Source organism: Seriola lalandi, unplaced genomic scaffold, assembly GCF_002814215.2.
Source record: "Seriola lalandi dorsalis isolate HSWRI2012SDOR001 ecotype SW California unplaced genomic scaffold, Sedor1 jcf7180002054861, whole genome shotgun sequence".
NCBI lineage: Eukaryota > Metazoa > Chordata > Actinopteri > Carangiformes > Carangidae > Seriola > Seriola lalandi.
Window position 1 is genome coordinate 4,937,149 of NW_019525414.1, and position 112,542 is coordinate 5,049,690.

Here is a 112,542-nt window from a genome sequence, read left to right on the forward strand (position 1 = left end):
GTATTACAATTGGCCTTAGATCAATATGGGAAAGAAAATAACAAAAAAAAAAAACAGAAACCAAACAAAAAAGATTACATGACAGTTATGTTGAGTTGCAAGGGTAGCTGCATGATATCACCCACATGCCAATGGTCATATAAGGTCTATGAACACAGAAGATCTATCAGTTCATCAGTGAAGGATGCCCAGGCACTTATAGTTGATTGTTTGGCATTTTGCATTCTTGCTAGTGATAACTCCATAAATGCTATATCCAAAAGAGACTGTACCCAGTGATTGTGGGACAGAATGAGGAGGTTGCCAGATTTTTAGCTAAATTTCTAATTATTAGCAGCCGACTAACATAGTCTTATGATTTTCAAACGCTCACTGACCTTTGAAGTGTGAAGCTATTCATCGACCTGAGAAGCGTGTGAGTGTCTTATCACTTCAGAGCGGTAAATCTGATGTGTCTGTTAAGTTTTGTGAATGACCTCTGTGATGTGTGTGTGTATGTGCTGCGTCAGTATCCGTGAGCGCTGTCAGTGCCACAGGGTTTAACCCCTCTGCATTGATCCCCAAGTTACCCGAGGCTGCTGCCTAATTCTCCAATTTTCAGCTGTTAGAGATAGAATTGGAATAATAAACAGCTGAACCTCCCACTAATAATCCTCCAGCACCCCCCTCCACACACTCCTGTCCGTCTCCTTTTCTTACACACACACACACACACACACACACACACACACACACACACACACACACACTCCCTTCCTCCACTGCTCGGCCGGGGTAGAGTTTCTCTCTCTGCCCTAATCTCAGCCAAAGCCCAAGCGCTCGCTCCTCTGCTCTAATGAAATGATATCGGCCAGCCTGGAACTGATTATCACTATCAACACACACACACACCCACACACACACACACACACACACACACACACACACACACACACACACACACACACACACACGCATTTGTGGATTTTTTGTGGACACATCAAAGCACAAATAATCCTCGTCCACACTCCTCAGCGTCGGCAAAGTGTGAACTCTCAACTCTCAGCTGTGTCATTGGATAGCCTTTCTACACTGTTTCCTCAAACACTAACTTATGCCTCATTGGGCTTTAAGATGATGTCACAGGAGGGGAACACCGGAAATTACATGTAATATCTGTTTTGAAATACAAAATGTGCAAAATTTGTCTCGCATCTTTCTCTGCTTGCAGGCCTGCATGTTTGAATTTGGGTGTTTAGTTCCCGTTAAGTAGTGCCTTGGTCCAGGGCCGTCTGCACAGTCCTGGAAGCAATTAGTCTCCTGAGGTCAGACCTAAGGTCTGGTCCACTCAGTCCATTTAGCTGCTCAGACTCTGGATTCCCAAGTCTTCACCCTCAGTGGCGATCTACACTGTCAGTTACGGTGCCTGTGGTCTTTAGAGTAACACACCTGCATTAGTTTTTTTCTGTCTACTGATAAAATATTTGCCATTTTATCTTGATAATCTTGCTCTTTCTAGACATCTACAAACATTTTTTAACATTTTCAACCATTTAGTCTTTTTTGGTGTTTGATAATTGTCAACTAAAAGACCTTTCCTCATTAAAGCAGGCAGCTCGGACGCCTCGGTGGCTCACCTGGTAGAGGGCGTACCACATGGGCTTAGTCCCCACTGCAGCAGCCATGGGTTCGAATGCGACTCATGGCCTTTTGCTGCATGTCATCCCCTCTCTCTCTCCCTGACTTTCTTGTCTGTCTCTCACTATCTAAATAAAGGCAAAAATGCCAACAACAAAGAAAAAGCAAGCAGCTCTTGAAAATTGTTTCAGAATCATATAAACCAGACTTCATGTTAACTAATACTGTTACTGATTACTGCTACGCACTATTTAACTATTATTTTAGCTACTTGATTTTTCATATTTTTCATATTTATTAACATATTCTAATGTAAGACGCCACCAACAGAAAGTGTCACTGGTTGAAGTATTTACATACATAACGGCCGTGTATTTCCAGTTCGTACGTTTGTACGTTGAATATTTTCCAGATATTTTACTGAATGAGAAAACTTTTTTATTGTATTTTCTTTATGTTTTTGTCATTCTTCCAAAGTTCTGATTATTTTATGATGAGGAAAGACACTGCCCAAATTTCCACAACAATGGACGATGATTTAGATTTTTTTTTTAAATTGACATGTTTGTTCTGTCGTTGTTGTCTTTTGTTGAAGTTTGTTGTCTGAAATATACAAAGCTTAAATAATTCCAGGTCCCAGAAGAATTTGTTGTTTAAAATGTTTAAAATCACTTAAACTGTGGCTTTTCGTTAAACGCTCTCGTCTTCCCGTCTCTGATCCCCTCCATCACCCGTCCTTTCCACTTCTTGAGGTTGTGCACTATTTTCAGACCTGACAAATTTACTGCATCTCAGAGTTGTTACTTTTGGGGTATGTTATGTCGTTATTTGACAGGAGAGTGTACAGGGACAGGAAATTGGGGGACAGAGAGAAGGACATTGTAGCAAAGAGTCGGGCCAGTCGGGAGTCAAACGGGGGACTTGGTTAATCAGAGCATCTGTGCTCACGTGGTATGCGCCCTAACCACGAGTCACCCAATGATTTATCACTTTTTAATTGCCTTTGATAATCAGGTGATGTCTGCACTGTTTCACCTGCCCTTAAGGTAAAATGGTGGTCTCACCTCGACTAGATACCTAGAGAGCCTGGGACAAAATCCAGACTGAAACGCAGCATGAAATGGCGCACTGATCAACGGGCTGCTTAGCTCCGTTGTTTACCACTGTACCAGCACAGATGGATGACGCACAGTGATTATTGTTTTATTCTTGTATAGTGTGCTCTTGTGTTGTAGCATACAATTTAGCAGGTGCCATCCTCATACAGTCTCTACTTACATCAAACCTTTTTTGTGTGGGGCATTTTTGCCTTTATTCGGACAGTGAGAGATAGACAGGAAGGTCAGGGAGAGAGAGAGAGAGAGGGAATGACATGAACCCATGGGTCGGATTCAGACCCACGGCCACTGCGGTTAGGACGAAGCCTATGTGGTATGCGCTCTACCAGTTGAGCCACCGTGGCGCCCCTACATACATCACACCTGATGTTGTCCCCAGGTTTATTAAGGTCCATGTTGCACAGTGTGGCTTGCAATAAACTAAAGATTGCTGAAATCGTTTATGCGTGTGAGTGCAGGAGGTCGTCTTTCACTGTAGAAACTGCAGCGCTGACTCCATCTCTCCATGTACATATAGTTGTTAAGCGTGGTATCTTGCTTAGCTAATCACCCTGTGGGCCTTTTCACATGCAGGTTTTCATTTAACCAAATTAAATACACGCCTGATTCATCAGTTTGGCTCGATGAAACCAGCTGACACACTAACACAGTTCATCGTTGGGCGAACAACCTGCTGAATGGAGGTGTTGAGCTGACATGCCCCGGAGTATGAGGTCAAACACTAGCGCATTGACCTGTGGCCTCTGTCCATTCAGGAATCATTTTCAGCCTGCCATGGCTCTTTTGTCTGCTTCTCATATCTCTCCATTAACCTCCAACTACCGGGCACCTACGCAACCTCCCGCTCCTGACAGTAACCCATGTCCCCCAGTGTCCACTGGACTGAATGTGTCCTCTGAGCGTTTGGGGAGCCTGAGCTGTCACACGTGTGCAGAAATATCTTAATGCGAGTCAGAGAAGGGGGCGGGATCTTCAAGACTGACACCTGTCAAACTCGCTCATGTTGCACAGGATCCATCTGCTCTGTCTCACTCAAACTCTCTTATTTTTCTCAGTTTTTGGCTCATCTCATGTCCTGGGGCCCTGAAGTCTTTGTGCTTCAGTAGTGCTGGGCTCAGCATGCTGCCTGTGTCCACACACTGCTGCCTCAGCACTAATAAGGCAATAGAGTGATAGAGAGAGCGCCGGAGTTGTCTGCTTTCAACATCCCTACTCAACCGTACCCTCACCTAACCCCCCACAGAGACACCATTAGCAAATCTATTGAGGATCCCATATTAGGGAAAACATTAAGGAGTCTAATTGTGGTTCTGAACTGGGACTCACTGCGTGTGTTAAGTTTTGTAACCACTCTAATGAGTTGCAGTGTTTCCTCCAATGGGTTTATTGCCCTACATTCCAATTTGAGCCATGTCACTGACCACTGGGGCATCTCCTAAAATAGCTCAACCCACATGTCTTACAAAAGAGGATTCTCAGAGGCCATGTGTTTAAAGGGTAATTACGCTCTGTTACAACTTGTTTTGTGAAGTTTGGGTCATTACTTATATCTGTTGTAAGAGAAAGGCATCGATACAAGAAAGTCAGACAGGGTAAGAGACATGAGCGGTCAGGTGATCAGATGGGTTAAAAAGGAGCCAGCATCAAACTGTGCGTGTGCACCCACACACCAAGGCACCTCAAAGCTGAACCAGGAAATCAGTCGGTAAATGGATGATGTTTATAATGCCTTAATTTTCTCTTCCATATAAGTCTGGCTGACATGGGGTTTATTTGTCTGTCTGATCATCTGTTTGCTCATATTTCTCAGCTCTCAGCAAAAAACAAAACATAAACCTGTGGGAAAGTTATGTTACTGGACAGTATTATGAACTAGCTACAGTACAGGATGATTTATTTGTATGTCCGTAGGCCTTCGGGCCACTCAGAGAGCAAACACTCTCCATAATACTGTCACATGACGAAGAGCATGGGATGCTCTGGACACCAAACATATGATCACAATGTCCTCCCTATTTTCAGCTGGTCCGCTCAGTCTGTGTGCTCACTTGTAACAGACTGTGGTGTGTGTGTGTGTGTGTGTGTGTGTGTGTGTGTGTGTGTGTGTGTGTCTGTGTGTGTGTGTGTGTCTGTGTGTGGTATCCTGTAGCTTGTGCGGAGGACGCTCGACTGGAGCACCGGCTCTGTGTAACAGGAGGAGATGACTGGAACATGTGGCCCTCAGTGTGGCGCTAAAAACAGCCTGACAGCTGAGTGTGAAGAGCGAGTAAATGAAACTGGGACAGCACCCGACCACGGGATAGATGGAGCTCAGAAACATTTCTGAGTGACACAAATATTGGATCATAAAAATGCCAAATATACTTGACACTATTTATTACAAAGTTTACTAGAACTATTCCATGTTTGGTTTTTGGATGTTTCACTGTGAATGACAGAATTAGGAAACGTATAAGGTATTACAACTTGAAGTTAATAACATAAGAGATACTAATTCCAGTCTTTCCTTCAACCATTTTGGGGGATCAGCTTGTTTGCTGTTTTGCCAGAAGTTGGATGGGAGGTTGATGTGTCTTCTTAACTGACTTGATCGCCACTGGCAAACCCACATTCAGGAAACACTGGCTTTTGTTTTTGGGAAAGTGTTAACCCAGTGTCTTTAAGTAGGAAAAAACAAATGTGAGGCCATGTGAAGTAGAAAAACACAGATTAATCAAGAGGAATCTCATCCATGAAAGGCAATTCAAACCATTTCAAATGATATTACAACAATACCACTGAATAAAAAGGTCTCCCTCCACCAGTGGTAGCACTGAGCACACTGCAGAGATGACTTATGTCATGACTTTTGTTGTGACGTTGCACCAGGCTGCTGCTGCTGCTGCTGCTGCTGCTGCTGTTACTGAATACTTATGAAGATTGCCTATTCTTGTTCAGTTTGTATTTGAGCATCCTTTCTGTGAACGTAATGATACGCTGTGTGACTTAAATGTCTGGGGCCTGGGAGAAGACCGTCCTGGACTGTTGGTGTGACAGTCCTGGATCAGGCCTGTGTGAGGACAGGACTTCTGCAGTGCTGGTGACCGGATTGCAGTTGTCAGGGGCGGAGCCAGCTGTTAATCAGTAAATACCTCCAAACTGTGGGCTGGCTGCTTGCTGAACACATTGTCTTGTTTTCGCTTTCTAAACGTGTTACCTATAGAGGATGTGACGTGTGGGTGTGGCGGCTCCGAAAGCATCTTTGATAGATCTGAGAAACAAAAAGGTTATTTAACAAGTAATGCCACATTGTTTCTGCCTTTGAGTGATTAGTTGAGTGACATGCTTACTTTTAAATGAGTAATTCATTACATTTTTCAAGTCACTTGGTCATCATCTTTTTTAGTCAGTCAGAGGAGAAATAAGAGATTGTTCCTCTGTGTGTTTTCACCACAATCTGACCACTGTTCCTTCAGCTCTTTCTTAATCCTCAGGGGGCAAACCAAACTTACCCTGGTCATTTCCCTCCAACTAAAAACTCTCTCTCTCCCTCTCTCTCTCTCTCTCTCTCTCTCCCTCCCCCTCCCTCCCTCTCTCTCTCCCCACTGTCCGCTGTGTCCAGGCCTCTCTGTGTGATCACCCTCTCTCTCCTTCAGAGCAGGATTGGTCAGTCCCCCACCCTCCCTGCTGCCCTCCCCTCATTCTCTCTCTCTCTCTCCCCACTTAAATACTTTTAGCATAAAGAGAGAGAAGGAGGGGAGGGAGAGGGGGATGGGAGATCCATGGGGGAGGGGAGCTGAGTGCTCACTCTGTTGTCACTGGCCAGAGAGAGAGAGAGAGAGAGAGAGAGAGGGAGGTAGAGAGAGGGAGGGAGGGAGAGAGAGTGTGTGGAGTTGTGTCCCATATGTTGAAAAAAAGCATAGCAGTGCACACACACGGGTCTGGTCTACTCCAGGGATTATCCTAGCGCTTTCAGATCTGATGGAGGACATGTAGGCATGAATAGGTAAGGCTGCCTGTCTTTCTCTGCATCTCTGTGTTGATCTGCTGTCATCGCCCGCCGCTCTCCCCGCTGTTTGACTTGGCTCCGCCGAAGTTGGAAGAGCTGAGCGTGTTGTAGCAGCTCTCCTCTTTGGCCGCTGACCATGAGACATTTCCCTGAGCAAACCAAGCCTCCTGCCTCTGCCTTGTCCTTTCAGCCTCTCTCTGAACTGTGCAAGTACAGAGCTGTGTTTGCTTTAAGTGGAAGCTGTGGTTTGCCGCCGTAGTGTAGTTAGTTATTCTGGGCTGAGTGTTAAAAGTTGACTGTCAGTCAGAGCAGAGGGGGTCGTAGTCGGAGGCGGTGTTGTATGTGAAGCCTGTTGGTGTCCAGGGACAGCCGTGTGGTCATTGCGTAATTTCACTTCTCTATGAACGGTACATTGCTAACTGCCTTGCAGTTTGTTTTTACACATGCTAAGACAGATGTCTCTGTGACGACTCCAACAATATGCAAAAACACTAAAGGTCACAATGTTGCATGAGGTAAGATACTGGTGTCAAAAAGCTATTTGAGATTTTGTGATGTTTTGTTACATTGTTTTTTAAAGCCTCCTCTTGACTTATAGATGGATTATATATTTACAGAAGCATTTGTATGTATGTGTGTATTTGTGGATAAAAAGTTTTCAGATTTTAAAAACTGGAAGACAATTTCAGTTATTTGTCTACTGCTTTTACACAAAGCAGCTTAGCAACAGTGCGGATAAAAACTGCTTTGGTGTCCACGGAATTGAGAAATAACACAAATGGCTGCGATGAAACAACAAAATTTTCAGACAGTTGTTTTTAATCTCACGGGTTTGCTCAGAGAGGTGCTTTGTATCAGAATAAAACAATAAAACCTGGAAGATTAAACTGCTTTTAATCTGTGCATCATTAAAATGTGACATTTACAACCTTAACCTAGAATACAGATTATTTATCCTCATTTTTGAAAATGGAGAAACACAGTATGTTGAATTCATTTATTTCATCCATTTTTTGAAAAGTATGATTTCATATTTTTACAGTCACACAGTATAATTTTTTTAGATAGCTTGAGAAGTGAAATTTTTTTTCCTCTGCACTTTGCGTATGCAGCTTCAAAAGAGTTTGGTGTCCTAAGAATGCAGTCTTTATTGCCCCAGTGCACAGAGCAGTGGTATGCATGAGTCTTTTTGTGAGGCAGATTTAGAAAGCCCTCTTTAGAGGCTGAACGCAGCTTCACAATCAGCTTAATGCCTGCCTATAATGAATACCCTTGTGTGCGTCAATTTGGCAGAGTGTGTGTATTTGTGAGACTGTGTGAACTCTGTTTTTGTTACACCGATAGCATTCTCAGGTTGGTCAGTAATTCTATCATACTCTGAGTGAATTGTGTTCTGTGTGTTTAGGTTTGTGTTGCCGTGTGAGCTTGTGTGATTGGTCGGTTGACCTGTGAGTGTTTGTCCAGACATTGTGCAGCAGCGTGTAACTGCCTCACCTCTCTCTTCCTCTCTCTCTTTCTCCCCCCCCCCCCCCCCCCCCCCCCCCCCCCTCTCTCAGGGTTGTTCTGTTGTCAGTGCGAGCTCATGCCAGTGATGGACTACAGCCGGACGGATGCTAACCTTAACTGGCATTCACAAAACAGCATTCCTCCTTACTGAGACCAGCTCCACAGAATGCTGAGTCCTATTGTCCCCTATAGTGAGTACACTGCACCCTTCTTTCTGTCCACACAGCTGCATGTCACACCAAGTCCAAACAGCCTCACTTGACTCAGTTGGACTTTGCCTGAATCAATGAGCCTCTACTCAAAAAATAAGCAGGAGTGGACACTGTGTTCTGTGGTTTGCAAACAGCAAGGTAACGGTGGACATGCCTCAGTGCAGAAACTTTTTCCTTGACGTGCGCTGTGGAAATGCTAAACCCTGCGCACTGGCCCTGTCTGAATGTTTCATCATCAGGCGGAAGACACCGATGGGGGGAGGAAGAGGGACAGAGGGAGGCTGGAGGGCTGATGGTCTAAGCAGCAGAAACCCCTACGTTCTGCCAGTGTCGTTTTACCAGTACAGCTCAGGACCCACCACCATGCTGCCTCCTGCTCTCCCTCCTTTTTGCCCCGCTCTCTGTTTTCTCCCCTCAGTGCTGACCTAATAACTGACGTGTCCAGTTTTGCCCCCCCCCCGCCTTCGCACCCTCCCACCAGGTTTCATTTGAGTCCAGTGCTCTGGCTCTCCAAAACAGCATTGTTTGCTGGTCAGCATGGGGCTGCCTCCGTGGCCTCGGCTTCAAGAGCCCCTTTTCCCAGCTCTTTAACTCGCCTCACAGGAGCATTATTGGCATGACTGTTACAAGAAAAGAGGGAAATCACACAGAAGGGTTAATTTAAAAAGTATTACTTCATAATTGGTGGTAAAAACTTCAAAAATGGGTTGCAGAGGCAGTGTAAGACAAGTGTGTGGGTGTGTGAATTCAAACGGGACAAAAAAGCTTGGAAAAAGCATCTTGAGAAGATTTTTGACAGTAAACACTAAACTTTGTTTGCATTTTGTGAATTTCACCCTGGAAATAGCCGATGTTATAATTTGAACACTCATCAGATGAATGGAATTCAGAATTGTTGCCAGCTGAATAAGTAGTTGACCCTGTGTGTTGTTTTGAAACATGTCCTCTCACAAGTGGCTCTTAATGTCAGCTCTCCCAGAACATGTTTTTTTCCCATTAAATTATGTTTATAGCTACAAATCCAATTAGGTTGAGTTGCTCAAATAACACTCATAGACCGTTTGTTCTCAAGGGCATGCATGCATGCTTGTGTTGTTTCTCACAAATGCTTGTTTAACTGCTCGTTCCATCAGCTCCCTGCACCCTGCTAGTCCATACTGACTGAACACGCTCGCTGCTGCTGCAGTGGACAGCACGTTCAAGAATGTCACAAACTGCTGGTGGAATTGTTAGCATGTCTTCAGAGCTGGCAAACTGCTGGTGCTTCATGGGAATCTTCTGTACGTACCAGCCTTTGTGTGTGATCGGGTTTTATGATCAGGACGCACAAAGCTGGTTTTCATCTGCTCTGTCCAACAGCTCGATGGTTTCTCGTGCACAGAGTGGCTCTGTTCTGCAGCGCTTCAGCGTCTCAGAACAGCCTGCCTAGTGTGAGTGTGTGCAGACAGAGGGATTGTATGGGCGCACACAGCAGTGTTAGGTAGTCATGCTGTTTACTCTCAGACCAGTGACACACAAACACACGCCGGTGACACTGCAGCTCACTGTCTTTCAGTAAAAGACTGTAGTCATGATTCTGCTGAGCAAAAATCTGACTGTGAGGGACTTTGCATATGTGCAGGACATGTGAAGACTCTCACCTCCGTGTTGAAATTCCCTTTGTGGGAATGTCGAGCATTCCGACATCCCAACCCTATTTCTGATTCCTGCTGTAGGCATTACTGCCTCTGCACATGGGCCGGTCACAGTGTATGAATGCATGACACAGTTAGGACAGGTACGCCCATCAACACACTTCACTCTTAGATTATCAGGACTGCTCTAACATATCCAGTCTCAATTATTTAAATCCCACATGCAGCCAGTGTGTGTGTGTGTGTGTTTGTGTGTGTCTCATTCTTCCTTGGTGTGTCCGGCCTTGGTCCTCGTCTCCGGCCAGTCCAGAGGACTTCAAGCTGGGGCGAGCAGCCACGGCTGGACCTGAGAAGAAACCCGAGAGAGATTCCAGGGGCCATGGATACTCCTGGAGGGATTTGGTGCAAAGAATCTGTAATCTGCACTTCAAACACACTCTTAAATCAGTCCCAGGCCGCCAACCCAGGAGTGCCCTAACTCTTGTTGCTGGGGCCCCTGCTGGTGTAGCGATACCTTTTCTTTTAAAACAGCACACATACACACACACACACAAACACACACACACACACACACACACACACACACACACACACACAGGGCAACTACACACAGGAGTCCAGATCTGGCAGTTTTTATAGCTCTCCTCTGACTGACCCCTCTCCCTCTCCTTTCTCTTTCTGGTTCTGTTTTTATGTTTTGCACGAGTGTCTTTGTGAATGACTCGGCTAAGTCATGGAATAGTTTGTATAGAAAAAAGAAGGAGTAGATCTCATCCTGGCCCCTGAATGAGCAGGGTGGAGGGCCATGCAAGCATCTACCCCTATTGTAGGCAGAGTGGTATGAGTGGTGCAGTGGAGGGGCCTGTGAGGCCCTTGAGTAAACACACAGCCTGCTAAAGTGTGTGTGAATAAGAGCCGGGATCATTAGTGTAGGGTGTGAATGGGCTCTAATTAGCCCCCAGTATGCGTGTGTGTGTGTGTGGTTGTGGGTATGTGTGTGTATGTGTATGTTTGCATGCCTCTGTGTCCACAAGAAAAGAAGGTTAGGGACCCAGGGCCCCGTGAGTCCACTGGCCCCCTGCTCTGTCTCTCTGAGGGTTCATCAGCTCATTAAGGAGACCTCCGCTCCCGTTAAGGGCCCAATTAAGAAGCAGGGTGGTGAGGCTCATTTGGATGGCAACACTTCACTGGATTCCTGAGGCAGCAGAATTCAGAGCTCGACAATGAGACACAACGTCTTTCACACCAGCACGGCTAATTAGTAAATGACTACACTTGAGAAATAACATACTTAAATCGTTATGCCATTAGGGTGTTTGTAGTGCAGTGATCATAAAACGCGCTGCCATAGCGGGGACCGCGGCTGTTGAATTTATTGAGCTTTCTATAATTTGTGTGTGTACTAACAGAAAACAACAAATCCCATCGCTGTCCATGTGCTGAGAGTATAAGCTGGGAGCACAGAGGGGACAGGGGATTTGGACAGACAGAAGGGAATGCGACATGGTCACTGGGAATGGGGGGAATGAGGGAGGTGGAGAAGCAGAGAAACAGGGAAAGAAGGAGATTGCAAGGAATAACGGCAAGGAAGGATAGAGCTGAATAGGGTGAGATAGAGCAGAGATTGGGCGAGTGAGACAGATGGAAGGGGTGATTGGTCATCACAGAGCCTTAGGACAGCTGTTCTTTGATATATTAGTGGACACAATGACCTAAAGCCAGCCCGCAGTCACAGAAAATAGGAACCCTGTTTTTCTTGAAGGGGTGGAGGGGATGAGAGGGTGGAGTGGGGTGGGGTGGGATTGGGTGGGGGGGGGGCTTTCTACCATTTGTGGACGTGCGTTAGCAGGCACGGGGGATGGGGGAGTTGTTTCTAAAATTACGAGCATGAAGTGACGCATCCAGCAATTATTCCGGAGGCTTTCTAGTTTTGGAGCGTGCTGAGAGCAGGGCTGTAAAATGAGCACGCACTCAGATGGGAACTTGCTTTTTTGCGTTTCCTTCGGCTCTAAACACGTTTGCAAATGAATCAATGTTTAACAAATGCCATCAAGTAGTTCGGCTGCTGCTCCGCTCCATCCACTCTGCAAAACAGCAACTTTTAATGACAATGTGGATATTTGTTCCCTGCCGATGAATTGGAGATGTACCACACAGAGGCTTGTTTCATTATGTTTATTGATTGGTTTTGAAAAATAATTGTCATTTATGCTAAGTATATTTTATTAGACAAGGGCAGTATGATTTTATTATTCTTCAAAATGCAGTACAGTGTTGTCATATTGTCCTTCTCTTATAATAAAACCATATTAGCTGTACATGCTGACAAAAACTGTTCTGACAGCTGGCCTGAAACATTCCCAAAGGGGCATGAAACAAAAAATAGAGCAAGTCAAACTGTCATTCTGATACATGGAGTACAGATAGCTCCATCCACAGAAAGAGGAAGGTACAGAGATAGGGACAGAGAGAGAAACACACACACACACACATAGGACATCCCTCAATGCCATTGCAGGAGATGGGCTCCTTCCTCCTGGGATCAGACTGGTGAGGCGTGTTTGAAAAGAGCTGCGTCTGCTCGTGCTCTGGGCAGCAGGTGTGAAAACTCCCCACCAGAGCTCCTGCACTCTTCTGTTATTACATCTTTTTAGGGCCATGAAAGAGGGAGCAGATGAGCCGGAGGGAGCGACAGGCAGAGTGGGAGTGTGGGATTGTGTTTCTTTTGATTGATAGCAGCCCTGTGACTAACGCATAGATTTATAATAATTTTCCCTAGCAATGCCCAATTATGCATGGCTGATAAATTATGATCCCTGTTGTCTGGTGTGTGCATTATCCCTGTCTTAAGGCAGGTTTGGAAAGGGTCTCAAGGACTGACCTCTCACTTCCTTCAACAGCCTTTTGGCAATACCCCACACGATAGCAGAGGCCATCCGTGGGTTAACATTGTACGTGGTAACTTGACATTGTGTGACATGAGCATAGTACAACAGACATAATCCACAATATATGTGAGGAATTCATCATCAGCTTTCACTATGTTCGTACAAACTGTGCAAGAGCTGATAAAATGTGTATTTCATACCAACGTGAGAGAACGTCCAGAGACAATTTTCCTGTGTCTGTACCTGCCAGCCTGTGAAATGTGGCCGGCCTCTCAGATTGGTGTTTTTATGACAGGCCAGGTAGTGTGCAGCGGGAGGACGGCCACAGCCTAGTGAGAATGTCCTGCTTGATATTAGTGCCATAAATCACAGTGAACTTGAGAACAGAGGACTTAAGGGGGCTTCAAGAGCGAACGACAAATCAAGATAACAAACTCTGATAAATAATCCCTCGGTTGCTTCTTGCTTTGCACATCAAACTCAACTCTTCATCATTCATAACGATTCTCGTGTAAAACAGTTAACTGGATATGTTCGACCAAACTGTGTTTAACTGAAGAAAGAGATAATTTCCTCTGCATATTAATGTCCAGCAGGCAGCAGTTTCATCCAGCTTCTCATTGATCAGCTTGCGCTTGCTGAATACATAACAACTGAAGCAATCATCAAAGCCTCAAGTTTGTGATTTATCAGCACAAATATAGTGTCTGTCACACTCTGCCCTTCTCTCCACTTTCTGCCTGTCATTCCCCTTAGGTACGGCCGTGTGCTTTGTATTGTAAGTGCATTCATTCCAAGCTTTTTTCTTCTTTTTTTTTTTTTTTGAAGTGTCTGTTTCTGAGACGTTGTCTAAATTGAATCCCTGACATACTGCCACAACAGCCGGAGCAGCATTCTCAAAACAGTTCGACTCTGCCCTCTGTGCAGCTTTTTGCTTCGAGTCATTGAAAGAATTTTGTAACTGTTTATGTTGATATCTTTTTCAATACATTTCACCTCCTTGTTGAACAGACAGAATGGCTGTTGCGCTGTGGAAGCCATTGGGGTCAACAGTTTCATTTAGAGCAGAGGGAAAGTTTTAGCTTTAACTTGTTTAACTTGTTATTTTGCAAATAAAATTCATGACTTGAATTCTGATACCTATGTATATATATATATGTATATATGTGTGTGTGTGTGTGTGTGTGTGTGTGTGTGTGTGTGTGTGTGTGTGTGTGTGTGTATATTGTAAATTTGAAGTTGACCAGCTGAGCAACCATCTGCAGGCCTGCATCATGCTAGCTCTTGATATTAATGTTTTATGATAAATTATGACCAAAGTATGAGGTAGGTTTTAGAGACACGTTCCTCTACCTAATTTGTGCCTCTGTGTGGAGGTGTGCGATGGAGCGGTGGTGTTTTCTCCGGTCAGTGTTTGGGGGTAGAGCTCAGCCCTGAATAGAGTCCTGATTGGATTGATCCACAGCGCTCTTGTTTACAAGCGGCCCCTTCACAGTCGCCACAGTTTAATAGCACACTGTCCCAGAAGGCTTGTTGCATCCGTGTCCGTTTTGTTCCTCGGGGCAGGGAAAACAAAAGTGCCGGGAAGGGAGAAGGGGAAAGCAACCTCAGGGGAGCTGTGAAACGGCACTGGAGCCTCTGGGCCTCCTGCCAAGATAACGTTTCACCTCACCCACTGATACTTCTTTTATAGGAAACCACAACACAGTCTAGAGTACTACCAGCCTTTATTGGCCAGAAGCTACTTCGGTTTCACCCAGTCAACATGAGATTCAGTGACTTTGTAGAAACTAAATTAGAGCATTCGAGGGCAGAAATCACAGATGAACCTAACACACTCCCCCTGAGCCATAAGTGGTCTAATTTTAATTTTAGGGTCACCTCAAAGTAAAGCAGGTTTCTGCTGAAGAGGGCCGTGCCACTGTCTTCATCACGCACTCCTACAATAGGATGCAGCTCACACAGGTCCCTCAATAAATCCCAGGCTAACACAAAAGCTGTCAGTGGACTGCTGCTGAATAGATTAATAAGATTTCCATAATTAGACAGGCCCCTGACAATAGGATCCTTCAGTCTTTGTCTCAGGGCCAACTGGATTGTCCGAGCTGTGCACGTCTGCTGGACGGCCGTCCATCACAATGGCCGCACAGACAGTAAGGCGGTCAGCAGAAGAACATCTGTCTCTCCTGGGGCCAAGAACACACACACACACACACACACACACACACACACACACAAACAGTGGGAAGTTTCATGTGCACAAAACAAGGTTCTTATCAACCTCCTTGCAGCCGAGTGAAACCAACAATAGAAACAACCTAAGCAGCCTCTGCACATATTTAAGTATACTGAACTTGGTCACTGCAACCAATTCCTGTAATTTTGTTTAATATGAATTTAAAAATGCTACTAATGAATGATTAAAGATATTAAATACTTGTTCCCCGACCTTGTGACCGGAGCAGAGCAGCTTTACTTTTGCTAACAGTGGCTTCAAAAGCTTCCAGATCAATCAGATGAGGACACGATTCCCAGTTTCAAACATCACGATGTCCTGGTCCGTGTTTAAACAATGTGTTTTTCATCCGTAATCCTCCTCTAATGTGATTGAGAGAGTGTTGATGGGGGTGAAGCAGGAAAGGGAAATGTCACAATGTTGGAGCTGGAAATGAAAATTCACAAATTATATTAGCAGTGTATTGTCTTGATTCAGTGTTTTATAGGATAATTTACAGTCTAGCATTGCACTGAAACATATACTAGAGTCAATCTAATGATTGCACTGCTACCCACAGTCTGCTCACATTGTCCTGATTTCCTACTTCTAATCTTAGCTTTCTTCCTCGCCCTCCAGTGAATTAATCTACATGATGGCTCTGATTTAAGTAGAAGTGTAGATTAGAGCTTGCTCAGTTTATTGTGGAGCGCTACTGCTCTGAAAACCACAATCCAGCAGAAGGCAAGATCTAATTACATGGAAAGGGCTGAACTGCACTGCAACCCTGCTGTGTTCATCAGGGGTGAGTGGCGGCCGGTCACTCATCAAACTCACCGTGCGCCGACAGAGAGAATTACACAGAATAATGCACTTTTTTAAAAAGACTTGTAGAAATGAAAACAGTGAACTGGTTCCTCAGGTATTGGCAGCTGGTCATTAGATTGGTCAGGGGGTGGGGTAGTGTGAGAGAAGTCCATTCTGTGCTGGTGCTACTCTGATGATGGAGTGGACAGCAGTTAGCCCGCCTCACTGAGTCCTCTAATGTCCGCTCCAGTCCGCTTAGAGAGGACGAAGCGCCTGCTGTCCACTCTTTCCCCTCCCTCTATCCCTCCCTCCTTCCATCCATCCCTCCATCCCTCCATCCCTCCCTCCCTCCCCGCTGCAGGTTTTATGAGCTCCCCTGGGCTCTCATCCATCTCTGTCACACACAGGCCCCATTATTGGGGCTGCTCACAAACTGGTTGGGCTGCAGATGGGAAGGGCCTGCAGGACATATATGGTTTCTGCAGGCTGGACAAAGACCTGCAAGTCAGACCACAAAAATATGTGGTTATCTGGGTGTGGACAAGCCAATGTCTTCAGCATGTTTGTAAAAATACAAGAGTGTGAGAATGTTCTTGTACAGCTTGCTGTGGTGGGTGTGTGGCTGTGTGGGTTGGCTGAAGCTTAGGGAAGTACTTGAACTGGTTTGGCCATTGGGAACTTAAGGCAGTGGATTTGAATATGAAGGACATGATAATCCAACAGCCATCTGGTCTGCTGGTCTCATTTGACTGAATAAATAACAGGCATAATCTGAAAATACACATGGGGAGGTTTGGAAAGCGGGGGAAAAGAAAGAGGCCAAAGTTTAGGAGTGAGCTTGAGAGAGGGAGAGCAGCAGCAAAATCACAGGCTGTGGATATTGAGATTTGATTTAAATGGCAATAAGAAGCCTGGCTCCACACACACAGACAGCCATGAATAATGAATCATCAGGCGTCCACTGAAGGGAAGGCAGAGAGGCCAGTAATGACAGCTTTCGCCATATTCCTTTTTACCTCCCTGTTCTAGCTGGAGTAGTCGTCACCTCAGGGTAAATCGTAGCAGTTCAATAATGCCAAGCTATGTGTGGAATGTCAAGCTAATGCCTCAGCAAGAGGTGGTGCTAGTCTCCATGAAATAGATGAATCTATAACTATGATATTGTGATGTATTTGGTTCATACTCATGTAAAATGGGCTTGACAGGGCAAAGAGAATAGCACGTGAACACTGAAAATTAGCAGATGCATTTCACATGCAGGCATCACATGTGATGATTTTTTCTTTGTCGTACATGATGGTAAACAGAATATCTTTGGGTTTTAGACATTAGAGGACCTTACCTTGGTCTGTGGAAAATTACATTTTTCACAGTTTTCTGGCTTTTTATAGACAAAACAATTAATTGATTAATCCAAAAAAAAAGAATCGATAATGAAAATGATTGTTAGTTGCAACCCTAAAGGAGCTTGGTATGTGCATGTTCCACACATTTCAAATGCAATGCCAGATTAATATTTTAGAGGAAGATAAGATGTTTTCATGAGGGGACATGGAGGGAAAAACAATTAATGGATCAAAATACCTTTTTTTTTTTTTTTTTTGCCCGGCTGCCTTCTCTCCTGTTAGCCTGCCAATGCGCTCAGTGCGGAGCAGCCATGATCAATCAGACCTCGGCCTGTGCTGAAGTCAGCCAGAGGAACAGACATTCCACTTTCCCAATGTTCCATGGGAGACTGTGCTGATGAATAGCACACTATGCTGCAATTCCAACCCCAACCCCCCTCTTTCTTTTTTCCTCCTTTCTTTCTCACTCTCTCTACACCACTGTCCACACACACACACACACACACACGCACACACACCCTCCTTCCCCTCTCCCTCCCTCCCTCCCTCCCTCTGTCCAGCCGGCCACTGGGCCTTTGGAGCTCTGGTGTACGGTGGGTGGGTGGATTGGTGGGTGGTAGGTGGGGGTGCAGGGCGGAGAGCAGGCATTCAGAGCAACATGCACAGGGAGATAACAATAGCTCCTCTGGGAGACCTGCAGATGCTAGCAGTATGGGGAATAGTAGTGGGATCTTATCGCTACTCCCACATAAGCTGGGAAACTGCAAAACAACACATCCAGCTTCTACCGATCTGCTTTCACTCTTTCTGTTTCTGCAGCATTCTCTGTCTCCATCCGCCCCCCCCCCCTTTACCTTCCTCTCCCTCTTTGGGAAATTTGAGCCCCCCGCCACCAAGCATGAATGAAAAAAGATTCATTTCCAAACAGAAGAAAGGACATTTCTTGTCACTGCAGCTTAGACCATGTGTCACTGTCACATGATAGTGAACAGTCATGGAAGAGAGTCTAAACTTCTGTTTGTTTACTAATCTATATCAAGCTGAATGTAGGCTAATATTTTTGGTTGAAGGTCGTGTTCATAATAATCATAAATTCCTGGTCGTGACAAATGCTGTCAGGCCAGATGTGCTGAGGCACATGTCGTGGTAAACAAAGCATTTTGATTGCATACTGCGTCTCCGGTTTGTCAAGTTCAAAATGTAATACATATGTGTGTGTTTCCTTTGTCAGGTCTGTTGAAGATGCACTGGAACCCAGAGCATGCCCAGCCTCTCAGCCAGTGGCCTGAGCAGCACCTGGACGTCTCCTCCACCACCTCCTCTCCGGCCCACAAGTCGGAGTTTTACTCTGGCCGCAGCCGCGGCTCCTACAACTACGCCTGGGCCAATGACGACATCTCCGCCTTGACAGCCTCCAACCTGTTGAAGCGCTATGCTGAGAAGTACGCTGGTGTGCTGGACTCGCCGTATGACCGGCCACCTACCGTCGGCACCTATCCAGAGCCAGGAACCTTTGGGAGCCTCAATGGCCACAAGACTGAGCTGGAGCCCTGGCCACTGACGCACAGCACTGATGCCTCCTATTCCCTGGTGCCCCCGGGAGGACATGACAGCCTCTCAGGCTCCAAGGTTGTAGCCACGTCCGCAGGCCCTCCAGGGGTTAGCAGTGTGTCTGTGGTGAACAGTAACCTCTCAGACTCCGGCTACAGTGGCAGCAGCTCCTGCAGTGGCTCCAGCGAGTACCCCTCCAGCTACAATGGCACCTATCTCTCCTCAGGGTACTGTCCCCAACCCAGCGCAGCACTTCCCCCTGCCTCCCTGCACACTCTCCAGTCCACCCCCACTCTGGTGTCCAGCTATAGCCCCACCACACCTGTCTATAACTATCCCCCCAGCACGTACCCTCCCCAGACCAGCCTTGCCCCCAGCTACAGCCACCCCTCTGCAACCTACCTGCCCTCGGGTCTGTCAGCCCCTACTCCAGTACCCTCCAGGCCCACAGTGGTAGGAGGCAGCTATGGTTACCAGAGCACCAACCTTGGGACATCTGAGTCTGGAGGGACATTAAAAAGAAAAGCATTCGAGATGACAGTAGAAAAGGATGAGGGAGGGGATGGCTCTCGTTACAGGAAATATAGCTACGATCCGTTGAAGGCCGGAGGAAACTCACCCTACAGTGTGAATGACAAAACAGAGTGCCGAGGAAATGGCTTCAGCAGTTCAGGCAGCACAGACCCTCAAACCTTCAAGCCCAGTAAGCCCTCCTCCCAGCCCCTGGTGTCTCCTCAGTATGGGGCAGCAGGGGAGTACAGCCCTCCAGCGGGTATGACGGGGGAGAATGGCGTGGCAGAGCAGGGCTTCACCCAACAGCAGCAGCAGCATCGCTCCCAGGCCCACAAACGACCTCCACTGTGTGGGCCAACCGTTGAGACTATGAAGAGTCCAGATCCCCGATTGCTGGACCTTGTTAATGGGGAGTTATTAGACTGCAGCCCAGCCCTGGGCTGGGGTGAGCTAGCCGGGCTCACCCATGTCAAGACTGCCCTGGAGGAGGACCTGCTGTGGCCTGTGTTAAGGCCCAGTCCAGTGGTGCGGCCACCAAGAACCGTCCTGCTGTTTGGACCCCGGGGAGGGGGCAAGACGACGTTGACTCGGTCTTTGGCTTCACAGCTGGGGGCTTCCTTCTACCGGCTGAGTGGAGCCATGCTGGCCTCTAAAGGGAAGGCTGAGGCAGAGCACATTCTGGGGTCTCTGCTGCAGGTGGCAGGGGCGCGGCAGCCCTCAGTGGTGCTGCTCAGCCAGGTGGAGGCCATGGAAGAGGAGGGGCTGAGGCAGACATTGTTGACCACCCTGGAGAAAGCCCAGGTGGGGACCACAGGTCTGGTGATTCTTGTGTGTGCCACTGGCAGGCCAGATCTGCTGCAAGAAGCAGTTCATCGGAGCTTTGCCAAGCGATATCACGTCGGCCTGCCAGATGTGGGCATGCGTAGGCAAGTGCTGCTGCAGGCGCTCTCGCCCCAGGGCTGCAGCCTGAGCGAGCGGGAGCTGAGCGCTGTGCTTCAGCGCTCTGAGGGCTTCTCAGTGTGGGAGCTGCTGCAGCTCAGCCAGCAGGCGCTCTCCTCTGCGGCCTCCCCCAATGGAGCCATGCATGGTCTCCCCACATCCTCCAAACCCCCAGCCTTCACAGACTTTGAGAATGCCTTCTGCAAGGTGTGCCCACACACCACCGCAAAAGAACTGGACACTTGTACAGAGTGGAGCAAGATGTATAGCCACTGAGAAAGCAGCCAGTCACTGAACTCGGACTGCACTACGAACGTGTCTTTGTTCTGACATGGCAAGCCTTGGGAATGTTTTGTTGTTGTTTTGTAATTACAGATTATGAAGCCAAAAGAGCCAGAGAAGCTCAACGATACAGGAGAGCTGACAGAGTTGTTTTACTGGCAGAAGCATGCCATGGTGTACTGTTTTTGTTTTGCTATGAATATCCGCAATATTTTATTTTTCCCAAAGAAAAGAAAGATGAACAAGCCTTGCTGAGTGGGGTAGTGTATTAGTCGTTTGGCCAATGGGAGAATCAGATAGCTATTTGGATACTCTCAGAGATCCTGATTAGCCTTGGTCCAGGACAAAATCAATTATTTGTTGCTAGGTGACGTGGTCCAAGATTATGGATAATCAGGGTTTGGAAAATACCCCCCTTGACTGCTACTCTCAGGATCGTATTTATTGCCAGTCCACTTCCATGTTATCCTAATGTTGATTTAGTCATTGGATTGTCACTAATCATTAAGTACGAAGGGCTCGGGATCAGCAACATTTCAGCAAACCAGTCTTTGACCAAAAACATGTCAAACCAAATGAATAATCAGCAGTACTGTTCTATTTCTCAAAACAGACTGGTCCTCAAAATCACAATATATTAATATTCTCGATAGCTTGTTACCAAATCATGACGCAGCAGTTAGTCCTCACTCTTCTGGGAAAGGAAAGAAAATGTAATCACATTTATTAAATCCGACCACGTGGCTGTCCCTCGCCAGGAGTTCAGTTGTCCGAGTGAAACCTCGCAGTTACGCTCGACATGTTTGGATGTAGAAATACTTTTACGTGTATCTTCGTATAAATATACTCACACTTCGAATGGCTTAACTTTTGGATTGTCGTTGTGGACTTCCACGAGTTTGTTCTCGATCTCACATTCCTCATCGAGTGCAGTTTTCCTGAGAATCACACTCACAGAGCAACACTTAACCTGCACACCCAGCTTCTCCTACAGCGTGTCTGTTTTCTATTTCACTTACTCCTTTTGTTTTTTTAGTATGTAGTCTTGTTTGAAATGCTCAGGAAGAATTTCTTTACCTCAGAAATATGAAATAAAGAATGTATGTAATCTTAGGGTCTTAGTAGGGAGTGTCGCGGAGCGAGATAAAGGAGCGAGGAGAAACCTGACAGTCTTGTAACACCCACTGCAGCTGGGCTTTTACCTCGGGAGAGAAACTTGAATATGCTACAAAGAGTAACATTGAATGTAATTCAGGTATTTCAAAGGATATTTGATGCCATAAATCCATGTATTATTATATATGAATATATAAATACATTTTCTTTTCTGTTCTTTTACCTTTGATTTTTATTGTAGTTTATGGTGGAGTGATGATTGTCTTCAAGAAATGCTAGAATACAGAAAATATTCCTTTTTTTGTTGGACAAACTGCTTGCAGATCGCTGTTATGTAGTGTTTACATATTCTGTATATGCATGTGCGCTGTCTATAGTTTTACAGCTGAAAATGTAAATATAACACACACAATCCTACACGCGCACTCACACGGAACCTCTGAGCACAAAATACCTTCTAAAAAAACGACATACAAAAACACAGATGCAAAAAAAACCCCAAAAACAAAAAAAACAAAAAAAAAAGCAGTTGTTGTGTGTAGCTTTCAGCAAATCCCAAAGTCCAGAGCTTCAGTTCATGTGTACATATTGTGGATGAACCCAACATGTAGACAATCCAGACAAGTCGCTCCTTTTGCAGCAGCGCTACAGTTCTGTTTTAACAAGCTGGAAAAAGCTGGTCACTGGACGGCAGGTACAGAGGTCGCTCGTGTTAGACTGTTGCCATGGTCCTGAGGAGGTATACACAGAATGATGTAATATTTCCTCCCGCCCTTTCCTCCTCCTCTGTCCCTCCCTCCCTCCCGTCCTCCCTCCCCCCCTTCCCTCATCATCATTCTTTTTCTCTTTTTCTCTCTCTCCCCAGTGCAGTCTCATTAGATTGGATTGCCCCCTGGCCACGAGCCCCGGTGGCCATGTGGCGTTGTGTCCTCTCCCCCCACCCCCCTCCCCTTACACCGATTCCTCGGGAGTGGAAGTGGTCTGATTGATGTCCAGCAACCCTATATCACACTGCAGCCTTCTCTCCCCAGCTGGTGGCTTCAGTCATGCCATACAGCCAGATCAATCAGAGTGACCCCCGCTGTGCATACTGATCACTGTCTCAGAAACTGAAAACACATTTATAAATTAAAGAGCAACCCCTGCCTCAAGCGGCAGCGTCTCCATAATATGAGCAATTATTCACATGTAATTACAGGAATTGAATAATAACGATAACTGAGAGGTACAAGTAGCTACAATATTTTGATTCATTGTTGTTCCCACCACTCCCCACAGTTTGTCCAACAAAACAAGCTTTTATTTTTTACATGTTTTGATCTGTTATTGCGGTAACTTTGTCCTTGGTTATTGTACATTTTCTGTAACCATTTCTACCTCATTTTTGCGGCATATTGTACATGAAAGTATTTATTTCATGTCTTTTTTGATGTCTGTTTTAAAAATGATAATAATGTTCTTGAACTGTAATGGTCTACCTCAGAAAAGACTGTATTTTAAGAGAAGAGTATCACACAATATTAAACAGAATTTGTCAATACTGCACTGCGGTTATGTCTCTTTGTTTATTTTTTTTTTTCAAGGTACTGCAATTGACCAGAGTGCAGAAACTACACGATGCTGGTGCTTACCACCGTCTCAGTGTCGGTAGCCTGGCTTGACCCCGGTGTTGAGGTCAGCACGGTTACTTAAACTGATTGCTAAATCGTTTTAACGTATCAACACACTAGAATACATCATGAGGTTTTGGTCTTGTTCTAACATCAGCTTGGATTGACTTCACACTGTAAGCTTGTGTAGCCAGCAGGTAAAGGCAATATGAAAAAATCAACCGGCGACATAATGGTTCAGATGAAGGTGCGCTGCTGTTAGAGTTAAAACAAGTGTGTGTCGTAAGAAGACCAGAAATAATATGTGTGTGTCTGTGTGAAACAGAATCACAAAGATGTACTGTATGTATTTTGTGTGTCCACGTGCACATCAGTTAGTCGGCCTGCATGTTTGCGTGTTTTTGTGTGTGCGGTGTGTTGCAGTGTCCAGAGCGGCAGCAGAAGCAGCGCTAGTACACCCCTGAGGCTTCGGGCCCAGCACCAGAGCACAGAGGTCCTTCATCCCTGTCACTGTCTGTAAACAACAGCCCGTCCCAGCGGCCTGCCCCATGCTATTTCTGGCCTTTCCTGACATCTTTCAAAGACTCAAAACTAACTGAGAGAAGAAGAAGTAAATCTGACCAACTCTGTGCGAAGAAGCCAAAGTTTAGCCGAAGCCTGAAACGGGATTCATCGCAGCCCAGTTATGGATAGTGGTGTCAAAGCAGAGTTCGAAAAACATCTGTGTCTGAATCCCAGTAGAGCAGTGTTGCTGGTGGTGTTGATGACAGAGTAATTAATTGTCTAATAATGATGCATAGCTCTGTTATAAGCGCAACCTTGTGCAGTGGCTGCCCTTCATCCTCTGATGAAGGATAATCGTTTCTGCAGCTGTTTGAAAATTATATCCTATCTTTTCCTGTCACAAACTCAATAACATAATCCACAGAACAACATAACCTTGTGTAAGTAGAATAGACCATGTGGAAATGTCACATTGGAATATGAGGGGAGACTTATTTCACCTACTTTCACACCACAGTAATCAAACCTTTTCACGAGTAAAACACCTAGTACTGATAATGCCCCAGCTGGAGTCTGAAAGGTGTTTTCATACTAGCATCAGGTTGTTACACTGCCATGGTATATGCGATCATTCATTTCTGAAACATCCGAACAGTAGCTGCCTCCTACGTCCATTTACTCCCATAGACTGACTTTGGGTGAGTCACTTCCAGTAAGAGACTGAAAACCCATTTGTCCTTTTTGTCCTGAGCGATGTCTTTCCTCCAGGAAGTCAATCATTTTCTTCTCCCTGCTGATTGGAGGTAATTAGGCGAGCAGAGTTTGTAATTGGATAATAAAAGATGCTAATGAGCTGCTGTCCTATTTACTCATGCTGTGGCAGTGAGTAGGAGGACACAGCTCTGTCACACTTTCCTCACCGCAATACAGCTCTAATAAAAAGTGATACTGAAAGTACATTTCACAATAATTGGAATAATTGAAAGATATACATGTTAATTATCAGAATATTACCTGTATATAGTTGGGTTTATAAACTAGTTAAGGTTATATAGGATTAATTTACCTTATTACACATGTTACATAACATGATAATGTCACGTCTGCAGCTATAATGTAAACCACAGTTTGTAGATGGTGAATTGATGCATTCATGAAGAATTCGTTCAGTCTTTGTATATTTGTTTTGTGCTGATGTCAGCTGTGATTGCAGGCTATTCGTTCAGCATGCACTCAACTTGAATATCAGATTTTCATGGTGGTCTTCAGTGTGTGCTGCAAAAACTTGAAAGTTATTTATAGTAACAACCTTCATATATATATATATATATATATAAAAAAAGGGTCCACTCTCTGAATCTCATTTCACAGGGACACAGTCCACCTCTCTACCTTTGCCGTGCTGCTGGCCCTCCGTTGTCCGGGCCTTGATACTGACAAGGTTGACATCAGAGGAGAGCTCTGACACTGGGTGAGTTAGGACTACCAGCTGTTAGCAATCAAGTCTATTTTGAAGTCAGGGACACATGGACCCCCAGGGCCAAAGCAGCAACTAGCCCAACCCCTCGCCTCCCCCCTGAACCCAGCCTACAACCTCCAAGCCCCCTGGTCCCACAGATAGCCAGCACAACTGTATTGGTTCCAGGTGTTGCAAGACTGTGGTGAGGGCCCTTTACCTAAGAGGACCCCAAAAACGATGAGAGCCCTGCACACAGAAAAGGTAATGCAACAAACAACAATAAAAAATGTCATTCACAACCAAACCTGCAACAAACACAAGCACTAAAATATAACAATTACATTTCTTTAATTAAAAGATTTTCTATAATTTTCTCAAACTCTTGTCCTTGACCGAGGAGCAGCTGCACGCTGGGATAGAGAAAGCACCACCACTGCAGACTGCTTTTACAGAATAAGATCAATGCTGTTTAACATTGGATATCGGCTCCCTCTTTCCTGGAAGGTGTAGCTGTCATCACAAATATTGGCTTGAATAGTAAAGAGTGTAATCTCTGTGGTCTGAGTCCATCAGGCTGGCTACATTTCAGAAGAGACCTAAGGAGAGAATCATGGAGAAAATGAACCACATGCCAGACTAATAAGCTGATCTAACATCTCCATCAAGTGAGGAAAAAAGAGGGAACAATGGAAACTCCTCAGGTTCTTTGGAAGGAAATGATCAAATCTTTGCAGCTGCATTGTTTCTGTGTTGGAGAGGTCAATCAAAACTTTCAGGAAATTGGATCTGACTGGTGGAATGTCTTGGCCTGCCCCCTCTCACATGACTGAAAGGTCATCACGAAATAAATAAAAGATAAATAGCTTCATGGGAGAATAAACAGATTTCTGTTTACGAGCAACTGAAACTGAAGTGTCACTGTGAGAGCAGCAGAATCCGATAATGACGGAAGAAGAACATGAAATCCTTCTGCAAAGCCAGACTTACTTCAAGTGGGGTCGGCTGCAGATGATCATGTGTGCTCTTGTTATGCTGGCATGGCACCTAATTTCAAACAGACCCCCAAACAAGCTGAAGACAGGCAGGTTTTATGCAGGTCTATACCTCCCTCATGTGGCCAATCCAAGCAGATGTAAAACCAGACGAATCCACTCTGATTAGACCCTGACAGGCAAAGATACATTCTGCTGAAATTTTGTTGTAAAAACTTCATCAAAACATATGGATTTAGTCAAAGTCCTGTTCATTTTACTGAAGCACTCTCAGAGGAGATGCAGCTTCCACTCCAGTGGGCCATTGGATTCAAAGTGACAATATGACAACGAAACATGGTTAGGAACATTCACACTGTTATAAAACACAGTCATAAAATACGCACAAAAATAAACTTCTACAACTTCACACCCTCAGGCAACAAAGCAGCAGCTGAACTGTCACATTTTAAACACACTAACGCCCCCTAGTGGCTCCGCTTGGGAAACACTGAAGACTTGAAAAGGAAATACACAGTAAGACACAGAGACAGCATAAAACAAGCCACGCTGCTTCACCGTAAGGAATGAACCTGTATTATCATTACGTCAACTTGAGTCCTATATGTAATGAGCATATGATTATTCGTAATACATGTCAACATGTGAATTCATACTAAGTAATAAACATATATACTTCATGTGTCAATGTATATGAAGTAACATTTTGCAACTGATCATATAAGGTCATATGTGGAAAAAAACCTTTATACATATAAGGTTATTATATTATATATCATATAATTATACGATGCATTTTAATGTGCAAGCAGCATTTTGATATTGAGACACACTGGAGCAAATATAAACAACTTAAAATACTGTTGGATTGTTTCCTCTTTAACATTAAATTGTATTTAATTAATAAGCTCATCATTGTTTTTTTTATTTTATTTAAAACGTCCATTTGTAACCGGCAATTGATCCTCATATATTTACATTTCTATTAAATTCTATCTCTATTTCTTTAAAGTACAATAATTGTCAATGAATAGAAAAGTAAAGTCGAAGAATAAAAAAAACATAAAATGGAAAAACTCAGATACAAGTATCAGATAAATTTATTTAGTTGCAAACTTCGACAGTGAGAGTCATGCAGCGATCACAGGATCACAAGCTACATTCATGAGGTAATAATGTGCACGGGAGGCGTTGAAGGAGAAGCTGGAGATGAGGGAGACGACACACAACTGCACGCAGGCCAGTGGAAAAAAATTCAAATGTAATAAGCTCATATGTAGACACAAAAAACAAAAACAAAAACCAAACAAACATACAAACGATAGAGTCCAAAATAATAATAATAAATAAAAAAACCCGACAATCCACAAAAAGGTAAAACACTGAGCATTATAACCGAGTCTAGGCCTTGATATAAACCGTCAGTACGTGAGTGAACGCCGTTGGGAAGATGTCCGACTTGAAGGCACTGCCATCTGCAGATATGGTATCATGTGTCTTAGTAGACTTACTGGAAGTCACTGCCTCTGGTGAAATGACTCAACATTACTCCGCCTACGTCCTCTGCTCTCTCCGCTGGAAGTTTACCTTACCCACTGTAGACTCGGCTGTACTTTCTCTTTTAAATGCCGTAGATAAATGATAGATGAACACATTTGTGCTCTATTTCAGCTTCTTGTTTCGGCCTGGAGATATACACAGGCTGCAGAGTGCACGTTTCTCGCGCTCTTTAAATTATCTATAAAGTGTATCTGACAAGACAGACCGCTCTATATACAAGTGTGTGAGCTGAAGACCGGGCTAGTTATCAGTTTTCGTTGTGCTTTTGAGGAATACCCCACATGCAAAGTCTCCATGTATGACCACATCGCTGAACATCAGCCCTGGTGTTAACTACATGCAGTATCTCGGTCATGTGTGAACTTGAACGTGAGGGCAGGAAATAAAGCGCGCACCTCAGTCTGGTGGCACATCGTGCGTAACAGGGAAGTGAAATGAGCTTAACCCGCTTTCTAGGCTGTTAAAAGTTGTCCTCGCCCTGTGTGAACTACTCCGCGCTCTAAACTCACTTCTCCTCGGTCGAAACGACGGTAAATCTCCGGCTTTTCTGGGACAACATCAGCGTTAAAGTGAGAGATGGAGGGAGGAATATGTTGAGTAGGATACTCGGACAGGCGGAGTACTTATGAGACAGAAGAGGAGGAAGAGGCGTCGGACCAGAGCATTTTTCAATGTTATGAAATCTCCTCTCAACTGAAGGTAAGAGTTCATATATTTGTTTTACGGCTCAGGTATTTATTTGTTAAACACTGGGGCCTGCGGTTGTTGAGGCCTTGTTTAGTTCTGCATTATAGATTGTCTGCGTCCCTGTCATGTTTTGGTTACAGAGAGTGAAAAAAAAAAACAGGCTGTTGCAGGCCCGTGTGTCGACCTGAAATGGCCTTATATCCTCCTACCGTTTGGCAAACCATTAAAGGGATCATGTCAATTTTTTCACTATCACCAAAACCCCCTGTTTTTATCAAAGCTCTGGTTTTGCTTTTTAATAACTGTCTTGACTTTTCAGGAAACAATAATGTACATTATGTAACGATCAAAACAGCAGCAATATTGCCTTTATCAACTTGGTTCCTCCCTCCATGTCCTTTGCCCAACTTCACAATACTGTACTGCAATATCTGTCTTGCATGTGCATGTTAATGTGTGTATGTGGCATTAAACCAGCGCTGATTGAGCTAATTTTAAGATAATTTTAATATGATCTGAAATACAACTCATTCCATGTCATAGTATTTGCAGCCCAGATAGCATATAATGCATATTATATCCCAGACAAACACAAACACTTTATACAATGTGTGGCTGCATTCAGGTCCAGCTCTGTGCCCTATAGGCCACATTAGAATTTGGTGACGACAAGAAGACATACCTCCGTATTACTGAGTTTTCTCCTCCTCCTCATCATTTGTCTGTTTTCGTCCTCGTGCACCTGAAGGCTCCAACATTTTCATTACGAAATAATATGAGCTCATGATAATTGAATCATCCCTCTGGCTGATCCAATGTAGCAGCTGCCATCAGTCAGCCAGCGTTACATCCTGGACTTGGGCTGAGTGAGGCACATTACATATGAAACTGTACCCATCATCCCCCACTTTCAGTGTGCAGTGTGCACAGTACAGGTGCACTGCAGGGCAGGTGAAAATTTGAGAGAGGCAGCAGTGTTTGTTATGTTTATTATTGTCATGTAAAAAAGGCTGCCTTTGTCGATAATGTTGTTACTGTAACCATGATTAATAAAATTATGTAAGAGGCATTCTCGCAGCATCTCCCCACCCCTGACTGTAAGTGCCCTAGGCAAATGCCTATTTTTCCTATGAGCTGGCCCCTGACTTCTAGCAGTGCTGTATTTAATGAGGGTATTATGCATCCTGATTGTAAAAGTGAGGTGTTGATACTAACAACAAGTTAACAAATAAGGGCAGCTGTGATATTCCCTGACATGCACAACTCCGACTGGCAACGATCCAGTTTTCACAGAGCCAACGCGGAGAAAACATCCGCTACATGTGCGACTTGATGTCCTGGTCACTAGAGGCAGTGGCTGTGAGACAGGTGAACAGAACCTGTATATCAAATGCTTCCTGATCATAAAATTATAGCTCACACTGAGCAGCCACAGCTGGTTCCCAAGCAACCAGTAATCTTAGAGGGATCCATTTTCCTCGCCAACAACTGCACCGTAGCTCCCACACACCATGACACAGCAGTGGGGAAGTCTTTTGCTTTCTCTTTGAATCATATCAAATCAAAAAGTTTGTTCAATTATTTTCAGTTCAATGTTGATCGTCCATATATTCATTAAAAAATGTGCAGTATATATGTTTACACTTAAAGAAAATAAGGAAAGAACCATGTTGTTGATTGTGTTCTCGGAGGTCTTCCCATTTGTTTAGTTTATTTAGCTAACATTGTCATTGTCCGTACTACTGTTAATCCTGTCTAAACTCTTTATTCAACATGTTTGTATTGGAAGAGGAATATGTCTGATTTTGGATTATGTAAATAAAGTTGACTTGAGGCACGTACACTGCCAAGGGAGCATGATGTGGTGATCTCACCCAAAATTTAGGAAAGTGTCAGGACATGAAGAGATTAAAGTGAGTGCACAGCCCTTATGTCCAAAGGCTTAGTGTTAGCTATAGATAGAGGCAAATATCAATTAGGTCGGTGTTGTGTAACAGTCCTCTTCGGTCTTCCTTGATTTTCCTTGGTAATGGGAGGTTTTAAAGACGGGCTTCTGAAAGGTGAATATTAGTAATTGCCACGCTGGCAGCTTACTGTACTTTCCTCTGTTCCCCTAAAGCAATTCTACAGAACTTTACATTTACTTCATCTGCTTTTATATTGTGTTGACATAATTAATCATTGTGGCTATAACAGCAAGTAGGGGAAAAGCTGACCAAGCTGACATCGTCAGATATCTTTTGTCTTTTACTGTTAGGTGTGATATAGAAACGCATCAAATCTTCATATCTGAGAAGCAAAAAAATGCTTGATGGCAGCAGACTCCCTCTCTCTCTCCCTCTCTCTCTCCCTCTCTCTCTCTCTCAGCAATAAAATGACCGCTGCTTTGATCTCAATAAGTTACGGCTGCAGTGGAGGATTTTGATTGTCATCAGTCAGTTAATCCCTTGGTCGAACAATTGTCAGAAAAAAAATCGCAAGTTCCAAAAGTCACAGGTGATGTCTTCAAATGACTTTTTGCTCAACCCACGGGAATTGTTGGGGATTCCTCCACCTTCTTTTCTGGGAGTAGCGTTGGAAAATGACCAGCTTTGGTTTGTGCAGTGACTTCAACTGCACAACCTGACATGTGATTTGCCTCACTTGGTCCTATTTATTTAGCAACAGTGATGTGAACATCTGTTTCTTCCCACTTTGCTCTGTTTAGTGAGAGTCTGTTGAGGATGTAACATCACTCTTTTTATCACTCTGAAACAAATTTATGATTTTTGAGCTACATAAACAAAACTGCTGTTTGTTAGTGACAGCGTCCCTTGACGTGGTGCCACATCTGGATGCCAACAACTAGATGTAATTGATTTTCCTCTTGAAATTGAATGCACCAGTTGTGTCACAGTTGCATCTGTTGTGCCTGAATGAAATATTAGACATTTGTTTTATACTTCTCTTTTTGTTTCGATTGAACAAGGAAACGTACAAATAACATTGTCATTGTAAGAAAACATAGAAGCCTGACTGCCCATGCTTTTTTACAATGACAGTTATAAAACACATAAAGGTGTAACATACAAGATACAAGTTTTCTATCTTTTCAAAATCGCGTCTTGTTACAGTCTGATCATGGAAAAAGCTATGGGAAGTAAATGATGTCAAGCCAGGAGTTATTTCTTTCCAGTAATGGCTTTGCTGCCTGCAGCACTTCATATCCAAAATAGGTGTTGACGCATATTGTCAAGACAATGCGTGCCAAAAGATGTCCACTGGGTCACGTAGTTTATGCACCTCCAGTTTGAAAGGACCAGAATATATGATAATGATTTCCTTTGTAAAGCTGAGCATGAAGTGACCCAATGTAAAAATACTCAAATACAAATTACTTCTGAAGTGTTTATTTTCCTTCAGTAACTGCTCAGTAAAATGGGGATTTGCTATGATCTAATGTCTTGGCAACAAAATCAAGGCCAAAACTCTCCCAGCCTCATCTTAATCAGTAACATTGCTTTATATTGACAGAAAGATGGATGTGGATATCCAAAACAAAAACAAATTGTAGCTTGACCTGGAAACTCTGGTCTGCCAATAAATTACATAAATATTTCACATGGCATTTTGCATTGGGAGGGGGAGAGGAACGATGTTGCATGATTTGAAATGGAGTTGCTGCAGACGCTTGATTTTTGTGGGTTTGTGAGGCCCAACATTGGAAAACTTGGAAACTGTTGTCAATGATTTCGTCAGTGGCCAGATAAAAGGTGGTGCTGTGACAAGAGGTAACCCAAAAGACATTCATTATTTGAATAAACATAAGTAAAACACAACATATGATAGAAGCTAATTTTGAATATTATACCATTGGCATTGATTGGCTTGTCCATTGGTTGGGAGGGCAGCCTTTGTGTACCCACCAAGGCCAGGCGAATGTATACGAGGAACTGTTGTTGTATTTTGCAGAGGCAGTGGTGCATTTTCTTTTATGATTGCAGGAAACTGCCAGATGTTTTTGGAAAGCCTGCAGGACCGATAGGCCAAATACGTGCGACTCACACTGGGTCGTCGGCCAACACACTAAACTCCAACGTAGCGAGCACAGCTATAAAAACCACCGGCTCCAGGGAAGTCTACAGTTATAAATTGTTGCATAAAACACAACTTACTGTGAGAGGGAATGGTGGCAGCAGCAGGAGGATGACAGAGTTCATATTTGGTGTATTCTTATAAATCTGAATGCACATGTTGATACATGTTTTTGGAACCAATCCAAACCACACAATCAATCATTTCAAAAAGACAGATCTACATTTCTGTCCGTGGTAGTTTTGCACCTCCGCTTGTTTAGTGCTGATGCTTCTCTCTGAGCACTTTATTTGAAACACCTGCACAACTGCTTATTCATGCAATTATCCAATCAGCAGAAGGCCAGTCCTGTGTAGCCCAGATTAGAAATCTGCATCGAATTCTGTCAGTGTCGTGTCGCTAGTGGCTACCAACTGACTTGTACAGCGCGGCTATTATGACACTTCACTTTTATAACCTTGTCATTATAACACCACTGATGTGCTATTGTCTATATTGTTGGTATTGTCGACGTAGCTAAACCTTAATGTAGGAGCCAAAATATGTTTTGCTTATGTTTATATTTGCTTGGGCTGCATGTATTGCGTCACTTCCGTAGATTGACACATGGGTGTGGTTTTCCCTTCTTTTACCTGTTCACTTGGGTGGCGGCGGGAGAGTTAGACAAAGGGAGTTGGTAGCGCTCCCTTTGGGAAACCACACTCAATCTATGGAACTGACACAATACATGCAGCCCAAGCAAATATAAAAAAAACATATTTTGGCTCCTACACTTAACAAAGCAGAACCACCATCTATTCCATCATCCTCTCTAAACCGAACCAAAGAGTTTTACACTCCTATGGGTTGTATTATTGTTGCCATGACAACGAAGGTCCGGTGTGCCTGCTGCTGGTATGTTCTAATGGGTCATATCCGAGGGTAGGGACAATCAACCTACATGGTCAGTTAGGTTGGAGGACTTGTTGGGCTCGCTGTATTGAATTTATCAAGTTTTCAGGTTGCATTACCTGGGAAAATAAAGGCAGGTCTCCTACAGGAAGGCAACTCCTTTTTTTTACACTTCAGTTTTTGTATAGATTAAACAAGATATAATGTTTTAATCAGTCCGTTTTAAGAGTTTTAGATGGATTTGTTACAGTTGGACCTGGCTCTAGCTTCATGTTTTTAGCGACATGTGAGTGGTCGATCTTCGTAACTTCCAGCAATGAAGCCAATAAGCGTATCTCCCAAAAATGTCAGACCGCTCCTTTAAGGGGGATTTCTTCTCAGCAGTTTCCTTATTACTGATTGGATCCTTAGACAGTGAAAGACCCAAGCTATAAACTACACATGTGCTGAAAATACTCAAACAATCTTTACTGAGCTTGAGCAGGGTCGTTTATTACTCTGTATTCCTGGCAGACAAACAGGGTTTAGTTTATCCTCAAACTTTAAATGTTAGCTGGATCCCCACATTCCTTGTTTAGTCTAACAGGTGTGATGCAATACTGAGTTCCTTCAATATGACTCAACAGTTACAAAGAGTTGCTCAATGTTACAGAAAGATATCGTGACTTACTATGAGGATTTTCTTAGCTCAGGGCTTTTTACTTTCTTTTTTCTTTTTCTTTTTTTTGGCACTTTTCAAAAGCACATTGCTTGAACTGAAGGAACAATGTTATCTGTTGTGTAATGAAGTCCAACTCCGATCAGGAAACCACTTTCAAGTTACATAATGACAACCACTCAGACAACACAGAGATATCCAAGCTTTCAGATACAATGAAGGTCAAAAGGATCTTCAACACAAGTGATACCAGTGGAATACTCGACACATTCACAAGTAGAGGGATTAATGGTCTCACCTTCACGTTACCACAACACAGCAGTGAAGTGGTGAAGTTTAAGAAAAAGTTCCTGGACCGAATCTTTGTGGTTCTCTCCACAAATGGGAAGCCAATAAAGCCCACCCAACATACTTGCTTGTTGTGATCTTATGTAAGACATCTTGTCTTTCCACAGCTGTGGCAAACATGTTTTCCAAATTTGTACTTTGATTTCGGTTCTGTTTCATTTCAGTGCATTACATGTTCCTTCACTAGGATGAACATGGGGGCTGTAGTTGATTTTTTATTTTGAAATAATCCCACATTGGCCGTCTGACTGCTGTACTCACATACCAATTGTATCTTAATTGGTGGTTAAAAATAGTCCCAAACAACTGAACTATTTTCTCCTGTTTGGATCCCTGGCTGATTTAGGAAATTGCTGAGGCTTTTTTTCCCCACTCCTCAAAATACAGTTTTGTTTCAGTTCCCCTTTAAGTTGCTTTAAGGTTAGAAAACCCATCTTATTCTACACTCTCACTATCACATACAGTATATTCTATATCAGCTTGTTCCAGCTTGAAGCTTTGAGGTTTACACTGAATGGCACATTTAAACCCAACACTCCATGTTTTTTTTATGGCTACATCATTCATCAAATATAGAATAAATACTCTTAATTATTCTTGTTCATCACTTTATACTCATTTCTTCTAAATTCAAATTGACATATTTGGTATTTTTGGAAGCTATTACAAAGTGATGTTTGTACTGGATGTCCTGCCAGCGTGACAATGGGGTAGCAGTGGTTAAAAATGAAACTATATATTTTGAAGCCATTTTTTAAAGATAGTTTGAAGGAATCTGCTTGGGGCTGAGTAGGAAGCGGGAAAGTGAAAAGGAAGTGGGAAAGTAGGAACATATAGAGAGACAGACTAATGCATTATTGCGTTTGTTCTTTTTATGGGATTTGCCTATAATAAGAAAAATATAACACCGGTTTATTCTTTAATGCCAATGTGTTGTTTGATCAAAAAGATGTCCTGTTTGGTTCCTCAGCACTTGAAAAATGTCGTAAAAATGAATAGTCGTGCATAATGTCATTTCACTCTGACCTTTGCAGCCCTGCTTGATCATGGCCCAGTGGCTACACATGTCCCAGCTGATCCAGTGCCTGTCTGATGAGACTGTCAACAACCTTTATCCCCCGTCCGCCTTCCCCATCGAAGTCAGACATTTTTTAGCTGAATGGATTGAGTCCCAACGATGGTAAACACAAACACATGCACGCACAGTGTACATTATGCATGCTGAAGTTTGAGACGTTACTCAGCATTTTGTGTGCTGGCTCATATGTGGCCTTGTGTGTGTGGGTCTGTATGTGATGTGTGTGTACATTTACATGCACATATTGCGTATGCATGTGCATGTGTGTGTGTGTGTGTGTGTGTGTGTGTGTGTGTGTGTGTGTATGTGTGTATGTGTGCGCTTACAGGGACGACTTTGTGCTGGAAAAGGTGGAGCAGGAGAGCCAGTCTCGAGCTCTGTTGGACCAGATCATCAACATGCTGCAGTCTATTGCTCAGCAGAATGCCAACGTGGTGGACAGGATGAAGCTGATGCAGATCAGCAGGAACATGGTAGGGGGACTCGGAATAGGGTTTAGGTTCCTCCCTGATAACACAGTGCACTATACCTGCAGTTTGCATTTGCAGTTTAAGACAGGACGATGAACAAGAAAATATTCTCGAGTAATGCGAGGCGTTTGTGGGCTGTAGGAAAGGTGAGAAGTGCCCACAACTTACCTTAAGTCTTAAGTTCATGTTGATAAATACCAAAAAAAACCAAAAAAGAATGTCTTTGTCTATTAGAAAGTGACAATAACAGTACAAACTTCCTTAAATATGTTTGTGCCAACCGGCTCCAATATAGATGCAGACAAGTTGCTGCTAGAAATGTATTGTCTATGACATCAACTGAATAAATCACTGCATACTAGTAGCTGCATGGTGGTATCAAAGACTGTTTTCTGATTTAATGATACATGTGCTTTGTTATTACAGACTATGTTTCAACAGCAGCCTCTACAGTTTGGAGTGATGGTCAGGGACATCCTCAGGAAGGAAAGGGTTCTTCTTGGCACGGTACGAACCTTATCAAAAAATACTGCAGATTTCATTACAAACCACAGACACACGGGAGAAAGGTGAAACCAGTCCTATAACGAAGGACTATAACAGTGGTTTGATTACATGCTTGGTGGACAGAAAACTTTACATATATAGACTGATTTCCTAACTCCTCAGTATCCTTTGGTTTTGGTTCATTTCAGTGGTCGGTGAAAATGAGTTGAAATTTGCCAGCTTACACATCACATGTTACATTTTAAATGAAGCTTTTCAGACCCAAAGGTAGGACTCAGACACAGAGACAGGTGAATGGTGTAACAAAGGCTGTTTATTGGAGAATTTAGGAAGAACAGTTTAAGGCCTGGCCTGGGATCAGTGGAGAGCGGGACGGGCTCCAGAGTAGAGGACTGGGCCGGACCGGAGGAAGAACACAGAGCCAGCTGGGTAATGGATCTCAGGCCGGGGCGAAGATGAACCTGAAGCACAGGAAAACAGTAGTTAGGCCGGAGACACAAGCAACACAACGAAACATGCAAAAAGTAGAGCTTTGCCGTAGCGTGGGACGACATGTGTGAACGGACGATCTGGTGAACAATGGTGGTGTGAGGACAACTGTTTAGGTACCGCAGGGGGCTTGTTGAGTAGATGAGCTGATCTGAAGCAGATGAGCAGGATGTTTGTTGGGAGCAGGAGTCCAGAAGTCCACGCTGAACAAACACACACACCCACGCACGCACACACACACACACACCCACGCACGCACACACACACACACACACACACACACACACACACACACGCACACACACACACACACTGACAAAGACAAACTGGAGAATGAACAAGAAACATTCCCCTTCTTTGTGGTATATGTGTACAGAGTAGTTAAATGTATTCCTTTATTAACTCTTGTAGTTGGCTTTATTTTTCAACAGTTCAACAGAGAGTCAAACTCTCTCAGTGCTTTTGATTACTGACTCACGGCTTTAATTCCTGCAGTGAGATTGTTTCTTCCTTTCTGATATTGTTTGGTGGAGAAGATTCTTTCATGACAACGCAGTAACATCTGGCTATATACAAAGAAGCACAAATTGATTCACTTATAAATTGAATGAATTAATTGTTTCATTATGGTCGAAAATCAAAACCAGGGGACAGACAAGAAGCAAACAGATGTTATCAAAAGGCAATTTCTCAAATCCAGACTGTCAGAGGATCCTTGAACGTGAGCAAGGACAAAGAACTGTGTACTGTGATAGATTACCTAAATTACATAAAGCAAGTCTGATTTGATTTTCATCCTTCAGTGAAATTACCTCCCTGAAAATGTCTGAGTTTCAGAAATCTTTGGGAATAAGATTTATACAATTTGTAGTAAATCAAAAAAAACATCAATATGGCCATTTTAGTAAAAGAAATACCTTCATTATATGCATTTGTACTCCTTCATATCTGAGTCAGAGCTCTGAGTCATATTTTCTTAGATTCAGTGTGTCTTACGTTTCTTGTCCCTTGAGAGTAAAAGCCCATTAATCCACATAGAAATCATAGAAAAAGAAGACGCTCCTTTGTCCAGAACTTGCCTGGGAACAGTCACGTTTTGAAGCTTTCTTCAGTATCAAAGTAATCCAGTGATAGCTGTCTGGACATCTGTGGGTACCTTAGAAACAGGAACTGCTAATAGTTAATTCAGCATACTTTTATTGGTGCCATTTTGTCAAGTTGTAGCCCACAGCTTCCTGTTTACATCCTCCAAAGCCCCCAAACTATGGGTCAGGGTCAGACAAAGTTGAAGTTGCCTCATTGTTGTCTGGAGGGAAGCCCACTGTATCAGGGCCTTTGGGAATCCCTGATGTAGTTGTCTATTTTGTTTTTGTTATACTTCTTCTTCTGAAAGTATGTAAATAGATTCGGTCTCGGTTCTCGGGGAGAAATAGATCTTACTACCATACTATAGCAGCTGGGACTCCAGCACTAACAATGTAAGTTTGTTAAGTACTGTTTTCATGTTTGCAGCCCACTCAGATCCCCAACCCTCCACAGTACCAACAGTACCCGAGTACAGAGTCCTCGTTCCCCAACATGCAGGATGTAGACCACCTGGTTCTGAAAGTGCTGGAGGTCCAGGACATACGACAAAAGATGCACCAGCTGCAGGAAGAGCTCAACTGGGAGAGACAGAACTATGAGGGTTTACAAGGTGAGACACACACACTATATACTATGAGCTTACATCAGCACCAACCCACAGAAGAACTGGACTACAGTTATTTTTGTTCCTCTTTTTCATACACATAATCTTTCATTCATGATTTCAGTTTTATTTTCTAAGCTTTAGCAGCCATTTTTTTTTTTTAGAAGTAGGCCTCTATTTTATGACTAACGGGGTGTGGTAGGACCCAATTGCAGCACAACCAAACATGTGAATAGTTGGTAATGACTTTTATTAATGAACCAGCAGAGATATTGCACACAGGTGGGTATTGGGGATGGAGGAAAGGGTCTGGGGCCGGGGCTGGACATGTTGTTGAGGGGGCAGAAGGATTGGAACCAGGTAGGAGCAGGCAGGCGGGTAATCAGAGTCAGACGAAGGATCGGGAAACCAGCAGGGAAGCACTCACGTTGCGACGTCGGAGCTGGAGAACGCCAAACAGCCACAGGGACAGGGACAGGGACAGGCAGACGGGGACCAGGAAGCGCCCAGGCAGAACTCGTGGTCGATGACAGAAGGCTGAGGCGTTTACCGGGGCACAGACGGGGCAGGATGGAGAGGGACGAGCAGAGTCGATACAGGGAAGTCAGTCTGGAGATGAACGCTGGAAAGTCTAGCATGATACTAAGAACACTCTGGCAAAGAGCGAGTGAACCGGGGATGCAGATATACTGGCCTGTTTGGAGATGGAGTGCAGGTGAGGACAGTGAGGCTGATAGGAGGTGTGGCAGAGTGGAGAGTGGGACAGAGGCATAGCAGGCTGTGACAATGACCTCTTCAGTTTCTCTTCAGAAACCTATTTAAGTGAAGATTTAGTTTAGTTTGGGGAACAAAAGTGTACTCATAAACAACACTGGACAGCTCAGTCCTAGAGCTGAAATGATTGATTGATTATTCCATCTGCATATAATATTAGTCATTCACCATTTTTCAGAGGCTGCCTGGGAAACTGCAATGTGAAGTTTCTGCAATAGTGAAAATAAGCTTTAGTTGCAGCCTTATTTCTTTTATTATATTATTGTATTATTATTTTACCATGACTTCTGATTGGCTGCATTCTATTTAGGGGAGGGGCTTCCAGAGTCTTGGTATTGTGCATGCTCACTCACTGACATGGCTTATGTGTCTTCTTCAACTCTTCAACAGGAGGACAGGAAATTCAGAATCACAGAATTTTAATTCTTTGGATAAAAGAGAGTACAAAGTACAAATCTCAGTGTTTTCCCTACCATTGTGTTGGGGACAAAATATTTTATTTAGCCTATGTTTTTCCAAAAAATTATTCCCTCTAAAACCAGTGTTGATTACATGAACTTCACAGTTTCACACTTGCTGAGAGATTTTTGTGTAGCAGAGCCATTGTTATTCTTTTATATTATATGTTTGTTCTTTTCCTGCTCTGACAAGGGTCAGTGGCCTAACGTCCTGTTTTGCATATAGTATTATAAAGTCACATGTATAATCAGAACATGAGGTGCCCACTCAGTACTGTCAAAAGAGAGTAGAGTACTACTACTACTCCCACAGCCATTTTTGCATTCTTCATTCTGCTATGACATTTCCTACATAAAACTTTAAAAGTGACTTACACTGAAAACGGCTCACATGGAAATCCCCTGCTCCGCCTACATACTATTTAAGGATAAACAGTGTCCTCCAATTTGCAAACAAAATAAAAGGATGTGTGTATAAGAAAATCAACAGAGAGAATTTGACTTTGCATTTCAGTCTGTTTCAATCTGACATACATGAACTATTTTCTCTTTTTTTTTAATCTTTAAAAATCTTTTAAATCAATGTACAGTGCAAGTACTGAAATACTATATCAGCTGTAGATATGTTATGTATGTTTTTGGGCTTGTATTGTCTGGGACATCTGGATTGTTCACCTGTTGTTCAGTCAAACCTGTTTTATCCATCATGGTTTAGTAAGAGGTTTGTATTTCCCGTCTTCTGTTTCTTAATTGTCAGTCTCAATAATGACAGGAAGGTGGCATTTACGTCACAATGTCAATGTCCACATGCAGCAGAGAAATTATACTTTATCTTTCTTTTTAAGGTCATACAGTAGTATCCTGTAGCACACAAAGGACTCAACATATATGATTTTATTTGTTGTTTGAACAGGGCCAATCCAGCCGAACGGACTGGATCCCGCAAAGTCAGAAATCCAGAAACTCCAGAGCCACATCCAGCAGCTGGAGTACAATGTTAAAGCCATGGCCACGGTGAGCTCGGCGATGGCTTCTGCTGCCAGAGCCGACATTACTGGCACCTTTAAGGAAACGTGTTTGTTTTTTTAACATACATTTCCGAATTAAAGTTGTGCTGTATTCAAACAGTGTCGAAAAATTTGCCATGTAGAAAATTGCTCTAAGGCCAGAGCCTGATGTTTTTACTAGTCTGATGCTAATCGTCACACTTGTAATGGCAAATATCTGTAGATTCTTCCCCCAGTACAAGATTTTTTTTTCTTTATCTGTCTGACATTATAAACTTAATCCCTCTGGATTTTTTAAATGTTGCCCAGGCAAAATGAACAAATGGTAGACAATATCTTAGCTTTTTTTAACTTTCATACGATTCGTTTCATCGACTAAAAAACTTTATAAACTAAAACAACCCATACATAAATCACACAGTCTAATGTCAATTTGAAACGACTTGAAAATATTTTTGTATTGGTTGTTGTAGAAGCGTTTCCAGCTGCTGCAGGAGTGTGTGGACTGTTTGGACCAGTGTCAGACTCGACTGGTCACCAGGCTGAAGGCGTGGAGGTGGGAGCAGCACAAGGCCACCATCGGGCATCCCTTTGACGAAAACCTCAACCCCCTGCAGACCTGGTGAGGTGCACCCCACGCCACTTGTTCCCTTTTGGACTGACTGCCTCTGTGTCGCATAAAAGCACACACTTAGTTAAATATTATTATTATTATTCTTCCCTAACGTCCAGAGCCTGCTTGGCGATCAAGAGAGAGTTCAGGAGACAGAACCATTCTTCACATCTTGTTCAGGTCTTCCTGCAGCTGGATCAAGGCTGCTTTTAGCCTGGAGGTTGCCTGAATTAGCTCAAGTTATTTTTGGACTGGGCCAGTGAAGTTTGGACTTTGGAGCTTTCTTTTAATCCGTCTGTCTCCTTCTTCTTCTTCTCTGATCCAACTTTGAGTTATTTGATGTTTCAACTTCCCTAGCTCATTGATGAAGGAAAGCTTTTCTTTCTAAGTTTTCTAAGTTGGTAGTCTTTACAGACTTTGTATTGGTTTCTACCACAGGCTTTGCTTCCATTTGCATAGCAGACTGTCCTTTTGTTTTCACTGCAAACTGTTGTGTGATTGTCGCTGTCAATCTGAGTTTACTCGACGACTTGATGATATCATCTGAGGCAGAGTCCTCTGTTTATTGTCTTCTTTCCTCTCTTGTTTGCTCTTTTAATTGGCCTTCTCTGGAATGGATGACCATCTGTTCCATGGATTTTTAGCTAGGACTTTAGGTCAACCACCTCTTTAAGAGCTGTTGTTCTCCAGGGGTTGATGAATTGAGGTCTGTGGTTTGGCTCACATGCTGTTTCTTTAGTACATCAGGGATTTTCCCTCTCTCCTTCTCCCATAGACGGAAGTTGTGGATCAGTCCCCTCTTTCAGTGACGAGCTCTGAAGACTTGTCCTCTGTGTTGAGGACTTCACTGTGCTTTACCAGGAATGCAGGATGAGATTATTTCAGCCTACACCTCCCTGTTACACTGTTGTTGTAACATTTATATTTAAGTGTAGTATCCTGCTACATTGTGTTTGCATATTGTTTTTTTGACATGCATTTCAGTGAACAAAGATACAGTACATCTTGAAATACGGGCTGGTTGTGTTATCGCTGGTGTGAAGTAACTTTTGCATTAACATGGAGAAGTTTACAGTTTGGTAAGGTGTGGAAATGGTTTGAGTAGTCCTTTCCTTGAACCTCTCAGGTCTGCTGGTGTTTAGTGAGTAGCCAGGTGGCAATATGTTATTAGCCAATCGGAGATGAGTAGTGTTGGCAGTGTTGGGCATGAACACGATAAACAAACGCGTTCATTGAACATGCTCATGTTTTTGGTGAATGGTGAACTGAACCTTTCTGTTTGCAACTAATAAGAAAAGAGAACATGAGCACCGTTAACTCTCACGAACCAGATGGTGGCGGTAATGCACCAAAAAGCTGTTTGCCAACCGCCAAAAAATATCAGAAGAAGAATAAATGTGTTTTACAGCGGCACCCGAAGACTTACGGCACCCGGCGTGTCTGGTGGTATTTTTTTTCCCACTGGATGTGGGCAAAGACTTAACTCCTACCCTTCTTCTGGTTGGCTGATAAGCCCTGATTTTCTTACCCTAACCTTAATCATCACTCTTCATGCCTAAACCTAACCAACCCAAGGTAATGAGAGGCAGGGTAGGAGCAGATCTTTAATTTAGGTAGGAGCAGAATTACATTTTTAAGCAAGATTTTTAAACACATTCTTTAACATATACTCATAACATATATAATATATATCCACTTGGTTTTCTTGGCTTTTGAAAGTGTCTCTGTCTGTGACTCTGTACACATTAATTAATTTACAGAAATTAAACATATAAATTACACAGTCTACGACGACTTAAGACTAAAATGAAAACTGTTATTAGCTTATCAACATCATGGGAGGAAGCCATATTGGAGGTCAGATTATTACTGTTAATGCAACACAAAATCATATGCTTTACTGGTTCAGGTAATTGACTTTCCATCTCCCTCCCTCATTGTCTTTGTTTATTTTTTCCATTAGGTGTGAGCAGCTGCTTGGGGTGAACGGGAAGCTGAGACAGGAATTGATGCTAATAGTGGAATCAATTCCAGAGCTCCAGGAAAGGCTGGGGCAACTTCTGCAGGTTCTGATTCAAAGGTAGGACAGGCGCACTGATTCTGCCCCATGTGTTTTCATATGGAGAACTGTGAAAGAAAGCCAATTCATTTAATATACAAACAGCAACAAAGACGTTTCATGCATCTTTTCCTCACTTGTGTCACTGATGTCTCCTTCAGCTCTCTTGTGGTGGACAAGCAGCCACCTCAGGTCATTAAAACTCAGTCAAAGTTCTCCACCACCGTGCGATATCTGCTGGGGGAGAAAGTAGCTCCCGGGAAGCCTGTGGTGCTGAAGGCACAAATCATTAATGAATTGCAGGCCAGGAACCTGGCCAGTGTACCCGGGTGAGTCATATATACAGTACAGCATCTTAATTGGTTTTCATGGTATTCAGTACTTTTTTTTACCCGTAGTATCCTTTATACTTAGCATGAGTGTTTGTGGATTTGTTCTGTTAATTACTCCAGTTGTTCCTTAATTGAACTAAATTTTGTCGGTAAAACTCTTAATTAAACCATTAGCTAAGCACAAAGTCAAAGTAAGATTAACTAGTCCAGACCATTAAAGCTCCATTATCCTACTTTATAATTAAAGTCTGCTGTGTATTGCTCGATGTGGAGGGACCTCAGAATCTGCTATTTAAGACTAAGGACACTACAGTAGTTGGTTTTGGTCTTCCAAAGGTACATGTTTTTGTTTTGGCAGGTGTTATAGAAATAAAGTGGCGGCTAAGACTCAGTGCCGTGTATTTCTAATTACACATATACATATATAGATGGAGGAATAAATTATTGCCATTGAAACTCTCTGCTATGTTGCCTGCAGTGATAATGTCGGGGAACTGATCAACAACACCGCCATCCTAGAACACAACACGGCCAGCAAGAGCACGTGTGCCACCTTTAGGAATATGGTATGTACTTGTCTTGATTTACCAGCCTAGATTGAATTATTGTTCCGTTTTATCATCGTATGTAAACTTTTATTTCGGTTCAATAGTCCATCAAGAAGATCAAGCGAGCCGACAGAAAGGGATCAGAGTCTGTGACAGAAGAGAAATTTGCTCTCCTGTTCTCCACAGAGATCACCATCACAGGCTGTGACACTCCGTACAGGATACAGGTTTGGTCCTTCACATGTTTCAACCCTACATCCTGTTACTGTGTTATATTGCGCTGTACATAGTTGCGTCTGATTTTCTCTCATATCATTTGTCGGCACACAAGCTTTGTTAAATGGCTTCAGCAGCGATAGGCTACACTGAGCTTAAAGCTAAAATATATGTTTCACTTTTTGTAACAAAACAAAACGCAAAACATTTTTAAGATTTTATGTTTAGTGTATATCTTCAGTGGGAACATGACTAAGAATAAATTATTATGTCATTGATTACAGACGATCTCACTGCCCGTGGTGGTCATTGTCCACGGAAGTCAAGACAACAACGCTCTGGCCACCATCATATGGGACTGTGCTTTTTCTGAACCAGTAAGTGATTACTTTTCACTTCACTTCACTTTTTTTTTTTTAACTTCCTATTATGTTCTGCCGCTTTTTATGACCTATTATCAGTGACAACGTTTGTCTCTCTGTGCTGTTGTGAATACAGTAACTCTATTTTAGTCAGACATCTCAAGCTCAGCACAGCAGGGAGGGTGGAGGAATGATAATAGCACCACGCCCGACTCCCCACACGGGAGCATAGGCTACAAAACCCACAGGTGGCTGCTGGGGTTGAGGTGGGCCTTAGGAGATGCAATATATGAAAGTGACTATGCTCGATTCATGATATGAATGCAATACACAGGTTCAGCTTGTGGAGAAGTTGGTCCTCAAGTTGTTTTCGATAATAATTTGAATTGAAATAAGCAAATGTCCTGCACCCAGTTAAGAAGCTGAAACTGAAAAGGGACTTGCACAACAATGAACTACTCCAAGAAACACAAGCTGAAGCCTTGGGCCCTCACAGTCCCCTGACTTGAACTTGCGGCTAGATCTTAAACAATGCTGTGTGTGCAACCCAAACTAAAAATGTCTCAGATGGTGATCTGCAGGAAGAGTGGGTGAAAACTCCTAAATCAACAGCAGAAAGACTCTTAGCTGCTACAAAATGTGTTTGCAAGCTGATATCAGACTTCTTTTTAAACATAACAATATTGAATGCAAAAAGGAAAATACAAGGATGAGAGAATGACAGAAGCAAAAACAGAGATTAGATTCTATCAATGTGAATCATCTTTATGAAGCATAGATAGGAGGTAGGTCCTGGTCCCCCTGAGTCTAGACGCTGGTGTCAGTGGCGTTAAGCCAGCAGACTGTTGATGGAAACTTTCAGCTGAGCCTCCGTGAACATCAAGTGGTAGCAGGGAGGTGATGGGTTGTCTAATGGTCGGTCTGAAAGACAGAATGACTGAATTGCAATGATATTTAAAGAACATGGAGGGACTGACTAACTCTGAATAAAGGCAGAAAATGAAGGAAAAGATTTTCGTTATTGAACTGTAGCCAAAGAAACGTGGTGTGTTTACAGATGGGGATACATTTGATCATTGCAGTGTCTATAGTAGTAACGAAGTGTTAGTATAATTCAGAAAGCTCTGTTGTGAGAGTGGCTGTAGACTAAACTGTTGAACAGGAGCTCAGAGGTTCCGATGTTAATATGATAGATAGTCAAACAAGCTGACACTTAAATCCAGTGTTTTGAGTTGAAATATTAAGACATTTTGGGAAATATGCAAACAGTCTTTCTGGTGGAGATTTAGGTGACAAGATCCATACTTCTCTCTAACTGTCTCAAATATGAAGCTACAGCAAGGGATATCAGTGACGGCTGCGATACATTTAGCTGCTTCAAATTTCAGTAACAATGGCTCTGTTCCATCAAGTTTCCCTGTAATCTGTGACAGTGTGGCAGTGAGTCGACATGCACAATATCAGGACCCTGAAAGCAGCTAAATGGTATGCAGTTGTTTGTAATGTTATCAGTTACACTTGTGCTTTTCCTACCATGACAAATGTCTGTAACTGAGTTTCCATAAAGGCAGAAATACTTCTGCCGGATAATCACAGTCAGAGACGACGGCCATGTTTACATCCCTTTATATAATTTAAACCTCTACTGGAAACCTACTCAGCACTTAACTCTCATAATACTCAAACATGCAAACTCATAAACATCTTATCCATAAAATATGGTTTAGAGCTTGACCAATCTAGATTATTGAGCTGAAAGTGAACCACAGACTCTCATTAATGTCCACACAAGCTCTGTTTGTTTCCTGTTTGTTTCCTGTTTGTTGTTCTCTTTGCTTCATCAAGTCCAAGTGTTGACTGGAAATAGTCTGATGTGAGCTGCAAGACATCAATCGATTTTTTTTAAATGCCTTACCACTCAAAACAAAATGTACAATGTCTGCAGTAAACTTTTCTTCTCTCTTTTCAGTTCCTGCCACTGACATTGTACATGCAAATCAGTGTTCTCGCTCATGTCAGCCTGTTTGTTGTTGTCATCAGGACAGAGTGCCGTTCGTGGTGCCCGAGCGCGTGCCCTGGAGGATGATGTACAGCACTCTCAACAGTAAATTCACCTCCGAGGTTCAGACGCAGCACAATCTGGACCACTACAACCAGCACTTCTTGGCCCAGAAGATATTTGACAAGCCTGACTTTGCCGATGACTTCAGCAACATGATGGTTTCCTGGGCCCAGTTTAATAAGGTACGCTCGGGTGTGTGTCGTTTTGCGCAGACATACAGAGACTGACATACGCTCGTATCTCACTGTGGCTTTCAACCTTACAGGAGGTTCTCCCGGGTCGACCGTTCACATTCTGGCAGTGGTTCGAGGGAGTGATGGATCTGACCAAGAGGCACCTGAAAACCTACTGGAGCGAAGGGTGGGGAGGCTCTACTGCTATTTCAGTAGTTAATATTAGCAATCTACTACAGGGGACAATGATAACAGGTGTTTACAATGTTTTGCTCCATTAGGCTGATATTTGGTTTCATTGGGAAGCAACATCTACACCTGATTCTCAAAGACAGGCCCAACGGGACATTCTTGCTTCGCTTCAGTGACTCTGAGATTGGAGGCATCACCATCGCTTATGTGTCTGCTTCTGAGAGTAAGTGTTGGTGTGGCGCCAGTTTGGATTTGATTATGTTTAGTTTAGAATTCTTCCCTCAAATTCTTCTGTTTCAAGTTTGTTACACTCAGCAAATGAAGCAACATCAGCACGGCTGTGATTCAGTCGTAGGTACAAGGTCGCAGGCCGCAGCGCCACGAGTTTAATAAGCAACCACAGATTATGATTTGTTTGTCTATTTCATAATTCATTTAGCTACGCCAACAGAAATTGTTCCGCCACATGACTGATACTGGATTGTTGCTAAACAACACATGAACATTGTCCTGACCTGCACAGTGCACACTAGCTTGCTGCTTTGTCTGAACGTTACCTCAGGTGTGCGCTGAAATATCCAGGTTTCCTCCCTTCATCCTCTTCTGACGACCAGATGACATTTAATTCAAATGTTATTTCTGGAAAAATATTCATCTTTGCAAAGTTTGTTACAATCTAAGATACATATTGACCGTTAATGTAACGCTAATTAACGATTAATAGAACACCTGAAAAGCCTAGTTCAAAGTCCCAATACAAAGTTTACAGACTTTGTATTGGTTTCTACCACATTTTCACTGCAGACTGTCGTGTGATTGTCGCTGTCAATCTCAGTTTACTCGACGACTTGAAGATATCATCTGAGGCAGAGTCCTCTGTTTTGTTGTCCTCATCTTCTTTCCTCTTTTGTTTGCTCTTTTAATCTGCCTTTTCTGAAATGGATGACCATCTGTTCCATGTATTTTTAGCTAAGACTTCAGGTCAACCACCTCTTTAAGAGTTGTGGTTCTCCAGGGGTTAATAAGTTGTGGTCTGTGGTTTGGCTCACATGCTGCTTCTTTAGTAGATAAGGTATTTTCCCTCTCTCCTACTCCCATAGATGGAAGTTGTCGATCAGTCCCCTCTCTCACTGACGAGCGGAGTGATACACTCTATATCAAATGACTTGGTCGGAACTAACTGTTGTATGATTCAGTGTTAACATGGTTCATGAGGGAAATCATACAGTATATTTTTTATGTTATTTTTATTTGAGGGAATTTGTAACCTTATTTTCACAGTCCCTGATCTTGCGCCTAAATTAAAACAGTTAGCATTTTTTATTTTTTTCATCTTTAGACCCTTCCAATACATTTGGACATCATTTTTAGTGGTATACATTACATTGTTGGACAGCCAGACATTTTTTAGAAGAAGAGGGAGAATATATTTTTAAGGTTTCTGTAGTGTACGCTGTCATGCATTGTACCTGGATTAGTTTTTACAACAGAGCATTGTTCTTAGAAATGGCCAATCAAGAGATACTTATGTTACATGCTGACATTATTGTAACGGTTTATAGATATAACAGTCTGCTATAGTTCTACATGGTGCTGGTGTCCCACAGGTGGAGCAGTGGAGGGTAGAGGGATAAAGTATGAATAAGTCTATGATTTCTCTCCCTCCCTCCCTCCGTATATCCACTGATACATCAAACATTTTTTTCTCCTAGATGGGGGCCTGAAAATCCAGAATATCCAGCCCTTCACCAAGAGGGATCTTGAGATCCGTAGCCTTGGTGACCGCATCCGTGACATCAATCACATAACACACCTGTATCCTGAATTTCCTAAACATGAAGTTTTCAAAAAATTCTACTCAGGTAATGGTCTTCATGCACAGAGTCAGTTTTATGATCTGAAGTCAATGTGAGAACGGGTGACTAACAGAGTTCTTCTTTTTTCCTCTGCTGCTGTGTGAAACAGAGCCTCAACCATCACCTGCCGGAGGTTACATCCCTGTGTCACTGCGCACTAAAGTGGGCATGTAAGGAAGTATTTATTACTAATAGACATTAGCGCCACATGATGCACTTGAAGTCATTTTGAGTTAAATGGAAAACATGACATGTTCATGTTTGTGTGTGTGTGTGTGTGTGTGTGTGTGTGTGTGTGTGCAGGGAAGCTGGATCAGCCACACCCCCACCTCCCATTATGGCCCCTATGGCTGAAAACCCTCACAGTTCTGTTACCTTCCCTGTGTAAGTGACACGTCTACACATTTTTCTCTTTCCCTTTATTTTTATACCATTATTCCCTGGTGATGTGTTTCCACCAGCTAGGGACCAATCATCTATCACCGGCAACATTTATATTGTGTTTATGTCTGCACATTTATGTTTGTCAACCTTCAGGGACCCATGAGATACTGTAGTTAATAAAACAGACTAAAGGTGAAACCCAAAATGTAGGAGGCATTTTTTCCAGTATATAAGTAAAAATGCCAAATTCCTATTTCTAAAGTCAACTGAAATGAAAAGACTGAAGCATACTAATTATATTCATATCACTGTAAAAATTAAAGACATTTGTTCTTAATCATTTAGAGCCACTGTCTTACACATTCTCCTGAAGCAGTATCATCATCTGTGAAAACTTTGGCCTTAAATAATAATATATACTGCATATAATAATAAAGTTCTGGGTTGTTTCAGAGGTTAAAAGTCTTTAAAGATTACGCTGCAATAGTTGTAGTTGTAGTTTACAGTTTATTGGCTTGGACTTTGGTCCTTTGTGTTATATTGTGTACTTACCTAACATTTTACATGCAATATCCTGTTGTGACATCATCTTCCAAGGTCTCATAAAAAAGAATTTTAGTAAGGTAACTCAAATATCTTCTTACTGTCATAAGAGCAAAATTATGTTTAATAACAGCACGTCAACTGTGTTGAACTACTCTCCACTGCTGTTTACTATTTTTTTTTCTCATAGGTTGAGAAAAAGCAAGTGTTATACATATTTATGCTGATATTTCAGACACTTTGAAATTATTTCACAGTGATTTCTTGACATCAAAAAGTCATGAGTAAAAAAAATGAAGCCTTAAATTTTTTACCAATGTCAGTCTTTTTACTCCAGAACATGCCACTTTTGAGTTCTTTGATCACGTGACTGAAGGAAGCTTGTATCTCGCACTGTTACTGGTTATTAATGAATCACCTGAAAGGTTCCTGTTCCTGCCGTTGCTTTCAGGCGTCAGTTCCAGCAGCCCTTCAGCCCACAAGAGTCCATCCCTCAAGACATCATGGAAACTGCAACTAACTCTGATGAGTTCAGCTCACCCTCTCCTGTTGTCTTCACTGAACTGTAGGTGTTTATCTTCATATCAGTGCATAAAAGCCATGCTGTTTGCTTTTTCCAGAAATAGTTTTACATAGTGTGTGTGTGTGTGTGTGTGTGTGTGTGTGTGTGTGTGTGTTGTCTAGTCCCGCAGGTAACAATATGGACCTAGATTTGGACAGTATTCTCCAGACTCTGAATAATTAGGAAGACTTCCCATCAAAGCTGTGTCTGGAGTACAAAGCAGGCGTCGAACAGAGACCAGAGTCAAACTCATCTGTCTTACCATCATGTGAGAGACAGTGCCATTGTTTGTGCAGACATTCTTCCTTCGCTTTCATCATCCCCATCCATCTACAGCTTCTGTTGCTTTTGATTAAAAACTTTGTGGAGACAAAATTTGATCTTTCTGGGACTCAGTGTGTTGAGCTGGTGAAAGGAGGAAATTCTTTTAAGGGCAAAGTAAGACTGTGAACAAACCAGACCGAAAAGTGCTATCATCGCTGTCCGCTGAGGATTTCTTTGTTTGGATTGCTTTCATTCGGGAACACAAGTGGATTACTGTACAGGTTACAGTGCTTTTCCAACCACAGCCAAACATGTGGAACATCTGCCAGCGTGCCGCTCATGGAAAGGTAAAGGTAACGGGACATCGCCGCTCAGTGGACAGTGAGCTAGTGGAGATTCTTTTTTTAGGCTGTGAAGCATATCGCATGTTATACTTTGTGCTTGTTACATATTTTTTTAGTCATGATGAGGCAAGCGACATACACTCAGCCTCACAGTATTGAACAGTATGCATGGTTAATGTCAGTCAGTGTTTGTGGCCCTAACCTGTTCTGTGCTATAGTGAGGATTAGGAACATGAAAGGAACAAAAAGCTTTTACATCACTGTTGAGTGGGGAAACTATTCCACATTGATTGACATTTACAAAGGAAGTGGTGATTATAATGGTGGTGGGAAATGCTCATATTATATATTACATTAGATGTATGTATGTATCCCAGTAATGGAGTGCAAATGTTACATATTACATGCTTCAGATATTTTATTTCTCATTTTCGATGCCCTAATGCACAAACAATAATTTTTTTGTGATGGAATCTGTCTTCAGTCTTCAGTGATAAAACTGGTAATGACCAAAAGATTATCCCCAAACCATCTGTCCTTTATTCTATTCAAGGTTCAGACTAGATGTTGCTTTATGTAACTAAATGAAGGTAATGCTGTTCGGAGTCTCATGTCAATGCGCCATTTCGATGTGTTGTAATGTTAAAGCTGTGTAATCTTAAGTATTGAAGCAGCTGTTCGGAATTAAATGAAAAGCAAAGAAGTCATTAGAACTGCAGTTGATAGGAAACATTGTGACTGAGGATACATTAACTTTGCTCTGTGTTTGATTTTCCTCTGATTTTAGCAGCTTTTATTTGCACCTGAATTTATATCAAAACCGGTCTTTCCCATAAACTAAGTTTTTGGTTTTATAAGAAGCTTTGCACTACCTACCATCACTGTCAATGTCGTGCATGTGATAATATAATAGCGTGTTAGAAGTAACATGCAGTATGTATAATAATCTTTTATATCATGTGGATCGCATTTGGGTAAATCACTCTGAGGCTACTACTACAATCCAAATAATCTGACAACTATGGTGGCAAGTAAAATCGCAATTTTTCTCAAAATATCAAAAAATATTTTTGTGAATTTATTTGCAAGAAATGAGAAATTATGTTATCTCCCTTAAGTCAACCTTGACGTCACACAGAGGGGTATGTCCTGCACAAACACCTGCAGACAGATGAACCGGAATAACCTCATCTGATTGGCAAATGTTTATGTAAATGGTTACTGGGTTTTTTTCTCAGAAGTGAAGATGTCATATATAATAATTGTTGCATATAGCTACGGTTAGCTTCTTTGGTGTTTGCAAGTGTAGGTCTCTCCTGTATGGAACCATCTATTTACATTTTTCTACAGTGAGTCTAAAAGAAAAACACACAAAAAAGGATTGAAAACATAAGAATTTTTGGATTTTTTTGACATATAAAAATAATAAATCAGTGGCATCGAGATTGGGAAGGTATGCCTGGTATCATAAAGGCTGTCCATTGAATGAAAGCATGTTGGTGTAAAACATAATTGGCATCACTTCCATAACCCATCAGCCAAAGAGGAGACATTGCATAACTAGGATATTATATTTCCTATCCATCCAGTTTCAACAATCATGAAATGTTTTTTTAAAAAAAGAAAACTTTACACTGTACATCACAAAGCTTTTCCATTAGAACACAAATTCTAATTTCAACATGCCACTAAAATGTAAATTCTACTCAACCACTGCCAGGGAAATCACACTGAAAAAAAAAAGGTTATGTAGAGGAAGCAGAAAGAATCAGCTTACATGTCTGGTTCAATAACTGCTCTGGTGAAATTTGTCAAAATGCTAACTTATCTCAGTGCCCCGTCCCCTTCCCTCCATCCCAGCAGCTTTAGATGTCCCCTCATTAGAGCAGAACAAGATGGCTGCCTCATAAACAAAGGGAGGAGGTAGGGTGAATGAAGGAGGGATGGAAGAGAGAGGGGACACCAGGCCAATGCAGAGCTTCAACTTCAAAGTTCCCGTAGACTGTATGAAAATAGAGGTGTACATTTATCACCCTGTACAAACACACTAAAGATTTCAGTCGCCTCGCGGTGACCTTCTCTCTTCTCCCAAACATCAGAGAAAAGGGGGCTTGACCAATGAAACTACTTCACTCCTAAAGAGCCACCCAGCTCAGCGTAGAAAAGAGAAGGCACCAGGTGTTTGCCAACACCAGCAAGAAGCCACCACACCTCATGCACTCTTTCATTTCTAACCTCGCGTTGATGTCACAAAGACCCTTCAGTCGTGTCAAACAACACAATTCAACTAAAAAAACACTTGTTCCTTATGACAGCTTGTCAGGTTTGCTCTCTTTGTTTTTCCATGGCAGACACGCAAAAGTAAAAGCAAACCAACTATCACACACCTGTACATGAATCAGTGAAAAGCGCTGCTCTAAAGCTTCAAGGACAAAATCATGTCAGAAAGTCATTTAAAATGTAACCCAACACAAATACTGTATAAGTTCTAAATGTGGTAGAAACCTGTAGATTTCCCACGTATAAAGCAATGGGTAACAGATTCAGAGGCAGTTGTACCATTAAAATATTTCTAATTGTGACGTCGTTGAAGACGGAGCTCAGAAAAGACCAGATGGTTTAATGTTTTGCGTTTATTTTAATATAAATGTGAATGGGTGTGTGCTCCACTAGATGAGACACAAATGCTAAACTGAATGAATTTGGCTTCAGGATTTGACTCAAAGGCATTTATGATTTGCATCTGATATAAAAAAGGGGAATCACTCTAAACATGGAATCTGTTGAACTTGTGAATCAAACTTTTGCAGTATCAGTGAGGGTGTGGAAAAGGCAGCAGCTTTCCCTAAAATAAGTTTGCATGATAAATCAAACTAATAAAGATAATGATAATAATAATAATAATAATAATGATAATTTGATACAGACAAAGGATTGTGGCAATGAAAAATGAAAAATAAATGATCAAATAAAACAAGCACACAAGCATACACATGCACACGGACATGCATGCACACTCACTCTGTCTCTCTCACACACACACACACACACACACACACACACACACACACACACAAACACACACACACACACAACTAAAAAAAAAAAAAGAATGTGAGGCAAATAAATATTGGTAAAGTACAATACGTACATGTAATTTACCCAAAGTTCGTGGAACAAAACAAAACGAAGGGTGAGATCACACTGGATCAAAATGGAAAAGCATGCAGAAGTCCACTGCTCTACTGTAGCTTCACTCCTAGCAGACTACAAAATAGGGAGAAAAACAGAAAAAGAGAGAAAGGGGAGGAAAGATAGAGAGAGAGAGAGGCCCCTGTCCTGAGCAGTTATAGCCACCTGGTCAGCCAGGAGTGACTGACTCCCCACACCACGGGGCACAGGGAGCTTCCTTCAGTGGCAAGTCTTCTTCTAACCCTCCATCTTTGTCCTGCAGTCCAAGGGGAAGGAGGAGGAGGAGGAGGAGGAGAAGGAGGAGGAAGGATGGGTAGATGTGAAATCAGGAGAGATGGTCAGGGCTGTGGGTGCCCCTTCACTGTGATTCAGTAGGTCCAGTTCTGGATGCACAACAACAAGGAGTTCGGGAACATTTGTGGAGGCGGGGAGGAGGTATGTGTGCAGAAACGCTGAGTGGGCTGAGGATGGACCGGGAACTGAGGGTGCAGAGTGAGGCGTGACGGGTGAGGGATGGGGGTCAAAAAGCCAATCTTCTACTCCAGGCTTATAGGGCCTGTGTCTTGAGCTCGATGGGCTCTCCCCTGGTCTCCTGCTGGCCCTCAGCCTCTGGGGGCCGGGTGCCCTTCAGTGTGGCGAGCCTCTCGGACAGGCCGCGCATACGGGGGAACAGCATAAAGTCATACAGCAGAGCACCCATAGCGCCACCGATCATGGGACCCACCCAGTACACCTGTCATTGACAAAAAAAAAAAAAAAAAGACAAAGTGCAGGATGCGTGAGTCTGAAGATGTCACATTACTGTTTGGAAGAGTTTGTCAAAAGATTTACAGATGTAATCATCTTACCCAGTGGTTGACAAAATTCCTGACCAGGACAGCGGGGGCAAAGGACCTTGCGGGGTTCATTCCTGCTCCAGTGTAGTACATCTAAGTCAAAGACGGAGAGAATACACATGAGCGAATGTATATGTGATATGATACAATGCTCTGGTCCTTGTGTGAACCTAGCAAGCTGTTCCAAACCTCTAGGCCCTGGGTTGGTTCTTACCCCAAGAAGATGCCCCATGAGCACAGAAAAGCCGATGGCAAGGGCAGCAGAGCCCAGGCGTCCGTTGCGCCTCTCATCAGTCACAGCAAAGATGCAGACAACAAGCTGCAGGGTGAGGAAGACCTCCATGGTGGTGGCCATGCCCAGACTGACGCCTGGCTGAAGCTGAAAGATGGAAGGAAGATGGAGTCAATGAAACAACATGATGTAAACTGTTGTATATAATGCAATGCAGTTTTCTTATATGTACACACACATTGATATTTTTTCTTCTGAATGACCTTATGCCAGACTTATCTTGTATGTGAAAAATGTCATGAAATATTTGTAATACAGGGGTCGGAACCACCCTGCTTACTTTTAGTTATGGACATAGAGAATTCCATCAGCTGGCAGGTAATCTTACCGTGTTGAGTGCCAGGTTTCCCCTCATGTTGCCAGGTGTTACCCCATAGAGCACGGCAGCACCAGCCAGTGCTCCCAGACACTGGGCTATGATGTAGAAGAAAGCACGGAACAGGGACATCTGGGAGCCAATCAGGTAGGCAAAAGTAACGGCTGGGTTAATGTGACCTCCACTGATGTGGCCGATGGACTGGATGAGGGTGGCAGCCGCCAGCCCAAAGCAAAAGGCAACATGGAGGACATTATGGGGCCCAGTGGTCCAGCGGAGGGCTGCCCCCAGCCCAAAGAATACAAAGAACATGGTGCCATAGAACTCGGCAAACACCGCCCGCCAGAAGGACATAGATCTGAATTCCCACATGGTGTCAAAAGGTCAAAAAACAACCTCTAAGCAATGGAGGGATGAAAAGTCAAAAGAAAAAACAAACTAATCAACTAAAGGGAGATTCTGCTTCTCCACAATAATGACTGTTTGAGACCAAAAAACACAAAGCAGATGACAAAAATTTGCCCTCAAACAGAAATTGCCTCTCTAAAGCTAAATGCAACAACACGTAAACATGTAACTGTGAATAATCTGCTGCTCTGCCTACTGAATTCTGATTTCTGTCATAGAGAGCTCCTGAGTGGAGCAACACGCCAGTCTCTGTGCATCTATGTGCCAACCCTGCTGGTTGTTAGTAGAAGAACATGGATAGACAAACGTTAAGCATGTCCTGCAGACATTCAGCCTCTTTACCAGAGCAGGGGGAGCTCAGAGGCCTTTTTATAACACCCCAGGGCCAGAGTAGCCCCGCTGATCCCAGGGGAGGGGCCAGTGCACAATACTACGAATCAAAACAAAATCATTTAACCCTTCTCCTGCCCCGACCTCCCTCTGTCTGTTCAATGTGTAAATCACTCTGAATCTGGCCTAAAAGGCTGCAATCTCAAAAGGCTCAGAGAATAATCCGAGTGGAGCTGGACAGACCTCACTCACGTAAGAAAGCTCTCAGAAGGCAGCTAGTTAGTTAGTAAAGGGTGCTTTTGAAAGGGGGACTTGTGGTTGGCCCTTGGTGGTAAGAGCCAGCAGGGAGGTAAACAAAAATGTGGTTGGTGTAGCAATACTGTTCTGTCGAAAAAAAACTAACAAAAACAAAATGGTTTGCAGCATCTTACATTTACACAGGGGGGTTTTCCAGCCTTTCAGGGGTTCAGCTGGACCCCTGGTGTTACTGGAGGAGGTGGAGATCTAGCCCCTGAACGCCACCCACAGCCTGGTTGAAGCACTACTACCAAGAAAGTGGAAGAAAACTCCATTCATAACATGACTGACTCAAAACCTCCCTTGAGAAGCTACGCTGACTGTCAAACCTGAAAACAGAACAGCAGTGGGCATGTGGTGGGCTGCACCTGTGGTGCAGCGAGAGGTGGAGTGCAGTGGTAGTTTTGCTTCTTTTCTAATATATTTTTAAAAATATTTTTGCATGCGCAGTATAAATGTAATTACAATCTCAAGCATTCACTCGATTTCCATCTTGCTCTCACTGTCTCTGCTGAAATGTGCAATCAACAGTTCACATTCACTACAGTCAAAGCTGCGATCGCCAAAGCACGAGCAATTTCTCAATTTCTCCACTTGTGCTGTGGATTGATACAAATTAGGTTTGTGGCAGCAGAACTGATTAGGCTAGAGTTTTACATTGTGTGTGCTCTTTGGGTTTGGAGGCTCAGGTCAGATAAAGCGGTGGAAAATCCACGGTTGGAGAGGAAGAGGGGAGAGCAGGGCCTGGCATTGAGCTTCTGCACTGGAGCATCATGCTGACCAGGGCAGCCAGAGGGACGGCCGCAGCCCTCTGAAAGGATTATGCTGAACTCACAGCTTTTCTCCTTTATGCATGGAAACAAAATGCTGGCAGTAACAGTTTCTGCTGGTTTCTATGATCTGTTTGTCTAGCTACCACTGTTGAACCTGTGAGTTCCCTTTTGGGCAGTCAGTCTATACATATATAAATAGATATATATTTTGCCTCTACGCCATAGACACTCCAGAGATGCGTTGGAACAGCATCAGGGGAATTCACAAATCAAATCAGCATACATTTTCATGCCTCAAAGGATGTAGGTTGCTTTGGAAGTTGTCGACAAATATTCAGTGTGATTTCTTGTATTAATCTCACAGCAGCCCGATGTTTTATTTTGTACTTCGCGTTGAGGGGAAACATGGTGAACCGACTCTACCACCACCAAACGAAGGACAGTGGACAGTCGATGTCGCTGGAGAGAATATCACTTTTTCCTCGAAAGACAGTGTTTATCTCGTTGTTCTGATGGTGAAAGTTTATTAGTTTGCCAGTTTGTGCATCTCTATTGTCATGAGTATTATGTCCTTCTCATGACTCCCTCCATCAGTGGTAAGCCACCTTTTGTGGGTTTAAGCCCACAGTTTAGTTTTACAGGGGAGGGTGTTGAAAAGGTGCTTGCATTGTATTTTTCTGTTCCCTGGGTCCAGACTGCTGACACATACACAACATGATGCAGCCCCTAAACATCTCACAGCGGAGTAGAAACTCTGGCCTGCACCCACCACACTGTGGTGAGAACATGTATTACAGAACACAGGGGATGTGTGACTACAACATACAGATCAAGCACATTTGTTATCTTATATGACTGACGATAATCAATGGTTCTTATGGCCATGAATGATCAGATTGGCATCAGAGAATCATATCATATCTTTGCTACAACTTCTGTGATTGTACTAAGTACAGTATCTACAGAAGTCGTCATGTTTTGAAAAATTACACACAGCAACATCTTGAATAATTTACACTGGAAATTTACAGCAGAGAGGAATTTCAGGTCTCCATTTCCCTTTTTAGTCTCAGTGTAAAAGTACAGAGGAGATGGGAAGCCCCTAAAATACCCTGCATAGTAATAGAGAAGTGAGAATACAGTGCAGTGAAGCATTAGCACTACACAGTGGTTACAGAGTGACATTTCATTCTTCCAAGACTTAATCTATGGTCTTAATGCAATAGTCACATGCCCATTTGTAAATTGAAAGTGATATTAGTCATTGTAATTGTTCCTCCTTTCCATACTGGCCCTGAGCACATCATGTCCTAACACAATTCCAAGGTAAGAGACAAAGTACACAGTCCTCACTCTAAAGTTCACCTGAACAATTGACAAATCAAGAGATCTCCCAGTCTTCCAGTCTGTTGATACACAATTTCCTTTGTGTTACAATCACTCTACTGCAGGTCAGTGAGGAAACAGTGTGCAGGGAAAAACAGAAGGGATCTTAGTTTAAAATGGCTTATGTAATTCAGAGTGAAGCACCTTATTAGCTTGGTTTAAGAAAACCTTTTCTGACAGGTGGTTGGTGATTGTCTCTCATCTCTTATGTTGGAAATGTTAGAAAAGAGTCTCTTTGCGGCCAGTATTGACGAGGAGCAATTAAAATGACCAATATTTTTATTGAATGTACACATAGGCATGTTAATGGTGTATAAAGACAGAGTAGTCTTTTAAACATTGTTTGATACTGAGAGCACATTCCCACAATAGTGAATATTCATCCCTTCCAGAGTTAATCTTATCTCTAAACTTCATTAATGAGTTAAACTTTATTGAAAGCGATGTTTCAATAGTAAGGCCTTGTATTGAACAGTCTTAAACAGTTTATTAGAAATTTATACCCAAACTCCCACAGCATAAGACAAACGCAAATGTGTTCAACACATACTGAATCAAACACACAAGCCTCCAAAGCATAGTTCTATTGTATGTGATTAACAAACCATGTACCGTTTTACACTAGTTGGGAAACTCTTGGTAGACTACATAGGATTTCTGCTTTCACCGCAGTATGCATATGGAAGAAAATTAACTTGTGTACCCTGCTACAATGTGCAATGTTTTGTACTGGCATAGAGACACAAACTCACCTTTGCAAGGTGTAACTATATGCAAAGATTAGTACCACTCTACTACCATAATCTCAACACAAGCTGTAAGTTGCACAAGCATATCCGTTTATTTTAAATGCTGAAATGTTTAAAAATTGAAATTATTGTTAAATATTTGCAGATGTTGGCATAGATTGGAAAACCCATTTCAAGCGGAACTCCTGCTTTTTAAATTAACAAACATAAGTGCAATTTACAATACAAACATTAAAGGGGAAAAATCTGCCATTAAAAAAATCTACTTTTTTGGAAAATAGGCATTTCTGAGTTTGTTTTTTCATTAGAAATCACAATGTTGAATACACAACCTGACATCGCAAAAAAAAAAGAAAAAAGAAAAAAAAAAAAACAGAGAGAGAAGGTGTAAGACATCAGCACATCCCATTAGTCAATGAACAGTAACATTTTCATTTGAACAGAATTGTCCATGCAGAACAGAACAGCAAAGCACAGCACTGTATGTCGCTATGGATCTCTGTGCATGTCTGTATCCAACAGTCACTCCCTGTCACTCCCTTGAGGGGTTTCGCTTTGGAAACTGCGTAGAGAGATGAGGTTTCTTCTCCAACATGGCTGCCAACTCATGCCCAGTCTCTCTCTTCAACCGACTTATAACTCGCTTTGTTTACTACTGGGGTGGCTTCTGGATTCATCTATTCAAGGTCGGGCATTTCTGGAACAGAGACAAAATTGAAAATATGATGTATGTGAGCCGCATTAGATTTGAATCTAATCATTCACCTCTTATAATTAAATGAAAACTAACACACAAAAAACAAACAAAAAATGAATTTAAAGGTAATTAAAAATAATTTGATAAAACTGATTTTCCTACTACAAAGTTAGGTCTCAGAAGCTTTTTGGATGGTTTGCAGCCATATCCAATCTAATACCCAACAAACCCATTTATGCTTTTATGTCAAAAGTTAACAATCTCTTATGTAGCTCTTAATCGTAGCCATTTTTGATTTAACAAACTCAATTCACCTTCAAGGACAGAAATAAACAATCAAGCCCTTTCTAACATTACATCAACATTACCATACTACAATGGATGATATCATCTTTTCCACAGGCATTTTATCGGTTAGTAACAGATCCTGATTCATCTGCTTGTACGCACTTGGCACCGCCTAGCATTATGGCTGTTGTCTTCTCACACCATGGGATCTAGTGACTGCTGATTATACTAATTATAAAGACAGCTCTTTCGAAATGGTACTTACTTTCATCGTCACTGTCTGCAGAATCATGCTGCAAAACAAAGTAAAAACAACAATTACAATTCTTCCTACACCTTTTAAATTTCACTTGATTAAAATTTCTTCAAACTAAATATATGGCATAATATATGGACCACATAAAAAAGTACTATATATATATGTAAAAAAATACCTCATCGTCTGCACCATCTAAATCAGGTAGATCATCCCCTCCCATGCTGTTCATCATCTGGAGAAATGCACGAGACAATTGACTTGTCAGCACTACAGTACATCTGGTTAGCTCACATTTCAGGCACTGTGCATGTTCAATATACTTACCTCTGAGAATTTGTCAAAACTTGACAAGTCCTCATCTGAGTCATCTTCCCAGTCTTTCCAATTGTTGAAATCCACACTCAGCCAGTTGCACTAAGAGATGATAGATTCAAGTGTTTAAGTCTATATTTGACATGTAATCACTTTATTCCAGCTGTTTTTTTTCAATGCTAATGTTTACTTAACTGCTCAGCTAAGTGGCATACTATTCTTGGAACAAAGAATTTTTAATGCTTTTAATCATACTGCCAGGACATGGCAGTCAGATGCTAATTATACCCATATGTAAAGTAATGACGTTAAATAAATGGTCTGACAGTTCCCCAAGATTTATTTTCAGATTGATCGCAATTAAAGTGGCAGAATCTGGTTTGCAACAAACGATAAGTATCTGTTGTTTTTTATAACAAAAGAAAATGACCTTTGTCTTGTCTTTGGTGAGTCGTGGCCATGACTTTCCAGTTTCTGCTTTTCGTAAACAACACAACACAGACCTGTCAGTGCGTCTGTGTTTGGATTCCTGCATGGAAAAGAAAGTTTGATGAAGGCTTTACATGAATAAAACATATGGTAGAACTACAACTGTGACTATAGGTGACAAACATACTTTGGGGTCGATCTCCCCAAAAAGTTCCACTGTATTCTGCTGCTTGATATTATCTGTTCCACTGATACAGCTGTAAGAGGAAATGAAAAGAGGTTATGATTTTTTGGTTACAGCTGACAATAATAACTGAAAATTATGACATTATTTGTGTTTTCATCATTCCTCTAATACACTATACCACAGATCAGGGCCCTGTTTCCAAAATGCATCTTAAGGCTCATGTTAAATGGGTTTTGATTATTGTTCCTTAACTTGGTTGTTTGAGCTTTACGGTGCAGGATGATCTATGTGCAGAGTTTGACACCTGAGGGACTGTATTCACATTCATCTGCTAAAGGGGAAAAGGTTCTCTGTACACATCTTAAATCTCTGCTTAAGAAATGTTTGAATTAGATGATTTTGTGACATAACTACTTTGGGACCCAATCATGGTCCAATATGTAATTCACATTAGTGTGAGGTGGAAACTTGAAACCTCCAGTGCACACACACGGAGAACAGACTTTCAGTGAAGGAGGAGACATCTTGTGTCCAGCAGTTAAATCTTTAAAAACATTAAATATTTTCATATTTATATAGTCTGGATTTATTAACTCAGGGAGGAGGAGTGAATATAACTTTAAGAATATTCGGAATTAATTGCTTTTTTGTGGAAAAAAACAGATGAGAACCAAATTATTGAAAGCAGAATTTATTTCTACATGTCTAAAAACATGTCTGGGGGGGGATCTTTAAGATGCTTCTGAGAAACTGGGCCTTCATCAGTTTCCTCTGAGAATAGAAAAATTCTCAAGAATATTGCAATATAATGTGCTATTAATGCATCTTACCTGAAATCCATTTTGGACCGGTCGAAATTTACGTGCACATCTTTACTGTCCTCCACGCAGAACTCTACAAAAACAGAGTCCCTCCTGTCATACCACTTAGCTGTTGCAGGCTGCCTAATGACAGAAGATAAAGTGATATTAAGGCAATACAACATAATCCATGCTTCAGTCTAATATGTCATGGTAATTGCTCAAACACTAAGAGTGACACGTTTGTTAATATTAGTTGGGTATATCATTTCACAGCCAGGGGTGCTCATTCTGCTCTGGTGGTACACGTGAGCAGGGTGCAGTACATCTCAAATCACGTTTGAATCACGTTGACGAAAGCTTCACTCATTCATTCCAGATTAGCACGAGAGCCTCTGAATTATCCTTCACCCTTTTATCTAAAAACAATAGCTGATGTTTCGAAACACTTGATGATAATAAACATTAATGAACATCTGCTAACATTACATTACAGACATCACACATAAAACATAGCAACAATTACATTGTCATACTGAGAGGGAGTCGGGAAAAGCTACATTAACAGTAAAATGAGTCGTAATTGGGATGTGAACCACACTTAGGAGAAAAATATTTATCTGGGATAATGACAGCTTGTGGTATGAGAAACGTTGTCACTGTCGAGCGTGTCTAAGTTGGCGTTAGCCTACGTTAGCTAAAGTGAAATCTTCCGAGCTAATCATGACACCATGCTTTTTCAGTGCTAACATTATCTTCGTCCTGTTGGTTGACATTAGTCTGCTAGCTGACTATAACTGAGCTGATATAAGGCACGTAAAGAAATCTAGCAAGGTGCTTGTCAGTTTGTGGGACATGCTGGTGCCGAATTTTGTTAGGCTGAAGCAAAGTTAGCTGTGGGTGGATTTAACGACGTGCTGTGCCTTTTACTCTTGACAACCCTACAACCGCTGAGGCTAACTCGTGTGCTAGCTTATTTAGCTAATGCTAGCTGTCTGAGCCACAGTATACCACACTACCGCTAAGACTTGTAGCTAGTTAGCTACGACCATTACCGATTGCATAGTAACTCCAAGACTTACATCTTCACTGTTTTAGCAAATAAAATCCCACGTTGGACCAGGATATAGGTAACAATGTTATCTAGCTGTAGCGCCCGGCAAAAGAAGACCACTGAAAACTAAACAGTTTGCTAACTGTAACGTTTACAACAGATGCATTGGTGTCTTTCCAAACATCGCGTGTTTTCGCCGCTCTCTCGTGACGTACCGTTTCAACCGCCTGCATGGAGCGTGGGCACGAGCCAAAACCGTTGGAGACAATTCTAGAATGCGTGTGCTCGGCGTTCCAGAGCAGCGCAAGAGCTCCACCAGCAGTGTCATTCCATAACTGACAGTATGAAAAATATTATGTCTGATAATGAGGGAAGAGACTACCTCATTGCAAGGCTGGATTACCAACTAGTAGGCTAATATATGAATTAACAAGTCCAGGGAACCCACAACCCTAGGTGTACCTGCTCCACATCATTTGAGTTACGTGATTTAAATAATCACAAATTTGTACAAATGTGTACCACTGTAGTACAAGTAGGCAACAAAATAAACTAGGTCCCCATCTTGTGGCCTTTGTCTTGTGTGAAAATCTAGTTTTAAGACTTTAACTAGTTGTAGAATATAATATAATATAGTAATAAAGTGCATTTATATAGCAGTATTGTTTATTCTATAGTTGTTTATTTTTCTGCTGTGGTAAATGAATTTCCCAGTTGTTGGATTAATAAAGTTAATCTAATCTAATCTAATTTATTCTGAAGTTACAAAGTACAGAAAGAACTGCAGATATAACAAGAGCAAATAAAAACAAACTAAATAGATCATAGATCATAAAATACCAAGGGATAAAATTATGTTAAAACTATAAGATTTTGGTGATGCAACCCAGAGACATATTAAATAGCCTATTAAATATTAAGACTTGTAAGGAAAACATGAATAAGACAACAGATTCATTTGGTTAGTTACAGGAGGTCACCAATTAAAAAAAAAATCTGCTGCTGATTTAGAAAATGTACTTTGACAGAATCATTGACATTTCTGCATGTGGAGATGATGAAAAAGACACAGGACTCTGGCTTGTGGTTATTTTCTCAACAGAGATGAGCACAGATGTAGTGGTGGAAGCCAAAGCATCGTCACAGCTTGCTTCTCAGTCGGGTTATTAACAGATGCCTCTTAAGCATTGCTATCAGTCATTGCAGCAGATTGAAGCTCTGCTTATCGGTTTAGGTCCTTATAGGGCTGGTAGCTGTCAGATGCACTTGCTAGTGCAGGTGTGGTGGTTTTCTAAGCGGACCAAAGCATTCAAGCAACAGAAAATGATATAGATTAAAAAAAACAGATCACTTTAAAGGCAAACAGTGAGGCTCTAGGTGATTTCACTTTGGGAGAAGTTTCAAGTTGTTTGACCTAGACAGGAGATTGGCGATATAGGCTGAGAGGCAGTGTCACCACTATGAGGTTTGGCAGCTGCTGATAGAGCAAGTGGAACAATAACAAAAGGAGGGATGAGAGAGCAGAAGCATAAGATAAGTTGGAAATGTTCACTGTGGACTGAGCCACAGATGACACAGAGGATAGCTTTGATAGAATAACAATGTTGAGCTGCTTCTGCATGTGTGGGGCACGAGTTGTGAAGTTAGAGAGGACATTAGAAATGCCTGGTGCAGAGGAGAGTTCAGTAGGTTGATGAAGACTGGTGGCAAATAATCCTTCTTTGTCTCTAACTTCAATCACCTTCTGCTGGACATTTGCCTTTCTAAGACCAAGAGGGGGACCAAAAGCATGACAGGCCTTATGGGAGATAGTGGGAACAAGGAGAGACGGGCGACACACCACAGATTTGGGGCTTGAAGAAGTTGATAAAGGGGAATTCCTCTTAGCCACATGAAGGGCTGTATTTAAAGTGCACTGTATAAATGCTCAGTCTCAATATTTGGTCCGTTTTTTGAGGAGGGGACAATAGCAAGAGCAAAATACAAGTTTATAAGTTGAGAGGCCTGAGCCGTATTTGAAGGATAACATTATAAGGGTCATTTGGCAGCGAGGTCTGTGCATTTATTCAATTCCCTTATAGTTAGAGTCAGCTGTGGCTATTACCTGCTGGAGATCAAAGCAAACTAGCAGCTTAAGTCTCTAAAGTTGTGTAAATCAACCTACATTTACATTACACATATCTCCAAATATAATTGTGTTAGTGTCCTTGAAAGATTCCACCTGCACCTTAAAGCCAATGAAGACAGAAGCTTTACAATGAACTAGTCTCATGAATTAGTCATCATTAGAGAGAAGAAAGACATCAGTGAAATCTGAATTACCTTCAGGAGCTTTCTGCAGCTGAGTGTGATTTGAATTGGCAATTAACAATAGCTTGCTGTGCTGCTGGGACTTTTTTCTGCCAGTCTCATTGGCAGATAATAAGCCATAATTTGGATGCATTATTGTGATATTAGAACCTAATTTCCTTCTTCAGTGTGGTCCAGTTGACAAAAGTTTCCCCACTTGCCTGATTGTAATGATGCCATTTATAGAGTTGGTCAAGCATACTGCTGAAGCTCTGGCTGTGGTATATGATCGGTTTGACAAAGCTTACAAAATAAATGATTGGATTACATTAATTCCAAAAACATTGTAGTACTGTAGGGCAATACACCTCTAGGTGTATTTATAAAAGAGTTTCATCATTTTTATTGCTTACAATGTTGTAAATTTTGCAACAACTCCTCCAACGTAAACAACCATATAGGTCGTTTTTTCAACAACCACATAGGTCTTTTTTCAGTGTCTCCTGAAATAGCGCCCCTACAGCGGCATGCGTACAGAACCGCGGTTGTCATGGCTACCATAATAAACACCTGACTGTACCGAGAGCGGCGTACCCAACGTTGCCATGGTTACCATAATAACGGCCATGGGTTGGTCAGGTTTACGCACAAACTTGGTTGGGTTTAGGCATTAAATCCTACTTGTTAGGTTTAGGAAAAGATCATGATTTGGGTTGAAATAAGTAATTCCTCAACATCAGATCTTGTTATCATGGCTGGAATGACAACGAATGGTCATGAATAATAGAAATGGTAAAAACTATTGGTTTCACATGGAAATCGAACACCATTCTTCTGTGTCATATTCCTGTGTTTTTTTGACCCATCCATCCACCCCAACCTCCATCCTGACACGGACGTTGTTGCTCTTTATACTACATCACCACACTTTTCTTTTTGCTCTTGTGATAATTACTACGACCACTAGATATCGCCTAACAACAAAGCATAACTTTGGGTCATAATAAGCTGCTGCACAAACGACCTGTGGGCTCGTTTTTCACAGGAGGACAGTTGTAATCTGAAATGTATATCACAAACCTTAGTAGAAAAGTTACTAATTTACTCATTACAACAAATGACAAGTTGTTTAGAAGTTGTTTAGAAATAATTTAGAAGGAAAACTGCTTTGGTTTTGCTACACCCTCCATGTTTCAAAAAGACAATCCACCCCAACAAAGAATTTACATTATTTCTATAATACTTTGAAACTCTTTACTTGTCAAAATTTAATATGTGACATCTTTCCTTTAGGGAAACAAGGCTGCGATGATGTCAGCCAGACACAGATCCAGGAGCAGCTCCATGTGCAATAGATAGTGGAACCCCTATGGCTGCAGCCACGGGAGCTTCACTTAAATATAACTTAATTTTCTGATTCATTGCTGGATGTCCTACATTCATGTAAAACCCGTTTGATGCAATATCTGGAAAAAAAAAAATCAAGCAGTGAGCCCACAGCTTCAGTCTCAATAAGTTTCAAATGATGACATGCTCTGATCTCCAGTTTAGGGAGGAGTTCTCTGTGTATGAAGATTTTGGCTTTATTGTCCTACATCCGTAGAATAGCAATGTAGAATTTGTCTTAGGTTGGATTTTCCCTTTGTGTATGGCTACAATGAAATAAATGAGTGTTAGAAGTTTGATTTTGTAGTGCTGTCAGAAAAAATATGATCAAAGATATAATAATCTCAAATTAATTTATAATTGTTACCTTGTATGGAATAAAAACCCACTCCCACTGAAGGCCAGTGATTCAGTGAAGGGTTCAATTAACTAATCAACATAAACAGAAATAATTTTGTTTTGCAACTATAAAAGCAACTGAAAATGACAGAACACCTCAGCAGTCTTACAGTAATCCAAATATAATGCTGTGATGAGTAAGACCACCAGATATTAGATATCAACAGATGTTAGCTGAGGAGGTTTAGACAAAGAAGGAAGCAGCTGAAATATCAATTACTACATGACAGGTGTAAAGAAATAAAGAAACTCTTTGTGAAATGTATTGCATGATGTTGCTGGCCTAAGCTCTTCAAGCAGGGTGATCCAAAGTCTATGGGCTCTGACAGCCAGGGCCAACTGTCACATCAGCAAATCCTAACTCTAACCAAAAACCAAAATAGAAAGGGAAAGAGATTATACCATGGTTTCAGTGAAAGCCTTGCTGGTGCGTTTCTGCAGATTAGAGAGTGACTTCTAACTTTTCTGATGTTCTTGAGTCAGCAATGTTTTTAGAGGAAAGAGGAAAAAGTGATCAACCCTCTCCACTTCTTTTTCTATTGAAACTTCAAAACACAATCACAAGGAATGAATGATTTTTACAGGCTTAATAATGGCTCACCTCTTACGGAGTGAAAACTCTTGTTCGTATTAATTCATAGGTGTTGAAGGTATAAATATAGCTAGTTATTTGAAGGTATAGTATATTGCACCAAAGAATCTGTGAATCAGTTTTAGACCAAGAAAATGTGTCCTGTCATATGAAATCACTTTGATACAGAAACTATCTCATGTTTAAGTGAAATTCAGGTTTACAGCAGTGCACTAAGTGAAAAGCAGATGGGTGGAGACTGTGTTAATAGAAGGAAAATCCCTGCGTTTCCAATATTTTATTTGGTGAGCCCGAACAAATAGATTTGCTCCAACCCTAATATATGTTAGTATTGTCGATATTATTTGCTCCTTTCTAAAGTCTGTGGGAAAATGGAATAGACATACTGGTTGATTGAAAGACCTAAAAGCTGCATTACTGTCATGTTGGAGAAGCTTTCCAAATCAGAAGCTGTACTTGTAAAAGCAGTTCTGTTATGTGGTCAGCTCTCAATCATCAGATTTTGGAGCTGAGAGCTCCACAACAATAACATGGATTGCAAAAAATTGCATGAAAAAAAAAGTGAAAATTCAGCATATTTGTTGGTTACAGCAGCTTAAATACACTAATGTCCTGTTTGTCTGAGAATTCATTCATAAACTAAACGTTTTTCGGGTATCCTTTTTTTGGGGCCTGGGGATTGACATTTTATAGCCTGGATGATCAGTTAATTGATTCATCAGTAATGAAAATATCATCAGCCAGCTGAGGTTTAGTAAAATAACTATAGTCAGACACACAAATGCACAAATGATGATCAACTAGAATAAAATACCTTTCTAGAACAGAAACTGAACTAAAAACCAGGACCAACCAGTGTTGTAGGACTCAAGTCAGGACTCCAGTCCTGATTTTCAGCTCTAGTGGCTCAACATGGACTCGAGCATTGACTATATTAGAACTTGGAAGAGCTAAACGAGGATTCAGACTTTTTTTCATTAGTTGTTTGTAATGGGCCATAATAGGCATAGGAAAATGAAAGCTGTATAAATGCTGTAACATCTTGGACTCAGACTCTGGTAATGGGGACTTGACTAGGACTCGACTTAGACTCTTCTTTGGTGATTTAGTCTTGGACTCAACCACTGGGGACTCAAGATTTGTCTCGGATGCGAGGTTTAGTGAAAATTAAGTGTTTAGTGTAAATTGTTGTATAAACTGTAAAAACTGAAAATGGTTGTGTTTGTAATTATAATAATAATAAGAAGAATAATAATGTTATTATTATTATTGTAGCATTTCACCAATAGCTTCATCTCTCTAGGCAATATTTTTTAAAACTGTGCTACTGAATTAAAAAAGGAAACTGTATAACAACTGTTACCCAATTCCTGTCGATAAGTCAGTGTTCCCTGACAGACAGCTTCATTTGCATCATAACTGAATGAGTGGGTATTCCCTCGCTGGTGTGTAGGATGGACTCATATGTGCACTTATGTGTGTTGAGCACTGCGTGATCATTAAAGCTGTTAATCACGACAAAAAAGTGTGATTCACTCACAGCATAATACACACACACACACACACACACACACACACACACACACACACACAAACCACCATTTGTCAGCCAATCATGTCAGCTCAGTGACGAACTTCCTGGTCACATTTTCTTAGGTCCCAGTCCCCTTATTGATGATGGGTATGTTTGTTCCTGCACAGCAGCAGTCAACAGGGAGGACACGGTTCGAAAGAAAAGACATAGACTCTAAGTGAGAGGAAAGAGCAAATGATCTGCCCGGAGAAAGCTGCCACATAGCTGGCGTGGTCGGAGCTAGATAAGAAGAGGAACTACAAATGCTTTTGACTCTGTGTTACGCTGCTTAGCCCAAGGACGTACGAGGAAAGCAAACACAGGCGAGACTGGGGACGAGGTGCAGGATTTGGATGGCATTCACCCGGGCCAGGGAAGGGCTGCTGAAAACCTAAAGCGATATGAGCTTGGAATATGTTTGGACATCATGTCTTGACTACAGAAGAGTAATTATCCGCGGGTAAACTGCAGCAACACGTCAGAAATAAAGGCCTCCTCCGATGGAGCACGGTGCTCTTTAATCCAGCCAGATACCTCCCTGACAGGCAGCGACGAGCTACGGCAAAGGGTGAGGTATCCAAGTGATCCAGAGGGGTGGAGGGAGAGGAAAGGAGGGAGGGGGCTACTTAGCTTAATGTTGACATCAAATGTATCAAAGACAAAGCTAATGTGGCGAAATCGCTGAATTTCTCTTCGCTGCTGCGGAACATGGCTCAGTCTAATTATCGCCGAGCAGCTGTGATAACGTTTTTTCCAGTCCTTCAGCTTTTCTTCCTCTTCCTCTCTTTTTCTGTTCAACAGGACGCTTCATTCGCAATTGAAGGGATTTATGGGATCGCAAGGTAACCTTTCCACCTCAAGAAGTGTCACTCTTGTGTTTGCATGTGCCTGTCAGTGGGCTTTCATGTTTTCCGCGTGTGACGGGGCTTAGTTTCCTTTGTTTACAGTCTGAATCTCTGAACAGCTGATACGTCCTCAGCAATGCCGCGTTACTGCCTGTTGTGTGTGTTTCTTTGACGCGCCGCAGCCACTGCAAATAGTTGGACGTGTAAAGATAGATAGATTAGATTTCCACAGATACACTGCAAACTGTTATTTTTTATTTGCACTGTCTGAGAAAAGAAAGTCGAGCCATCATAGGCACTCTTGTGGCCATGTCTGGGCAAAAGATAGCATCATTTCCCATAATGCATTTGAAAGTAGCAATACTGGCTAGGGCATCTGCCTTGGGGGGCAACTTCTGTAACTGTATTTATGTTCACACAAGTGTAAATTGTGCTGTTTTGAGGGCCTATGTGAAAGCCTTAACATGCTGATGACTTTTGTGCGTCTCTCTGTGCAGTTTCCTCTGATGAGATGAGTGTGCGTGCTGGCCAGGGCAGTGATGAGGTGCTGGTTTCACAGGCAGTGTGGGATTACCTGGCTGCAGCTGGGCGGCCCTGGCTCATTGACTTCCAGCGCAAGCAGGGGATGAGTGCTGGTATCATTAGGCGAGGAGAGAGGGGGGGCTGCTGTGCTGTGAGGCTGCAGCCGGTGGAAGGCTTCAGGACCGCTGGAGCTGGGGTGATGGATGGACCCATCTCCAGTGAGACACGAAAAGCCTTCATTGACTTATGCCGCTGTGCCCGCAAAGAAATGAGCAAACAGGAGGGGGGAAACAAGAGGAAGAGGGTTCTGCTGCCCTGTGTGGGAGTCTTGGAGCCGAACGGTGAGGGGAGCCTGCTTCCGCCTCCACCTCCTCAGCCCCGGCGCTCCCAGAGACAGCAGCAGAGGTTCAGGAAGCCTGCCGATGAGGAGGCCTGCGCCATGCTCCACGAGGAGGCACAGAGGAAGGACATGGACCCCAGCTTGGCTTCCCACAGTGAGGCGGAGGACAACAATACATGTTCAATCTGCATGGGGGACATAGTGGCGAAGACCACCCTGGAGAGGTGCGGCCATTCATTCTGTCACTCTTGCCTGGATCAAGCCTTTAAGGTGAAGAAAGCGTGCCCCGTGTGTCGGCTAGTGTATGGACAGCTGATTGGAAACCAGCCTGCCAATGGTACAATGATCGTAGAGAGAGATCCTGATCTGGAGATTCCTGGTCACGAAGGCTATGGGTGTATCTGCATCATCTACAGCTTCCCTCCTGGCCTACAGGCGGTGAGTTGACCAAGAGCATGTGAAATATGGCATAAAATCTAAGTGATTGGACTTCTTTAGTGCAATTGTGCTTGTAGGTAATACTACATACATGATCAGATCTTTTGTAAATAATCACAGTCCTCTGACCATGCAAGTCTTCTTTTCTGTCCCTGACTGATATCTAGTTGTTTCACACTTTAATAATCTTTACCTGCCCCTGTGTTACATCTAACCCCTAATATCCAGTTTAAGAAGGAAATACATGAAATTAAAGGGACACGCTCAGATTCAAAACAGGATAAGAACCTGCTGTTACTCACAAATTAATTGACAGACCCTCCAATGCATGGCAGAACAAAAACAGCAACAAAATGATTTGCTCTTTTCTGATCATGGCAAAGGTTTATATCAGGAATCCTTTGTAAAACAGTCATAAAACAGGCGTCTGTTTGCAATTATGAGCTGGCAAAAACAAAATCCATCCCCTATGTCATTTGTATGAAAATCTCCTCAACTATTTGGTGAATTTAGCTCAGATTTATATGGTAGAAAATTAAAGATTGGGCCTTTAAGGAAGCAAGGCGATATCCCAGTGCTGTTTCATTGGGTCTTTAAAGGGTACTACAGTGAGTTAATACTTCACTTTCCCGTAATGAAACCCATCGTATATTTTCTTTAGATGCTGCCTGGTAAATGCAAACATCCTTCAAACTCATTGTGTGTGGTTTGCCTGCAAGCTTTCTGTTGTAAATGTGTAGTTTCCAAACTTGGGGGTTTAAGTTTCTAAGACTTGTGAAATTTCTGTGTTACATGCTGAGTAGTACTTCCTCTGACAAGAAAACCGATCAACATGTGTAAAATCAGTGGAATTCCCCCTAATAGTTTGCGAGTGCATTCACCTCATAGACGTCAGAAGTAGCTCATATCTGTTCTTAACTTCAAGGTTCAAAGTTTTTTGTCTTGTTTCCCAAAAGAGAAACATGTCTTTGATTGAAGAGCCTGTCAGATAAAAACACTTGATGAATTAATATAAAACACACTACTCACAAAATCAAGTAGCAAACACAGTTAAAACTACATACTTTAAAATGACCCTGTTCTGATCCTGATCCTGCTCTTTATTGCCCACAGCCAGAACACCCAAACCCGGGTGTTCGGTACCCAGGAACAGACCGCGTGGCCTACCTCCCTGACAGCCCTGAGGGGAACCGTGTGCTGGGCCTGCTGCGCCGGGCCTTCGAACAGCGCCTTATCTTCACCATCGGTACCTCCATGACTACGGGCATGCAAAATGTCATCACCTGGAATGACATTCACCACAAGACCTCAATATGGGGCGGGCCCCGCTGGTATGTATGGGCTTTTAGTTGGAGGCGATTGCCCATGGAGATTTGATTTGCCAATGGTCTCAACAACTTTTCTAAGAGGTGCGGTAGCTGAAAAAATGGTTCAGTAATGACTGACAGATGTAATTGAAGTTCCTGACAAGGGAATGCTATCAGTTGATGTCCTTGGCTAGATGGCACTATTGCTGCCTGAGCTCATACAGATGCAGTGATGGCTGTTTTATTTCTCCTGACAGTTTTGGCTACCCAGACCCCACCTACCTGGTACGAGTGACAGAGGAGCTCAGAGAGAAAGGCATCACAGCGGACTGACAGCACGAAAGTGACAGACTCTTCCAGGACTTTGTGAGACTTTCCGAGTGTCTTTGTCCTTGCGGTGGACATGACTCGGCTCCAGGTTGTGCTCTGAGACTGCCCGTCCCTAGCTGAAGAGGATAGCTGAAGACAAGGCCCTCAGCAGACGAGCGTCTAATGCTGCAGCAGAGCCCACATCAATCCACTAGCTGTTCCTCTGTTTGTTCATGTTCCTCCGGAGTCAAGCTTAACCCAGTGCTACATGTGGAAAAAAAATACTTTGAGTGCAGTGCATTCTTGTATTACACAATCCTCTACCTGTCACATTTGGCAATAGGACCAATATCTGATGCACTTATTTAAGAGCATTGTGGGGTGTTGGAATTCATGGTACTTATATATTATTTAGGAAATCTAAGTTTAATGTTATAAAGACAGATTATGTTATATTAATGTTTATTTCTACTCTGGGGATTTCTTTATTTCTTACAAGCACACATTCTTGGTTTTATTTCCCCAGAAATGTTTGTTGAGTAAGTCTCTAATTTGATTGTTACTAATTACTTGTCGTGGGGATTTTATGGCAGAATAGCACTGTTTGAGTAGAGAGAATTCATTTTCTGAAGTAACTGCAATCTAAAGCACTCACAGGCACTTTGGTAAGGCAGTCTGTTTTTCAGTGAAGAAGGAGTCATGGTTTTTGCTTCCTCTGTGTGGAAGAGTGCTCGGAGCGAGAAGGTTCATGCAGCCATCGGCTCTTAGCTTGGTGACTACAAGTTGATGTCAGTTGCTTGGAACTCTTCGTTTGCGTGTGATTCTTCATTTTTCCCCCCCTGCGTTTTTACTTAAATGGGAAGAATGTTAAACGATGCCTCATTGCAGCAGCTTTTATTACATGCGTCAGGACTTCCGCCTGGGTTTTTTTTGTTTTTGTTTTTGCCATTGGTCACTCCTGTTATATCAAGATGTCTCCCAGGTGTTGAGCCCATTACCTCGGTTGTTAGTAATGTGCTCATCTAATTACCAGATTTAAGACGATGTCAAATGTAAAGGGCATATAGACCACTTAAACCAAATCAAAGGCACAAAAGCTCTTTAAATATCTATGCCTCTGTCCCTGTCAAACTGGGAGATTGCCTGCTAATGTTCTCGTTCAAAATGAGGTAACTGTTGTAAATTTGTTTATCTGAATAGATAATCTACAATACACAGTGAAACTATAACAAAAAGAAAATGTGGGAACAATTGATCTGATTTAGGGTGGGTGGGATACTGATTTTGTTGTGCCTTTCTTATATTCACTTTTGATAAAAAAAAAAAAAAATCTAAAAAAAAAAATCAAGCATGATGTTGCTAATGAACGGTAAGCAGTTTGGGCGTATTTTGTTTGTAGCTATACTATCTGGCTTTAAGTACAAATACTACACAGTTCATGAAAATATGTATACTAATGTGTATTAAATTAGCGTCTCCTTCATAAACATTCTTGTAGTCCAAATGCTGAAAAAACCCTCAGACAGATAAAGCTGTATGTGTGAAAGTGCTTTATTAAGTACAGTAACCTGCTTGGCTAATGGCTAAATTTGTCATAAAATTTACTGGTCAGATCCATAAATCAAATACCCTTTTATTATGTTTTCATCCCCTTTGTATTTAAGTTAAGGGACCAACTGAAATATTTCTGGGACACAGGATTGTAGTTTACTAAAGCTACTGTGCAAACATTTCTATGCATAACATGATTGAGGAGGAGCCAGGAGAATGGACAGTAGAGAGATTACACATATTACAAATTGATTGTTGAAGAAAAGTTGGAGTTTTGATTTTCTAATTGTGTTGATTCGTACTTTGTTGATATTCAGAATAATGTGCTTTACATTTTAATACTTGAATAAAAAGTTATGTTTGGGTTTGTGTTGGATATTCAGTGTAGGCCCCAAATAAACTAGGTGCATTGTAAGCAACTATCAAAGTTGTGTCCATCTGGAAAGTGTCCATTTGGAATGGGTGCAAGGTTGCTGCCTTGCATCAAGATTTGATCTACACTGTTACACTGTAGCAACAAAGATTCTTGTCACACCAAGACACTGAAGTCTGCTAATACACTCTGTGCCATCTAGTGGACGTCATAATGACTGAGGAGTGAACAGACCTTCAAAATACTGCACCTGATATACCCAATTTTACCACTACTACCTTTACAAATTGGTCATAATGTGGCCTATGTTGTAAGGGACCTTTGTTGCATTTAATCCCCCTCTTACACTCCCAACCTTTCCTGTCCCTCCTAATATCAGTTAAAGGAAAAAATGTCTGAAAATAATGTATTGTATGCAGCCATAAATCTCTGTTTGGAGGTGCACACTACTGAAGATGCACTATAACTTATAAAGGAACGAATTACTCAGAGACACACTGATACATCACCACTGGTACCTGTGCATTTCAGCTTTAAGAAGTAGTATCAGTTGTGGGCCAATACTTATCAGTTGTGGGCCAATACTTTCACTGTTGGCACTTGGCTGATTCTAGAATTAGAGTATACCACTTACTTTTTCGGGTGTATTTTGTAATTAGTCATTCCTTCATTTTTTTTGGCAAAGAATTACTTTTGTAAATAAATTAATTACACAGTGGCCTTCAGTTATGAAACATCAATAGGCTTCTGATTACAGTTTGCTATGAGCCTCTTTTCTTCATAAAGCAATCTCTCAGAAAGATTTCTTGAATAGAAGAGATGTTGCTCAAAGGAGCATCACATAGTTGGTATAGACACCTTGTTTGTCCTTTCAAACATCATAACTGTAAGTACTTGTCTTGAAAAACCTACTTCAGAACATTTGCATGAGCAGTTTTATAAAGGCTGCAGATGGTAGCAGATACTGCCAGTCTTCCTGATTTTCTTTCTCTTGCTCATTGCTTCAAAAAATACCTTAATGGCTAATGATCACAGATCGTCAAAACAGACACTAAAATTCTGCTGAGTAATGGCAGAATAATTATTCTACCGTTTACAAAATTTCCAATGTATGCAAAACATTAGCAGTAGTAGTAAATATGAGATGAGATTAACTGTCTGGTATAAGTCAGTGTATTAAAAGAACTGTGAGCCAACAGGTGGTAGATTGTCATATCACATGGGTTTGAGTTTAAAAATGGGTCAACAAGTGGCGGGAGAAGTTTGCAGTTTAACAGCGTATGTGCATAATAGTATTGTGATGGAAATCTGAAAGTGAACAGTTGACAAAATGATCAAGTTGTCTTTATATATTTTAATAAGAGCTTTGTAAAGGATCAGTGTACAGTCACATAGTGCAATTGCAGACTGATATCAAATGGAGTGTACATTAACTTTATAGAAAAAAGAAAGAAAGAAGGAGGCAGGGTCAGGATGTGTGTGTGTGTGTGTGTGTGTGTGTGTGTGTGTGTGTGTGTGTGTGTGTGTGTGAACAATTCTGGGTGCCATCCTGACTGTCTAACTGTCAAAAAGAAGCAGGTGTGTGTTCAAGGACAAACTACTCCCTAGTTTGTACCGGACAGTACCAGATAAGGAGCATACATGTGGGAACAGATTCACATTCAAGAATATACAAAGCCAGGTCACACAAAGTTCAAACCAGGTTAAACAAAGTGCAGAATATAATTTTTCTATTACAGTATGCATGTATGTGCAATTTCTTAGTACCAGTATGTGTAAGTGAAGTATTCAGTTTTGGCCTCGGCGGCTTCTCATAGTTAATGTACTTCAGATATTCACCACTCTTTTGTTCAACCCTTTTGTTTCTTTTGGTTCATGAACTGTGACCTCAATGTCGGTGACAGGGAAACTTTTCAGTATCAAAATCAAACCAATCACCGGTGAGTGCTCTTCGCACCACTTCCTCGCACATTGACGTGTGGTGACACCCACAGGAAATGAACAGACCTCTCGTGACGAATAAAGTCACTTCTTCCTTTAGACAGACTCCCTCCCGTCTCCCGGTAGTGCCACCCCCCCCCCCTCCCCCTGGTTGGGGTTAGGGTTTAGGGTAAGTTATGATAGAGCGCGGCAGAGATAATTAGCTAGGTTAGGAATAATGTTGGGGGTTAGTTAAGGAGGGTAAAGGAAACGCATGTCGACGGGGAAACAGACTTCGACACAACACCGGTACTCCTCTTTCCTTCCTTATCTTTTTATTTACGTCACAACTCGTTTGCGTCCATTCTCGCAGCCAGGCAGCATACCGGAAAAATGGAAAACACGAGAAACAGCCACTCTAATGTGGTCCTTAAAAGTACAGAGGACTGCGCCATTTGCTTGGACAAAATCCAACAGAGGAAGATGTTAAAGTGCCTTCACTCTTTTTGCTCTCAGTGTATCGACTCGGTTTTCAGGTTTAAACCCGCTTGTCCGATATGCAACACCTACCACGGAGTGTACACGGGGACCCAGCCGGAGGGGACGATGACGGTGACGCGCAGCTGGCAGCGCCTGCCCGGCTTCGAGCACTGCGGATGTATTGTCATACAGTACAGCTTCCCAGCAGGGATACAAGGGGTGAGGCTGACTGTGTACATGGAAGCTGTAGAGGCCACATGTAGGCTGCATATTCACAGAGCAACATCTTTCAGCTGCGTTTAAAACCACATCTGTCCACCAGAGAGCGCTGTCTGCTTCTAAATACAGTTCGACAGCCCTGCACGGACACATAAAAACATCTGGATTAGGTATCATAACAGTTCAGCGCCACTTAACCATCATGCACCTTATTTCTCCCGTAGCTTCAGCCTGATGAAGTAAAGCAGCCTCTGTTGTTAAACGGTATAGCCTATGTTTAATATAGTTATGTTGAAGTGGGAATCCTATGGAGAGGTGATTTAAGAGGTGCATCCCTCTGTTGTCATAGAAGCACATGTAGTGGTGGAGGAGGACAGCTGTGCTTTATTTCTAGATTATTTGCCCACAACCCAGTATAAACTTCCCCCTCAAAGTGATAGCAATATGCTTTGAAAAAGTTATGTCAAAGCTATGTATGTTCTTCTTTATTATTAACACTCACAATTAGGCTCAACAACTTCTAATGCTTGTGGGCACCTTTTGAAAGTGAAAAGAAATAAATATAACCCCTGCTGACAGACATCAAAATGAGCCTCTCTTCCTGTCTCTTTGCCAACAAGCATGGGGCAAGAAATGTGCTGCAGTCAGTAGTTAACAAACTGAAACTGAAAGAGGCGAGCTTCCTGGACAATGATCCAAAGCAGACCTCAAAATTCAACATGGACTACTTCACTACAAACAAATTCAAGTTTAAGCTTCTGGATCGGCCCTCGCAGTCCCCTGACTTGAACATCATCGAAAAGTCTGTGGGTAGATCTTAAACATGCTGTGTGTGCAACACAACCTAAAAATATCACAGAAGGTGATCTGCAGGAAGAGTGGGTGAAAATACATTAAAGAAACTCTTAGCTGCTACAAAAAGCATTTGCAAGCTGTGCTATCTTCCAAATTGCAGGTGACTAAGTTCTGAAGCTGGGAGAGTACCCAAACCTTTGCACATGCTCCAATATACTCCCCCCCCACCCCCCCCCCCCCCCAGTTTTTTAAGTCCCTGAAATTAAAAGAAACTGTACATTAACATTTTAAGAGAGAATTATTGTAAAGTTTGTTTGCTGCAAAGGAGATATTTACTTCTTTTCATATAAAAATTCAACAAATTCAACAAAATATGTAATTTGCAGAGGGCTGCTCAAACTATTGCATAGAACTGTAGCTTCCAAATACTGACAAAAAGATCAACAGCTGGACACTTTGCTAAGAGATGGGCTCTTCATTAGAGCAGCAATTATAATGACTATTGTGTGTGTGTGTGTGTGTGTGTGTGTGTGTGTGTGCAAGTGTGAAAGAGCACAAACAAGTGAGGTAATTCCCAATGTAACTGCAAATGTCTGCAGAAGTAACAATGGGAGTGGGAGAGTTATCTGTATATAGTTCAGAAAATGGCAAAGAGAAACAATGTGTGTGTAGGAGAGGGGCAGTGTGAGAGAGGACATATTTTTGGATGTTGTGCAACAGTGAAAGCATCTTTAAGAGTTGGTTTTGTGAGCATGATACCTAAAAGGAGGATTGTCATTAACTGAGTATATTACAAACAGTATATTTTGTTGTTTACCATATTACAGCCTGAGCACCCAAACCCTGGAGTGAGGTACAGCAGCACCTCTCGTACTGCCTACCTGCCAGCCTGCGAGGAGGGGGAGAAAGTCCTGAAGCTGCTCAGGAAAGCCTTCGACAGGAGACTTGTCTTCACTATCGGACAATCCGCAACCACAGGCCTCAACAACGTCATCACCTGGAACGACATTCACCACAAGACCAACGTTGGAGGTGGTCCACAATGGTATGCACATTATCGCTGTAGGAGAATCACTGATCTCACCCATGAGTGTACAGGAAATTGCCTTGAAGGCTTTAACGCAGGATTGAGGAACTCATCGGGTGAAAAAGATCAAATTCAGTTTCATGTTGTGCTCCTCCGATGAAATGTTGTTTGTGTGTGTCTGAGCCAAAAGTTGTGCTAACCCATCTGTTGATATTGAGATATCTCACCGGACAGGAGCAACTTTGGCCTGCTGGTGGCGCTAGAGGAAAAGTCAAGGGGTCACCAAATTAAATGGGAGTCATTCCTCGGTCACTATGGATACCTGCAAAAAATGTTGTGACAATTGATCTAGTAGTTGTTGAGATACTAGCACTTGATGGCCGCTTGAGTAGAATACTGTTGCTGTACAGCAAAAAAAGTTTTTAAGATCCAGTTTTATACAGTTAGTTGTCCTCTTTGGGATTAAGAAATTCTATAACCTTCCATGTAGCGACACTCTTTTCAAAACTAATTTAGCTGGATACATTTCAACTAGCAGTTGCTGCATTTTCTGATTGCTTGTGTTTCTTCATTCCAGCTTTGGATATCCAGATCCAGCATATTTGTTCAGGGTTCAAGAGGAGCTTCGTCTTAAAGGAGTGACAGAGGAAGACTAATGGGTGAAGTCATCCTTCAAGTAGATTTAATACTGTGTATTGTGACAAATTTCCGTATTTCAAGTCTGCACTTTTTTTAGACCTCAAACAGGGATCTTCACGGCTGACACTTTAAGATGTTTTTTTTTTGTGTTGAAATTGATTTATTAGATATAAGACATGGAGGTTTGTGGCTTTTCCCAAAGATTTCCAATTGTTCATTTCAACTGACTATGCAAAGAATTACTTTAATCACAGGCCATACAGTAAGCAGTACAGTAGGCTATACTACTGATCATCAGATATTTCAATCTTGTAAATATGCCATTTTCTTCTGTTTTTAACATGGCGTCACATGGGATCATAAATCTGGTGCCTAGTGGTGGTAAAAGCAGTCTTCTCTTGATCAGGCTCACAGTCGGCATCAAGAATGTAGCCAAAACAGGTAAAATAATCCTGAGGGCTACGGCAGGCAGAGCAGAAGAAAGACAAAGAGTGACTGCTAGCTGTGTCATATATAGACTGTGGTGAAATAGACTGATGACGATTTGACCACAACTGTGCAGTTTTGCATCCTGTAGCACATTTCTAAATGTAACTGCATGTACCAACATATCATTACCGTATACTTCTAACTAACACTGTTATGGACTGTCTAATTTACTATTGCTGATGTCTGGTGGCTGCTTTGACATAAACTGAGGCTCTGTCCACTCATTCAACCAGTGAAGCCCATGTAGGAAACCACTGCGTACATGTGATAGAGATGACATTTGTTAAATTTATAGGTAAAGTGTGAGATGTATGTGTCATTATGTTTAAAGTCTGGTGATAATCTACATTTCTCTTACTGTCAACAAATCCCAAGAAAAGACCAAAACCAACAATCAGTCAGTCCTACTAGCAAGTATAGCTTACGTAACCAAAGCCTTTACATTACACTGTACTGTATACATTCAGATGAACAAGGGCATTGCGTTTTATTTTGAGTTGATCCCACATGTTCCATATTTCCCAACAAATGCACTTTACTCCCGTTTGAGTAACCTTTGTTAAAAGCTGGTTTAGGAAATTATTTAGCATTTAAAAAAAAGAAAATATATATTTGTTACACTTTTTTTTTTTTTTTTTTTTAATTGACACCTTCAATTAAGATAAACAGTTTTGGGGCTGCGACACGAACAAGCCGGAGAGTGCTAAGCGTTATTCTTTTCCATGGTAAAACATCAGGTGTACAAAAAGCACATTCATTAGGTAACATACTGTGTTCACGCAAGTGTCAAATAAAATGAGCGTCAAACAAAGTGTCAGCAGTGCTCTGAATTCATCAGCTCTTCCTACTTTTGTATCTTGCCTTTTACCCCTCTGGTCCACTAGAGGGTGATGCTCCCCTCAAAGAAAACTGTGTGATGGCGTCTGCTTGGTATGCAGCTGTAACATCATCACAAACCCACAGTCCCGCAGCACCTCCCAAACCTCATTGCCCAAAGTCAGTGAGAGGAGCAGAGCATCTGCTGTAGATGATGAGTCATGTGTTTCTATGGTGCCCGGGGCAGCTTTAGCAGCAGCAGCATTTACTGTATCTGTACGATGGAGAGAAAGGACGTCGCCCTGTGTTTGAGCACATTGAACTGATCATCTGTGGATTTCTGATGGCAAATACTGTAAGCAGAGGAGATGACATGCGCATACAGACACAGATTCGATTTAAAAGATTAATAAAGGCGAAAGAATTAGTGGCTCATCTGCTATTCTTTTTAATTGAGGTCATTTGCATGTCTACTCATGTTAAATGTGTAACAAGTGTCTTACAGTAGCCATCACTAAATACAAAATGTTGCAAACAGAGTTGCTAAGAGTAATTAAAAGCATTGTATTGTCTTGTGTATTTAGATGCAGCAGAGCCTGACACACATGCTCTGTTTTTGGTTTTCTGGGCTCTGTGGTATCACATCCAGCTGATCGCTTTCTCAGCCACAGCACAGAGCTATGGGATGAAAAAATACCTTTAACCTATATTTTCTATCAGGGAACGCGCACATGTGACTGGGTGGAGTTATTGGGCTCGTTCTCTTCAGTGCTCTGGTGTTAAGCAGCTCGGGGCATTTCTATGGCCTAGGATCTCAGGGCATCTGCTGCTCTCACAAAGCAGACCAGGACCCATCTGGTCAAATGTACCACTGCCCCCACCTCCCCCATCTTGCCTTTTCTCCCGTAATTCATCAGTCTAGTCCAACCATTTCCCATCATCATCATCCATTTTCTTCTCTTGAGCCTTAATCATTCAGTATTAGCGCTGTTTTTATCTGCCACTTCTTCTCCTTTCTGCTGTGTTGTGTAAATGGAAAGCATCCCCTGTTGTAACTTCATGAACATATTACACGTTTGCACACTTTTTTTTGTCATTTCATCACTATCTATTTGTTATTTTAACATAAGTGGAAAATTGGCAGTTGAGCAGATTGTGAGACAGGCAAAGAAACACGGAGCATGCATAATATACAGATAATTACTGAGGAAACACGACAAATAAATCCGCTTTTCAAAATTCACTTTCAGTTCAGTGGATGTAACCTACATTTGAACATCAAATATTCCATGTGAAAGGCTGAGGAATGTCTCTATAAGAAGACATCCTCCCAACTGACAATCTCTTCAGGCTTTATTGTTTAAACGCAAATTATATTCCTAGTTAAACTGAAATGAAATGACAAACACTATTAAAATTCGATGACTCTTTGTCCCTCTCTGCAGGTATTTCCCTTCTCTGTCAGTGTCCATCTGGACATCTGGGAAAAAGGGCAAAGAATTACAGAAATTTAAAAGAGCTATAAATATGTATTAATGATTATGCACATTAATATCGTGACAAACCTCCTTCTAAAATGGATTGATGACAGAGTGAAAATAAGCTCTCAGTGTATGGATTAAAATGGATACATCTGCAGCTGCTTACATTCATTTCCATCAAACGCGGCTCTACAGTGTTGTGGCAGGACGGCGTGAATACTCCCCTGCCAGCCACTGAAAATAGCAACAAGACTTGGTTGATTTCATGTTTCTGGGTGTGACTAGACGGCCGCTCAGGAGGGGCTCCCGAGAAACACACAGACACACGTACCCATCGGGCGGGAGATGTGCGTTTGTTTCCTGTACTAGAGATGATAAGAAAATCATTATGTGACAATGCAGAGCTGTTGTTCTCGCCCCCTCTCCCCACTGTGCTCCTTAATTAGAGTGTCTCTGGCTGTGGGGAAAACCCTGGCACATCGCCTGCCTGCCTCCTCATCCTCTCATCCTCTCCCAATCACAGATATACCTGCCTATCTGGGTGCAGGGCACGCTACTCTTCTCCTTCCACTGTAATGGAAATCAACTCCTCCAGACGTAGCCTACTTTTGCATAGCCTTTGAAGGTATGTTTTTTTTATTTCTTTTTTTTATATCTTCACCCAGTTTCCTCTTTTAACGCCAAAGTTGACAGAAATAAAGATTCTCTGCCTTCCCTGAATTAAAAATCTCTATATTTAAATCATAAAGGCCAAACAAGGACATATGAGGCCGTGTTTGTGTGTTAGGTAAATGGACAGGAGGAGGCCGAGGAGGCATCTGTCTCCATACACACTCTTTGTGTGACAGAATGTCAACCCACACCGTTGACATGCTCATTCACTGCGCCTGAGGCTGTTTGCTTAAGAACAGCAAAATAGAAGGTGGGTGTGTGGGTGCTTGTGCTTCTGTGGCTTTTGTCTGTGTGCCCTTGACTGCATCTGTGTGTACAGTATGTACGAATACGCACTAGTGAATACATGAACGTGTGTGTTTGTGTTTGTGTGTTGTGTGTGTGTGTGTGTGTGTGTGTGTGTGAGAGTGAGTGTGTTTGTTGAGGCAGTTTCTCACATTCTGTTCTCTGTTTCATAGCTGGGGCTACATGGCTTTTTGTCTGCCTGATTTAGCAGAACAGACCCTCTGCTTTTCTTAGTAATGCTGACAGATTTACTGACTTACTTCGCCGACAGGACACAACAGCAATGCTGGCAACTATTGGGGTCTTTGGCTGGGTTGTCAGCGTCACAGATTGAAGGCTCTGCACAAGCTGTTCTTCATTAGCGAGCGCCTACTTTCTCCACGATATGAGGATAGTAGTTCCATCATCTGCCCTGTGGACGGAGATTAAAACAATGTCCAGTAATTACCTCTCCAAACTTAAATTAGGAACAGTGTTGTTTATCATGCTCATATGATAAGTATTTTTGGTCATATCGAACATAATACCCAGCCATCTCATTCATCCGACAGTGTAAATGGATGTGCAGCAACATGAAAATATTCAAAAGGACCCGAACAAAAACCCCTGCAAATACAGTCTGGATAGAAAATATTTTCTGGGTGCTCTGAGGGATACCAAACTCCTTTGTTATCCTTCCTGTCTGCATCCTCAGCCTTGGCCATCCACTCTCAGACTGTCTCATAGAAGAGCAATTAGCTGTGGCTGTCATGGCAACTAGCATGACCTTTCTATCATTTTACAAACAAGAATCTCAACCAAGGCCCGTCTTTCTTTTGAACAACTGGAACAGCTGGAGCTTTTTTTTTTCACATTAGCGGTAAAAATGTTTCTTTTCATTATAAAAATCTGACAGAGGCCGGCAGAAATATGTGGTGGTGAAGATTCTGGACACGTCGCACAGAGCCATTTGTTTAGTGAGTTTTAATGCAGCCTGTTCTATTTTACACGGGAAGGTCGTAACCTGTGGCGCCTCGACTGTATGTGAGCAACACTCAGACACCAGTTGTCGTACTGCTCGAATAGCAATGAGCCCTTTTATCTCTTCAGTCATATAGATCAGTTTGGAATACCACAAGTTTAGGTGAATAGAAAATATTGTTGTTGGGACATATTGTTATCGAGGACAAATTATACATCTAATAGAAATGTAGTGGATCTCCTCATTTCACCCCCATTTATTTACACTGATAGACTGAAGTAGAAAGATGAAAGTAATTAGTGTTAACCAGTTGTTTTCCGTTAAATTACCAAATTGCTGCTGTCACAGAGGAAGCATCGTGATTAGAAAAAGAATCGAGCTCAGGCACAATCCTGTGCAAAAGCTTTTATGGCTTCATAAACTGAATATACAGTGTAAATATAAATATGGATCTGCTCAGAGAAAAACGTTGTGCTTGCACAACTGTATATTTCATATTGCTGTGCCAAAGTGTAGGCTGCTGCAGCTGAGTGCACTTGCTGGCAGAGACTGTGAGCCACACAAAGATTTTATTTAACAATATGTGATGTAACTACTTCGTGTACTATAAGGCAGGGTGAGCATCCATGCAGAGACATGGTTCAGATTCAAAGAAGATCAGGCTAAATCTGTCGAATTATCACTAGATGCTAACCAGTGTTTTTTTTTTTTTTTTAATACATCAAGATGAAGTGTGTGAAGGTGGGGAAATCCTTGCACTTATGAAGTGGGCCCCTTGCTTCACCCGTGGTTTGTTGATGTGGAGATGTCACACTTGCAGATTGCTCAGCAGGAGTTCTTACAATTAGCAAATGGAACAGCTGCACCTTATGGCAACAAACAGCTCACTAAGCAGTTTAGACGCTGAATCATAAAAGCAAACAGAAAGCTTAATCATATCAGATATAGGATGGTTTGTGAGTAACTATTCCTGCTTCAGTTTGTCCTTGTACAACACAAATCAGTGTGAGTCATGAGTTACATCTTCATATTCATAGCTCCACTGGTGTCCCTTTTTTTCAGCCAGGAGAAGAGGGCAACGTTAAGAATCAGATTATACCAACAATCCAGTGAAGTAACAGATGTGCCCCTCACAATCCAACAGAATAAGGAAATTCCAGCAGAAGCATAGAGTTCATCCTTGAGGAAAATACGTTTCACATTCAAACCTGAGTTAGTTTCCTGGCACACACACTGTACATGTCTAAATCAACAGCAAACGCAATCTAAGGCCAAGTCCTTCATTTCATGACTGAAAATATTTGTTTTGTATTTAAACCGAATATTACAAATCATTTGAAAACGAGGATATCATGTAATACGATGTAACACATTAGTTAAACACAGTGTGGATCTATGAATATTTTGTCTCTACTCAAGAGCCCCTTTGAATATCAAAAGCCATCTCAGCAATTAGAGATGGAGAGGAGGGAGAGAGTGAGCATTTAAATATCGCCACAGTCATTCCTGTCGCAGAGGAGCCTCTACGGTCAGTGTGCAGGCAGAAAGGATAGCAGCTCGCAGAAAATGCATATTTACTTATCAAAGACTCCCTCCAACCAGCTGTGGATCAAACAGCCCCAGGAATATGCAAGTCAAAGAAGAGAGGAAGAGGAAACAGAGAGAGAGAAAAAAAGAAAGAAGAAGAAACAGTTTTGGAAGGGAGGACACAGACAGAGGGCGACGAAAATCCTCCACAGGAATGTCTTTGGAGCTGATGTGTTGCATAGTAACAGACTGCATTCCCGTATGCATTAAAAACTTATTTTATCTTTCTCTTCCGCCTTTTTTTAAAGACATTAATAGTGCGATGGCCACAGCCACACAGGGGAATCTCATTTCAATCCTACTTCACCTCATTAGTTATCAACACACTAGCAGTCAACCACACCCAAATAATATCACTTGTAGTCAATTACACTTAAACATTTAATATCACATTTTTAGTTTGCTTTACTTAATATTTAGCTATAGCTGGCGTCCATTTTGTTTACCCCTTTGTGTGTTAAGCCACTATATGTTTTCCCTCATGTCTCATTGTGTTGGGTCAGTTTGTTCAGTTAACATGTTTTTTAGTTGTTATCTTGAGTATAGTTATATTTGTTGACCTCTTTTATAAGCCTCATTATTATACTCTTGTGTTATAATATTTTTCTAAATAAACCTCAGTTTTTTTCAACAGTTCCTGTGTTCGTGTTGCCTCACTGCTCGGTCCCTAACAGGTACCCAAACAACCAGCGGGTTTATATTTATTATACTGAGATATTCTCCTACCAGATCAAACAGGATCACTGACCTGCACCTTTCTTCTTTAATCTCTGAAATATTTCCATCGATCCCCCCGCCACCCCCCCACCAGCAATTTTTAATCTCACTTTGTCCCAAACAGAATGTTAGGTAGGATATGAGTTAAATATAGAATAGATTTAAAATATGAAACCATCCACCGGACTTTCCAGTCTGCTAGTCTGCTATGAACTCCCACCTGTTAATCTGCAGGAGGTCAGAGGTCAAAGTATTATGTCTTCAGTAATATGTTTTGGGATTTGCCATTTGTATCATTTTCTAAAGAGAAACAAATGAGAGGTGAATGGAATATTTGCAGATGCTGGTGCAAGTGTGATTGTTGGACAGATAAATAGAAATGTCACAACCTTAAACTCCGGCCAAAAGATGAGCAAGTGCATGGACTAATTGTGTTGGCAGAGGCTGCAAGGATGCTCAGGTTGGCAGCAGGCTAAAGGCCACATCCACCCAGAGTCTGGCATGCAGGACTCATGTTCACTGTATCATCAGGTTGCTTCAGTATTTGTACTGCATGTGCCGGGGGAAGATACTGCTGCGAGTCAGTAAGTGAGGCTCATACAGTCTATCTACACCAGGCTCTTGACACTGCCGTTATACTGTAAGACAACAAACCTACACTGCAGTTGGATGGTAAAACAGGACTGATACACTTTCTATGGAAAGGCATCTCTGCAGCTCCACCGCCTCCTTTCAAAATCCATGCATTGTACGTCATCCCCTTCCTTTCGTCTAAAAAAAAAAAGAAAAAGAAAAAAGGAAGGAAACATGCTTTTATTACAGATGTGCTACCTGTTGTTGTCATGACAACATTTCCATGCACTGAAAGTGTTGCAGATTGCCGCATCAAATGCAAGTTAAATTCCAACATTGATAACAAAGTCGTGTCAGCTTGTGTTCTCTGTAAGAAAGAGTGACCACAGAAGCCTCTCTCATCAGGTTGTCTGTTTCATCTTCACATCTTTGCTCCAGCTTGGCTTGTTTTAGTTTCCTGTGGATGCTTTCCAGCCAGCAAAGACCTCTTCCCAATGCAGTGCTTATGTAATCTGCATTGGCTCTATGCTTCAGTTCCCCCTTTGAGTATGTACATGCAAGAACATCCCTCTAGTGTGTGTATTCTCGGTGCTTTAACAGCTCCCTTGTCACTAAGGATCAATGTCATTGCTTGGCTCAGTGTTTTCTCTTAGATCCACCCCTCCTCTTTTAACACTTCAGCGTCCGTAGCTGCTGCAGCAGGACAAGCATGTAGCATCACTCCACTTCATTTTGAGGTAAAATAGACATGAAGTTTAGTCTAAAAGATATTGAGTGAGTGAGTGAGTGAGTGAGTGAGTGAGTGAGTGAGTGAGTGAGTGAGTGAGAGAGGATGTCCTCCCATCTCCTCTCTCACCCTCCCCCCCAGGCTCTACTCTCTCTCCATCTTCGTATTTCACTTTGCCCAACCCCCCAAGCACGAGAGCAAGAGAGTTATTGCTCAGCGGGAGGGCCCTGTGTGCATCAAGGGCTAAGCTGAACACACACCTCACACTCCCTCAAACCACTAAAGGCACATGCTCCCGCCTGTAGCCATGGTTCCCTAAAGAGGAGTGGCTGAGACAAAAATGAGCAGAGTGCTGCCTGCAGTACCCTCGGCCTCCCTTTTGTCTGTCTCCCATCCTTCCCCCCACTGCTAATACTTCTCTCATAGCTGCAGGGACCTTAAGGATAACAGTTGCACACATGCATGCACACGCATGCAAGCTGATCACTGATGGAGACACACTCTCTTTAGAGGAATGCACTGCTCCTTTTAATGGTTGCTGATGATACAGAGCAGGTTCATCCAGCAATTTAAGCTGCCAGATTTAGATTCAGTGTCTTGATGTGTACAATTAAAGCGGTGCTCATGCACATGACAGCGGAGTAAAGAGTAAAATGATGGTGGTGAAACACAGCAGAGACACAATATGGTGTAATTATGGAGTAATTATCACTGCTGTACACTCAGTCTGCCACAGCTGACCTAATCTAGTATTTTAATCAGCATGAAGGACAAAGCATCGGACCCCGCTATTTCTCCACTGGCGCATCCGAGGGGACGGGGCTAATGGCCGCTGTACCGCTTCTCTCCATGTTATTTTGGCTTGTGCAAACACACGCGGGTCGTTGCCCATAGCCAAATCCACTGTGTGTGTGTGTGTGTGTGTGCGTGTGTGTGTGCGCTCCTCCTTCCTTACCCTCTTGTACTCAGACAGTGTCACATTGTGCACAGCAGAGCACGCCTCGGCCTTTGTGTGCGGTTGCCCAGTGATCACAAAGAAAGGCAGAGAGCATGTGCATGTTTGTGTGTGTGTGGTTGTGTGTGTGTGTATGTGTGTGTCTGTGTGTGTCTATGTTTTGCATGTAAGGTTCAGATTGGTGCACTCATTGGGGAACATCTTCTGTGCAACACAGCCCCCAACACGACCTAATAAACAAAGACACTCTAAAAATACATGGGTGACATTTTTTATATCGGCTATCATTTATTTGCAAGGAACTATTTACTAAATAAAACATAAACACTGATGTATTTCACCAGACCTTTCATCTGGCACTAAAAACTTGCTTCAGAGCACTTTATGCTAAGTCACACAAGTAGTGTATTAGGATTAGAACAAACAGGTGATTACTCATCCAGCCTGCACGTCTGGTGCCAGAGACACGTTTCTGCCCCGTCCCGGTTAATGCATAAGGATGTGTCCTAAACACAACACAACACAACAATTTCTCCATTCCTTTGAAAAACAACAGTCAGTGTCAGAGGAACAACTTGTGCTTTCCCACCGTGGCCACAGGGAACATTAAACAATTGCTCACATTTGACTGAGCTCATTGGTGGTGCTGCCAGGGAAACACAAGGTCAAGAGAGAGCGCTAGGGGAGCCGTAGGTTTAGCCACAGGAGGGAGTTTAGGGTCAGGGGTCACACACAGAGAGGTGGGGGTGTTGGAGGAGCTGTAACACAGTGTTTAGTCCTCACTGAGCCTGAAGATGCAGAGTAAAGATTTGTTCAGGTAGACAGTTACTGTTGTGTGTGTGTGTGTGTGTGTGTGTGAAACAATGATCCAGAGGATGTGACATTCATTTTTTATCAAAGTCAGCAACAAGTGAAGTAATGATATATTGTTGAGAGATATTTTGTCTTCCATCCACAGACACTCATCTCTAAAACCTCAATCCAATATTTTACTCTGCATCCGAAAAAGAGCATCATTTAAAAAAAAAAAAAAAAAATCTAGATTTTAGTTCCAGCCTTTTGCAGGAGCTTGAATAGAAACGGTGAGGATAAAAGGCATAATAGGAATGTGGTGATCATGTCCTGGTAAATCCTGTTATACTGCCCCTTTTGTGAGTGAAACTGGTTGAATAGGAAACTGATGGGTTTGGATATTCTGGCCCTGCCCTGCACTGCGGCAGAGGCAGAGAATCTGGTGTCTGTTTGTCTGTAAAAGAGAGAGAGAGAGAGAGAGCGCACACACTGCAGGACTCAACACCACATCACACCTCATCAGTAATCAAAGCTCAGCATACAGTATATATCTGCACAGGTGCAGGTAGACGGATGCACACGATTCATTCATGAGCAGCGTTTTCTTTTTCTTTTTTTTCTTCTGTTTTTGAGCGAATAGGCAGATTTGAATCTGCCTGCACACAACAAGTGACAGGTTACTTCTGGAGTGTGCCGTTGTGTTGCTGTGTCCCTGCAGAGAGTTATCTGAGGACCCAGGACGTGATGTTAATATTACACAACAGCACTGAGGGCTGTCTGCTCAACGCTACATAACTCCCCTCAGATCACCCTTTGTACAACACCGTCCAAACATGCAAGAAGCAGTCCAGTCCAGTCCGGCCTGAACTCTGACTCATTGTACTCAGCAGTCGGATCGCTACTTCTTTTTTTTTGGTCACACATATATTTGAAGTAGAATATAATCATGGAAACTACAAAGAATAGGAAAATGCCTGATGATGCATCTTCCAGCATCAATTTAGATTTTAATGAATCCATTTAAATATCACCGGGAAGATGATGATGTTACCACTCTTAAGAATTAAATTTTGTGATGTGAATTGATATTCTGATTAGCTGAAAATGCGTGTGAATCAGAATTAATCCACTGTGTTTTTACAGCCCATTAAATTGGCTTTGTGTGGGTATAATGCCCTCCCTCTCCAGCTTTTGTCCAGGGCGACACAGTAATCCTTGGTCAAAGTGACACACTGTTTGTGTAGCAGACAAAGAACTTTTCTGAGTTGGCTGTGTATGGCAAAGTTTTAACAAAATGGCAGGGTTGATCCTGAAAGCTCACTGGACTGTGCCATGATGCCAGTTCTCCTTAACCGAGCCCTCGAGGTACAAGCCACAGCTGAGTGGGCAATTGAACTCTCTGTGCCTGTCCAGATGTTGGCCTAATTTACTATGACTAGCAGCGTATGTGGCCCATTTACATGTCCTCACACCCAGTGTGTGCGCCTGCATGTGTACAATGTCAGCCTCTACCTCAGGTGTCCCAGCATTCAGCTCACCCATGACTAATTTTGTTTTTAGCAGCCGAGTGTTTTTAGCAAAAAGCAGCAAGAGATTTTCTGAACGAGTTCTGCTCTCAGCTCAGGTTCAACGTCCTCGCACCAGCTTCTGAATGTACGGTTTCATTTCAACAGAGACAGTGTTGTAGCAAATCTGAGATCTGTTTTTACCTGTAACAGTTCAGGTGTTCAACACCAGCACAACCACGTTGTTTATCCTGAGACAGAAGTTTGCCTCGTCACATAATTTGATGTCACACCAATGGACAGCTTCTCTCAGAGTCATCTGACAAGAAACCATATGAATACCAAGCGAAGTGTGGTTGGAAGGTTGGTTCCCTGTCTGATCCAGGACCATTCACATTTCCATGAAACAAAACTCTTAGAGTTACTCTTCGTGATGAACTCAGAAAATTGTCACCCAGCTCCGCACTTCCTCTCAGGTCCTCTCTGAGTTGGTGGAGGGTGAAACGAAGACTCAACATTGGCCTTACGTTCACAGGACGACCAGAGACACGACTCCAAATGAATGATAATGTTGCTTCGTAACAGCTGGATGAGTAAGTAAGCAACTGTTTGCTAACATGTTTGTCATGAATTGGTCACTGTTACATGCACAGTGTCATTAGAGCCAAGAGGCACTAGTTAGAGTTGAGTTACAGCAGCAGCAGCAGCAGCAGGAAGGAGAGGCAATGTGAGGGCACATAGCCTCATTGGGCTGTTGGCACCTCTGCCACACTCTGTGGCATCAGGCCAGTTTCCGACGCCTCTGCAGCTGGCAGAGACCAGATGTGGTGTGTTTGAAGACAGATGAGAGCAGCAGTCGCAGGCGTCTTCAGAAGTGTCAGTGAAAGATTTCCAAACAACCTGTAAGATTGAATGTGTGCCAAGGGCTATCTATCTATCTATCTATCTATCTATCTATGGTTTTGTAAGTAGTGAATATCAAAACCTTCCTATCTATATATCATATTATCACTTTAATCATTTGTCGGTTACACATCTGACTCTGATATGTTTTTCTTTCCTCCGTCCGTGACTAGCAGCTGATCATCAGGGACTATGATCTTACTGGTTGAAGTAATAGAAAATGACAGTAATCCCCCATCCATCCTGATTTAAATTTGCTCCATTCTTAATGAGACAAGCTCTGCATGCATGCAGTGACACAAAGCTTGTTAAAGGAATTATTAGCACTGATAGAGTGAAAAAGATAAGCACCTCGCTTCCTACAGAGATTATTGAAGTGATACACTGCTGGAGACATCTGTTCACTTTCATTACTACACTTTGAGGAGAATGTGAGCAGGAAACTGACAGGAGGGTCTGAACTAAATGAGCATCAGGGTGTTTTAACTGTTTTTTATATTTTTGAAACATACTTTTTGAGTGATCCAGTGCAACTGTTTGATGAGAGTATAAATCATAATCAATATGTCATAATGATGTGTAAAGGCTGGAGGTAAGAGAACAACAGATGTGAGACAGTCAGTGTTATGTTGCTGTAAGAGGCATCACAAAAGCTAAATGCAATATGGAGTCAAACTGTGAGAACAACATGAAATAATAGAGACACACTCCATTTGTGATTTAAGGCTTAAATGACAGGAGAACAACAAGTTGAGGGTGCCAGACAGGGCAAGCTTTATTTAACACAGCAGAAAAACAAAATAACAAAACAAACAAAAAAGAAAAAAAAAAAAAAAGTAAAATTTCCAAAATTGATCTTAAACAAATGTACATGTAGATCAAAAAAAAAAAAAAAAAAAGGGGCAAAAATAGCTACCAAATAAATACTCACATCAACAATATTTTCATGTGACATCTTTGAAGATATCTTACAATGATTATAAAACAAGAGACGGTATGTACAATCATACAACTTTAATAGGACATGCTTAGGAGTTTGACTGCACCATTGTACCACACACTGACTACAACACAAAGGCTGCATATTAACTGACATGGTCCGTGAGCCGCCTGTCAGTCCCATCGTCACAAGGCCCGGCATCACATCCCAAAACCCAAAGAAACATATCAAGAAATGTTTTTTTTTTTTTGTTTTGTTTTTTTCCTTTTCGAACCGAGCCTGGTAATAAACGTAGAACTGATGCTGTAATAATGAATGTGGGGATGTCTGCTTGTGAGCCAACCGTCTCTGTCTACACAACCAACCCAAGAGCCAGTCTCTGTGTTTCCTACGCTGAATTGTTGCTAGGCAATGCTGAGGAATTTGGTGTGTGAACATGAACTGGAAGCCTTTGTGCAAATCACCACTTTAAGTTCCTCCGACTACCAGGGGCAGTCCACAGCTCCATAAAGACGCTACAACCATTTTCAGGAAGATATTTCCAAAACAACACTGGGACTCACATCATGCTAAAAAAAAAAAAAAAAAAAAAAAGAAGAAGAAGAATGGAAAAATAGCTTTCTTTGGACAGGGCCAGCCTGTGCATTTTGATTACTTGTTCTCCTTTAGTCCCACATCATTTCCTTCCCCCCCCCCACACACACACTAGCCCTTTTTACAAGATGATTGCGAGACTTTCGAAGTACATTTCCAATTTTAACTCACACAAGCAATTCAAGCAAGTCCTGCTGCCTCAATGCTATTTTTTTATTTTTTATTATTATGATTATGTGAAGTTGACAGCAAAGTCTAGCATTTCCAACTCAAAGACCATTGCTTCCTATTATTCACAAACTCTGATCTTTTTTCCTAGCACAACGTCACCATTGGTTATTTTATACACCAGTGGCTACTTACACGGAGGAGGAGGGGCAAACACACATCAGCAGCCTCTTTGTACAGCAGAGGTGGTTTCAGTCTATAACGTGGATGTCCATGGAGCACTTATAGCATGACAGTAATCACAAAGCTGCGTTTTTATTGCCACACTGGTTACCTTGCATCACAAGCACTTAAATCGTTATTGCTTTATGGTTAGAAGCACAGAGATCAAGGCTGCACACACACATAACCATGAAGCCAAAGATTTAAGCTCAGAAAAGGGTCCAATTTTTGCTCCCTAGTCATAGTAACCTACAGTAAGTGCTGCTTATTGGAGGTCAATAGATTAACAAGAGGGTATGACACAAAAACTAGAGTCATCTTGGAAGAATAGTCAGGTTGGGAGTGCTACATTGGATTAATGCAAATGAGAGAAATCCACAGGCATATTACAGTAGTCAAAAAATCTCAGTGACTTCTGGGAAAATGATATGAAAGGCATTTTTCAAAACTGCATACCATTTGAGAATTGTTGAAAAACTGTCAACAATGCAATGCTACAAATCTTCCCAGGAATTTTTGAAACTACAAACCAGATTCTCCCATTAGCAGTGAGCCTGAATTAGGTAGGCGTTATCTTATGCTTTTTAAATATGCCTCATAACACTTTGACTGGCATGGATAACCAGCCACATAAATAACACTCCGCAGACCAGCGTTGAGCCGTTTGAGTTTATGCTCCTGGTCACAACAACAACAACAAGGGTCTCATCTGTTAAAATGTGTCTGTCCCATCACTGAGATAGTTTTTCAAAATAGACTCCAACTCTGAGGGCTGAGACACCGGAAGCACAGCTAATCTTCCCTTTATTTTTTTTTTGTGTGTCCTCATTTCTGAGGTCATTTTGTACACACACAGAGCCTCTTCAGCCTCCTCCATTTAGTCCACTGAAAGCCAGTGGAGCAGCGCTGTCCGGAGCTACACAACCATGCATCAACAATCCATGCAGGTTGATATAGTCTAGACTGTCGTCTGCACAGCAGCCTGCGCTCACAGCTCTTATCCCTGCTCTCATCATCACCGAGACAACAAGAGCAGCTCTCTATGTAATAGCTCTCACTGTGGTTTGTCCCACTGCTCCCTCTGCGTCTCGGTGCTTTGACAAGCCTAAATGGGGACAACAGCGACAAGCTATTTCACACCTCACACACCTTACTAAGAGGGATGTACAGGATTTTGCTAATTCCTGACGGTTTCATGCTAGATTTATTTTTGTACTTAGAAAAATATCCATTGAATTGTCTGAGAGGCATTTACATCACAAGATTAAACGTCACACGTTGCACATTTCCAATTTGGACAAAATCAACATGTGCCTAGAGATAGTAAAATCAGACAGATGTAACACCATTGTAGTTGCATACTGTTTACAGGTGAAAAAATGATAGCTCGATGATCAAACCTTGACTGATATTGTTTGTTTGAAAGCAAGATAAACAGTAGTGGGAAAAGATGGATGTGCGCTAAAAGGTTCAGGAGCAAGTGGACAGCGTGGTGTCCACCTCCTCTGAGCGGTGTTTGGTTTCCGGGGGGGTGAGGGAAGGATTCAGCAGGAAGCCCTGATAAAACCATCATGCCCACCCCCCCTTCCCCGAGACCAAAGAGGCAGGGGCTGGGAGTCGCATGTGAGGACTGTAACCCAAGAGGTCTCCACTCACATGACTGAGCAGCTCTTGGCCTTCTCCTTCTTGAAGGTGGAGGAGAGCAAATCCGACTTGCTGGGCAGGTGGAGAAGTCTTTTGGAGAGGCGGCGGGTGGGGCTGGGCTTCGGGAGAGGCTGCAGCTTGTTGATGCACGCCATCGCTGCCGTGCGGAACACACTGTGGATGCTCTTCTCCGAGGTGAACGCCGAGCACTCCAGGTAAGTCTCTGCACCCAGCTGCTTGGCCATAGCAGAGCCCTGCAATAAGCGGAGTGATGAAGGGTTGCGTTCATAACATCCTGTCACATATTCTCATTGTTTTTTTTTTATTTGCACCGGCGCCACCACGAGGTGTGAAGGTCAGGAGGAAACGACCCTAACAGGCTCATAAAATGGTTGTAAAAATTAAAAATGAGGGGAGCGTGCCATCATTAACAGGTTACTCACTATATTCTTTGATCATCATATGTCATCGTATATAGTATTATCCAGCATTGAAATCATAATGCAACCTGTTGAACCTCATTTAAAGAGTCAGATTCCTAAAATCATTTTGGAAATACTTGAGCGTGTCAGAGGACAAAGACAACTCCTGCTGAAGTGTAATGACGTGCGAGGGATGTGATGCTCGAAGCCTAAACAGATCAATGTCACAAGGTCTTCTGCTTATTGTGAACATAAAATAAAACCAAAAATATAGAACTCTGGAAAGAAAATGTTTAATAACTGTACTATCTAAGTGTGTTTTAATTCTTTCAACTGACTGACATTTCTGAAAAGCTGTTGATGTGTTACTTATCGTCTCTCACCTGCTCGTAGGTGATGGGAGTCTGCTTCTGATTGGACAGCTCCATCAGCGTGCAGACATCTGTGCGCAGGTCAATCTTACAGCCAATGAGCAGGATACGTGTGCTGGGACAGAAGTCCAGGATCTCAGTTTTCCACTGCGGAAACAAACGGACAATCGTGTGAGAGGATCAGTAAATAATAGGCTGTAAATATACCGCGTAATGTCCAACGCTAAGGAAATAGAAATCACAATGGGCAGTGGAGTGTAGAAGCCATTACCTTCTTCAGACTGCTGTCCACAGTGTCTGGGCGGCTGATGTCAAAACACAGCAAAACTGCATCTGAGTCACTGTAGCACAGGGGCCTCACATTATCGTAGTATGGAGAACCTTAGAAGTCAGAGAGGAGACAATCGGCAATGTGGATAAAAGACAAACTCTAAAAAAAAAAAAAAATACACTGATCTCTGATTATAAATAGTTCCATGTACCATCAGTGACATTAATGTAGCCCCCTGTCGACCACAGGAACTTTTCCAGGACAACAAAGATGTACAATTCAAACGGATAGGGTTGTGGAGAATGAGTTATCAAAGCTGAATCTTGTTGATTTGTGAGATAAACGTTTCAGACAAATCTTGCGGCCACCATTTTGAAATACTGGCAAAGGTCCTCAACGTTTTCCTCATCTTCACCATGAAACTATGAAACACTAATTTCTGTAGTTTGCAGGTCAAAAAGTTCTCTATATGTTTTTTTTACTCCTAAATGTTTATACATGTTTATAATATAAATGTTTTCATATTGCAGGGAACTGAACATACTTCTCTTTCGCCACATTATATCAAAAGTGCAACGGTCCAGGTTAAATTAGCATTGTAAAATTTGTAAGGCTTCATGAGTCAAGCTAATAATCAATTCATTTTAAGTGGAGATTGTTTTCGGGTATTGATCGCCGTGACAACAGGCAGTTGGTCAGAGCAAAAAAAAAAAGTGTGATGGAGGCAGAGCAGGAGAATACAGCTGCAGGGATTATGTGGAATCGGCATCACTTCTCCCGCTGAGCCTCACTTTGCTGTCCCTGAAACTGCTCTTTTCCCTGCTCCTATATCCTCCACTGGCATTTCAGAGGGAGAGAAGATGACAATCGAGCACTAAATCCTCATTGATCTCCTCTTGCAGTAGATTACGCAAGTGGAACGGTGGGGCTCGGGGCAGGCAGACGCTCCCACTCATGCTCAGAATCCTTAAGTAAGCCACCCACCCCCCCAAAAATCCTCTGCTCTGCGCTGATACCTCCAGTCCCTCTGTTACCACAGCAACAGCCTTGGAATCCACCGTCTACATCAGGCATTCCTCCCACCTCTCCATAAAGGCTCGCCTTAACTGCCAATCAATCATTTTACACAGCAAACTGCCCACCCACCTACTGTTGGGGACATTCCTCAGTGTTGGGGACCACAGACATACATCCGTCACACAAACACACATGCCGGCACCACACCTAATGACACACACGCTCACTATTTAAATTTGGCAGCAGCCAGAGGTGATCCCAATCTGTGATGAAATGAAACAGAAGAGGAGCAGCTCAATGGGATTAACATGTTTACTTTAGGCTCCGTGTGAATCCCAAAAGGCATTCAGTGTTCCCCTTATAGCTACTGATAACAAAAGCAGTCTGTGTAATCACTCATTAGATATTACACAACCACCCTAATTGATTTACAGGCGTAGAAAACAATGCATCAGAAGAAAAACATATGAAAAAAAAAAGCACATGAACACAACATCCATGTTCGCATTTAAATCAGTTTCATGAATACTTAATGATTTTCTGCATTATCAAAGGGTAAAACTGAATTTGCCAGCTGCCGGGCGCTGTGAGTGGAATAATGACAAGCTGTGATGAAATTCCTCAGGGCTCAGTGTCCTGAAGAAAGTAAACATCACTGCAGAGGAACAAAGGGAGATGCTTTTTGTATTATAACTCTATTTCTATGCTTCTGGAATGGAAAAAAAAAACAACCTCCGTTCTCCTTTTTAATAGTAAATCAACTGAAACATTCTGATTAAAAGTAAATGATTTACTACGCCCGTGTTTTCAACAGACGTCGCCACCTACACTTAGGGCGAGAGCAGGAAAGCTACACTCTCATCTGTGAGACAACTTCACGTTTGCTGACTGTGAAAATTGACACACATTCACATCAGAACAATTAGCACCACTGAGATGATGAGTCTGTGTGTGTGTGTGTGTGTGTGTGTGTGTGTGTGTGTGTGTGGTGTCTTTGAGGTATCTTATAGCAGAGTCAGACGCGGGGCGCTCTATAAATCTTCTCAATCTCCTGCTAAGGGGTTATCACACAGCCGGGAACCTGGGTGTGATTCTGCATTAAATGGCCACTGATCTAAATGCAGCAATCAATGGGAAGCTGAACAGAAGCTGTACAGGGGGTCCAAGAGCCTTTGCAATTAAAGCTGACAAATTAGTTACCCTGCCAAGAAGGAGGGAGGTGATGGGGACAGCTAGGGTGTTTCTTTTTTTTTTCTTTTTTTTTACTCAACCCTCCCCTGAAATTGATTTTATCTCTTGTTGTGGACAAAGGATGCTTGAATCACTCGGCGTATTTATCCCATCTTAAAGGAAATAAACAAGAAATCATATGAACGTGAAATATTAGTATTTAGAGCTCCTCGACATGCTGTTTGGATACAGTAACCGCCTTGGCAGCACTTTCCACACACTCCAGGCCCCAGTTTCTAATCCTGGAAGAAATAACAGTTTCTATTGTGGCAAGAAAAAGCCAGGAGGAAGAGAGGAGGGAAAGCAGGAGTGTATCCTACTGAGGACGGATCACAAAGAGCCCTCCTATGCCATTAATCCTTCACCCCCTGCAGTCTGATATCACAGGTTACCAGTCTCTGTCTCTTTCCCTCCTTCTTTTCATTGCAACAACCCAGAGAATGCCTTGGATGGACAGATCAATGCACATGCAGCGCTAAAGCATGGCCCAAATGTTTCCTTTCTTCTTTTTTTTTCCGCAACAGCATGTCTCTACAACAGATGGAGAGTTTCTGAGGCATGAAACACGGAGAGTGAGGCTCACTAACTGGCGAATGGAGGGAAAAGAAAAGAGCATAACCATGCGGCTGAGCTCGACTCCATCCGTCTTGATGGTGCGCTGCCCAGAGCAAAGAGTTGAGGTGGAAATTGGGCCAGAGTAGAAGTAGGCTTCACAGGCCGAGACGATGGGGCCTCGTGTCGGAGCTCACAGGTGGGGGAGGGGAGGATCCACTTTTTCTGTGTGTGCATGAGTGAGTGTGAGAGTGTATTTCTGTGCATGTGCGCTAAATCAAGTGAGTGACATAGCCTGTCTTCATCATTAGCACACGCCTCCCCGACAGTGAGAATACAGGGGTCAGACAGATTAATGATCCAGTGATGGGATGACTCACAGATTTAGGGATGAGAGCAGCCCTGCCCCTCCACCCACACTCAGCCGGCTGGGAGCTGTGCTGCTGCTGCTGCTGCTGCTGCTGCTGCTGCTGCTGCTGATAACTATGGACTTTACAGACCGGCCAAAAAACAAACCACATTGCGTCAGACAGTTGTTCCCTGGTTTCACATGCCACAGCCAGTCAGAATCAGTGCTGAAGCCCCCTGCAGGGAGGGAGAGGATGGCTCTTTGTTCCTGAGCATCACCACGTCTGAACTGCTAACGAGCTTTACTCTGTAACTTGACACTGTCAAAGCTGATCACTCTGTGGATTCCGAAGCTGATCAAACCACAGACTGTTTCAAAAAAAATTGAACCTAAAGCCTTGATGTGTATTAAATTAAAAGTAAAAATCAACAAGAGTTAAAGTTAAAAGGAGAACATTTTAACTGTCTCACTTCACTTTAATAATCTATACACTTTGATGCCTTATACTTTATCCTTATTAAAATCTAAGCAAGCGCTGAGACTATCAGTCAACTGAAGCATTAGTCAATCAACAGAAACTAAATCGACAACCGTTTTGACAGTCTGTTAATCATTTAAGTCATTGATAATGTAAAAATGCCAAACGTATGGTGTGAGGATCTGCTGCTCATTACTGAAGAACTATGTTGTGACAAAACAAGCAATTTGAAAATGTCATCTTTTTACTGTTTCCTCACATTTCATAGAGCAAACAATCGATTAAACATAAAAATGATGGCCTGATAAATCTAAAATGGAAATAATCATTAGTTGTAGCCTCAACCTTAAACATCACTAAAATGACTCTGAGCTGAGCGGCCATTAGAAATGACTGATATATGGCCATTAACAATGCCTCTCTTTAACAATTATACAGATTGTTTCATCAGCTTAGAGGGATTTTGGGTTGATTCCAAATCAATCTCATTTATGTATCATATAAGAAATGATTTCATATACAGTATCCTCTACAACTCCACGGCTTTATCAGCAAGCGCATTCAACCTGAAATAAATTACTCACTAACACCATAACGAGATTCATTATTCACTATTCATGAGTTACAGACACTGGCCGGTGTTCGCCTTCCCCCTCTTCCCCTCTTCCCCCGGCATGTCCGATCAGACCAGGCTGATTAAAACTGGTGGATTGATTTTGGTCTGTAAATCCAATGGCGGAGCTGGGAGAAGGAGCTGCCTGCCATGTGGAGCCGGCGATGAGGTCAGTCCAATCAATGAAGGGGAGTCGGGATAATGAGGAGACCCTCTCGGTGTGGTGGGGCCGCAGCGGCGCAACTCCACGCAATTAGAGCAAATTACAGGAAGAAGAGGAAACTGTACAGTGTTACCAACAAATTGCCCCTGTGCCTGTCGTCCATCACCAGGAGGCTGACAGGAGATACATGGGATTAAAAAAAAATGAGGGGAGGGGGATGTGAGTTCTCCTCTCAGTGGAACAAGAGAGTGAAAAGTCTTTAAAGCCAGTGGTGAATAAAAATAAATCACTCTCACTGTAGCCAGTTTTATCTGTTCATTTGCAGCTGTCTGTGATGCATGTGTACTGTACAGTATATGTTGCACTCTGTTGTGTTTTCTACCGCTTCGTGCAGTATGTGTTTGTTATTGGGTCTGTTCATTGTTCCTCGTGTCAATGGGTGACATGTGCAAATTAGCTGGAAACTAAGCGGCACAATTTTGGATTTTGCATAGATAACAAGGATGCGACAAAGAAAGGGTTCAACAGAGGGAAGAAGAGAGTTCAAACAATGATCGAGAAAGGCTGAAAAAAGAGAAAGGAAATACAAGTGAAAGAAAGAAAGAAAGAAAGAAAGAAAGAAAGAAAGAAAGAAAGAAAGAATCTCAAACTCATTGGGTCAGTCAGAAGGGCAGCCCTGTGGTCCTATTCAGTCTTAATCCCCTGCATCATGCTGTTTGAGTGGGTGACCTAGGGCAGCATATGGAGGCGAATGCAGGTCACCAGAGTTTCTGAGCGGCCTCCTGCCTGTCTGCTCCAGAAAACCTTCAACAGGATGGCTCTCTGTGTGCCCATCATCCCCAGGCACCAGGCCCACTCCTGCTGGCCAGACCAAAGGTCCACAGTCTGGGATTAAAAAGTGGGATTTGGTCTGGGGAGAGAATTACACTCACTACTTTCCTATTACCGCGTTTTGGATAATGGGGAATAGGGGGGTATGAAAACACACAGTAAATACTGCATCGCCTCATACAAGTGGGTCTGTTACATAAAGGATTTTTCTGTCAACAGTCACACATGCATAAACACATACACACGCACTAACCCACGGGCCAGGTTGCTCAGCAGCCACGGTGACCTAGTGAAGCTGCAGAGGCATCCAGCACGAGTGTGGACGCACAAGGACGTGGGCCGGAGAGAAACACCGTTGTGCAGTGAGCATGAGGGGGGAATCAAACAGGTGCCGCAGACCCGTGTTCACGGTATTCAGGTCATCACACTAAACAGCAGATCCCCGCAGAGATCCACACTGACACATTGACCCTCTTTTTCACGCTTTGTGTAAATTAACATATGATGCACAGAGTCAGCAATAACAACGAGTGAAGCAGAATAATCACTGTCTTCCTGCCTAGTTTCCAGTGAAACATGTGAGACACAGAAACGTACACATGGATTTGTCAACCCTTTATCCTGGAACACAAAAACGCATCAGGTGATAAAGATTCAGAGATCTGAAATATGACTCAACAAGTGCAGGTTCTGTGTGGCCCTGCATCAACAATGTTTGACAACAATGCCAATAAGGCTTTCATGTTATCTCCTTGGTACATTTTAAATTTCTTGTCCTCCCCTCCAAAGGAAAAAAAAAAAGAAAGAGAGAATCGTAAGAAAGACATCCACAGGCGCAGCTCTCCTTTCAGCCGAGACAGACGGTCATTACATTCACAGCGCATAGCCTCATATCCCAGCCTCCTTCAGTGCTGCAGACAGAGTGGCAGGCCATGATAGGCCAGACAGACAGAGCGAAGGTGATCATTTACCTGAAGTGTCCCACAGACTGAGCTCCACTCGCTGCTCCTCCAGCTCCAGACAGGCTGTGTAGTTTTCAAATACCGTGGGCACGTAGGTCTGTGGAGCAATTAGCAACATGGTGCCATTAGTGGGGAGGCGTCAGTCAGTCAGTCAGTCAGTCAGCTACAGGTAATGGAATTTATCCAGCTAATCAGTGCAACAGCAAATCACGCACTGAGCGTTCAATCAAATCACAGGAAAAATCAAATTTCCCCTCGATTTGATGGAATTTCGGATCGATCAATCATTTGAATCACTGCAGCTGCAGGAAGAAATTCAGCACGCGCCAATAGCCTATAACATGAAGCATTCATAAATGCATATGAAATACACGTTCACTGATCATGCGATGAAAAAAAGCTAGTGCAGTTAAAAGTATTACCGGCCGATGAAAGGAAAATAAACCAGAAGGACGGAATCTTAGGGAAATGCGCATGCAAACTGTCACTGTCTGCATGAGACGCACCGATTTTCTTCCTGCCATATTGAATCATCTTATAAGAACTTAACACTCCGATTATAAACATAATACAGAACAACTTTTCGTGCATTAATTTCAATTTCATTTTCCATAAACATGAGCCACATCAGATCATACCTCTGGATAACAATCCTTCGCCAGGACTTGCAACATCGCCGTTTTTCCGCATTGAACGTCTCCCACAAGAACCAGTTTACATCTCACGACCAGCGGTTGTGTATTTCTCCTTTCCTTCATGATGTGAAGAGTTGTCCAGTTTTTTTGTTGTTGTTGTTGTTGTTGCAAAAAATGTCAAAAACAAGCAGCAGAACAGCCCAGAAATGGTCCCAGTGAGGTGGAGCGTCCCGGTGTCTGGTTCTCGCAGTATGCCCGCAGTTGATCTGATTGAATTTGCCACTGCGGCTCTTTATAGAGGAGAGCAGCAGCCAATAGGAGCTCACCATTCCACAGGCTTTCTAACATCTCTTTACTGCTCTCAGTGATCAAGATCAGTGTCAAGGATGATAGGACATCACTGGCATATACTGGGATTTCTTTTGTTTCGATTTTCCTCAGAATGTTGTGCACGGATAAATAAGAAGAATTGTATTTATTTTTCACAGCAAACTAAGCAAACACCATAAATTATTATAAGTGTTTTGGGGCTTATGAAATACAGAGATCAGCAGTCAGTCACTGCAGACCTCTGCTTTGTCACCTGTGGCTCCTGTCACTTGGCCTGTTGCAAATTGATTGATTGCATTGACTGGATCAATAGCACACCACTGGCTGAGTACAATGGGACCGAAAAACCAATCCACAGAGGACTAATTAGTTTACTTTAATCTGCACTACAGTGTCAAGTCAGTTTAATCCAAACAACTCAGCTTCCTTTGTTTCCATATGATCTCCTGCCTTCAGCCGCTCTGATATTCGCTGACTCAGGATCAGAGCAAAGCATGTGGAAGGTAATAATAATAGCTCTCGACTGAGACGAGTTAGCACTGAACCTCTTCAGTGTGTGATTGTGTATTTAACAGTGATGTTTGACTCCGTCAGCCCTCCACAGCCACAGACACGTAAGATTTAAAGAAGGCTTCAGTGAATCTCTGCTGATCAAAGGCCAGTCTGACCTGTGTCAGTGTGGTTCAGTGAAATGCCTCCATGCTGACATGTGGTGGGACGGTGTGAGGCCCCCTGATAGGTGACAAGCTATCAGCTGCCCACAGGGTCAAGTCAGAGGTCTCCTCTCTCACTTGTGCTGCTGGTCAAACCCCTGGAGACACACACACACACACACACACACACACACACACACACACACACACACACACACACACACACACCCACACAGTGACTTTCACACCCTGAAGGTTATTTCTGTATGGAAATGGCATCTCGTTGTTAGGAAAAGGAGAATTAAAAGATAAAAGTCAATTAACTGCTGTCCCCTGTGTCTGGCAGCCCACTGCCTAATTTGCTTACTGTTGCCCTGCAGTTTTTGCCCCAGTGGGTCAAAGCAATTTGCCTTTGTCCACAAACAGCCCACATCACTCATCCCCCATGCTGGGACCTGTCTGTGCTTTACAGCCCAATATGCCTTGTTGTCATCATACACAGCTCTGATTTGAGGGGCTGTATTTGAGGGGCTGTAGTGTGTCTGCAGGTCGAGGACAACATGTTCTGTGTTGCTGTCAGCATTCTAAGTTCACTTTCTCTCTTTATTCATAGTATTTCTTTGTAATAAGAGCATTTTGTGATTTTACGTCTTCCAAGTTAATGCTGTAAAATGATACTGCTCACTTTTTTTTTAATGTGTCCGGCAGTAGGATCGACAAAAATAGTCCATCTCTAAACAGTTTGCTCTGATGCTGAACTACAGGTGATGTCATTTAAAAAAGTGATCAGGCTGTTAAAAGAGAAAAGCAGAGAGATTTAATTGGTATGTAATATGGCTGGTTAACTGATATGATAATAGTTAGCACCCTGATTAATGACTTCAGTTTCATAAACATTTTTGCGCTTTATAGTAGGCTTCGCATTAATATGAACCAATTAGGAAAGACGTGGTAGTTCATGAATGTTTAATGATAGTTCCTGAACAATTCTGAATGTCTTAAACTTAATAAAGTTGTATAATGCTGTTTCTATGTTGCCCCAAACTGGGCTTCACTTCATCAAACATGACACATGATGAATGTATCAATCCCTCCTCAGCGGAGTGGCCAGAGTTAGATGGCGTCCTACTTTTGCCTAAAGGGTATAAAGAGGAGCTGAACCAGTGTTACTGAAACAATGTTCTATACTGTTCTGAAACATCATAGTGAAAACACACATAGTAATTAAAGTGTATATAGAAAAGAAGGAATGTTCACTCCGGCTTCACACATATAAAGCCCAGACCTTTGCGCTACACTACTGATTGGTAGTGAATAAAACTTGAGTGCAGCAGTGCGTGCAGGAAGACAGGAACAGTTAACAAGAAAAGTTGCAGACTATGAACTCTTTGTAACCCTTCTAAACTAACCGCAGTGAACACATTAATGTCCGTGCAATCATCACAGAGCTCCTCTGATGGGACAGGGAGAGACAGGTGGCTGTGAATAATCAACAGGCATAAAGTGACACCTTCCAATATGGCTGATAGAAGAAGAAGATGATGATGATGAGGAGGAGGAGGAGGCAGGGGACAGCAGTCTACACAAGGCCTCGGGAAAATATACAAAAGCTGAGTCACTATCACTCAGATTGTTAGAAACGAGAGCTGGGAGACTTTCTTATTTTCCTGGCACAAAGTCATCAGCAGGTGTCGTAACCCAGAATGAATGTCAGGAGATAGTCTAGATTTACATGTGAAGCAGCAATTTACACATTTGTCATGAGTGTGCCTGGGTGGACGTGACATCATCTTATGTGAAAACACATGTGGATGATTTGAACAGCTTGATGTACTGTCGCTCATATGTGGACTGATTAAAGAGATCCTGAATATGTCGCAGGTCCTCACAGTTGTTGGGTTATGACATCTCTAGAGAGATATTATAGCCCTGGATGTATGAGGGCATTGTAATGTTGAAACTTGAAAGAGTCTTCCATAAACTGTTTACACAAAGTTAGAATTACACTGCGGTCAATAATATGACCGCAGTGTAATATGATACAGCATTATGATTGACCTTGATTGGAACTATAGGGGCTGGAACCACAAAGTACAGCAAAGTTGAAAGTAGGGGAGACTGGGGATGGTCGTAACATGGGTCAACCTGATTCACTCTATACCTGCTCCACTTAGTCCTTATTCTACATGAGAGAAAGTAGCACCCTGTGACAGACACAGACTGTTTCAGAGGGGAAAAAATTATTTTGATTTTTTCTCACTTCATTTATTTTTGTAATAGCACTGTGTGCTTTGTAGTTAAACTCTTCAAACTTATGTCATGTTTATTGTGAGTCTATGTAAATATTTTTCATGCTAGTTTTCAGTGCTAATGTTTTAGCTGTTAGCTGTAAGTTAAGCTAGTTCATGGCAACAAGAGTCTGAGTTAGCTGTAACAACAACAACACACACACACACACACACACACACACACACACACACACACACCAGTTATGTTAAAAAATATATAGGATATAGGATAGAATATATATATATTATGATGTTACATTTCATATGTTAGAACTAAAGCGGACTATGGGGTGAATTGGAGATTAAACCAAACATTTTCTGTTTGTGTTGCAGAGATAACACCAACACCATTTAACAGCAGACACATGTAACTAGTTTGTATTACATTTTGAACGCGCTGGCTTAAATTAGGTCCAAGATACAGACAGAAATGTGAAAAATGTTACAACCATCCCCAGTCACCCCCCTACATAAAAGTACACGTTTGTTCATACTGTTTATGTTATCACTTACGAGGACACAAATCCCCTACCCTAAAAAGACATATACTTTTGCATGTATGTCTCATGGTATCCAACCATGCAGCTAGTTTTCGTTTCATTTCTCCAGCTTTAACATGTATGTGCAATTTACGCTACCAACCAAAATCATGGCAAACAAAGTTTTATAGTTTGTATGTATATATGTATAAAACTAAAAATGTGTTTGGTTTGTTTTTAAATAGCAGTTTAAAAAAATGACTGTCCGGTATTTGTGGTTTACATGAGGATTGGTGTACAGCATCAGTACAACCTGAAGGCACAGACGTCCCACTTCTGCCCTCTGTTGGTTACATCATGAATAATTGAGGAGAAGTAAAAACAACAAACACAGAAATGTTACTTAAATGTTGTTTTTTTTATTTTTATTCACCCCCTCTTTCAAATGTGCTATTGACAAAAGATGCACCCTGTACACATCATCATCAGACACTGTTGGATATCATTTATCTTGTCCTCTTGTCAGAAACCACAGGAAACGTTGATGTCATCATTACACCAGACAGCTTATTCAGTATTGGAGGTGGGTACAGCATAACATTTAGTGCATTTATTGCATCATAAAGCAGACATATAAATGATAGTAGTGCAATTATACCCCATCGTAACTGAGGAGATACCTTGATAGTCTCAGCTAGTGTCTCGTCAATGCTAGACTTTGTATTGCATACAGAATTTAGACAAGTGAAACGTAATAGGAAATGATAATTGTAAAAAATTGTGCTTTGGACGTCCAAAGGATAATTCACCTTTTGTAGAAATTTCTTGCATTAAAAATTAAGCAAACAGGAGGAGCTGATATATATATATTTTTTTTTTTTTAATTGAAAGAAGGTACTGTGCTCTCTGTGTTTCATCAAATAGAAGTTATGTATCTCAAACCTGGTCCTTCAAGAATGAATGGGTGTCAGTGGAAGCAATCTTTATGGTGGTCCTAAATAACTGCAGTGCATCATTCTAAAAAGAGAGGAAAATACATATAAACACATGCTTTCTGAGGCCTTGTATATATTTGTGTCCTGTGACTAAAACCCTTCTACTTCCTGTCAGCATTTGTTGTTACTGTGCAATTTGATAATAATAATAATTATAATAATAATAATAATAATAATAATAATAACAATAATAATAATAATATCTGCATATTGAATATACAGTATGTACAGTTAAGCCTTGATAATGCATACATGTGACTGGTTATGTTGATTTACTCTGAAGGCTCATGTGAGGATGGTCCTAAAAAGCCCTTCTGATGAAACAGGAATACAATATGTCATGCACGTACATTAGATTATTTACATATGTGGTACGTTGTTAGCTGAGTTCTATAGTTTTACATGATAAAAGCAGATGCATCAGTGTAAGAATTTCTGTGCATTTTGAGATGCGTTGATTTTTGCAAGTACTGTAAGACATGAAATGGAGGGCAAACAGATGTTTAAATAAACATGAAAGAAAAGTTTGGATGAATATTTTGGTAACTGCAGCCAAAACATTGAACTGGTCTTATGACTGGAAATTATACATGTTCTTAATTTATGTGGATGCATATTTAATGTATATCCTGCACGGGCAGAGAGTAAGCAGTGGATACTAGACCTCTACTAACATAAATACACCACCAGAGGTCGCCCTACATGTACATATACGCCTGCAGTACTCATGCTGACTTTAGCTGAATATGCCAAAAGACAATGAAATCATTTAGTGGGGCTTATTAGGTAGAAACAATTCGCAATCTGTCTGTGTGCTCAGAGACCCGAATGTCCTGGAGATGAAGCTGCAGCACAGTGGTGTAGTGGAGGGTGGGTGTAAACGTACACAGCAACACATCTTTGTCACAGAGCAGCTTACATCCCAGGCTCTCAACCAAGCATCAGTCTACAGTCCACCCACTTCTTAGATACCACTACACCACCGGGCAGCAGTGAGACTGGAGCAATGCGTCTGTCCTCTATTGGAGTAACTTACATATATTAAATATCAGTGAATCTTCTGGTTATGCTACAAATGATACTTCTGGGCGGATCAAAATGTGCCAGAAAGAAGAAATGCAGTAACTGACACACAGTATGAAAAGTTCAAATGATTAAATGTGAGTGATGAGAATCACATTTGAAGCCAAATGTGACTCAGTGATTTGCAAAGTAACCACAGTTATTGTAAATAATCCTTCCTAAGTCGGTGGGCCAGCATTCATACATTCACAGCTGTGACAACAGATGCAAATGGACTGTTGATGTGCAACTCTCTGCTTGTCATGCATGTGTTTTGCATTACTGTTGCATACAGAGATGTGATAAGATATACTGAGAGCCAAGATATGAATTATAGATAGTAGAATAGTTACTGTAAAAAAAATAAATAAATAAAGAGAATAATTCAAAAAGGTGACTGGAAAAACAAGGAGAGAAAGTAAATGATAAAGGAAGAGGAAAGTTTTAATTTTCCTTGGGCGTCCCATTATTGGCTGACTGATAGAAACAACTGTGCCTGTGAGGAAACGTTTGGTTGAACTGGAGTGACAGCTCATAGAGAACTGTAGGGATGGAAGACATACAGAATGGGTTTCTCTTACTCTCTGCACTCTTTGGCCAGAGAGGGAAGCCAGGCTCATCAAAACCCTGCGACTATTCATGTTTGTGTTTTGTGTTATACCCACAGCTTTGCTATATGCTACAGTACTGTATGCTAACATACTCTGACGTCACAGGTGTGCAGTTTGTCTACCATGTGAGCTGAATCAGCCCATCTGTGTCTACCATGGCCACCTCTGGGTGTCTGAACACACATGGGCTAGCTCAGCTCTGCCAGGTGGGGGATGTGACTTCCAGTGTGAAAGCAGGGAGTAGTGAACAAGGTCAAGGTCAGGGTGGGAGGAGCGGTGAGCGGAAAGGGAAGGTAGTGTGCAGTGACTGCACCGCTGTACTGGTTTTTTGCTCCCAGTATGCATGCAGCTGTAGAAAGCGGCCCTGAGTTGTCGCGTGGCGGTGGGAGCAGGGAGCTCTTGCCGAGGGGGCAGCAGTGCGGTGGAGGCTCCTCTGTCTGTTATGTCGCTGGTCAGATCTTCCTCCTCCACCTGCTCTCTCCCTGTTTGTGTTTCTCCTCTTCCTCCAGATCAACAGCCTTCTGCTATATCCCTCTCTGGGGACTCTGCTCTTGCTCTCTTCTTCACCCCAGGTGTGGACAGAGAAGGTGATGGCTGGCCTTGAAGAGATGAGGGCTGCTGCTGCCCCCTGGTGGCGCCCTGGTCCCTGTGCTCTATGACTTCTAGTCTGACCCCAGCCGACAGCACAGGCTGCTCCTGCAGGGGAACATAGAGCACATTTAATAATAACAGTAATCATAATAAAAATAAGAATTATTTATATAGCACATTTCAAGGCACAGGTACAAAGTGTTAGATAAACAATAAAAAATGAATGATAAAAACATTTAAAAACAGTTTAAAACAAGATTGGGGGGGAGAGAAAAGTGGCCCTGAGGTTCAGTAAAAATGAGATGAAACAGTCTAAATTAATTAAATGAATCGACAAGAAACAGGATGATGACTTAATATAATAATAGATTTAAAACATTACTAGATTCAGACCCCAAGTCCTGAGATAGCACATCCATAAAAATATGTCTTTAAAAGGGATTTAAAAGAGGCTAAAGAGCTCACCAATCTAATCGCCTCAGGGAGGTTGTTCGGGGGGGG

The 112,542-nt window shown here is 42.3% G+C and overlaps 8 protein-coding genes and 1 long non-coding RNA gene across 14 annotated transcripts in view; 4 read left to right on the top strand and 5 right to left on the bottom strand.

Annotated features, from left to right (window-relative positions):
• The first annotated feature begins 6,562 nt into the window (after positions 1 to 6,562).
• Positions 6,563 to 23,275, top strand: fignl2 (fidgetin like 2). Of its 3 annotated transcripts, none has more exons than XM_023427652.2 (3): positions 6,563 to 6,720; positions 8,280 to 8,420; positions 18,563 to 23,275. In XM_023427652.2, the coding sequence occupies exons 2-3, from the start codon at positions 8,396 to 8,398 to the stop codon at positions 20,608 to 20,610; spliced, it is 2,073 nt and encodes a 690-aa protein (XP_023283420.1). In that variant the 5' UTR covers positions 6,563 to 6,720; positions 8,280 to 8,395; the 3' UTR covers positions 20,611 to 23,275. The 3 variants fall into 3 exon arrangements, with proteins under 3 accessions (XP_023283420.1, XP_087035754.1, XP_023283421.1); XM_023427653.2 differs by lacking the exon at positions 6,563 to 6,720 and adding an exon at positions 6,952 to 7,238; XM_087179628.1 differs by lacking the exon at positions 8,280 to 8,420 and having other exon boundaries at positions 6,565 to 6,720.
• A 2,363-nt stretch (positions 23,276 to 25,638) lies between these two features.
• LOC147817898 (uncharacterized) lies at positions 25,639 to 29,400 on the bottom strand. The gene is made up of 2 exons (XR_015438559.1): positions 29,227 to 29,400; positions 25,639 to 25,901 (listed from the first exon to the last, which is right to left on the bottom strand). It is a non-coding gene; the product is annotated as an uncharacterized LOC147817898 (long non-coding RNA).
• Positions 27,889 to 52,563, top strand: stat6 (signal transducer and activator of transcription 6, interleukin-4 induced). The gene is made up of 20 exons (XM_023427470.2): positions 27,889 to 28,556; positions 35,550 to 35,695; positions 35,922 to 36,066; positions 36,490 to 36,570; positions 38,572 to 38,755; positions 40,895 to 40,995; positions 41,462 to 41,610; positions 43,565 to 43,681; positions 43,822 to 43,989; positions 44,471 to 44,558; positions 44,645 to 44,767; positions 45,041 to 45,133; positions 47,159 to 47,362; positions 47,446 to 47,540; positions 47,635 to 47,768; positions 49,258 to 49,407; positions 49,511 to 49,571; positions 49,705 to 49,785; positions 50,780 to 50,893; positions 51,013 to 52,563. Exons 2-20 carry the CDS (start codon positions 35,562 to 35,564, stop codon positions 51,071 to 51,073), a joined length of 2,283 nt encoding a protein of 760 aa, XP_023283238.1. The 5' UTR covers positions 27,889 to 28,556; positions 35,550 to 35,561; the 3' UTR covers positions 51,074 to 52,563.
• A 1,570-nt stretch (positions 52,564 to 54,133) lies between these two features.
• Positions 54,134 to 56,877, bottom strand: mipa (major intrinsic protein of lens fiber a). Its single transcript, XM_023427555.2, has 4 exons — positions 56,147 to 56,877; positions 55,741 to 55,905; positions 55,539 to 55,619; positions 54,134 to 55,423 (listed from the first exon to the last, which is right to left on the bottom strand). The coding sequence occupies exons 1-4, from the start codon at positions 56,504 to 56,506 to the stop codon at positions 55,238 to 55,240; spliced, it is 792 nt and encodes a 263-aa protein (XP_023283323.1). The 5' UTR covers positions 56,507 to 56,877; the 3' UTR covers positions 54,134 to 55,237.
• Positions 56,878 to 59,589: 2,712 nt separating this feature from the next.
• ptges3a (prostaglandin E synthase 3a (cytosolic)) lies at positions 59,590 to 64,310 on the bottom strand. The gene is made up of 8 exons (XM_023427556.2): positions 64,132 to 64,310; positions 63,080 to 63,193; positions 62,250 to 62,319; positions 62,064 to 62,162; positions 61,646 to 61,735; positions 61,497 to 61,553; positions 61,328 to 61,355; positions 59,590 to 60,774 (listed from the first exon to the last, which is right to left on the bottom strand). Coding segments are annotated over exons 1-8 (480 nt in total). The 5' UTR covers positions 64,134 to 64,310; the 3' UTR covers positions 59,590 to 60,754.
• A 6,110-nt stretch (positions 64,311 to 70,420) lies between these two features.
• On the top strand, positions 70,421 to 76,017 carry dtx3 (deltex E3 ubiquitin ligase 3). 3 transcript variants are annotated; one of them, XM_023427358.2, is made up of 5 exons: positions 70,421 to 70,910; positions 71,144 to 71,184; positions 71,685 to 72,487; positions 73,601 to 73,818; positions 74,052 to 76,017. In XM_023427358.2, exons 2-5 carry the CDS (start codon positions 71,172 to 71,174, stop codon positions 74,125 to 74,127), a joined length of 1,110 nt encoding a protein of 369 aa, XP_023283126.1. In that variant the 5' UTR covers positions 70,421 to 70,910; positions 71,144 to 71,171; the 3' UTR covers positions 74,128 to 76,017. The 3 variants fall into 3 exon arrangements, with proteins under 3 accessions (XP_023283126.1, XP_023283128.1, XP_023283127.1); XM_023427360.2 differs by lacking the exon at positions 71,144 to 71,184; XM_023427359.2 differs by lacking the exon at positions 70,421 to 70,910 and having other exon boundaries at positions 70,939 to 71,184.
• Positions 76,018 to 78,058: 2,041 nt separating this feature from the next.
• Positions 78,059 to 82,407, top strand: LOC111670610 (E3 ubiquitin-protein ligase DTX3-like). The gene is made up of 3 exons (XM_023427393.2): positions 78,059 to 78,646; positions 80,269 to 80,486; positions 81,046 to 82,407. Exons 1-3 carry the CDS (start codon positions 78,341 to 78,343, stop codon positions 81,122 to 81,124), a joined length of 603 nt encoding a protein of 200 aa, XP_023283161.1. The 5' UTR covers positions 78,059 to 78,340; the 3' UTR covers positions 81,125 to 82,407.
• Positions 82,408 to 94,320: 11,913 nt separating this feature from the next.
• On the bottom strand, positions 94,321 to 105,299 carry rnd1b (Rho family GTPase 1b). Its single transcript, XM_023427384.2, has 5 exons — positions 105,036 to 105,299; positions 104,407 to 104,494; positions 98,203 to 98,312; positions 97,944 to 98,078; positions 94,321 to 97,392 (listed from the first exon to the last, which is right to left on the bottom strand). Exons 1-5 carry the CDS (start codon positions 105,153 to 105,155, stop codon positions 97,147 to 97,149), a joined length of 699 nt encoding a protein of 232 aa, XP_023283152.1. The 5' UTR covers positions 105,156 to 105,299; the 3' UTR covers positions 94,321 to 97,146.
• Positions 105,300 to 109,179: 3,880 nt separating this feature from the next.
• cacnb3b (calcium channel, voltage-dependent, beta 3b) overlaps positions 109,180 to 112,542 on the bottom strand; it is a 23,230-nt gene continuing 19,867 nt past the window's right edge. The window contains exon 13 of one of the 2 annotated variants that reach the window (XM_023427715.1): positions 109,180 to 112,146. In XM_023427715.1, the coding sequence (XP_023283483.1) occupies positions 111,961 to 112,146 (186 nt within the window). In that variant the 3' untranslated portion in view covers positions 109,180 to 111,960. The remainder of the gene's footprint in view (positions 112,147 to 112,542) is intronic. The other variant, XM_023427716.2, reaches the window with a different exon arrangement.

Coding starts and splice junctions, on each gene's coding strand:
- stat6 (XM_023427470.2), top strand. CDS start 35,562: ATGGCCCAGTGGCTACACATGTCCCAGCTGATCCAGTGCCTGTCTGAT. Junction 47,363..47,445: donor CCTGGGCCCAGTTTAATAAG/GTACGCTCGGGT, acceptor TCAACCTTACAG/GAGGTTCTCCCGGGTCGACC. Junction 47,541..47,634: donor AAAACCTACTGGAGCGAAGG/GTGGGGAGGCTC, acceptor TTGCTCCATTAG/GCTGATATTTGGTTTCATTG.
- rnd1b (XM_023427384.2), bottom strand. CDS start 105,155: ATGAAGGAAAGGAGAAATACACAACCGCTGGTCGTGAGATGTAAACTG. Junction 98,079..98,202: donor TGGACAGCAGTCTGAAGAAG/GTAATGGCTTCT, acceptor TTGTTTCCGCAG/TGGAAAACTGAGATCCTGGA. Junction 97,393..97,943: donor CTCCCATCACCTACGAGCAG/GTGAGAGACGAT, acceptor CGCTTATTGCAG/GGCTCTGCTATGGCCAAGCA.
- ptges3a (XM_023427556.2), bottom strand. Junction 61,736..62,063: donor TCACCAAAGACAAGACAAAG/GTCATTTTCTTT, acceptor ATCATCTCTTAG/TGCAACTGGCTGAGTGTGGA. Junction 61,356..61,496: donor TAGATGGTGCAGACGATGAG/GTATTTTTTTAC, acceptor TTTGTTTTGCAG/CATGATTCTGCAGACAGTGA.
- fignl2 (XM_023427652.2), top strand. CDS start 8,396: ATGCTGAGTCCTATTGTCCCCTATA. Junction 8,421..18,562: donor GAGTCCTATTGTCCCCTATA/GTGAGTACACTG, acceptor TTCCTTTGTCAG/GTCTGTTGAAGATGCACTGG.
- LOC111670610 (XM_023427393.2), top strand. CDS start 78,341: ATGGAAAACACGAGAAACAGCCACTCTAATGTGGTCCTTAAAAGTACA. Junction 78,647..80,268: donor TCCCAGCAGGGATACAAGGG/GTGAGGCTGACT, acceptor ACCATATTACAG/CCTGAGCACCCAAACCCTGG. Junction 80,487..81,045: donor GTTGGAGGTGGTCCACAATG/GTATGCACATTA, acceptor TCTTCATTCCAG/CTTTGGATATCCAGATCCAG.
- mipa (XM_023427555.2), bottom strand. CDS start 56,506: ATGTGGGAATTCAGATCTATGTCCTTCTGGCGGGCGGTGTTTGCCGAG. Junction 55,620..55,740: donor TCATGGGGCATCTTCTTGGG/GTAAGAACCAAC, acceptor TCTTTGACTTAG/ATGTACTACACTGGAGCAGG. Junction 55,424..55,538: donor GGAATTTTGTCAACCACTGG/GTAAGATGATTA, acceptor TGTCAATGACAG/GTGTACTGGGTGGGTCCCAT.
- dtx3 (XM_023427358.2), top strand. Junction 72,488..73,600: donor TCCCTCCTGGCCTACAGGCG/GTGAGTTGACCA, acceptor TATTGCCCACAG/CCAGAACACCCAAACCCGGG. Junction 73,819..74,051: donor ATATGGGGCGGGCCCCGCTG/GTATGTATGGGC, acceptor TTCTCCTGACAG/TTTTGGCTACCCAGACCCCA.